Source organism: Astyanax mexicanus, chromosome 17 (assembly GCF_023375975.1).
Source record: "Astyanax mexicanus isolate ESR-SI-001 chromosome 17, AstMex3_surface, whole genome shotgun sequence".
Taxonomy (NCBI): domain Eukaryota; kingdom Metazoa; phylum Chordata; class Actinopteri; order Characiformes; family Acestrorhamphidae; genus Astyanax; species Astyanax mexicanus.
In genome coordinates, this window is record NC_064424.1 from 40,792,428 (window position 1) to 40,914,323 (window position 121,896).

The following is a 121,896-nucleotide window of genomic DNA, read 5'->3' on the forward strand; positions in this document are numbered from 1 at the left end:
CAGTAAAAAGGAATGTTGTGTGTCACTCTGTGGTCCACCTGCCTTGATTATGTAGGTATCTGCTGGCCAGATCAGCTTTGCAGGTTGGAGCTTTATCATTGATCATTTTCTTTAATTTCCTTCAATACATTTTAATTGGACTGACATCCAGATTATTTGCAGGCCATGCCATTGACATTACAGTAAATGAAATAATGATTTGGTCCAATACCAATTTTGTAAGTTTGCCCACTTACAAAGACATAAACAGTATCATTTTAAGGGTAGGTTTATTTTACACTATAAAATTATCTAACTTTATTTATTATTTAGAAGAGAGAAATAAGGATGTGATCCCTCTGGCAAACAAGACTTAATATTTTTGCCAAAACCTTTTTGTCATCACAACAGTCAGTTTTTTTTAGTTAATGAAGAGGTTTGCACACATCAGGAGGAATTTTGCTCCACTGCTCTTTGCAGATCATCTCTAAATCATTAAGGTTTTGAGGCGGTCACTTTGCACTCAGAGCTTTAGCTTCGTCCATAAATTTTCTATGGGATTAACAACTATAGGCCACTCCATGACCTTAATGTGCTTCTTTTTTTTATTTGATGCCCTGGCTGTATGTTTTGGGTCATTGTCGTGCTGGAAGACGCAGCCACGACCTAGTCCTGGCGGAGGGAAGAAGGTTGTCACTCAAGATTTTACAGTAAATGGCTCTATCCATTCCTTCCTTACGTTTTCTTTGGATCATAGTCAGCATTTCTCTTCCTCCAAACAAGCAAGCAATTTGAGTTGATGTCAAAGGGCTCAATTTTTGTCTCATCTGACCACAGCACCTTCTCCCAAATCACTCTCAAAATGATCTTGGTGTTCAAAATCAAATACATTTTTACCTTTTAAAAAATTAGGGAATTAAAACCATTTTTTTTAAAGGTGAAATGTATGTATTTCTACCAAATCAATTGTATAAAAAATTATACAGGTCACTGTACATGCACTTGTGTGTGATTCAATCTCAAATGATTTATTCACACAGAAAAAAACATTTTCATATACAAAACTTTGATAATATCAAAGAAAAAATATTATTACAATTATAAGAAAGACAGAATAATCCAGTTAATGCTGGAAATGATGGTTTACTCCAGAGAGAAGTGCACTCCCAGAACCTCCCTGGTGCTCTGCAGAAGGCCACTGGCTGGGTCAAACTCCAGCGGCACTGATTGAACTTGGCTCTTCAGGTCTCGCTCCATCAGCTATAAAAACACAGGTGATTAATTTACATCCCAAAAATATATATAGTGCTGTCAATGTAACTGTTTACACAGTTTACACAGCCTGGTGATGTATTAGTGGCTTCATTTAGCGACATAAACACAGCGTTGATCACTATCGACCATATTATATAGTTAAGATTAAAACATCTTAAGAAAAAGAACAAGTGTGATTAATCATGAATGATCACAATATTGTTGTGATTAATCAGAATATTTTTTCACTTGTTGACAGCACAAAAAAAAGAATCTAAAAAGCAACAAATATCTTTAAAGATTACTGCATACTACATTAGTTTATTTATTCACATACCTCAAAATTATTCAACTCCAGCAGCTCGCTGATATCTTGTTCCTGCCTCGACAGAGGCTCGTTAATGGCTTTGGCTGCCTTGGACACATCTGGATTGTAATGCTTCTGCAGCGTCTGAACAGGTAAACATAAAATCAAAAATCAGCTGTTTCACATACAGCTCGTAACATATTGGCCCTGCTGTATCTTCAGCTTTATCTGAATTATTTAGTAAATTAAAGCATAAAGTGTGCATACCTTCAGATAATCATGTTAGAATAGTATGACTACCTCCTTCTACACTCTTACAATGTGATCAGCTGCACTCATCATATAGGACACTTTGTAGTTCTTTAATTACAGACTGTAGGCTTATATCGGTTTCTCTGCAGGCTTTATTACACACCCTTCACCCTGTACTTGAAAGGTCAGGAGCCCACAGGACCACCACAGAGTGGAATAATTACAGGACTACACATTTAAAAAAATCTAAATCCCATCAAATTTATTTACATAGCGAGAACAGAGGCAAGGAAAAAAAAAAAAAAAAAACTCACTCAGACTCAGAGGAGCAAGAAACCTTGGAAAAACCAAGTCTTACATATAAGAGGGGACCATCTTACCAATGATCAAACAGCTTTTAAATGAAAAACATCAAGTCATTATGCATTCACACAGGTCCAATATATTCATCTGTATAGCAACACGAGTAATGAATGCATTCTTTTTCCAGACCCTAACTTCCGGAAAAATCGTCATTATTTTATATACATATACTATTATATCACCAAAACCGCTGTGACTCTCAGCGCAGAGGATGCGGTGACAAGACAATAGTGCTTTTTCCTCGAATATGACTTACAACTGCTGCTTTTTTCATGCTGAAGATGTCAAACGATTTCTCAAAAAGACTGCATTTCACTTCATTAGGATCTATAGCCAACCACTCTTTATATTTGTAATTTATGAACCACCTGTCAGAAAATTTACATTCTCCTATTATGAGTTCTGTCTGTGGTAATACAAGGCTTTTTTTTTTACAGCCCGCTCACAAACAGCGTGGAGAGTGTGGATTGGTCTGTCGAAGCAGTAGTGAATCATGATAGCACCTGGGCATGATATAAGGTTGGTTGGAGGAGGATTAGAGCATTCTAACAGCTATGCAGTCAAGTGCTTGGAAAAAAACAGATTGATATATTTCTCTCTATTTTATTCTAATTTTTATGTTTTAAAAAATAAAACAAGACTGTTACCACTAGTAAACATACATATTTTTTCCAAAGAATAGTTTCTCTCATCCTCTAGTCCCTCATCAGTTCTTATAGGACACTGTTGGTAGACTATTTTTGGCTGGTGTATTATTCTCAGTCCAGCAGTGATACTAAAGTTTTTAAAAACTCCAGCAGCACTGCTTTGTCTGATCCACTCATACCAGCACAACACACACTAACACCTCATATACCACCACCATGCTAATCACTGCTCATCAGTGATGAGTGATGAGAATAATGACCCACCACCCAAATAATAATAATAATAATAGCTGTTCTGTGGTGATTTTCTCTCCTGTGGGGTTCTGAGTATTGAGGAACAGGGTGAAAGGAGGATAATAAAGAAAGAAACAGGATGTAGAAACAAGGAGGTAGTCATAAATAGACAAAGTTTAGGTGAAAGTTGTGTATGACAATAAGAGTCAAGACACTGTTTATTCACCTGTAGTTCCCATAGACTGCTCTCCAGAGCATGACACTTGGTAGGATCCTCCTCATCCATCAGATAAGGGTCATTGCAGAGCTCTAAGGAGAAGAGAAAAAAAAAAAAAAAGAGACAGACTCTTAAAGCTAAAAATATAATTCACTTACTTACTAAACATACAAATCACTCAACCATTAGGTGAGTTAAGTACACTTCAATGATTCCTCAGTAAAGGTAATTGTTCTACACTAGAAACACACAGCAGTTTAATACTTTTAGATCCGTACCATCAGCTGCACTGGGTCTGTGGATGAGAACTCTGCATGATGGATGTCTGCGAATGAGGTTGTATACAAATGGCAGTACTATGAGCAGGGCTGTAGGCGGAGCAGTCAATGCCAGACGGGACAGACGCTTGACAAAAGCAGCCACGAGATAGACCGGTAGATGACTGTAGACAGACGACCAAACATGGAAATTATAACAATGGAATGGTTTTAAATTTATTCAGTTATATAATTCACCAAAAAAACTTGTCAATCAGGGTCTTTCTTCATTCAAGAAGATGATTTACCTTGAGGAGAGGAAGATATTGGCTAGATGGAAGAACCGCGCTTTGTACTTCACATGAAACACTGAAGGATCCAGCAGGTTGTACAACTTTTTATAAAAATCAGGATAATCACTGTTTAAAAAGAAGAAAATCATTAGAATATACATAAATCAACATTTCACTACAAATATATAAAAAACTCAAAATGAGTAAATTGAAACTTGTATCCAGACTGTCCAAGAGTCAAAAAAATGAAAAAAGAAAAAGGAAACTTTGTGTAATGGCCTTGGAGGACCATCAAAAATGACAGCATTTTTAACTAGGCAACCTCTCTAGTACTAGACTGTGCCTGTTGATGTATATGTGAATATGTGTGTGGTGATTGGGTAAGGAGGTATGGCTGTGGATGGGGATGTAATTGAAAAGGCATAGTAAAACAATGTCTGTTTACTGTACTTCCGTAAATGTTACCTATAAAAAATATTTCAATAAAAACCTGATTACCTGATTTAGGGTAAAAAAACAAAACTAAAATCATGCTAATTAAAATACTTACAGATTGTGCTTATGGATGAGGACAAAAAGCCCATTCAGAGCCAGTAAACTGACTGCTCCACCTAAAGTCAAACAAACACAAAACAGCATGTTTTTTCCACTGTGTGAGACAATAATGTGTTAACACTAACCAGACGAACATGATGTTAACCATCAATAACAGCTTTGGCTCATTCTCACTGGTCCTGGACATTATGTGGGCAAAAATACAGGGAGACACATTTCAATCATTAACTTAAGGTGTTTTATTCAGGCCAGTTACCACAGGTGTATGAAACTTTTAAATATAATTTTTCGCATTTTCTCCCCAATTTACATGAGCAATTACCCAACCCACTCATTAGGACTCCCCCTATCACTAGTAATGCCCCAACACACCAGGAGGGCGAAGACTAACACATGCTTCCTCTGATACATGTGAAGTCATAAACCGCTTCTTTTCGAGCTGCTGCTGATGCAGCATTGCTGAGCAGCCAGCGCGCTTGGAAGAAAGCGCAGCGGCTTGGTTCCGGTACATCAGCTCACAGACGCCCTGTGCTGTGGACATCACCATAGGAGTGATGTGAGGAGAGAACGCCATCTACCCACCCGGAGGGAGCAGGGCCAATGGTGCTCCCTCTAAGCGCCGGCAGCTTGATGGCAAAGCTGCATGAGCGGGGGTTCAAACCTGCGACCACTCGCTCATAGTGGCAGCGCTTTAGACCGCTGGACCACTCGGCGCTTCCTTCCTAGATCTTTTAACATGGTAAACACGCAGGCTACAGTCGGAAAATTCTCGCCTATGAACAGCGAAAGAGCTAGAACTTAGCACGGGTAGCGGGTAATGCTAAAGCTGCCAGAGTTAGCAGCAGGCTAAGGCTGATAACGTTCACCTCTGAACAACGAAAGAGCTAGCACTTAACGGGTAAGGCTATTAACTCTATATTAATGCCTGTGGTGTTTTCAGAACTGGATATTATTAAAGCTTCTATAGGTTTAGATATAGACCTGTCATAATACCCATGTTCAATGATATATACGATTTTGTCATTTTAGAAGCCAGATTTTGTTTATTTTATGGCCATTTAATAAGGCTAATTAATGCTAATATAAGACTTATATTATATATGGAAATAAAAAGGCTTACATATCTTACAAAAATAAACCGTAAATACAATAGGAACACTGAGCCAACATGTAGACTTGTTGTTTGTGAATGTTCATTTTAATAGGCTCAACCTGGTAAAAAGTAAAAAGGGTTATGACGATATATATTTAAAAATACAACATCCTTTTTGTTTGTTGCCTGAGCGATGCTCGCTATGTTATATTTTATGTTTCACGAACAATTTTCACAGTAAAATAAATTGTGTTAATTGTAATTCAATATGTAATAAGAAAAAGGGCTTTCGTGTGCTTGGTTTAGAAAAAAAAATCTTTATATAGTTATAGAAAATGTGCTATATTTTGATATATATTGTTATCGGGATATGAAGTTATGAAGTTGTCTTTATTAGGGTATTCATTTTTGGTCATATAGGTGTATAGGTTTGGTCATGTAGGTATCCCAATACTTTTGTAAATATGATGCATCACAATGTTATTACTCTGCCCTGAACATTTTAGAAAAAAAAAAAATAAAATAATTGTTCAGCCTTTAGTAATTGATCTCAGCACTATGGACTCACCAACATCATACGCTGCAGTCAGAAAGTCGATCATCAGTGTGGGGTCGCTCATATGGGGCATAATGGTGTCGTGAAGAATGACTAACACCTTTTTATACATGCCTCCAGGCAACTGAAACAAAGAATAAAGCCAAGGTAAAGAGCATGCAGCCTCAAAGCCAAGCAAACACTGTACTATATAGCCCAAATAAGTGCCAAGACTACCAGCTTTAACACTAACACCAACGTATGGGAGTTCTACTGTACCTTATACTTCAGAAAGGTCAACCACATCTGCTCAAACGCTCGCCTGTGCTCCTGTATGAGGCGGTGGAAATAAGAGGATAAAGTCATTCCATGTTTCAAGTCACTTCAAGAAAAGGTATCAGTCAATGGTTTGGACACATCACTTCTCTTTCAATATGTTTTTAGTTATTTATTTTAACCTTGTAAATTTAATATTGAAGATATTAAATCTACACAGGAATATATGCAGAATTATTTACTAAACAAAAAGTCTTAAACAAACCAGAATATGTTTTATATTTTAAATTCCTCTAAGTAGCACATTTAGCTTTGAACACAGATCTGCACACTCTTGGTATTTTATCCTCCTAGGACCTGGCGTCCACATGTGTGGACATCACATTTTGGGTTTGGGTATAGACCAGACACAACACAAAATTTGCTCTACAAGGGCCTGGTGTCTTCTTATGAGCCCATTACACTGACACCTAGTTTAACACGTTATAGTTTCGATTTTGTTCACAAATTTAAATAAACAGTAAATACAGTAAAAGTTATGCCTTCATGTTGAAGCCGCACTTCAAATAAGCCACATTGCTCAAAAGGACACAATTGTTGTTTCTACTTTTGTTTTGTACTTTGTTCAGTCATAAAATAACTTAATTGTGTTCTAAAATAAAACTAAAGTCCTCACATGTGGACATCATTTTTCTCATAAACTACTTTATGTAAAAAGATAATTCTTTGTTTTTACACTAATCATGTGCCAATTAGATTAAATAGCAAAGTGAAATAAAAAATGCATGCCATGCAAGAGTTTGGGTTTTAGGAGGTTATTCTCAGTGTCTTCATGAGGGAGAGTCATCTGGTTTTCAAGTTTTCTCAAGAGTCTTGAAGGAGTTTCTGGAGGTGCTGAACAATAGTTGCCGCTTTTCCTTTTTTACTGTTTACTACGCAATTCCATACATATCCCTTAATTGTTTTTATGTCATTAATAATAATCTACAATGTAGAAAATAAATAAAATAATGTAATAAAGAAACAAACTGAACTAGATGGTGTGTCCAAATTTTTGACTGGCACTACACACAGACAGAAACATGGTGAACACTGAGAGCTTTAAGAGATTCCACCTACTTTCAGTTTGACAGCTTTCCAGTCTTCTTGATTGGCTAAAAAGGCAACAGCAGTGTTAGTGTGAGGAAATTAACAAGTTTGTAAGTATAATAGTTCGGGCTGCAACGATTAGTCAACATAAACAATAAAATAAAATGTTGATTAAATATATTTGTTCACTCCAATCTCCAGTTCTGACATTAAATAATTAATTTGATACTGCTCCGCACCACACAAAGTGCTGGAGACAGAAACGCAATAGGGGTGGGTTAAGGGCTGCTCACTTAATCAGTTTACACTCATCGGTTTACAACAGATTACATTAGGCCTGGTACAATATCTATTTTTGTTGGTGAGATATTTTTTATTAACAATTTTCAGAAAAGTTGGATTTTTTTTTAAATATTCAAATTAAATAAATAAAAAAAACCTGTTTTTAAACAAAGATGACACACTTGCTTTTTCATATTAATGTGCTCTCCTTGCTAAGAAAAACTAAATAACCAACATTTATTGTATGACAGGTCTGATATTTATTGCAAGAGGCCTAGATTACACACTGTATTTACCTTCTGGGCATCTAAATCCCATGTGAAGATGTTTCTATCATTTCACACTGCAAAAATAATATCTTAGCAAGTGAAATCCTCTTAATTGCAGTCTAAATTATCTAATACTTCTCATTTAGAAATAATTAAAAGTGATAATATAAGAAGTAATAACTATATGTAACTCCCTTGTACTTGTTTTAAGTGATTTAATCTATTAATAACTAAATACAAATTATCAAAAATATTGGCAGAATACAGCACTTTTAATAGATTACATTACCTTAAAACAAGGAGAAATGTGTCAGAAATAACTCAAATATTGTTATAGATATCTGACAACCTCACAAAATAAGAAATGTCATACAGTTCTAGAAAAAAATAGGAGACCATATAAAAATTATGAGTTTCTTTGATTTTACCTAATTGAAAACATCTGAAAAAATATAATCAAGAGGAAGATTGATGACCACAAGCCATCAAACCAAGCTGAGCTGCTTGAATTTTTGGACCAGGAGTGGCATAACGTTATCCAAAAGCAGTGTGTGAGACTGGTGGAGGAGAACATGATGCCAAGATGCATAAAAACTGTGATTTAAATCCAGGGTTATTACACCAAATATTAATTTCTGAACTCTTAAAACTTTATGAATATAACTTGTTTCTTTGCATTATTTGAGGTCTGAAAGCTCTGCATATTTTTTTTTTGTCTTTTTAGCCATTTCTTATTTTCAGCAAATAATGGCTCTAGATAACTATAATATTTTTATTTGGAATTTAGAAGAAATGTTATCTGTAGTTTATAGAATAAAACAACAATGTTCATTTTACTTAAACATATACCTATAAATAGCAAAATCAGAGAAACTGATTCAGAAACAGAAGTGGTCTCTTAATTTTTTTCAGAGCTGTATATTTACACTTAATTTAGGAGGAGTAGCTTACTAAGGTTTCAGTTTTTGCAGTGTAGGAACAGAAGTCATACCCACAGAAGGCAGAGACTGAGGACACAGCAAAAATAATCGTTGACTAATCAGTAAAAATAATAAACAGATTAGTTGACTAGCTAAATTTTCATTAGTTAAGACCTGAATATCAGTATTTTAGGGTAAAATTAAAAGGAGGACTGAGGCTGTAGAGCACTGAGTACTCACTTTCTTGCTGGATGAGGAAGTTGGTGATGTCTGAACTCTTGCTGGGCATAGTGATGTTCGTGAGCAGTGTGAACACGTTGGTCTGGTACACAGGCAACACAGCCTATAGATTAGAAGAAGAAAATTATTACATTGTTTTCTTCTTCAGGAATATCTACTGAAGGTTCATGGATTGATGATTTCTCTGCACAAACACGTCTAAAAGCCTAATAAGTCCACTACATGGATGAAGGTATTGGGACACCTGCTCATTCACCGTTACTTATGAAGACGTTTTCTGCTTTTGTTGTGGGAATTGTCTCTACTGTCCAGGGAAGTACTCATTCTACATTAGAGAGCACTGCTGTGAGGATTTGACTACATTTATTGACAAGGGTTCACTATTACTGCAGAAAACACAGTCCCACACCATGGGTCAAACCTAAAGTTGCTTAATGCATTCATCAGAAGGGGTGTTCACAAATATTTTTTTTTACATTACACGTACAGCACACATTTTTTGATGGGCAGAATTTTTTATTTCCACTGAAACTTAATAATCTTGCATAAAAATGTTTCTTAAAAAAATACAATAAAATTTGGACTTAGATCATTGAATCAACTAACTTGGCTGAGTTTCATTTCATCTCCAGGACCACAACTAACAACCTTCCATTTAAACCATCAAGAGTGGAGACTAAACGTTTGGATGTTCTAAACATGACCTTAAACATAAAAAGGTTTTCACACAAGTCCTAAAAGTAGATAAAGAGAACCCAGTTAAACAAATGAGAAAAATATTATACTTGGTCATTCACTTATTGATAAATATGAGCCAATATTAAATATTTGTAAATAGCAAATGCATGTGAACCTTTGCAGTAACTCAGTAAGGATCAGTTCTGCACACCGGCCTGCAAGAATTCTAGCCCATTCTAGCCCCTCTGTACAGAACAGCTCCAACTCTGATGTTGGTGGGTTTTCTCACATTAACTGTTCACTATAGGACCTTCCACAACATTTCATTTTATATTAAGGTTATATTAAGGTGGCTTGGCCACCTATTCTTCTTGAACCATTCTGCTTATGGTAGAAATACTTGTGTGCTTAGGGTCGTTGTCTTGCTGCATGACCCACCTTCTCAATATTCAGTTCATTGACAGATGTCCTGACATTTTCCTTTTGAATTTGCTGATATAATTCAGGATTTAAGGTTACATCAATGATGGCAAGCCATCCTGGCCCAGAAGCAGCAAAATATACCCAATCCATGATACTACCACCACCATGTCTCATAGATAGGATGCATTTATTCCTTTCTTCAAACATAATGCTTTTGGTTTAAAACAAAAAGTTCTATTTTGGCCTCATCCATCCAACAAAATGCTTTTTTTTTTTTTTTTTTTTTTTAAACACCTATTTCTAATCCTAAATGTTTTCATACTTTTGGCCCTCACATATTACGTCACATACATGTAATATTGGCTATTTTTTCTTCAAGTGTAATTTTTTTTTTTTATCTCAGTTGTTTAACATTTGTTTCTACTTTAAGGACTTCTGATGATGTTTTAGGTCATATTTATGCAGGAATACAGACAATTCTCAAAAGGGTTCACAAACTTATACCACTGAAACATCACAGAGAGAAAGATATAAGGAATATTTATATATATTCAGGCACATACCTGTTTGTTTTTGTCCATGATTTTGGCTATGTTGTCTCTAATGGAGCTCATGACATAGTAGCGAACGTCATCCATTTCTAGGAACTCCTGAAACCTGGATATGAGCAGGGCCATGTCCTCCGTCTCTGAGAGCAGACACCGCACCACTGCCTGCAGATTAACACACATTTCAAAGCTTCCAACCCAACAATACTCACATGTACTCACATCTGCCCATCCAAAGGAGACGTACTCACCAGTATAAGCTCTATGGGGAAGTTGAAGTGCTCACTCCATTCCTGCTTCTGCAGAGGGTGCTTCCCTTCAGCTGCTGCAAACTTCATTAGAGTACAAAGAGCAGCCTCCTACAATGAAAATTGCATGGGTGTAATGAAAAAGAAGACCCAACAGGTATATAAGCAGTTCTCTGATGTGTTTATCAGTGCAGCTCAGTCAGTTCACCTTGACCTGGAACACTTCATGACTAGTATTCTCCAAAAGCAGCTCCACACAGTCATTGTAGCGATGTCTCACAAATATGTGGTATTTTTCATCTGCATCTCGATCCCCTACGGAAATTAAAAAACATTTTTTAATGTCAGTTTCTAACACAGGTATTAAGCTTAGTCCAATATAGACACATTTGTGACACTTTGACATCACCGAAGAGCTCCAGAGTGGCAGATGCTCTGCACTGTCACTAGGTTTGAAGAAGCTGCTCATCACTAAGGGAACCAAGAGATCAAGCTGATCTAATAAGACCTCGCTTCTCCCGTTCTGCCTTTAACTCTGAGAACTTTTTTCCACTGCTTTCTGTAATAACTACATTAATAGCATAGTAATGTACTTTTATTTGCAGTACTTCACTACTACATTTAATAATAAATCACTTGCAATACTTAAGTACTAAAAATGTTGAATACTTTAGTATTTCCACTTGTACTTTTTCTCAAGTCTGGCTCCTTAGTACTTTATACATGTCTACTCATAATGTGCAGTATAAATGTCCAACTGACTTAAAAATTGATGGTAATATTCTCCAGATTTTTGATTATCAATACTTTTATTATGTATATTTGTTTATATCGTTAATACATATTTTCTGCTTCTGTTTGCCTTGCTATTACTTTGCTGCTGTAACACTGTGCATTTCCCCACTGTTGGACTAATAATTACTTATCTTATCATTGATACGATAAGAATATGTAACATGATACACTGCCTTACCAAAAAAAAAAAGTCTCCACCTGGATTTAAGTAAGTAAATGATGTGGGGTTGGTTGATGCTGCAGTTGGTCTGCAGGTTTAGGATCAGTAACAGTATGTGCTGAAAGAATGAGATCAGCTGACTACCTGAATATACTGAATATAGACCAGGTTATTCCATCAATAGATTTTTTCTTCCCTGATGGCACGGGAATATTCAAAGATGACAATACCAGGATTCATGGTGTTGGAATTGTGAAAGAGTTCAGGGTACAGGGAGCATGAGATCATCATTTTCACACATGGATTGAGAGAGAGTTCACCAGAAAGTCCAGATCTTATTGAGAATCTTTGGGATGTGCTGGATGGAGAAGAGCTGCTTTGTGCAGTGGTCAGACTCTACCATCATCAAAACTGCTGCAAGATCTTTGTGAAAAATTAATGCAGCAACACTAGATTTAAATAAATCTGAAGCTTATCTAAACAATGCCACAGCTGCAATCAAACCTAAAGGTGGTCCAATGAAATTTTAAGAGTGTAAGCTTTTTTTTGACAGGCAGTGTCTGATAAAATATTGATGTATTGTCCAGCTCTAGGTATATTTGGACATTTAGTCTACATATAATGTCTGAGGGTCCTGGGGGTCTTCACGTCAGCTGTCTAAATGTGTAGGAATGTCTTCTTTAAAGCCCTGAAATCCTACCTTCCACTATTTCTTCTTCTTTAGGAAGCTGACCAACATACAGGTCTCCTCTCTCCAGCAGAGCACAGAAGATTTTCTGACAGGCTGCGATGGCAAAAAGCACCTCCTTCTGTTTATCGGACTGTAAAAGTGAGATAAACACACGTTTTCATATTTATTTATTTCATAAAAACACCAGATAAACACACACTAGCTAATTTACTGTTGTGCTGTTTACTGAAAACCCGGGTTATTCCTGATTATTCTTACCTGGAGGAACTCCAGCACGTCGAATATCTCGTTAGCATGTTTTCTGCTCTGTAGAATGAGCTGTGTTTTGGAGTTTATCGCTTTTTTAGAGGAGGTTTTGCAGGATTCTGTCTCGCTCTGTTTCACGCTGTTCTCTCTGGACGGCGCCATGTTTACCAGCACTGTGAGGAGCCACGCTGCTGCTGCAGCCGAACAGCGCGACCTGTAGCGCCTCCAGCGGCCGGAGGATATCTGATGAATTTACTCAGTCATTAATATAAACAATTAACTAATATTTATATTTTATAATATACAGTACCAGTCAAAAAGTATATGTATAAAAAAAAATCTTATTCAATGTTTTTTTTTCTTTTTTTAACATTTATTTTCTACATTGTAGATTAAAATAAAGACATGAAAACGGGCACAGACCGGGATTCCACTGGTTCAAATCCCTGTCATGCAGCTTGCTATCCGCAGCTGGAGCCCTGAGAGAGCACAATTTGCCTTGCTTTCTCTGGGTGGGTAGATCATATCCGTCAAGTTTTGGATTAAAAAATAAGACGAGGCTGAAGTTGGTTTGATATTCGCAGCTCCAGATTCGTTTGGTTCGATATTCGCAGCCTCGTATTCCCCGGCTGAAGTTGGTTTGATATTCGCAGCTGCCGCTTCACTGAAGCACCGTGAACTAAAGGGAGCGTTCACAAACACCCGCTGTTTATATTAAACACCTCACAGATCAACACTGAAGGAGATAGAATGAAGAAAAGCAGTACATCTGTTTATTAACAATGTAAATATACAATATATTATTAAATATAATTTTGTATATTGTAAAATATTTATTTTAATTACTGAATTTATAATTATATATTACAATAAATAATTAAATATATATTTAATAAAATTATATTTTAAAAGCCATTGCGCTCAAATAATATGAGGCAGATGTTCAAGTGTGATTTTGAAGAACTTTTTCATGTTGGGCCAGAACAAATACACATGATCTGAAGAGTACTAGTCTTCTACTTTAAGAAAAACCTGGAATTAGCCTGGCCCAAGCTGATTTTATACTTTAAAATGAACTGGCAAACTTTGAAAGACTTTTTCATCTTGGGCCAGAACACATACACATCAGATGAAGAGAACTACTCTCCCACTTTGAGGAAAACCTGGAATTAGCCTGGCCCGAGCTGATTTTATACTTTAAAATGAACTGGCAACATAGCATACCAATCCATAATGCACAATTTTTTTATGTAAAGCTGATGTTCCAGTGTGATTTTGAAGGACTTTTTCATCTTGGGCCAGACCAAATACACATGATCTGAAGAGTACTAGTCTTCTACTTTAAGAAAAACCTGGAATTAGCCTGGCCCAAGCTGATTTTATACTTTAAAATGAACTGGCAACATAGCATACCAATCCATAATGCACAATTTATTTTATGTAAAGCTGATGTTCTAGTGTGATTTTAAAGGACTTTTTAATCTTGGGCAAGAACAAATACACATGATCTGAAGAGTACTAGTCTTCTACTTTAAGGAAAACCTGGAATTAGCCTGGCCCGAGCTGATTTTATACTTTAAAATGAACTGGCAACATAGCATACCGATCCATAATGCACAATTTTTTTTATGTAAAGCTGATGTTCCAGTGTGATTTTGAAGGACTTTTTCATATTGGGCCAGAACAAATACACATGATCTAAAGAGTACTAGCCTTCTACTTTAGGGAAAGCCTGGAATTAGCCTGGCCCAAGCTGATTTTATACTTTAAAATTAACTGGCAACATGGCCTACCGATCCATAATGCACAAAAAATTGAATATAAAGCTGATGTTCTAGTGTGATTTTGAAGGACTTTTTAATCATGGGCCAGACCAAATACACATGATCTAAAGAGTACTAGTCTTCTACTTTAAGGAAAACCTGGAAATAGCCTGGCCCAAGCTGATTTTATACTTTAAAATGAACTGGCAACATGGAATACCGATCCATAATGCACAATTGTTTTTATGTAAAGCTGATGTTCTAGTGTGATTTTGAAGGACTTTTTCATATTGGGCCAGACCAAATACACATGATCTGAAGAGAACTAGTCTTCTACTTTAAGAAAAACCTGGAATTAGCCTGGCCCGAGCTGATTTTATACTTTAAAATTAACTGGCAACATGGCCTACCGATCCATAATGCACAAAAAAATTGAATATAAAGCTGATGTTCTAGTGTGATTTTGAAGGACTTTTTAATCTTGGGCCAGACCAAATACACATGATCTGAAGAGTACTAGTCTTCTACTTTAAGGAAAACCTGGAATTAGCCTGGCCCAAGCTGATTTTATACTTTAAAATGAACTGGCAACATAGCATACCAATCCATAATGCACAATTTTTTTTATGTAAAGCTGATGTTCTAGTGTGATTTTGAAGGACTTTTTAATCTTGGGCCAGAACAAATACACATGATCTGAAGAGAACTAGTCTTCTACTTTAAGAAAAACCTGGAATTAGCCTGGCCCGAGCTGATTTTATACTTTAAAATTAACTGGCAACATGGCATACCGATCCATAAGGCACAAAAAAGTTTAATTTAAAGCTGATGTTCTAGTGTGATTTTGAAGGACTTTTTAATCTTGGGCCAGAACAAATACACATGATCTAAAGAGAACTAGTCTTCTACTTTAAGGAAAACCTGGAATTAGCCTGGCCCAAGCTGATTTTATACTTTAAAATGAACTGGCAACATAGCATACCGATCCATAATGCACAATTTTTTTTATGTAAAGCTGATGTTCTAGTGTGATTTTGAAGGACTTTTTAATCTTGGGCCAGACCAAATACACATGATCTGAAGAGTACTAGTCTTCTACTTTAAGGAAAGCCTGGAATTAGCCTGGCCCAAGCTGATTTTGTACTTTAAAATGAACTGGCAACATGGCCTACCGATCCATAATGCACAAAAAAATTGAATATAAAGCTGATGTTCTAGTGTGATTTTGAAGGACTTTTTAATCTTGGGCCAGACCAAATACACATGATCTGAAGAGTACTAGTCTTCTTCTTTAAGGAAAACCTGGAAATAGCCTGGACCAAGCTGATTTTATACTTTAAAATGAACTGGCAACATGGAATACCGATCCATAATGCACAATTTTTTATGTAAAGCTGATGTTCCAGTGTGATTTTTAAGGACTTTTTCATCTTGGGCCAGGCCAAATACACATGATCTGAAGAGTAGTAGTCTTCTACTTTAAGGAAAACCTGGAAATAGCCTGGCCCAAGCTGATTTTATACTTTAAAATGGGTATCGGTATTCCATGTTGCCAGTTAAGTTTAAAGTATAAAATCAGCTTGGTACAGGCTAATTCCAGGTTTTTCTTAAAGAAGAAGACTAGTACTCTTCAGATCATGTGTATTTGGTCTGGCCCAAGATGGAAAAAGTCCTTCAAAATCACACTAGAACATCAGCTTTACATAAAAAAAAAATTGTGCATTATGGCTCGTTATACCATGTAGCCAGTTCATTTTAAAGTATAAAATCAGCTTGGGCCAGGCTACTTCCAGGTTTTCCTTAAAGTAGAAGGCTAGTACTCTTCAGATCATGTGTATTTGGTCTGGCCCAACATGAAAAAGTTCTTCAAAATCACACTTGAACATCTGCTATACATAAAAAAAAAATTGTGCATTATGGATCGGTATGCTATGTTGCCAATTCATTTTAAAGTATAAAATCAGCTCGGGCCAAGCTACTTCCAGGTTTTCCTTAAAGAAGAAGACTAGTACTCTTCAGATCATGTGTATTTGGTCTGGCCCAAGATTAAAAAGTCCTTCAAAATCACACTAGAACATAAGCTTTACATAAAAAAAAATTGTGCATTATGGATTGGTATGCTAGCTTGCCAGTTCATTTTAAAGTATAAAATCAGCTCGGGCCAGGCTAATTCCAGGTTTTTCTTAAAGAAGAAGACTAGTACTCTTCAGATCATGTGTATTTGGTCTGGCCCAAGATTAAAAAGTCCTTCAAAATCACACTAGAACATAAGCTTTACATAAAAAAAAATTGTGCATTATGGATCGGTATTCCATATTGCCAGTTCATTTTAAAGTATAAAATCAGCTTGGGCCAGGCTAATTCCAGGTTTTACTTAAAGTAGAAGACTAGTACTCTTCAGATCATGTGTATTTGGTCTGGCCCAAGATTAAAAAGTCCTTCAAAATCACACTAGAACATCAGCTTTAAATTAAACTTTTTTGTGCCTTATGGATCGGTATGCCATGTTGCCAGTTAATTTTAAAGTATAAAATCAGCTTGGGCCAGGCTAATTCCAGGCTTTCCCTAAAGTAGAAGACTAGTACTCTTTAGATCATGTGTATTTGGTCTGGCCCAATATGAAAAAGTCCTTCAAAATCACACTAGAACATCAGCTTTATATTCAATTTTTTTGTGCATTATGGATCGGTAGGCCATGTTGCCAGTTCATTTTAAAGTATAAAATCAGCTCGGGCCAGGCTAATTCCAGGTTTTCCTTAAAGAAGAAGACTAGTACTCTTCAGATCATGTGTATTTGTTCTGGCCCAAGATGAAAAAGTCCTTCAAAATCACACTGGAACATCAGCTTTACATAAAAAAATTGTGCTTTATGGATCGGTATTCCATGTTGCCAGTTCATTTTAAAGTATAAAATCAGCTTGGGCCAGGCTAATTCCAGGTTTTTCTTAAAGTAGAAGACTAGTACTCTTCAGATCATGTGTATTTGGTCTGGCCCAAGATTAAAAAGTCCTTCAAAATCACACTAGAACATCAGCTTTAAATTAAACTTTTTTCTGCCTTATGGATCGGTATGCCATGTTGCCAGTTAATTTTAAAGTATAAAATCAGCTTGGGCCAGGCTAATTCCAGGCTTTCCCTAAAGTAGAAGACTAGTACTCTTTAGATCATGTGTATTTGGTCTGGCCCACGATTAAAAAGTCCTTCAAAATCACACTAGAACATCAGCTTTATATTCAATTCTTTTGTGCATTATGGATCGGTAGGCCATGTTGCCAGTTAATTTTAAAGTATAAAATCAGCTTGGGCCAGGCTAATTCCAGGCTTTCCCTAAAGTAGAAGGCTAGTCCTCTTTAGATCATGTGTATTTGGTCTGGCCCAATATGAAAAAGTCCTTCAAAATCACACTGGAACATCAGCTTTACATAAAAAAATTGTGCATTATGGATCGGTATGCTATGTTGCCAGTTAATTTTAAAGTATAAAATCAGCTTGGGCCAGGCTATTTCCAGGCTTTCCCTAAAGTAGAAGACTAGTACTCTTTAGATAATGTGTATTTGGTCTGGCCCAATATGAAAATTCCTTCAAAATCACACTAGAACATTAGCTTTATATTCAATTTTTTTGTGCATTATGGATCGGTAGGCCATGTTGCCAGTTCATTTTAAAGTATAAAATCAGCTTGGGCCATGCTAATTCCAGGTTTTCCTTAAAGTAGAAGACTAGTTCTCTTCAGATCATGTGTATTTGTTCTGGCCCAAGATTAAAAAGTCCTTCAAAATCACACTAGAACATCAGCTTTAAATTAAACTTTTTTTCTGCCTTATGGATCGGTATGCCATGTTGCCAGTTCATTTTAAAATATAAAATCAGCTTGGGCCAGGCTAATTCCAGGTTTTACTTAAAGTAGAAGACTAGTACTCTTCAGATCATGTGTATTTGGTCTGGCCCAAGATTAAAAAGTCCTTCAAAATCACACTAGAACATCAGCTTTAAATTAAACTTTTTTGTGCCTTATGGATCGGTATGCCATGTTGCCAGTTAATTTTAAATTATAAAATCAGCTTGCGCCAGGCTAATTCCAGGCTTTCCCTAAAGTAGAAGACTAGTACTCTTTAGATCATGTGTATTTGGTCTGGCCCAATATGAAAAAGTCCTTCAAAATCACACTGGAACATCAGCTTTACATAAAAAAAATTGTGCATTATGGATCGGTATGCTATGTTGCCAGTTAATTTTAAAGTATAAAATCAGCTCGGGCCAGGCTAATTCCAGGTTTTCCTTAAAGTAGAAGACTAGTTCTCTTCAGATCATGTGTATTTGTTCTGGCCCAAGATTAAAAAGTCCTTCAAAATTACACTAGAACTTCAGCTTTAAATTAAACTTTTTTTCTGCCTTATGGATCGGTATGCCATGTTGCCAGTTAATTTTAAAGTATAAAATCAGCTTGGGCCAGGCTATTTCCAGGCTTTCCCTAAAGTAGAAGACTAGTACTCTTTAGATAATGTGTATTTGGTCTGGCCCAATATGAAAATTCCTTCAAAATCACACTAGAACATTAGCTTTATATTCAATTTTTTTGTGCATTATGGATCGGTAGGCCATGTTGCCAGTTCATTTTAAAGTATAAAATCAGCTTGGGCCATGCTAATTCCAGGTTTTTCTTAAAGTAGAAGACTAGTACTCTTCAGATCATGTGTATTTGGTCTGGCCCAAGATTAAAAAGTCCTTCAAAATCACACTAGAACATAAGCTTTACATAAAAAAAAATTGTGCATTATGGATCGGTATTCCATATTGCCAGTTCATTTTAAAGTATAAAATCAGCTTGGGCCAGGCTAATTCCAGGTTTTACTTAAAGTAGAAGACTAGTACTCTTCAGATCATGTGTATTTGGTCTGGCCCAAGATTAAAAAGTCCTTCAAAATCACACTAGAACATCAGCTTTAAATTAAACTTTTTTGTGCCTTATGGATCGGTATGCCATGTTGCCAGTTAATTTTAAAGTATAAAATCAGCTTGGGCCAGGCTAATTCCAGGTTTTCCTTAAAGTAGAAGACTAGTACTCTTTAGATCATGTGTATTTGGTCTGGCCCAATATGAAAAAGTCCTTCAAAATCACACTAGAACATCAGCTTTAAATTAAACTTTTTTGTGCCTTATGGATCGGTATGCCATGTTGCCAGTTCATTTTAAAATATAAAATCAGCTTGGGCCAGGCTAATTCCAGGTTTTACTTAAAGTAGAAGACTAGTACTCTTCAGATCATGTGTATTTGGTCTGGCCCAAGATTAAAAAGTCCTTCAAAATCACACTGGAACATCAGCTTTACATAAAAAAATTGTGCTTTATGGATCGGTATTCCATGTTGCCAGTTCATTTTAAAGTATAAAATCAGCTTGGGCCAGGCTAATTCCAGGTTTTTCTTAAAGTAGAAGACTAGTACTCTTCAGATCATGTGTATTTGGTCTGGCCCAAGATTAAAAAGTCCTTCAAAATCACACTAGAACATCAGCTTTAAATTAAACTTTTTTCTGCCTTATGGATCGGTATGCCATGTTGCCAGTTAATTTTAAAGTATAAAATCAGCTTGGGCCAGGCTAATTCCAGGCTTTCCCTAAAGTAGAAGACTAGTACTCTTTAGATCATGTGTATTTGGTCTGGCCCACGATTAAAAAGTCCTTCAAAATCACACTAGAACATCAGCTTTATATTCAATTCTTTTGTGCATTATGGATCGGTAGGCCATGTTGCCAGTTAATTTTAAAGTATAAAATCAGCTTGGGCCAGGCTAATTCCAGGCTTTCCCTAAAGTAGAAGGCTAGTCCTCTTTAGATCATGTGTATTTGGTCTGGCCCAATATGAAAAAGTCCTTCAAAATCACACTGGAACATCAGCTTTACATAAAAAAATTGTGCATTATGGATCGGTATGCTATGTTGCCAGTTAATTTTAAAGTATAAAATCAGCTTGGGCCAGGCTATTTCCAGGCTTTCCCTAAAGTAGAAGACTAGTACTCTTTAGATAATGTGTATTTGGTCTGGCCCAATATGAAAATTCCTTCAAAATCACACTAGAACATTAGCTTTATATTCAATTTTTTTGTGCATTATGGATCGGTAGGCCATGTTGCCAGTTCATTTTAAAGTATAAAATCAGCTTGGGCCATGCTAATTCCAGGTTTTCCTTAAAGTAGAAGACTAGTTCTCTTCAGATCATGTGTATTTGTTCTGGCCCAAGATTAAAAAGTCCTTCAAAATCACACTAGAACATCAGCTTTAAATTAAACTTTTTTTCTGCCTTATGGATCGGTATGCCATGTTGCCAGTTCATTTTAAAATATAAAATCAGCTTGGGCCAGGCTAATTCCAGGTTTTACTTAAAGTAGAAGACTAGTACTCTTCAGATCATGTGTATTTGGTCTGGCCCAAGATTAAAAAGTCCTTCAAAATCACACTAGAACATCAGCTTTAAATTAAACTTTTTTGTGCCTTATGGATCGGTATGCCATGTTGCCAGTTAATTTTAAATTATAAAATCAGCTTGGGCCAGGCTAATTCCAGGCTTTCCCTAAAGTAGAAGACTAGTACTCTTTAGATCATGTGTATTTGGTCTGGCCCAATATGAAAAAGTCCTTCAAAATCACACTGGAACATCAGCTTTACATAAAAAAAATTGTGCATTATGGATCGGTATGCTATGTTGCCAGTTAATTTTAAAGTATAAAATCAGCTCGGGCCAGGCTAATTCCAGGTTTTCCTTAAAGTAGAAGACTAGTACTCTTTAGATAATGTGTATTTGGTCTGGCCCAATATGAAAATTCCTTCAAAATCACACTAGAACATTAGCTTTATATTCAATTTTTTTGTGCATTATGGATCGGTAGGCCATGTTGCCAGTTCATTTTAAAGTATAAAATCAGCTTGGGCCATGCTAATTCCAGGTTTTTCTTAAAGTAGAAGACTAGTACTCTTCAGATCATGTGTATTTGGTCTGGCCCAAGAAGAAAAAGCCCTTCAAAATCACACTGAAACATCAGCTTTACATAAAGAAAAATTGTGCATTATGGATCGGTATTCCATATTGCCAGTTCATTTTAAAGTATAAAATCAGCTCGGGCCAGGCTATTTCCAGGTTTTCCTTAAAGTAGAAGACTAGTTCTCTTCAGATCATGTGTATTTGTTCTGGCCCAAGATTAAAAAGTCCTTCAAAATCACACTAGAACATCAGCTTTATATTCAATTTCTTTGTGCATTATGGATCGTTATTACATGTTGCCAGTTCATTTTAAAATATAAAATCAGCTTGGGCCAGGCTAATTCCAGGTTTTACTTAAAGTAGAAGACTAGTACTCTTCAGATCATGTGTATTTGGTCTGGCCCAAGATTAAAAAGTCCTTCAAAATCACACTAGAACATCAGCTTTAAATTAAACTTTTTTGTGCCTTATGGATCGGTATGCCATGTTGCCAGTTAATTTTAAAGTATAAAATCAGCTTGGGCCAGGCTAATTCCAGGCTTTCCCTAAAGTAGAAGACTAGTACTCTTTAGATCATGTGTATTTGGTCTGGCCCAATATGAAAAAGTCCTTCAAAATCACACTGGAACATCAGCTTTACATAAAAAAAATTGTGCATTATGGATCGGTATGCTATGTTGCCAGTTAATTTTAAAGTATAAAATCAGCTCGGGCCAGGCTAATTCCAGGTTTTCCTTAAAGTAGAAGACTAGTTCTCTTCAGATCATGTGTATTTGTTCTGGCCCAAGATTAAAAAGTCCTTCAAAATCACACTAGAACATCAGCTTTAAATTAAACTTTTTTCTGCCTTATGGATCGGTATGCCATGTTGCCAGTTAATTTTAAAGTATAAAATCAGCTTGGGCCAGGCTATTTCCAGGTTTTTCTTAAAGTAGAAGACTAGTACTCTTCAGATCATGTGTATTTGGTCTGGCCCAAGATGAAAAAGTCCTTCAAAATCACACTAGAACATCAGCTTTACATAAAAAAAAATTGTGCATTATGGATTGGTATGCTATGTTGCCAGTTCATTTTAAAGTATAAAATCAGCTTGCGCCAGGCTATTTCCAGCTTTTTCTTAAAGTAGAAGACTAGTACTCTTCAGATCATGTGTATTTGGTCTGGCCCAAGATGAAAAAGTCCTTCAAAATCACACTAGAACATCAGCTTTACATAAAAAAATTGTGCATTATGGATTGGTATGCTATGTTGCCAGTTCATTTTAAAGTATAAAATCAGCTCGGGCCAGGCTAATTCCAGGTTTTCCTCAAAGTGGGAGAGTAGTTCTCTTCATCTGATGTGTATGTGTTCTGGCCCAAGATGAAAAAGTCTTTCAAAGTTTGCCAGTTCATTTTAAAGTATAAAATCAGCTTGGGCCAGGCTAATTCCAGGTTTTTCTTAAAGTAGAAGACTAGTGCTCTTCAGATCATGTGTATTTGTTCTGGCCCAACATGAAAAAGTTCTTCAAAATCACACTTGAACATCTGCCTCATATTTTTTGAGCGCAATGGCTTTTAAAATATAATTTTATTAAATATATATTTAATTATTTATTGTAATATATAATTATAAATTCAGTAATTAAAATAAATATTTTAAAATATACAAAATTATATTTAATAATATATTGTATATTTACATTGTTAATAAACAGATGTACTGCTTTTCTTCATTCTATCTCCTTCAGTGTTGATCTGTGAGGTGTTTAATATAAACAGCGGGTGTTTGTGAACGCTCCCTTTAGTTCACGGTGCTTCAGTGAAGCGGCAGCTGCGAATATCAAACCAACTTCAGCCGGGGAATACGAGGCTGCGAATATCGAACCAAACGAATCTGGAGCTGCGAATATCAAACCAACTTCAGCCGGGGAATACGAGGCTGCGAATATCGAGCCAAACGAATCTGGAGCTGCGAATATCAAACCAACTTCAGCCTCGTAAAAATAAGGAAAATTTCCCGCCGCCCACTTCGAGTCGTCCCACCAGCCCAACCGAGGTTCAGTATCATAGTATCATGATATAGTATGTAGAAATACACTGCTCAAAAAAATAAAGGGAACACTCAAATAACACATCCTAGATCTGAATGAATGAAATATTCTCATTGAATACTTTGTTCTGTACAAAGTTGAATGTGCTGACAACAAAATCACACAAAAATCATCAATGGAAATCAAATTTATTAACCAATGGAGGCCTGGATTTGGAGCCACACACAAAATTAAAGTGAAAAAACACACTACAGGCTGATCCAACTTTAATGTAATGTCCTTAAAACAAGTCAAAATGAGGCTCAGTATTGTGTGTGGCCTCCACGTGCCTGTATGACCTCCCTACAACGCCTGGGCATGCTCCTGATGAGGTGGCGGATGGTCTCCTGAGGGATCTCCTCCCAGACCTGGACTAAAGCATCGGCCAACTCCTGGACAGTCTGTGGTGCAACGTGACGTTGGTGGATGGAGCGAGACATGATGTCCCAGATGTGCTCAATCGGATTCAGGTCTGGGGAACGGGCGGGCCAGTCCATAGCTTCAATGCCTTCATCTTGCAGGAACTGCTGACACACTCCAGCCACATGAGGTCTAGCATTGTCCTGCATTAGGAGGAACCCAGGGCCAACCGCACCAGCATATGGTCTCACAAGGGGTCTGAGGATCTCATCTCGGTACCTAATGGCAGTCAGGCTACCTCTGGTGAGCACATGGAGGGCTGTGCGGCCCTCCAAAGAAATGCCACCCCACACCATTACTGACCCACTGCCAAACCGGTCATGCTGAAGGATGTTGCAGGCAGCAGACCGCTCTCCACGGTGTCTCCAGACTCTGTCACGTCTGTCATGTGCTCAGTGTGAACCTGCTTTCATCTGTGAAGAGCACAAGGCGCCAGTGCCGAATTTGCCAATCCTGGTGTTCTCTGGCAAATGCCAAGCGTCCTGCACGGTGTTGGGCTGTGAGCACAACCCCCATCTGTGGACGTCGGGCCCTCATACCATCCTCATGGAGTCGGTTTCTAACCGTTTGTGCAGACACATGCACATTTGTGGCCTGCTGGAGGTCATTTTGCAGGGCTCTGGCAGTGCTCCTCCTGTTCCTTCTTGCACAAAGGCGGAGGTAGCGGTCCTGCTGCTGGGTTGTTGCCCTCCTACGGCCTCCTCCACGTCTCCTGGTGTACTGGCCTGTCCCCTGGTAGCGCCTCCAGCCTCTGGACACTACGCTGACAGACACAGCAAACCTTCTTGCCACAGCTCGCATTGATGTGCCATCCTGGATGAGCTGCACTACCTGAGCCACTTGTGTGGGTTGTAGAGTCCGTCTCATGCTACCACGAGTGTGAAAGCACCACCAACATTCAAAACTGACCAAAACATCAGCCAGACAGCATAGGTTCTGAGAAGTGGTCTGTGGTCCCCACCTGCAGAACCACTCCTTTATTGAGTGTGTCTTGCTAATTGCCAATAATTTCCACCTGTTGTCTATTCCATTTGCACAACAGCAGGTGAAATTGATTGTCAATCAGTGTTGCTTCCTAAGTGGACAGTTTAATTTCACAGAAGTTTGATTTACTTGGAGTTATATTGTGTTATTTGAGTGTTCCCTTTATTTTTTTGAGCAGTGTATATTAATATATTGTATTTTTATATTCATGTTATTTTGATGTAAACAATGGTATTTACTGCAGTCAGAAGAAGTTTGCATCCTTGCATTTATCCAGCTCTCTGATTTGTTGTTCCAGAGTTGTTCCCGCTACTACGGGAAATTTACGGAAAAAATACTAATACGGGAGGGCGGCGGGAAAGAGTGGTAAATTATGGTAGTTTCCCAGCCAAAACTGGAGACTTAATAGGCATGAGGTACATGGCGCTCTTTAACATCATCACTCCTAGGGTGATGTCACTCAGCATAAATCGTCTGTGAGCTAATGTATTGGGAACCAAGTGACTGCACTTTCCTCAGAGTGCGCTGTAATGCTACTCGGAAATTCTGCATCAGCAGCAATTCAACAAGAGTCGGTGGCTGATTTCACGTGTCGGAGGAGGCATGTGCTAGTCTTTACCCTCCTTGTGTCGTGGCATCACCTGTGATGGGGGATATACAGCTGAGTAATAGCTAAATAGGTGGGATAATTGGCCTTGCTAAAATGGGAAAATAAAATAAGATAATACAAAAATAAAAAGAGAGATATATAAACAATGAAGGGACACATTAAAGTACGTAGTAAACAGTAAAAAAGCATGTTTGTCCTCTACAATCCCCTGATCTAAACCTGATGAACTGAGATGGTGATTTAGGATGAGCTGGAGCTCATCCTAAGAAATGAAGAAAAAGCAGCAACTATTGTTCAGCACCTCCAGGAACTCCTTTAAGACACTGAGGGAACTACTTCATGTGACTCTGAGAAAATTCCAATAATTTTGCATGTTTATTTCAGGTCATTCTGGAACTTATACCACTCTGGAGCACACCTATCTGTGCTATTAATATTAGAAAAGAAGTTGCCAATAATTGTTGGTCAATTCAGTTTATCATTACAGTGAATGATGGGTGTTAAAGGGGTGTAAAGGGGTTTATAGTATTTCTCAAACTCTTTCTAAATTGTAGTTATCTTCTGTTATTTTATATTGAGCATTTTATTGTATTAATTCTGTACACCTGAGCCTCCATGTTCATTATTTTCCTCCATGTCAAACTCCATGTTTCATTTGTCCTACAGCCATCATACAGTACTTTTTTTACTCCTTCAAACTGTACAATATAAAACATGTCTCCCTATTTCCCTAAAATATGCAAATCCAATAAGACAAAATGGCAATCAATAAAATAAAAAGTTTATTTCACAAGTAATATAGCAAAGAGTGGAACTAAATCATTTATACAGCAGATTGTAAAAATAAAAACATAGGTTGAAAGAAAAAATAAAAGAAGGTTGCTCTTCAAATGATTCAATCAGAAGCGTTCCCATCTTCATCGTCGTCCTGCAAAAATTAGAAAATATTTATTAGTAGGGCAATCATACATTTCATCCTTATCCACGATGACAAAACTTTATTATTGGGTTTAATGCAATGATGCTTGACCATAGCAATTTAGGAGTATTTTATCCTCTTTAGTAAATTAGATGCCATCGATATATTGTCTTGCAATACAGTACCAGTCAAAAGTTCTCAAGTTTCAACTTCTCAAGTTTTTCTTTCTTTATTTATTTATTTAATTTAGTTTCTACATTGTATATCATATGTTAAATACAGATATGAAATTACACAGTAAACAGTAAAAAAAAGTCCCCTGATCTAAACCTGAAGGACTAAGATGGTGATTTGAGGTGATTTAATTGGGATGAGCTGGAGCAAGGAAAAACAGCAACTATTGTTCAGCACCTCCAGGAACTCCTTTAAGATGCTGAGAAAACTGTTCCAGGCAACTCTACCTCATGAGACTGAGATTAAAATAGCAAGAGTTTGCAGATCTGTCCTCAAAGATAAATGTGGTACTTAGAAAACTCTAAAGTATAAAACATATTCTGGTTTGTATAACCCTTTTCTAGTTTAAAATATAATTTCATATGTTCCTGTAGAGCTTTAATGAGCTTTAAAAAAAAAAATCAAAAGAAAAAAAACACATTTAATGAGAAGAACTGTGTCCAAACTTTTAACTGGTTCCGTATACCGAGTATCACAGAATCTAAATATGATCATATTGTATTGTGAGATGCTTTGTGATTCACACACTATTTATCACCCACCTTGTTTTCCTGCTTGCCCGTTTCAGTGGCCTCGAAGTCATGAATGGGCAGCGTAGCCATCCAGCTGACCATGGACTTCTCCTGACACTCAGTCTCCACTATACTGGGGTATATGTGGGCATCCTTAAAGGCAGCAATGGCGTCTTCTTCTTGGGTCCACTCCAGGGTCTCGTGAAGACCATCTCCTCCAAAGCGCTTGTTGTAGCGGTCAAAGTGCACCCTCTCCAGCACCAGGCCGAGCCCAGGCGCCTTGGGCACGTCAACTTTCTCCTCCCCCCAGCTTCTCTCGATGATCTGCTCTCCCGCATATCCCTTTACCACCGCGATCACCAGCCCAATCATCTTCCTGATCTGGTGCATCATAAAGCTCTGCCCTCGCACAGTTATCTCCGCAAACTCAACATCCTTTCTTATGAAAGGTTCCCCGCAGGACATGTGGGTGATGTAGCGTTTGGCACTGGGGTCCCGCGGACCCTTCTGTGAGGTAAAGTTGTGGAAGTTGTGGGTTCCTTTGTAAAGATTGAACAGCCTGTTGACCTTCTGAAGGGTTTCTGCGTCCAAGCGGAAGGACTTGTCCTCCTGGTTGTGGTCTTTCGGAGAGAAAGCAACAGTAGGCAGCATGTAGGAATAGGTTCTGGCGTCACAGTTGTTTTTGGAGTTAAAGCCTCCTGTGACTCTCTTGAATCCTGAAATTTTGCAAAAAAAAAAAAAATTTGAAAAAAAGCAAAATACCATGTTTGGATAAATGTACTTTACTCATATGTGAGAGTATATGAATAGCAGCTTTTAAAAGCTGCTGCCACTGATGCATTTTGTCCATGGGTCAAAAAAAAATGGATTTTATAATTTTACCCAGCCCTTCATGAGACTGACACACCGTGTACAAACAAGGGATGCACAGATGTGGGAATTCTTGGTCCATACATATTTATAACTTACTACAGACACTACACACCCTGGTATAACCTAATAATTTAAAAACTAATAAAACCAAATTGAATTCATTTTAAAGTGGTGTGGCCAGTAGTGGCTAATCATCGTAGCGTGGCCAGTATTGATTGGTCAATTTTTGACATTCAATACATTTGCCATTATCAGTTATCATAATAATTGGCCAAATCTGCTGATACCTAGGCACTGAGTAGTCCAGGGGTCTAAAGCGCTGCCACTATGAACGGGATGTCGCAGGTTTGAACCCCCGGTCATGTAGCTTCGCCATCAAGCTTCCGGCAATCAGAGGGAGCAAAATTGGCCCTGCTTCCTCCGGGTGGGTAGATGGATCTCTCCTCACATCACTAAAGGGTGATGTCTGCAGCACAGGGCGCCTGTAAGCTGATGTGCCGTAATTCAGCTACTGCGCTTTCCTCCAAGCGCGCTGTGATGCTGCTCGGCAATGCTGCATCAGCAGCAGCTCAAAAAGAAGCGGTGGCTGACTTCACATGTATCAGGGGAAGCATGTGTTAGTCTTCACCCTCCTGGTGTGTTGGGGCATCACTAGTGATAGGGGGGAGTCCTAACGAAAGGGTTGGGTAATTGGCCGTGTAAACAGGGGAGAAAATGGGAAAAATTTCAAATAAAATTATATAAATAAAATTTCATTAAGATATAAAATTGTGCATTCCTACAAGTAATATAATAATAATATAATACAGGAGGATGATATACTCCTGCTCCTAAACACTGAGGTTATATGAAAGCCTATTTCATACTTCCTATTTCTACACTCACTATCTTTTACACACTTACTCACCTACCTACTAACTACAATACAATAACACACTGTTAGTAATAACATCCTACACCTAACAGCAAGGTCGCTATGCTCATAAATGTTGGGTTGCCAATTAACTACAGCAGCACTGGACAGTGGCTTGTCGGATTCCACAGTTTACCAAGTCCAGCTGTGGGTTGTTTTTGGGTGAATTTGATGACATCATCCAGATGTGCTGATAAACCAAAACAAATTCAGATAACCCTAAAACCTCTACTATTAATCCACATAATATTTATTTATTTTTTCTGTTTGGATCCGACTGTGACCTTTTATAAACATACAAGAGAGTTTAATACAGCAGAAGTTCCATTGTTATAATAAAGTTACTAAAGATGAGACTATGCAGAATTCCAGGTGTTCCTACCTAGGCCCAGTAATATTAAACAAATAGCTCTCAGTAAACATACAGATTTAAGTAGCAGTGATTCTCAAGAACTGGTTCACAAAGATCGCTAATGTAAGCTTGTACATCACCTGAAACTGACCAGTATGATATATCTGTAATATACAATAACACTGAATTTTATTAGCATTTTCAGCATTATCAGCATTTCAGCACAACTGAAGTCTTACCTAAAACTCTGATCTGTGATGGGAGCTGCTTGTTAATCTTCTGCAGAATGTCTTCAATCAACCACAGCTTTAGAGAGACAACCTGACCAGCTGCAGAAACACCCTGCAGAAAACAATCACAGCAGATTTATCAGCGCGCACATACACTGTAAAGTTCTGTTGTAAAGTAAACATTAGTAGACATCTGTACAGGAACAGTTCTTTCAAATTTTATTTCATTAATAAAGTAACATTTGATTGCATACAACCATGCATACATTTTATGGTATGTTCTGAATCACAAATCCACTCGCAAGTCTAAGGACGGTAACAGATTCCCCTTAGATTACTTTTATTTCTGTTTCAAGTCAAGTCAAAAGGCTTTTATTGTCATTACATCTGAGTACAGGTGCACAGTGTAATGAAATTACGTTCCTCCGGAACCATGGTGCAACATAGAACAACAAGCAATAGACAACATAAAGTGCAGGAGTGACGACAGTGCAACATAAAATTATAAAATTATAACACTAAATAACAATAAATACAATAAATACAAAGGAGGAGACAATTTAAAGACAGGGACAGTGCAGTACCGATACGGTATAATAAAGTGTGTAGTGGGGATAAGGTGCAGAGATGTGTGACATACTGTGACATATAGAACATATATAATCACAGCAGTTACTGAGGTAGAGTTTATAGTTTTTAAGAGTGCAACAAATATTGCTGAAGGGAATAAAGTCATGTCAGCCTCTGTGTGCTGACTGTGTGTGTGTGTGTGTGGGTGAAGTTCAGTTCTTTGTGTGTGTAAAGGGGGGGGTGTACAGTTTAGTTTTGTGTGAGTGTGTTGGGTGAGTGGTGCGTGGGGTGGGGGTTCAGTTCTGTCTCTGTGCGTTGAGAAATCTGACTGCCTGGTGGATGAAGCTGTTGCAGAGTCTAGTGGTGGAGGCTCGGATGCTCCTGTATCTTCTGCCGGACGGCATCAGAGCGAAGAGTCCGTGTGAGGGATGGGTGGGGTCGTCCACAATGCTGGTGGCTTTGCGGATGCAGCGTGTGGTGTAGATCTCGGTGATGGAGGGAAGAGAGACTCCGATGATTATCTCAGCTGTCCGCACTATCCGCTGTAGGGTCTTGCGGTCTGAGGTGTTGCAGTTCCCAAACAGGATGCTTTCTACAGTCCCTCTGTAGAACATGGTGAGGATAGGAGGTGGGAGATGTGCTTTCCTCAGTCTCCGCAGGAAGTAGAGGCGCTGCTGGGCTTTCTTGGTTATGGAGCTGGTGTTGAGGGACCAGGTGAGGTTCTCTGCAATGTGAACACCTAGGAACTTGGTGTTTTCCACAATTTCCACAGCAGAGCCGTTAATGTTCAGTGGGTGGTGGACACCTGGAGCTCTCCTGAAGTCAACAACCATCTCCTTGGTTTTATCCACGTTAAGAGATAGGTTGTTGGTTCTGCACCAGCCCGTCAGCCACTGCACCTCCTCTCTGTATGTTGACTCGTCGTTCATGCTGATGAGGCCAACTACAGTTGTGTCATCAGCGAACTTGATGATGTGGTTTGAGCTGTACTTTGCAGTACAGTCATGAGTCAGCAGAGTGAACAGCAGTGGGCTGTGTTTATTAAATAAGCCATAATCTACACTCACAATAAACACAGATATTAACCTGTGAAGTAAGAAGTAACCTGTTGTGCTCATACTGCTGTGTGTCCACACAAATTTATTTTGTGTTTAATAAGATAGTCTGCCTCAACATCCTGTAATTGGTCTGAAAGTCAAAACCATTAAAAAGGGTTTTCACATTGCAGACAAAAGGCTGTGCTATATGACCAAAAATTCATATTCTGATATAGACCACTTCAGATCCCCATAACAAGATAATGATACAGCACATTTTCGATAGATTCAGTGCTTTATTTATATATACTAATTACATGAAATATCTATTTCTTATTACATATTGAATAATACTCTGAAAATAAAAGTATGTTTTTATATTTTATTGTAGTTCTCTTTTTCTTGAGAAACTAATATAAAATAGTAACATTTACACTTCGCTTTTCAAGTAAAATTAAAGTGGCAGTCGTTTCTGACTGAGCGCTCTCTCTCTCTCACTGAACATAACCTGGAATCGGATTCATACGCTTTGAAAGGAGACCACATCACACCCGCCCAGTTGAAAATTAGTCTTCTGCATGCTTTGTGCAATTAACCATTCTCACCAGAGAGGGCCCTAAATCCCAAAACTTACAGACATCAGCTTTAAATTCAAGAAAATAATATGAAGGAAATGAAGTGGAGGAAAATAAAGCAGAGTAATAATTGAGTTTTTTAGTACGCCCACTAAAATGCAGAGTGAAACCAAAACTAACAGGACCTAATGTACACTATACAATGTAACAAATACACAAGCCTTTCAGGTGTAAAAATGTCCAAAGACTCACCTTGTCAGTCCTTGCACATCTCTGGAAAGACATCTTTTTCATATCGTCACCATGGTTCTCAGGGATGCATCCAGCTTTAATAAGAGCGGTCACAAGTTCATCTTCTATGGTTTTAAACTGTGAGTTACCACAATTTCTCTAAACAAAAAAATAAAAAATCAAGTAAACAAGACTAAACAATTTGTAAAGTGTCCAATAAATTTTATATTGTACTTTTATTAAACCAAATACAAACAACATCATTACAGCTTTCAATTCATGCAATGGAGGAAACCTGCAAAAGCATGTTTGACATTTGATTTTAACTATTTTGTTTGTCACATTATTAAAACAAGCCAATCATTTCACCATCACCTTCATCAACTTGCCTGCATTCCATAATACCCTTTTCCAGAATACGCCATGAGGAGGACGACCTTCCTCTTCGGGAACCTCTTCTCGTCAGAAGTCTGGTCATCATCTGTTTTCAGCTTCTTAACCTGGTGATCATTCTCCTCACCAGGGCTGTCTGGTGCTCTTTTCAGCACGGTGATCTGAGGGGAGTTCTGCTCCTCTGCTGGCATCATCATCGTCCTCCTCCTGCACTTCTCCAGGAGAACACTGAGCTTTTCTGACTGGATGCAACCTGCAGGAGGATCCACAGCGGATCACAACACTTAGAAAACTGCTGGTAGCTGGTTATTGAGTGACCAATAGGGTCTCCCTCCTTGCAATAAATTATGACTGTGTGCTCTTTAGATCATGAACAATCTTTATTTATCATGAAGTAATATAAAATTTGAAATTTATGGCATATTCTAAGAGGCACCCATTCTAGTAGAGCTGTTCTGTATAGGGATGTCCTACAGACAGCAAAGAAAACATGATGTACTGCCTGGGTAAATGCCTCTCTAATAGAGAAGGTCAAAGGTCCTGTACAGTTGCAAGAAAAAGTATGTGAACCCTTTGAGACTACTTGGATTTCTGCACAAACAGGTCATTAAATGTGTTCAGATCTTCATCTAAGTCACAACAATAGACAAACACAGTCTGCTTAAACCAATACCACACAAAAATTATATATTTGCATGGTTCTTTTTTAACACAACATGTTAAAATTCACAGTGAGGGGGAAAAAAGTATGTGAACCATTGGATTTAATAACTGGTTGATCCTCCTTTGGCAGAAAAACCTTACACAAACGTTTCCTGTAGTTGCAGATCAGACCTGCAGAACAGTCAGGAGGAATTTTGGATCAATCCTCTTCACTAAACTGTTACAGTTCAGTTCAATATTCTTGGGATATCTGGTGTGAATCGCTCTCTTGGGGTCATGATGCCACAGCATCTCAACTGGGTTGAGGTCAGGACTCTCCAGAAGGCCCAGTTTTTTCTTCTGTTGAAGCTGTTCGGTTGTTGATTTACTTCTATGTTTTGGGTCGTTGTCCTGTTGCATCATCTTACCGTGGACACATGAACATCAAGGCTTTTAGAGATCATTTTTGTAATCCTTTACAGCTTCATGACTTGAGATAAAGATGAGAACACGTTTAATTACCAATTTATGCAGAAATCCAAGTAATCCCAAAGGGTTCACATTTTCCAAAGTCTTTTTAAAGAAGGAAATCAAGGTGCCATCAAATGATACCACTGACGTCCTGAAAAATACTTTACATAGTATTAACAATGATATTTACTAATGATAGTTTTATATGATATTACAGTAGGAATTTGGAATAATGGGATGGCAAATACCAGTTTGGTTCTATATAGACCAGAGTTTGGAGTTATCATATCACACCTTAAAATGTATATAAAAAAATCTTATTCTCAACTCTTTAAGGTATATGTTTCTGTGTATGTACTATAACTATAAAGCTGACGGGTTGTGTTGATGTATTAGCAGTGAATAAAGATTTAATCAGGAGAGAGTAACGTTAGAGTACAGCAGCGGTGCTGACCCACCTCGGGTTGTGAGAGCTGGTTTAAAGCACGGGCTGCTGCTGCTGGAGAAGAGATGAAGCTGCTGGATAAACCTCAGCATGTCCCGCTCTGCTCCTTCTTACCTACTGACCCACCACCAACACCACCACCGGACCTGCAGCTCTGTACAGCCGAGCTCCAGCGCTCTCACACCGGCTCCTCTCCGCGAGTTTCAGCGCTGATACTCCTCCATACCCACCAGACTCATCACACTCATCCACATGGAGCTCTGAACTCGGAACTCTCGCACAAATCATCGCGAGAACGCGGAGTGAAGCAAGGTTGCCAGTTTGTACGCAAAAATCCCTCATTTCCGACACAAAGCACCGCTACAGAGGAGAATAGCTACTTCAGAACAGGCGTGATGGAGATACAGATATTATAGCATTAAACTGCATGGATATGAGCAGCTAGAATAACAGCTATGGATAACATCTAGCTTACCATTAGGAGAAATGTTAAATTATACGCACTAAGTACTGTGCATTTATTATATAATTACTGTGTATCAAAACGATTCAATACGCATTTTTCAAACCTACCTGGCCTACTTAATATTTAAATGGTCGTATTTATTCATATGAATATATAACTCTGGAAAGAAATAAGAGACCACTTAAAAATGATGAATTTCTTTGGTTGTACCAAATTTAAAACCTCAAGCATAAAGTTATCCAAAAGCAGTGTGATGCATGAAAACTGTGATTAAAAACAAGGGTTATTCCACCAAGTACTGATTTCTGAACTCTTAAAACTTTTATGAATACGAGCTCGTTTTATTTACATTATTTGCAGTCTGAAAGATCTTCGTCGTTTTTGTTTTATCTGTTATTTCTCATTTTCTGCAAATAAATGCTGTAAATGACAATGTTTTTATTTGGAATTTTTGAGAAATGTCCGTATTTTAATAGAATAAAAAACAATGTTCATTTTACTCAAACATATACCTATAAAATACAAAATCAAAGAAACGGAAGTGCTCTTTTAATTTTTTTCAGAGCTGTATGTTATTAGAGAGATTCGAGTGGCAATTTACCTATGTATGGCCTTGAAAACTAGAATATAGGGGCAGATAGAAAACACATACAGGTGGGATTGTGGACTCACCACACCTTTATGGGCCCTAAAACAGAACCCTAAGAGTTTTTTGTTTTTAGCAAAAATACATTATTCTATTTTACAAACCTCAAGGAATACCACGGACAAGTTTCTAATTAGAGTTTTTAGCGTTTAGCTCCTTTAACCCCTATTCATTTTGGACTCACTGCATGGCTCCCTCTAGCGGATTGCAGTGATTTTCTGATATAATCGGGCAGGCTCTCTATAAACTAGCTCTGCTGTCAACTCGGGAGAAAGCACAGTGAAGCAGGTTGCCAGCGTGTGCAAAGAAACCACTTTATGTCCTGCTCAGATAATTTTCCACAGTCAATACATTTAATAATAAATACTCAAAGCATTTGGGCCATTTACTTGTTTATGTATTTCCTTTAAAATTATCTGTTCATTTTTTTGTATTTTTTTTATGTGTATTTTTCTCCCATTTTATTGTTTGTTTGTTTCTTTTATTTATTTAAACTCTCATACAGCTTTACTTGTTTTTTTAATGTAATGTAATATTGAACTATTTTAATTAAACAAACAGTATTTTGTTTTGTTATGAGTATATGATAATGATGTGATTGTGATATTATACAGACAAAAACTTCACACATAATCTAGTTATATTTTATAAATAGCTTTAACAGCAGTGTTTTACTTAAAAGCTAGGGTTAGTCTAGTGATGAAACCTGGCGTTGCAGAGGCGTGGAAAGCTCACTGCTAGCTTTTCAGATATGCCTGGATGCCTTCCTGCCTCAGTATCCTCCCTAAGAAGGCAGCGCGTCGCACGTTTCGGACAAACCCCGTCTGCGAACCGCCATACTGGTGCAGGAAAGACTGGGGTGTGCACAAACAACGCGGATTCTGTACTTTTTACTGGATAAGCGTCAGAATGTGGGTATATTCCAGTATATTTTATTGTTTCAAAGCTTTCTGATCCTGCTGGGTGTGCAAAAACAGGTTCTGAATCCAGTTAACTGCTTTTAATCTAGGGTCAGAGGGGTGAGTGTCAGCGTTATACTTAAACCATACCTGTCAAGTTTTAGATTTAAAAATAAGGGATATTTTACTCTGTCCGCTTAAAGCCGTCCCACCAGCCCAACGAAGGTAAGGTATCCCTTACATTTTAAGACACGTTTACAAAAAATCTAAAATAACCACATGTGAACCACTTACACACTACAAATAGATGATCAGAATCTGAAATGTTGTGGACATTCCTGCATATGGCATTCTTTTAATACAGCCAAATTAAAAACCTCTTTCTATATATTTTTTTAAAAGTTAAGATTTCATGTCTTTTTGGTATAAATGCACTCTTTTATATGATATATTTTTTATTTATTTAATGGATTTAAAATTGAACAAAGGGTGCACAAATTCTGCAAAATGAATCTTTTGATCACTCCACCCCTGATCAGTTTAGTTAATTTCGGTCCTCGCCACATTTCTAGTTAAACTGAGTCACAAGCTGTAATTATTTTATTTTAAAAGGTTTAATCTGTGTGTTTTATTTCGGAGACGAGTATTTTTAAGCAGCTATCAGAAAAATCTCATCACAGTTTACATGATTAGCCTACCGTTACCTTTCTTTTAGAAAAATCGCTGCATATACAGATATTTTTTAACGTCAGCTGCTCCGACTAGCTGCCTGAACTCACAGCGACGGGGGGCTTCCCCACCCTCCTTTGCAAGCTGATTGGCTGTTTCTCCTGAAAGGCGGGACTTTCTCCTTGAACCGCCTCCACGATTGGTTAAGAGACACAGAGCGGTCAGTGCCCTGTCTCCTCAATAATATATATATATTTAATTGTAATATAATACGGGAAATTTACGGGAAAATACTAATACGGGAGGACGGCGGGAAAGAGGAGTAAAATACGGTAGTTTCCCGACCAAAACGGGAGACTTGACAGGTATGACTTAAACTAGTGTATTAATGTGGTGAAAAATAATACTGAAATAATTAGCTAACGTAGTCATTGTCATTCACGTGTGTTTACAACGTTGGTTACTGTGAGCCAGTAGAAATACTAGAAACGTACTTATTTTAAAAGTCTTTTAAGGAGAATTTAAAGCAATGAATCTGGAGAAACAAGAATAAAGTAAGCTTTAGAATAATTATCATCTGTTAATAACGGTGATAAATACAACTTGATTACAACTATCTGAAATGCAATTTCTTCTGCATCCTGCCTCATAAAATTACCTGGATATTACAAGTATTATCTTATTTGCAGCACAAGTGTTTACACCTGTGAACACCTCTGAAACTAGGCTTTAAAACCCACAGACTTTTATTTCTTTTCAGCTAAAGGACCAAAACAACAGTAAAAGGGAAACTGCTGTAATCAATGTAATATTCACTATACTATATGTAAAAAAAAAACTGGATACGTATGTATATACACTGTCTTAGCCCAATCCCGATGGGATTCGTTTCTCAGGGGGTTCTGGGGTGTCCTATGTGATTTTATTCCTGTTCGGAACGACTATGTACGGGTTTTTCTCAGACGTCCTTTAAGAAAATTACAGGCTGAATTATCTACTGTTTTTCGCAGAACTCCGTGGTCCTCCGGTCATTTCAGTCCCATCCGGACTGAGTTTTTTTTTTACCTCGCATTTAATATAAATAGCTTTTGTCCACTGCCACGCATTGTAATTACACTTTCGGCGCACGTTTCCATGGAGATCCACGTAAACACAACACAACAGCGAGTGGAAATGGAGGAGCTACTGAACATGATGTCGCGTGACAGAGAAAGCCAAAAAAACTTACTGGTCTGGATTTTTTCAGTTGCATTCCCAGTGCAAAAGTAGAAGATCTGCTCCAGTAATGGCCTATCAAAATCATTTAAATACTACTTTTTATAAAAAGATACATTTAGCATTGAGCCAAATTGACTTCAGTCTGTTGACCCAGCCCTACAAAACAGTTGCAGTAAATCATATGGCCCCTTGGGTAAAATAATTTCTCACCCCTGATATAGCATAACTGACTTAAATAAGTCTCAGTAGATATACGACCTGCTTTTTTTGCACTTCACTTTTTCACTTATTTTCTTCTCTTTGTCTATTCCAGAATAAATGCCATCCTGTTCCAAGTCTTCTCCTGCTCCTAGTGCCGGCGTTCCCATCTGTCTGAAGATATCACAAAATCAATGTTAAGCTGCTGAAAGTGCTTAAGCACAAGGCATCCAGAAGAATCTCCAGTTCCTTTAAAACGAATTAGCTATATCTCGAACAAATGGAGAAAAGTGAAGGCAAGGAGAAAACTCACCACTGTTTAGACTGCAAAAAGAGTTTTGATCAACTGCGTAATCTCAAAATACACCAGCGCATTCACACAGGTGAGAAACCATATCAATGCTCAGACTGTGGGAAGAGTTTTAATCAAGTAAGTTCTCTCAATGCACACCGGTACGTTCACACAGGTGAGAAACCGTATCACTGCTCAGAGTGTGGGAAGAGCTTCGTTCAACTGGGAGCTCTCAAACTACACCTGCGCATTCACACCGGAGAGAAACCACATCAGTGCTCAGACTGTGGGAGGAGTTTCACTCAAATGGGAGCTCTCAAACTACACCAGCGCATTCACACCGGAGAGAGACCATATAAATGCTCAGACTGTGGAAAGAGTTATATTCAAAAGAGTACTCTGAAAACACACCAGAGGGTTCACACTGGAGAGAAACCGTATCACTGCTTAGACTGTGGGAAGAGTTTTAATCGACAGAGTCATTTCAACATACACCAGCGCATTCACACAGGAGAGAAACGGCATCACTGTTCAGACTGTGGGAAGAGATTTAATGACCTAAGTACTCTCCAGATCCACCAGCGCAGTCACACAGGAGTGAAACCGTATAACTGCTCTGAGTGTGGGAAAAATTTTATTCGACTGGGAACTCTTAAGCTACATCAGCGCATTCACACAGGAGAGAAACCGCATCAGTGCTTAGAGTGTGGGAAGAGTTTTAGTCGGCTGGATACCTATAGAGTACACCAGCGCACTCATACCGGAGAGAAACCGTATCACTGCTTAAAGTGTGATAAGAGTTTTAGTCGTAAGGGTGATCTCACAGCACATCAGCACATTCACACCGGAGAGAGACCATATAAATGCTCAGACTGTGGGAAGAGTTATATTCAAAAGAGTACTCTGAAAACACACCAGAGGGTTCACACTGGAGAGAAACCGTATCACTGCTCTGAGTGTGGGAAGAGTTTTAATCGACAGAGTCATTTCAACATACACCAGCTCATTCACACACGAGAGGAACAGCATCACTGCTTAGAGTGTGGGAAGAGTTTTAATGACCCAAGTACTCTCCAGATCCACCAGCGCATTCACACACGAGAGGAACAGCATCACTGTTCAGACTGTGGGAAGAGTTTTAATGACCCAAGTACTCTTCAGATCCACCAGCGCATTCACACAGGAGAGGAACAGCATCACTGCTCAGACTGTGGGAAGAGTTTTAATGACCTAAGTACTCTCCAGATCCACCAGCGCATTCACACAGGAGAGGAACAGCATCACTGTTCAGACTGTGGGAATAGTTTTAATGACCTAAGTACTCTCCAGATCCACCAGCGCAGTCACACAGGAGTGAAATCGTATAACTGCTCAGAATGTGGGAAAAATTTTGTTCGACTGGGAACTCTTAAACTACATCAGCGCATTCACACAGGAGAGAAACCGTATCACTGCTTAGAGTGTGGAAAGAGTTTTAATCAGCTGGATACCTATAGAGTACACCAGCGCACTCATACCGGAGAGAAACCGTATCACTGCTTAGAGTGTGATAAGAGTTTTAGTCGACAGGGTGATCTCACAGCACACCAGCGCATTCACACCGGAGAAAAGCCGTACAGCTGTTCCGGGTGTGGGAGGAGTTTTACTCAACGGGGAACTCTCCAGCTACACAAGCGCATTCACACTGGGGAGAAACCGTATCACTGCTCTGAGTGTGGGAAGAGATTCAGACATTTATATACACTTAAGAAACACAAATGCACTAAAAGCGAGCCCCAACATATGCAGTCAGACTCATTCAACCACTGAGGAACTTTATGAGGGGGAAAAACTTGGTTTAAAGGCTTGGTTTTCTGAGGCTTATTTATAAAACAATGTAAAGAGTTGCTTTCTGAATACTAGGTCCAGCCAACGAACCGTACTTGGACACCATCGTTCCAGACCAGATCCTCAAGTAGAGTGATGGGGAAAGTTGAAGAAGTCATCCAAACTCTTTATTATTGTTTACTAACATATTGTTTGTATCCCAGGTGGTAGCTTAGGTATTGCTAAGTGGTTGCAGTGCTACTCCGTGTTCAAAGTTGAGTGTTACTAATATATTATTATCATTATTACATTATTACTATTTATATCAATGGGGAAAGGGGGGTTATTACAATATTCAGCTTACTTTTCTTTTCAGATTGTTAGTGATAAGAACTATAATGGATGCATAGTGTGTCTACAAGTAATTTTAATATACTTCATATCATCCAGTCATGGTGCAGCATGGATTCCAGACGCTGGTCTGAATCTTTGACTTTGAATGAGCTGAGGAGGCAGCTGACCGAATGACCGAATGAAAAAAAAATCATGTGAAGCAAAAACACTACTTTTACCTGGGAGAGGGTCAAGCTATGATGTTAAGGAAAGAGTAACCACATAATATTAGTAACATCTTTATTATTTATACAAAGAGCATGAGATGATTTATGACTTTAAAGACTGGTGCCAGAATATAGAGAGCCTACGTAAAGAAACATACAAAAAAGTACAGAACAAAAGAAAATAAGCTAACAAAAATAAATACATTGCACATATAAATACACTAAAGAAACAGCACAGATTACATGAAATGGGGTTTACTTTAATTGTGCCATGCAGTTTGGAAGAAAGAACCCTGCTTAATATAGAAAAGCAGGAGGAAAATAATGAAAATGTAGAAATCATTGCATTTAATACATGAATACAGTTAAACATTTTGGGAACATTACCTACCTTTTATTATGAAGACAAGAAAAATGATTGTTTTAAAATTGTATTTTTTATTTAGTATTTACTTTTTTATATTTATATAAAACTAACAAAAACATTCTCATATTTAGTGTATTTGTTTTGGCACAAAACACAATTACTAGTGCATCTCAGAAAAACAGAATATCATGAGAAATTTGCTATCTTAATTCAAAAAGTCAAATTTTATTTACACTACATGTAAAGTGACATATTCCAAACTGTTTTTGTTTTTACTTGGCTAAAAGCTTCTGAAATACAGGAATACAAAATGCTAACATTAACCCAGTTTACTGGAATATTTAAAACTTTAAAAAATAAAAAAGTGTTAAATGTGCCACTTTAAACGTAATTAATACAGAAGATGACTGTTTACTAAAACACAAATATTTTTTTCCATGATTTTCTAATCTTTTGAAATGCACTAGTAAACAGGACTAATTATGCCGTATCTTAATCACGTATGTATTGAAAAAGGTTTTTTTTTATCTTTGTTGAAAATATGTTAGATATCCTCAGTCAAACCTTGATGTACTGTTAACAAATATTAAACGTATATAATAAAATAAACACTGGTTATATTACCTTTAATTCTCTCTTAGTTATCTGTTACATTAGTTAGTAGTTAATTAGACAAACAGCAGCTCTAATACATCTCCTTTATTTAATGAGAGCATTCACTACTTACCTGTCTGGTAGGCATTTAGAGCTAGTTAACACCCTGAGAGGCATATAGTTTCTGTAATATATAATGTATATCCATGTCGACACTAATCTCGTGAGACATGCCACTTGTAGCAGCCTGAGTTTGGAGAAGCACAGGTTATTTTATTATTATTATTATTATTATTATTTTAATATGGGAAATTTACGGACGACAGGAAAGAGGGGTAAAATACCGTTTCCCGGTCAAAACGGGAGACGTGACAGGTATGGTAGTGATCAGCTTCCACACAGTTTGCCTGTATTTATTACTGTATTATGAGGCGCACTATTAATAAACGTCTATTTCCTGGTCTATTTTCATACACAAGGTGCACCGAATTATTAAGCGCATTATGCGACACTTTAAGGAACAGGGGTATCACAATGTTTTTCCTGGGTGGCTGGAAAAGGCAAACTAGCGCTGGATGTTAATCTACACAGATTTCTCTCATGAAAACTGCTTATTTAGGTGAGTAAAGCCCTTCCATTTATTTACAGTAAGCTTAGATTTCCAGATTTCCACTAAGGCTGGGTGCAGCAGCATTAGCAACTAATGTGTCCGTCACGCATTTGAAGCAAATGGCATAACAACTGTGAGTGTATGACTTAGTATTTCGTTCATAAGGAATTTATTATCAGTATTGCTATTTATCTTAAAGTCATTAACAATATTGTAACAGTGTTTTATTGGTTATTTTATAACAGTTTTATATCCCAGTCAAGAACATTTAATACTAACATATTTAGCAAAAAAAAAAAGATTTTTCTGTTCTTTCCCCTCCTGAACTCTCTTGTTTCATCTTTAACATATTTTAACATGTCTTGTGGTTTCTCTCTCTCTCTTTATTCTTTTTACACAGTCCTCCCTTACGTCGTTGTTCTTCTGGTTCTAATTGTTGTTGACTTAACATCCACGGATTTGGCGAGAAAAACGCAAACCTGGCAACTCTGGTGACTAGTCTGTGAATAATAAATCTGTGTCTTTAGATGTGAGAAGGTGTCAGAGGCTGTGACCGAAATGGGTGCCTGTTTACAATTTAGGGCTCTATTGAGTACGTCGGCTAAATAGTGTTTCCTTATACAGCGCAACACTAATGAGGGAGTAGGGAGCCATTGCGGTCACAGCCACAGTTAAGTCTATTAAAAGTCTTTTCAGCGTCTTTTCGAAGTCGTGTAGTGTATGGTTAGCATAAGACACAAACACCAAATGGTGGGTTTTTAATAGTCTTTTATTTGTGTTGTACCTTTTAAAGCTGCAAAACAAACCAAAAAAAGTTACATCTGTTATATGGACATTGAAATAGTGTGTACAGTTCCTTAAGTCACTACAGAGTCGACTATAAGAAATGCTTAACAACAGTCTAGCGACAACTGGGAGATAGCAGTTTTCTCTTTGGTGGGGTGAAAAGGGAATGGAAAGCATGTTTTCATGCGCAATAACTTAATTTACAATCCTTATTTACAAGTGGTACTGAGAGATTTGGGTAACATGTATCACTATTGTGGTTATGTGTATGTGAAAAAAGCACAGAAGCAGAATCTTCCAAGCTGAAAGTACAAGTAATGCATTATTTAGTGTCAGCTGAACAAACCAATTTATCTATTATCTGGCAGCTCAGTGGAACCAGCGGAGCAGCCTGCCATCCCTTCCAATTTAGGATGATTGGAATGATCTGAATCATTAACTAACTTTGGACAGGTTAGTATTAGCTCAAAGATGGTGCATATTTGATGCATGAAGACAAAACAACAGACAAAACAACATCTTTAAAGTGAAGTAACGTGTGTGGAAAACTGCTCAGTGAGTCTGTGGAATTGTTTTAAGAACATGAAGAAAAAATAGGAAAAACACATGGAAAAAAAAATGGTCAAATACATCTCAACATGCAAACCTGCATCAGTCTACTCGGTCCACACTGTAACTGGCCTTTGTTATGCACTGTCCAAGCAAGAAGTAGAAAACGTAGCTCAATGCATCATCACCTTTTCAAAACTAAATCTCCTTACGATTATAATATGGCATTTACTAACCTTTTACACACAGTCTTTAGTCCAAACACGCACATACACACACACATTATGCACACTTAACTCTTAACTCTGAATATGCTGAATATGATCAAACATAAAAAAAACACAAGCATCTGATTACTTGAGTACTAGAAAACAAACAAACAAAAACACACAGACAGAAGAACAAAACTTTTTTTCAGTGTTTCGATTATTTTTGCTGTTTTTTTCTTCAAAGGCACATTTTTCATCTTTTTTTTTTTTTAAATACCTTCGACCGTTCCAGACACACCAGATACCCACACACATAAGTAATAATAATAATAATAATAATATATATATATATATATAAAGATTAAAAACACACTCACTGGACACTCTTTAAAAAAAAGAAGAAAAAAAAACGAACAAACAAAACGATGAAAAACAAGGTAAGTTGCGTTAAAATGTTTCACCTGTTTCTGAGCCTGTTCTGAACATTACTACTGAACAGTACCCTCACAGGCCCTTTATACAGCGCACTAAACCTACAGAAGGTATCGGTCAAGTACAGGCCAACAAATACCAACTGCTCCTTTGGAAGCTGGTCACCCAGTTAACATTTACCACAGGCATTACTTTTAAAACAAGGCTACGGCTGTTTTTGACTGGTTTGCAGGAATGTAGGCTATATAAACAAACAGCACGAAACGTAAGGACATTTTTATTTGGTTACTTAATTCTTTGTTGTATCAAGGCTTTTTGGCAATAAGTCGTATACTGTTGGAAAACCTGTTAAATTTCCCTATTAAATGAAGCCACATATATAAAGAATTTATAAAGAATGCATTTGTGGGATGAGCAGCAGAGCTGAGTATGTGGGGTTGCGCCCAGAAAAATGTGCCAAATCTTTTCTGCTATTGTGGAACAGCTTATTTTGAGCTTCTGGTATCTGATTGAGCATGAGCTTTGCTAGAGTGGTCAGTCTGTATCTGCTCCATGAATCAGTATGCCACGTTTGACTGATCTGGATCAAGTTGGTAATTGTAACTTAGGAATGAGATCCTATGTTGTGGCCATAAGTTATTTTTATTCATGCCAGGATGTCACCTGAGCTCCATAAAACTCTCCATTAAACTATATTTTCATGTGGACGAGAGGCCAAAACGAGACAAAAACCTTTTCAGCCCAGCTTATCTAATAACATCTATCAATAAAAACAGACGTGCAACCATATTGTTTTCAACAATGCATCAAGGGCTTCTCTTTTCGATAGCCTGTTATCTTCGCCCGTTTCCATTCACACACATGCATTTAAGAAGTTAGCACACACAAACACACATATACATAAATGCATGATTGCCAAACACAACACAAAAACACTCAATAAAAGACACTAAAGAGAAAAAAAACAAAACAAAAAAAGGATAAAAGTTATCAAGAGATGTCCGTCTAACAATCGCTGTCTGTAGGACTGATTTGAAGACCAAGTGGAATTGGACAATCTCTCAATAGCTTGGTCAACATTCTCTAAAGTGCTACACATGGCTTCACTGGTAATCAGAACAAAGCTACTGCTTGAAAATGAAAGGGGAGCACTGGAATGGTTTGGGTGTAACCCTGCATTTACACCGGTTAGGCAACAAGTCACCTCAAGCATGTCTTATGGGTGTAGTATTCAAGGCCTTTTCGTTATTGTTGGGTGTGGGCTTGTATTGGCTACGGTTGGGACAAAATATCAGTATTGTGACATATCGCATGGTTTTATATAGCGATACATTATCAATATGTGGCGGCAAATATTAATATTCTTATTGAAATATAGGCACTCCCCTAAATTAGACTTCCTAAAGTTACTGGTTTATTAGTCAATGTGGTGGCTCTAATCAAAATAAAATTCTGTGAAACTCTCTGAAGCTTATTTAGGAGTAGTTTATCCTCTTCGGTAACACATATGCTTCCGAAATATCGTGGATTGTCCATCACAGACTTGTGATATATCACAGTACTGTGATATCATCATTTTCATGGGCAACACGTTGTGATATCGTATCATGAGATGCCCTGTGTTAGAATGTCAATTCGTGCAGAAAGTCTTAACACAATTTGTTGCTAAATCGTGGCTACAAATCCTGTCTTTTCTTGGGATATGACTTGTTGCTAGTTGCTCTGCCGCCTGCCAGTGTGAATGTGAACAGATGGCTAAAGACAAAATACAGCAAAAACAATATTAGTACTTGTTTGTAGCCCAAAACACCGGGTAGGCCTATTCATTATTGTGGCAGCATCCATTCGCAGGACTCAGATCCTTTTTTGGTGCAGAGATTCATCCAGTAAAAAGCCTTCTTCTCCAAACTGGAACCTCAATATTGGAAAGAAAAATTAACACGAGAAAAAGTGGCAAACTCAAAAACAACCCATCAAAAAAATCCAACTTCATTCCCTGTGAGCTAAATTCTTCTTCATTTCTAATCAACCTAAAAGCATTCAATCTGTCTCGAAGTTGGCTGGCCAGACACCTGAACAGACTTCCAAAAAATTCCATTCGAAATGACCAAAATCAATCCGACCGCTGATGAGGATGCAGGTCCAGACCTTTTAACTGACTGTGATTGCACATTCCCATTATATAAAGTGAAATCATCATGTCTGTGTGAAAATAAAGACGTGAACACAGTGCAGCTTATTGTTGAAGGAGTTTTAGAGTTAAGACAGATCCAGAAACAGCCATTTTGCAGCTTTAATGTGAAGGAATCGATGAGAGTGAGCCTGCTTATCGTGATGGCCTGCAGCCCGCTGGCCGTTTGAGTGAACCGGCACGATATCTGATTTGAGCGTGGGTGCGGGGGAGCCTCTCGGAGCCTCTCTCCATTACATAGTCTGCAGCAGAACTGCAGGCGTCGTCGCTACTCACACTTGACTGTGGTGTCCGTATCAGCAAGAGCTCAGTCCTCTCAGCCTGCATTTCTAGGAGGACCTCGTGGTGAAAAGCTAAAGAGAGGAGGGCCTGAGAGATGAAAGCTGGGGGTGGTATAGAGGAATGTAGGAACCTGGCAGGCTTAGCAGCAGTACAGCAGAGAACCAAACCAGAGCTCTCAGACACACAGGCCAGCCTGCAGGGCGGTGAGACGGCGCTCAATACACTGCTTACCTGTTGAAACAGTGGGAAAAATCTAAATTACACAATTGTATGTGTACAAATGTATTGTGGAATGGTGATAGATGCATTAAACAGATGCAGATGATAGGAGAACAGCAAAAATAGGGGATTGACAGGTGAGGGGTGGTGCCAGGGTGGTTCATTGTTGGTTTCTTTATTCTGACGTCACAATAAGGGAGCCATTTAAACAGCTCATAGAAATGTATGATTCCTGACACCAAACTCTTTAAACTGAATCACAAAAAAAAAAAACAACAGTTTAATTTTGTTGGTGCTTGGAGTGTTTATAGGAGCAGTTGAGACCCAAGTGGAAATACAAAAGCATGCAAAAAGTGACTTACATGATATGTTGCCTTTAAGACTTGTGCGACTAGTGTGCTTTAAGTTTATGTTGTATTAAACTGTTGCCTGAGAAATAATAATTTAATCAAATGATCATGAGATCAAAAGAATGCTGTATGCTGTACATGTACCATCCTGAGATGTTTCGAGTACTAACAGTGGTACATTAGTTTACCTCAGAAAAGTTTCTGCTACAACTAATAGGGATTTAAGCTATAATTCAAGTTTTCCTGTATTTTTTATTTTTTTTTTCATTTTAGATTTGTTCATATCAAGTGTGTAACTATTAGACACTGTGCGTCATCCCACACTTCTTCACGCAGTTCCTCATACTTATAACTACAGTTCTAAGTTCTTCTTATTATTACTTCTATGGTACTTCACAGTCCCTGCCATAGAACCATGTGGAACTCTATAATTCCCAATAGCTCCTGCATTATGATCAATACATTAGCTGAATAATTAACATGGGGTTTAATGTGACACACTTCTGTTATTTCTCACTGTCTCAAGTTTTCTGAGACATTTCTGTAGGCACACTGCACTTACCAAAAACATTAATCAATCATTTGCCAATTGCAAAAGTGAGCAAAGCACACATATTAGCTACAGTAGGTGGGACTTTGAGTTTGAGAACCACTGCTGTAAGGCATGGTTCTTCAAATCCAGTTTCGGAGGCCCTGTGTCCAGCCCATTTCCCTGCTCACACACACACGCCTACAAAATGTGGCAATTAATAAATAAATTGAAATCAGGAAATCGTGTCTGATCAGGAAAATCACCAAACTATGAACTTAAATAGCGCTTTTCCACCAAAAGAACTCTCTGGTTCTTGAACCAGTTCCGTTTGGGCTTATATGAACCATAGGGGTTTTCAGCAAACTGGCCCGCGTTTCCACCAGTTTTAGTGGAACGCCAAATGTCACATAATATGTCATCAACACAGGGCGTTGAACAGCAGTAGTTACGGTTCGCACTAAGAAACCCAGTATTCTGCGTCTTTCACTGTGAACGACTGTTCCTGGCTCTGGAACCTACTGTTGCTCCAGGAAATACAGCTCAAAATTAGGGTTGCAAACCACAACAGTGTAGGTTCAACGTCGATGGAAAAGCACTAATAGACTGGATTTGAGGAACCTTGCTGAAGGTGTTTTCTGTACGGATGTTTGTACTTACACTTGCTGACGTTGAGGAGATCAGCCTGCTCTGTAAGGAGCAGAGACAGACCCTCCATCAGCAGCAGGGCCTTATGATAGCGCTGCACTGAAGCCTCACCCTGGTGGAACATCTCATCCAGTGCTGCAGCCTGCACCTGTACCCACACACAACGATTAACAATAAATAATAATCAATCATCAAAACCTTTCTACCATTAAAGCTTCAACCTAAGATTTTGAACTTGTTTCACCAACAGAATGTCAAAGCATAAATTGGTTTACTCCTTTGCTTTGTGTCACAGTTTTCTCGTACCATTTGCACAGTGTGGCTGAAGATGAGCCTCTCTGCAGTGATGCTGTTAATGTGGTCCATCAGACGATGTTTGCGGGAGAAGAAGCGCTCCAGACGGGCACTCAGAGAGCGGCACGACATAACACTCGACTTGTACAGGTCATTCAGTCTCCTCACCACTGGATAAGATAAGAGATAAGATAAGAGATTGAAGCATGAAAATACGTTTACATTTACATTTAAGGTATTTAGCAGATGCCCTTATCCAGAGCGACTTACAACAGTGCTTTGATGTTACTTCAAATATCCAAAGCTAGTTTGTAGTCTAGGATCAAGAGATACACAGGGCTTGATCATGTTTAGAACATATACAGAATTTTTATTTTTTTTGGAAAAGATGAATCTTCAGTCGATGTTTGAAGATCGCGAGTGACTCTGACACTTAGTGGAAGTTTATTCCACAACCTTGGTGGAATGAACCAGCACAGAGAAGAGCCGGGATGTTTGTTTTCTGTTTTGTTTTCTGAGTTTTGAGTGATGGTGGTTCGAGCCGAGCCGCACTGGAAGCTCTAAGAGCTCTTGGTACAGATCTGGTTTTGACCATTGCCATCAAGTATGAAGAAGCTGGTCCATTTTTTTCCTCGTAGGCCAGTGTTAGTGTTTTGAATCGGATGCGGGCGCCAACAGGAAGCCAGTGAAGGAAACACAGTAAAGGAGTCACATGACTGAACTTTGGAAGATTGAAGACAAAAATACAGGGTTCACCTAAAGAAAGTTTTGCATACTATATATAACAGTATTTTTAAAAGATGAGAAAACTTTGCTACTATAGTACAGTAATGTTAATTTTAACTGTAGTACATTAACTTTCATTCTAACTGTAGTGGACCGCATTTTTTGTGTTGGCGAAATCATGCAGACAAAGATCATCTCCAGTTTAAAAATGCTTACAGGTAGGGCTGGCCTGAATATTTGAAAAACTCATATCTTTATATTCATTAGAGAAATGGCATTATACGATATGGCAGCATGGCTTTGCATGGTAAAATTATATACATCATCAGCTGATCAGATCATTTGATTCCACCCCTTTTGGATAATGGCCTGTGTCAGCAGTGTGACTAATTTATTTAAAATGTATTTAAAATAAAATGTGACTTTTAAATGAGCTAATCTCCACAATTAGAAGATCTTCCTCAATTAATAAGGGGTGAGATTTTTACTATAATATCAAATTTACTTATTTATTAATGAAGCTGCAAACCTCAACAGGCTAGCGCTGCTAACCAGGGCTGAAGCTCACCCTTTGACAAAATACTAGAATTCTAAACCTACTGAAAGAAATGGAAGCACTTTACTCACCAAAAATAAACAGTTTTTCAAGGATAGAAAACTGTGTATATTAACATCCAGTGCTCATTTAACTTTCAAAGAATTACAGTTTTGTTTACTTCAATAATTTGTCGTATTATTGATACTTAAAACTTGATGACTGTTTCCCCCTTAATAACTTGAAATGGAAGACAATTACAGTAATGATGAAATGACAGATTGTAAAAACTATTTACTCACCTTGTTTGACAGTGCTAGAGGGATACAGTTTGCCCTGTTTGATGCCCTCCATGGCTGTGTGCAGTGCAGAAGACAGGAGCTCTGCAGTCTTCATATACAACACCAACTGCTCAGCATATCTAAAACACACAAACACTGTAATTTTACACTACTTACACTCACGATTAGTGTTACACAGGTAACACACTCAAACAAACTGGGTTAACTTAACTAGAGTATATACATAAACTACATTTCTTTCATTTGTTCTTTCACCACTGCAGAAACTGTGTCTGTGTGTGTGTGGGTCTTTCTCCTCACCCCCACTCGCGGCTCAGAGAGCTGATCTGGTCAGCCACCATGCTCTGCTGCTCATGCAGACAGGTGGGGGCTGGCTCTGCCCGCTCAGCTTCTCCACCCCTCGCTGCCGCGACCTCCACCATACAGCGGGCGAAGTCCAGCGTGAAGCGAAGCCTGTGCAGCGTCTCTGTGTGCTCCTGCTGCAGATAGAGATCCACCACATAAGATCAGATTAGATTCAAACATATACATAATTGCAAATTAGAGGTGTGCTGTGTTGTATCTTACACTGTATATTAGGATTTATTACAATTAAAATTCATATTGTGATAATAGCAACATTTTTCTTTTGAAAGCAGTCTTTTGTCTACAGGTATTTGTATTTTATATGCATGCACTTTAACATTCTGGTATATTTGTTTTTGCTATATTAAATTGTTTTTATGTTGCATTATTTATTTTGTTATATTATTATTTTATACATGTTATAATATCTTGCTGCAGTAGGACATTTTTTCAATGAATACAATATTTTCCAGCATTTTTCATATTTTTAAACCTTAATTGGCTGGAGTGAGATTACTGTAAAAAAAAAAAAAAAAAAAAAAAGGATATATCCAAAAAGGGTTTAAATCCAATGAGAATAATAAAAAGCAAAATGCAAGCTCCTTCAAAAACATGGACTTATTTATTTGGGAAAGTGTAAAATCGCCCAAGGGTTCATACAGTAGGTGTACAATAATACAAAAATAAAAAAAAACAAATATACACCCCAAATATCCCCTTTATTTTTGTTCAGGTCCAGCCATAACCGAAAATGGTACAAAATCCATTATATATATATATATATATATATATATATATATATATATAGGGATATACTGTAATGTGTGTATATTACAGTATATGGAAAAAAAAACTTTAAATACCTCCATTAGTGTCTCTTCTGGAAGCTCTGGGGCCTCAAATGTTACAGCTCCCTCTATGTTGGCAGAGATGTGGCCTGTAAGTCCGTAACAGGGACTGGAAGGACCCTCATAGCCGTCCAAGCACATTCCTGAATGGGGATAGCGGCTGGTGAGTGAACCCACAGGGCTAATGGAACTGGAAGAGCCTGCTGAAAGACAAAAATCATCATAAACCATCAAATAAACCATACAAGTAGTAAAGCTGCTGCCATCCTGGTCTTGATTACTGGTAAACATCATAAAGCTAGTATATTAATTATGTAACTGATACACTATACTGCCAAAAGTATTCACTTGTCAGCCTTTGCATGCATATGAACTTCATATGAAGTTCATAATCCATTTTTAATCCATAAGGTTTAATAAGAGATCCGTCCACCCTTTTGCAGCTACAACAACTGTTCTGGGATGGATTTCCACAAGGTTTAGAAGTTTGTTTATGGGAATGATGTTGGATGAGATGGTCACACCATAATCCCCATCCACCAAATTGATGGATTTGATGATACAGTGTACATTTAACTGTAAGAAATGTGGTAAATTCCAAGGGTATGAATGCTTTTCAAAACACTGTATGTAACAGATATGTATACCCCTACATGAATCAATGAGAGAGTGGAATAAATCCAAGAGCACTAACTTTAACTAACTTTATACAGCTTTAGAAAGCACCAGTCCTCACCTGAGAACTTCCTGCAGCGGGATGTCTGTGGTGGGGTGCCTCCACGGGGTGGTGATCCCACAGTGAACACCACACGTGCTGGACTGCCTGAGCCCACCACCATGGTGCCACCACCAGAGGGCGCTGTGGAGTAAGAGGAGAATTACAGTGAGGACAGAGGACAGCTTCAGCAACTGTTCTGTGGTTTCTATTTGTGTATTAATTACAGCCTTCATGTGAAATTATCTGGCTTTTTGGTTATTTTATTTTAAAAATAGGTATTTGTGGCTTGTATTCTAATAATACTGGTTTTAGTTTTGTAGCCATAATGCAGTGCAGCATAAGACTGGACGTTGTGTGGTTGGTGTTTTTAGTCTGGCAGCATTTTTGTTTTCTTATTGTCTTACAAGTACTTTTGGCAATAATCCTTATTTACTACGATTTTTTTACAAACAATAAATATATAAATATATAAAAATATATATATATAAAAAAATATGTAATAGATTTCAAATCATGAGAAGCATGTTATTTACATTTTGCAGATCTTGTAATTCATGTTATGTGTAGTTTTGATTTTAATATTAATTTACTGCAATAATTATACAGAACACTTCGTATGGAAGAAAGACTGACAAATAATAATTTTATAATTCTGCAGATTCTCTGACCAGTACTATATCCATTAACCCTCCTATTTTGATGCAGTCAAATTCGACCCTTTTACAAGTTTTCTTAAGTTTAGTTAAGCTTCCATGACTTTGCTCACATTGGATGTCTAAACCCACACATTACATTTTCTAATTACATTTCTTTTTATTTAACATTTGAACACCCTTGGTTTTCCTGGTCCAACATAACCAGTCGTTATAAATAAATGTGTAACATTAAAACAAATGTATAAAACTGGGCTCAGGCACATGATCATACATCAGATGGACATCATTTCTCTCCACATCCTTTTAGGCATGTGTGTACAGAGGGTCTGTGGTGTGTATGGAAGTGTATCCAGACTGAAATTCTTTAAAAGAGGCCGTTCTTAGAAGTTTTTGGAAATATTGGCACTGCTCACTGCACATTGTTTGCTCTGACTGCATCCGAAAACTAGCAACACTGAGAACCAGCCATTCGGGGTACCACAGCAACTACATAGCAACACCTGAGCAACCACCTTACACACTGTAGCAACACCTGCTTAGAAATTCCTAGCAACCACTTTTTCAGCTATAACTATGGTTGTGTAATATGTTTAACATGAATTCTGAAGTTTTGAGACTATGTACTTTATTTACTAATACATTCATACTAGTCTACTCTGACCTGCAACACAAAATATGAAAACATGCAACACTAAAAGAAAAATTTATTCAGGGGTTTGAGAAGATCTCGCACAATTAAAAGGCATGATATTTCTCGATTTGGGTCACAGGTAACCAAGACAAATGTTTGATCATTTTGGGCAGTAAACATTGGCAAGATTTAGTCATAGGTTGCCAGGTCTGTATGTAGTATTGTATACAGGTCTGACAATAGTTTTGAAAAGACAATAATTCTGAAAAGATCTGAAGACACTACTCATGTGAGATCATACAGGAGGGAAGTTTTTGTTTTGTTTTTGAAAGCTGCAGTGCTTTCAATCATACGCAAGAGTAAAAATTGATTGACATCATTACAAGATGATTACCTACAAAATATTTTTTTAAACATCACCTGCAGTTTTGCACTTGAGTTTCAGTCAAAAATACATATTTTCAATCTTATTTCTTCAAAATGTCTCATTCTTATGAACTCAATATTGTCTTATGAGATAAGTGTCTTGTTACAATCCTATTTTTTACACAAAAAAAAAGTCTATGATAAAAAGCAAAATAGGTTGCATAAGACTATGACAAGAATTTAGCTTAGTTAAAGCTCTATCACAGCCTTGGAAAGATAACATATGCATTATTGTGAATCTAATAAAAGCTGAGGTCAGTTTGGACTCAAAAATAGTTAACAACAATGAATACAGAAGGGTTAAACATGTACTTCAGAACACTAGTCTCACAGGCCTACGTCCACAAGCTGAACACTAAAGCTCTCTGATAAATGACAAGAATCTCCTCTAATCTTCGATTAATCATGTGACGCATGTCTGTGGCTATTAGACATGGTTTGTCATTCTCTGCATGCTCCGTTGTCCTACTTTCTTTTGGTAAAATACACTCTCCCTGCATGAAATGCCTCAATGACCCACTTAGATAACTAATGCCCAGTTTTATGAGACCACTGAACCTTTCAAGTCATAAAGCATGCTACTGCCATGAGGAACCAACATGTACAGTAAATAGTGGGGCAAATGGCAGCTGTTTATTTATCTCCAGCAATGCGCCTTGTGTAATCCTAGCTGGGGGTGTAATGGGTTTTTACCAGAGCTGTTGCTTTACTGGTGAAACTGACTTTTCATAAGATTATACTGACCTGCTCTATCACTAATCTCCTACTGACTCAATCAGATATCATCCAGATACAGCATCACACACCCGACTCGAGAGATGTGGGTATCAGAGGGGGCAAGTTATAAAGTGAAGTACTTTACTTGAGGATTTCTATTATGTAATACTTTTTATTCTACTCCCTTAATTTAACAAGACAAATCTGCATTTTCAAAACAAGGCTTGCTCCAGGCAAAAAGTAAAAACACACGCAAGACATTTTTTTACATTATCAGCTGAAATATGTTGCTCTGTGACAATAAAACATACCAGCCCTGCTTAAAATGCTTAAAACATAACACTTCTAAACATTACTTAATAGTCCAAATAAAAAAATAATAAAATAGATTGTATTTATTGTTATTTTTAGGTCTTATATACAAATATATTGTATATATTTTAGTGCTGTCAACATTAACATTAACCACCCATACCCACAAACAAACAGACATACAAACAAACACAAACAAACAAACAAACACAAACACACAAACAAACACACAAACACACACACAAACACACACACAAACACACACTGAGCTATTACATGTGGAATATGGAGCTACACCAGCATTTATTTTCTTAAAACATAAAAAAATAAAAAACTTAGCACATTACAATATTCTAATATTTAAAAAAAAAACACCAAAACTACCCTGAGGTATTATAACACAGTAAAACAAAAAAAAAAAAGGATGTAGTCTGCCAGGTGTAAATCACACTACACCACTACACACTACAACACTACTGTCCCCTTCCCAAAAAAATAGTTAAGTACCATCATTTCTCTCAACTCACAGAATATTGTTGTGAATAATACAATAATTTTTAAGGGATTGGTCCAATTAATATATATTTACAATAATTATAAAATCGTTTATTCCTGGGGCAAGCCATCATCGATTTAAAATCTTTATCAACATAGCCTAGTTGTATTTATTCAGCTATGATGCACAATCTAGTATCTGAAAAACAGACTGCATGTGTTTACCTGTGATGTCTATGGCTCTGTCAGAACTGAGGTTCTCTGAGCTCCCTCTCTCCCCGAGCTGCCCTCCGAACGCAGCCATCAGCAGCATGTCCGACAAGCGGCCAGCGCTCTGGGACCTGGAGGAACAACAAAACGTGTCCAGATCATTAATGATTTAGATGGTTAAATAAGAATTGGGAGAGAAAACAGCAGGACATGGGTCTTTTCATAAACAGACGGCCATTGTGCAAAAATATCCTGACAAATATCCTTCCCACCCACATCTCGTACCTTCCAAAGGCCTTCGCTTCCTCAGGCTGGCAGGCGGCAGGCAGACCCCCCTCCCCCTGCGACGGCCTGCTGGCAGATGATGGGAAAACCAAGCCCTGCTGAGTCAGAAAGGTGACCATGTTTGGGGAGCTGGGAGGCTTTGGGAACTCGAAAGGGGGCATAGCCTGGGGAGAAAAAAAATTGCATGTGTAATTTTAAATTTTACATTTCAATGTAAGCTGCAGCATTGTTTAAACATTTTCTTGGTTCCTCCTAAGGTTTCTTCCTCTTAGTGTAAAGGATTTTTCCTTGCATCTGTTGTCACCACAATTACTAGCATCGCTGTGGTGCTCGCTTATAAAACTATAACCATCATGTTTACTGAACTTTTCTTTCCTAAACTTAACTTGTACAGTCATATGAAAAAGTTTGGGCACCCCTATTAATCTTAATAATTTTTAGTTCTAAATATTTGGGTGTTTGCAACAGCCATTTCAGTTTGATATATCTAATAACTGATGGTAATGGTATGGTAATATTTCAGGATTGAAATGAGGTTTATTGTACTAACAGAAAATGTGCAATATGCATTAAACCAAAATTTGACCGGTGCAAAAGTATGAGCACCCTTATCATTTTATTGATTTGAATACCCCTAACTACTTTTTACTGACTTACTGAAGCACAAAATTGGTTTGTTAACCTCATTGAGCTTTAAACTTCATAGCCCGGTGTATCCAATCATGAGAAAAGGTATTTAAGGTGGCCAATTGGAAGTTGTTTTCCTATTTGAATCTCCTCTGAAGAGTGGCATCATGGGCTCATCAAAACAACTCTCAAATGATCTAAAAACAAAGATTGTTCAACATAGTTGTTCAGGGGAAGGATACAACAAGTTGTCTCAGAGATTTAACCTGTCAGTTTCCACTGTGAGGAACATAGTAATGAAATGGAAGACCACAGGGACAGTTCTTGTTAAGCCCAGAAGTGGCAGGCCAAGAAAAATATCAGAAAGGCAGAGAAGAAGAATGGTGAGAACAGTCAAGGACAATCCACAGACCACCTCCAAAGAGCTGCAGCATCATCTTGCTGCAGATGGTGTCACTGTGCATCGGTCAACAATACAGCGCACTTTGCACAAGGAGAAGCTGTATGGGAGAGTGATGCAAAAGAAGCCATTTCGGCAAGCACGCCACAAACAGAGTCGCCTGAAGTGTGCTTTTGCAGTTGTTTAGGCGACTCTGTTTGTGGTGTGCTTGCAAAAATGGCTTCTTTCGCATTAAATTTTGGTTTAATGCATAATGCACATTTTCTGTTAGTACAATAAACCTCATGACTGTATATAAGTAAATTTTACCAAGATTGTCTTGAGTGCCAGGCTGCATTTTAGAGAAAAGATGTTTAATTCAACAAATATTTAACATATAACAAAAAAGAAATATTAAAAACAACAATGAGGTCTATAGCCCCGAACAGGTCACAACCTGGAACTAAATGAAATGTAAAAAATTAGCATCACAGTATCAAACAATGGCCACATACTCTTGATGGGGATCCCAGGATGGTAGGCAGAGGGCTGCGCTGCATGAGCTCACTGAGCCTGGGAGAGGAATGCAGGGGTCTAAGGGCCAACGTGCCCCCTTGAGGGGCCACCACCGGGTCCGAGTGCTGCTTCCTGATCGTCTGCCTGCAGCCACCAGCAGCCTCCAGCAGACAGGGGGCGCTGTGGAGGCGCGAGCCCAGCCCTTGCTGCTGCTGCTGCTGGGGTCGGGCCTTGGCCTCTGGAATCTGGAGAGCTGCAGTAAAAGAGAGCAGAGAGAGGTCCTGGGTGAACTGTGCTGACGTACGTAACAGCACAATAGAACAGGGGGCAGATGAATTATGAAACAAGAGGCAGGAGCGGCGAGAAAGTAGAGGGGGGAATAGTGTGAGCGGTGGGCACTGTAAATATTTTGCCTGTGCTCAGCAATGCAGAGTCTGAATACAAATTTAGTGACTGGACAAGCAAGCATTTATAATACAAATGTAGGTGCAGAGATGTAAAATGGTCTTAGCAAGGTGTTAACAAGGTAAAACAAACATTTTATAGTGTGTTTTTACACCATAAAGTGCATAAAATCCTAGAATTTTCAAAGAGCAGTAAAGCCACTCTGCTGAATTGCAAAGATATACAGGAGTTTCAGTGAAGTTTCTCCAGCACCGAGGCTGGAGCAGTATTAACATTAGCTGCTAGCTGCGGTAAGTGATCTTTCTCTGTTCAGAGGTGAGTATTATCAGCCTGCAGCCTGCTGCTAACCCCGGCTAGCACTGCTGGAGCAGCATTAGCATTAGCAGTTAACCGTGCTGAGCACTAGCTTTTTTGTCGCTCAGAGACGACTATAAACAAGTGTGTAAAAACAGGTCAAGTGGGACAAACCGCTAGCTAATATCACCCGGGGTTACCTGAACACACATTGACTAGCGCTAACCGCAGGTAGAGCTAGCGGTTATACGCTAATGCTGCTGCACCCAGCCTTAGTGGAAATCTAAGTTTACTGTAAATAAATGGAACCGCTTTACTATATTTACTATATAAACATATAAACAGTATTCAGAAGAGAAATGTTTGTAGATTACCATTCAGCGCTCGTTTGACTTGAGAAAATGGGTTTTTATAAGTATTACAGTTTTGTTTACTTAGCTTAGCTTTACTTAACTTGATAACATCAATCAACACTATGGTCCAATCCCATTCCACCCCTTGACCCTACAATTTAGCCCTACCCCTATGTTTAGGATATTCACAACGAGGGTGTCCTGATTCGTTTTGTGTTCAAATGAGGAAAAGGGGGAAACTACTTTCACAAAGTAGAATCTCTAATACTGGCAGTGAGTGAGAGGGCACGTTTCTTTCTCTTAGCAGATAATGAACATGAATCTACAGGCACTCTGTCTAACACCAGGCATGGGCTAGAGGGGTATAAACCCCCAGCATTGGAAAAAAAAAATTAATTTGCTTAAACTTCAGTTGCTAGTTTCCCCTCAAAATTTCATTTCAACAACTGCAACATAATCACCTTGCTTACAGTATAAAATATAATGACAAATACTGAATAGTAACCCGTCTATAGAGTCTGAGATATTCTTATTATTATGTTTATGCCATATTGAACAGCAATGGTGACAACAGGTATCTTCAGTCATCATGGAAAAAACGCTTGTATATAAAAGCTACTTGTGTCCTCATATCAGTAAATCCTCTCACTGCAGTCCCACAGGAACCCCTACCATTCCTCACTAAAACATATTTACTGTGTTCCACTGACAGAGCACCTGAACCCAGCTATCAGCGCTTGAGTGGAGCTTGATTACATAATTATGTTGAACAGCTGGCAGTCCTCAGGTACTGCATTTAAAGTAACTCAGCTACCTAATTCATGCAGCTTAAAACTCTGAGCTACTGCATAGTTCAGAACACTATGAGTGGAGGTAGACTTAATCACACAATAATTACATTGTGACTTATCATACAATATATAGACATAAAAGTAATAATTTACTGATCAAAATATTGCTAATAGCTTTTAGAATCCATTATTCTAAATGAGTTGTTTTGTTGACTGTTTAAAAATATGTGTTATTTTTTTAGAATATTTAATAAAGTTAATATTCCAAATCTAATATATAAAAAAAATCTTAATATTATTATTATTATTTTTTAATGGTGTAATAGCATTATTAAGCTTTTACACACACACTTGCCCACACACAGAGCTGCTGCTCCTTAATTATTTTGGCCTCATTACCAAAATGTATAACCACAGAATATTGGTATACGCAGTTGACACCAATAATATAAATATAAATACATTTCGCCATATATTTTATTGATATTTGAACATCCACAATTAAACAACTATGTCTTAACCCTTCATGGCATAGTGTTGCCCTCAGGCAACAAACACAATTTTAGCATCATACACCATACTGTACCTTATTTATTCATTTAACATTCATTTATTTTTTAAAATAATGTTACAAGGCATTTTTATGTCCAAAACAATGAGATGCACATCATTATGTGCTTTATAAATAAAAATATGTATATGCGCAAGATATTATTTCATTCTTGTTGTAAACATACTAAAACAATTTGTTGCTTTTGGGCTACATTATGCAGGTAGACCACTTTTGTTCGATTATTTATGATAAAGCAAAGGCTCTCATTTCATCCCTAACAAATAAGTCATTCATGACATAGAGGGTTAAGGAAAATTAGTTGGATTAATTGATAATAACACAATTAAAATGACAATATAGTGTTCATTAAATAATTTCTGGGACAATATACTGTTTATAAAAAAGTAATTCTCATTAAATCCTAAGTGGAGTTGCTTTATGTTTGTTTTAAGTGAAAAAGGTGTGTGCCTGCAGGGAGGACATGGAGGGAGGGAGCTCTCACCTCCGCCCCAAGAGCCCCTGTGGCCCGTCTCTGTGCCCAGCTCAGGGATGGTGCCCACTTTTGAGACAAAGAGCAGAGGAAACGGTTGTTTAGGAAACATGCTACAATCTACATGCTATTACCTGAACACACAGATATATTGTGACTTTTAAATTAATCAAATATCCCAAAAGTAATCAAAATAGATCATCCTTTTTTTCAATTGTTTCCCCAATTTGGCAAAGCTAATTAACCCAACCACTCATTAGGACTCTATCAATTACAATATTTTCAACACTAGGAGGGTGAAGACTGCTACTGCACATGCTTCCTCTGATACACGTGAAGCCTTACTCAGCCTCTTTCTGAGCTGCCGCTGATGCAGTATTACTGGGTAGCCAGCACATTCGGAGGAAAGCGCTGGATCCCCAGCTCCGATACATCAGGTAACAGATGGATGTGCAAGCTAGCATCACAATAGAAGTGATGAGGGGAGAGAGCACCACCTACTGCAGCATGGTCAATTGTGCTCGCTCGGGCTCCGGCAGCTGATGCCAAAGCAGTATAATGTGTGCTTTGAACTCTTCATGCCAAAATAGGCAAAGCTAATTTTGAAAGCTGAAAGGATATGCAGTTTTGATTATTGATTTGATCATTTACAAATATATTATCGAATAATGAGTAAATCATGTATGAGTTCAGATATCTGTTTATTTGAATAATAATGCCCACCCCCCTCTGCACCTGCTAATAACAGAAGTAAATCAGGTTCTCACCTTGTGGGGAGAGCTGAAAGGGTTTGGAGCCCCCCATAGACAGCCTGCGGGAAGGGGGGGCTGCCGGGTGTGGGGGAGAGGGTCCCGTTCTGCCATAGCTCAGAGGGCTGCCGCTGCTGCATCGCCGCATTGGGCCGCACCTACACCACACACACACACACACACACACACACACACACACACACACACACACACACACACAAACACACACACACACACACACACACACACAGAGTCACAGGGAGAAACCACTGCATATTTAAAGCCTGTGGAATACCATCATGCTGTAGTGTTGCTGGGTGGTTGATAAGATGTTGCTAAGTGGCTGCTATGGCATTGCTTAATGGTTTCTACTTAGTTGCAAAAGCATCACTGTGTTGCTGATGTGTTGATAGGAAGCTGCTGTAGATTTGTTTAGTGGTTGCTAAGCGGTTGCTATGGTGTTTCTAGATAGATGCTACGGAGGTGTTAAGAATTTTTTATCTAGCTGATAGTGTTGCAAGGTGGTTGATGTGATGTTTCGAGGAGGTAGCTGTGGTGTTGAGACATGTGGTATGATGTGTTGTGGTCTCCTAGTTGGACACTATGATGTTGCTAAACAGTCTCTAAATAATTGCTATGATGTTGCTACGTTGTTGCCATTTGGTTTGATGGATTTTATAGTAGTGGCTTACATGGTATTGCAAGGTTTTTGCTCTGCCCAAGGTGGTTGCAATGGTTACCAAGGTTGATGCTATGGCTTGCTGAGTTTTTATTAAAGCTTACAGAATATAATCACTTTCGTCTCATGTGATATAATATACACTATATTGCCAAAAGTATTGAAAGAGTGAACCCAAGCACCTGGTCATGCAGACTGATTCTACAAACATTAGTAAAAGAATGGGTCTCTCTCTCAGGAGCTCAGTGAATTTCAGCGTGGTACCGTGATAGGATGCAGCACCTGTGCAACAAGTCTAGTCGTAAAATTTCCTCACTACTAAATATTCCACAGTCAACTGTCAGTGATATTATGACACAGTGGAAGCGCCTGGGAACGACAGCACCTCGCTTTGTCAGTGTAAAACACTGGGAAGCATAGAGCGCAGAGATCGCCAATTATCTGAAGAATCAATCATTACAGACTACAGAACAGTGTAAATATAGTATAAAGTAAAATATTCAACTAAATTATTTAACACAATATAGGTTATTATTTAGTAGGATAACTAACATTAACAATGTAAATTAGTTCAACATTTTGAAGAATAGTCTAAGCAGGTTTATGCAGTGTGTCACAGGCATGAGACACACCATGACTAATCATCACTAGCAGGCCAAACCCACAGAGGATATGATGTAGTGAACAGAAATGCATTTTTGGATGAAAAGAAAACAGAACCTAAACAATTTATAATATTTTTGGAACACTGAACATTTTTAACATCCCAGAAGCACAATATGACTCAAAATAAGTTAGTCATAGTCTTTTTACACCAAAAGCTTTTTTCCCACCATGTTTGCCCAAATCAATAGTGTGTAGTGAGCAGAAATCAGTGTAAAAGTGTGTGCATGTGTGTGTGTGTGTACTGACCGTGGAGAGCTGTCCTGGCTGGGCGAGTGCAGGTTCTGCTCCATTCGCTGGTAGTTGTGAATCTGAGTGGGCACTGGAATGGGTACTGACTGACCATAGTTGCCATAGTTACTCACAGAGTATTCAATGGGCCTGCTGAGAAGGAGAGAACGGAAAAGGAAATGAGAGACAAAGACAATAAAGACGAGACAGAACGGACAAAGAGTGAGGAAATGGCAAAGACTACAGTCATGAAGCTACATATAAGAGTATATTACTTTAATTCTAATGCCTTTGTCAATTAAACTCCCCTTGAATGACTTATAATTAAACAGAGGGAAGAATAGTTCCTTCATTATCTCAGTATCCAGCAGTGAGGAATAGATGCTGTGAACTTTATAAGCACAATAATGGGGAGGTTGGTGCCCATTAGGTTATAGTTAAAGAGGTAAAGCTTTAGGCAGAACCAGATGAGTAGCTCCCAACTGGGTGTGTCCTGAAGGAACAGAGCTATCCTCAGATGAGAGGTTTACTAATATATACAGCTCAGGAAAAAAAAGAAGAGACCATTTAAAAATTATGAGTTTCTTTTTTTTTTTTTTTTATTAAATTGAAAACCTCTGGAATATAATCAAAGAGGTAAAGCTTTAGGCAGAACCAGATGAGTAGCTCCCAACTGGGTGTGTCCTGAAGGAACAGAGCTATCCTCAGATGAGAGGTTTACTAATATATACAGCTCAGGAAAAAAAAGAAGAGACCATTTAAAAATTATGAGTTTCTTTTTTTTTTTTTTTATTAAATTGAAAACCTCTGGAATATAATCAAAAGGAAGATGGATGATCACAAGCCATCAAACTAAGCTGAAGTGCTTGATTTTTTGCACCAGGAGTAAAGGCATAAATTTATCCAAAAACAGTGTGTAAGACAGGTGGAGGAGAACATTCCAAGATGCATGAAAACAAAACTATGCAAAGAAAACAGGTTCATATTCATTTAGAAACAACAACAACAACAATACTAACATTTTATTTAAGGAAGAGTTAAGTATCAATAATTAGTAGAATAACCCAGATTTTTTTATCACAGCTTTCATGCGTCTCGGCATGTTCTCCTCCAGTCTTTCACAATGCTTTTGGGTGACCTTATGCCACTCCTGGCGCAGAAATTCAAGCAGTTGTGCTTTGTTTGATGGCTAAATAAAGTATTTTTACATTATTTTAAAATGTCCTGCATTGTAGATTTGTACTAAAGTCATCCAAATTTAAAAAAAAAAAAAACATGGAATTAAACAAAAAAGTTTTAAACAAACCAGAATAGGTTTTGCAGATCTTGGCATCGTCTAAGCCTACTTTATGAGGTGGAACTTGGAAGGATGTTAAAGAGTTAACTACTTGAATTTCTTGCCTTCTTAATGTGTTTGAGAGCATCAGTTGTAAAGTTGTGAAGAGGTAGAGTTGGTACACAGTGAACCGCTGTATTTAATTAATGTTCTAATCCATATTATGGAAACAAACTCAACAAAGAAATTAAGGTCTTTGTGAATGTACTTTCAGATTGACTGACCATCAAATGATGTGATGAAACTGGCACTCATCAGGACTAGAAGTCAGAGTGGTTCTCACTTCCAGTCACTAGGGTGTTTACTAAGGTGTTGATTTGATGTTACTTTATGGTTGAAATGATGCTTGATGTTTTTTTGTTTTTTTTTGTCTGAGCAATTTGGTTGTTGTGAGGTGGTTGCTAAGATGTTGCTAAAAGGTAGCTCATTGGAGTTGGGTTGTTGAAATACTGTTGCAAGGTTGTTATGGTATCCCAGGTGGATGCTTTGGTGTTGCTAGATGGTTTCTTTTTACATGGACAGTATTAAGTACTGTCCAGAGACTGATGTCCTGTCAATCACTTATCTGTTTGCATGGGCAATTTCAGACATATGTCACTATTTCCAATCATTACCACCCACTGCGCTGTCCACTATGGATGGTAATGCCTTCTATGATGTAAAACGTTTACACACTTGACTCTGTGAATCGAGGAACTACTTTGTAAATCAAATGTTCCATCCATTTGCCACCCACTATCAGACCTAACTCCAACTCCCATAATTAATTTCACCCTGCAATGAGCAAGTCTGCCAGTATTTATTTATCTGGTATGCACAAGATATGCAGGTTTGGGCATTTCTATTATAAATAATTTGCAAGGTGCAGAGGGGTTGCTCCAGAAATGTAACTCTTTATTTTAATTTGATGTCCTCTAATGTACAATTTATACTGCACTTGGTTTATAAACAGCCCATTTACACTGCCCCAAAATCCCCGGCACTCATCCAGCAGAATAGTAAATGATTCTGAAAGCACAATTTTTCTCATTATCCTGTCTTAAACCAATCTGATGGATCTTTTTACTGCTGATGGAGTTTTGTATCATTATTAAAAGAACATGCCCATATAACCTGCTGGCCAGTACTGAGTGTGCACTCTGTTGTGCATGTCAACAAAATGAAAATGACTCCTGCTGACTTCAGCAGAAAAAAAGTGATTCACTCTCTGATTGATACTGAAGCAGAAGCTGCAGAAAGTGCTAACTGTTTCACATTCATCAGTGCGGTATCCTGGTCACCTGGATGCTATTAATGTAATGCCCCAAAACAGAATTCAGAAGAGGCACTGCAGAGGTGCAGCTTTGTAAGCACTAGAGCAGGGGCATTTAATTAGAATTCAGTTCGGTCCAGTTAGAGAAAATTTCGCCTGGCCGAGGTCCGGACCGTCGCCATTTTTAACTTGTTAACTTGTGTTATGATTCAGTATTATATCCTGTATACTTCAGAAGCCTAGTAGTTCTGTCAGTGTTTTATGTCATCAACAAAGAAAAAAGACAAAACAAATTGCACATACCAATATATTTCAACCATATGTATTGTTTTAAATAGACCTGTCACAATAATTACATTATCAACCTATCATAAAATAAATGGAAACACCCTGAATAATTTAACTTATCGAGTCTATTAATGTGAATCTGTATGTTAACTGTTTCAAAATGCTATATTTATTCTATTTAATTTTATTTATATTAGATTTGCGCCTGTCTGTCATGATAATAATTACATGAATGACAAATCATACAATAAATGGAGAAATGTTTGCTGAACTTTGCCAAAATATCAGCTTTTTCTTAAAACAGTAGTTTTATTTTATTTAATATTATTACTGTATCAGACTTTATTATGTTGTGGGTAAAATTGGGGGAAGTTGCCAATGCTTTTTGTCCCTTTGGGGGTTGCCTTAGTTCTGAGGTAGGGTTGTTTTGGGAGTAAAGAGAGCGCGCCTGCGAGCGAGGGAGTTTTTTTCTCTTGCTGAGGTGTTCTGAACAGGTGGAGTAAAGTGGAATATTTTGGACCATTGTCTCGATTGTTTCTCTTTAATTCCTTCAAGCAACACTGCGAGGTTACATTACTGTTAGTATGTTTTATAAAGGTAGTATTTCAATTTCTTTTTCTGGTGCGCACCACCTGTATTCTCATCTTTTCTCGCTTTATTCTCCGTCTGCAGCTTCTCACCGCCTGCTTTTGCCTGTTTGGCTCTGCGCGCTCGCATCTGCACAGATCTGATTGGCAGAGGAGACCATTTTTTTTTACAGCACACGTGATTGGTCTGTAAGTTTACTGCGCCGAAAAGCACGTAAACCATAAAGACAATAAACGTTCTGCCGCTTTAAATGAACACGGTCAGAATTAAATCCTTCTTTAGTTTATAGGTTTGGGTCCAGATTGGACAACGTCTGGGTCCGGACCCGGACCGCGGTCCGCCTATTAGTGACCCCTGCACTAGAGGATATAATACTCACAATATAATAAATTCTATTACAATACGTTGCCCATGATACAGATGTTATCACAATACTGTGATTCAGCAATCCTCTATGAGACTTAATGGCGTCTGTGTACTAAAGGGAATAAAATACGTTTAAATAAGCAAACACCAGAAATTATGGATTTATTAGTGTCAGTTTTACAGAATTTCACCACCAATATGAAACAATGTACAATAAAGTGTATAGCGTAGCTCGCTTGTGTCTCTTCAACATGCATAAACTGAATGCAGCTCTTCCAAATGCGGCTCCTATTATTCCAATGTTGTGAAATTTACATAAACTGTTATAACACACTGTGTTCACACAGATGTTTATTTTTTGTTTTTATGCAAACTGTTTGTTTTGTTGTTTTTGATCCTCTGTAAAGCACTTTGTGACAACTGTCTGGGATAAGTGCTAAATAAATAAATTTTACTTACTTACTTACTTACTTACTTACTTACACTGTGTAACATAAGCTTACAGAAAAAAATGTCTTTAAACTTTAATGGAAAAAAATAATCACATATCGTTATTTGACGTCATGCATTCTCTATGATATGATATATTGCTGTATCAATATTTTGTCCCACCCCTACAAACTAATGCATATGAACTTCTACCCCAGCACCACTAAGAATACTCTCACAGGCCTTAAATCAGATCTGATCTGCCATCTATCCACCACTCTGATGCTAATCACTTCTGGCTATAAAACAACACGATACACACTCTGAAACATGATCTTCAAAGAGCGCTGCAAAACCGAAACACTCATCAACAAACACAAGAATCAGCTTCTATTCCCAGGCATCACAACAACATACTGAACAAAGAGATAACGCTCACAGTCATGTACATGCTTGTATCCTGCCAGAAGCAAAGCTATGCTGCAACACTTCTATTCTCATGAGAACGTTTGTGTGTGAACTTCAGTACTGCAGTGTATTGTACTGTGTGTTATTGTACTTGATGTTAGGGATAATGAAAAATCTGAAATGTGGGTTAACAAATCTACTTATGACTGATTTTCCTTTTTCAGAAGATTTTTGTGGAAAAAAGCTACATTCTCATAAGAGCTTGGCAATATGATGGTATTTTATTGTATCGTGATACATTTTACCGTTTCGCAAATTGCTTCACTAAGCATATTGAAGATATCATCAGTGCTTAAAGAACACTGAGCAAAACTGTGCATTTTATTGCAGAGTGTAAAATGTCCTGTTAGAATAAATGAAAGAATCTGTCACTGCTGCTACGAACACTTACATAAAAAAACATATGTTTGAAGAAAGGAAAACACGGCATTCCAGCATAAGAACCTCATCTTATCTGTGAAACATGGTGGTGGTAGTAGTATCATGGTTTGGCATGGCTTTTTTGCGTCATCTTGGCCAGGGTGGTTTGCCTTTATTGTTGGAACCATGAATTTTAAAATTATACCAGCGATTTCTAAAAGAAAACACCAGGACATCTGTCTGTGAACTGAATCTTAAGAGAAGGTGGGTCATGCAGCAAGACAATGACCCTAAGCACACCTAGGTCGCTCAACCAAAGAATGGTTAAGTTGAATGAAGTGAATGTTTTGGATAGGGGCCAAGTCAAAGTTCTGACCTTAATCCAAACGAAATGTTGTGGAAGAACCCAAAGCAAGCAGTTATTGTAATGGAAACCCACTACAATCCCAGAGTTGAAGCTTTTCTCAATAAATATACTACCAAGTATATATCTTTGTAAACACAAGATTTAAAACAGATACAAAACCAATGACTCAACCAAGGCATTTGAACAACACGTTATAGATAGAAGGTATATTTGCTTTTTCGTGGAAGCATTTTTAATCAGGAACTATTTTCCTATACAGGGGTAGCATGTTCATTTTTTGTGTCGGACAGAATAACTTTCAAAAACAGAGGAAGGAAAATCCTATTTTTTTTTTTTATCCAGATACCTGTGGACAGGGGTATTAACTTACAAATCGGACTATAAATAAAACAAATAAGCAAATACCAAGAACTATGAATTTATTGGTGTCAGTTCACAGAATATGACAACCAATATTCTTTACCACAGGTTTCCCCTCTTCATTTGATTAGCACCACCACATAGAGTAATGAAGCACGTAATAAAGAATAAAAACTGTCGTCAATATTTTAAATGCATCACAAACAAAAACGATATATCGCAATATCAATATTTTGTCCCACCCCTTCTCAGGACCCCTTTGGGAGTCACGACCCCTAGGTTGAGAAACCTTACTTTAAAGAATTGCTCAGAGCATGGATATGTCTTTAAAATACATTAAAACTATATGATTTTTTTTTGTTATTACTTACCCTGCTGGTCCTGGAGAGCTGCTGTAGGAGGGTGAGCGAGGTGGGGTTTTGGCCTGACTGCCCTGACTTCCAGATGCCAGGAGAGAACTCCTAAAGCAGAGAGGATAAATGAAATTTCACTGACATCAGTGTGTGTAAAAGCACCTTGGTACAAAAATGAGACTGTTGAGTTTTTTGTAGGTGCTACAAAACAAAGTCCTTTAACAATAAAGTCCTCCTTCAAGCTCCGGTGAGGAATGAAAGGATAGTCGGCTTCTCACCCACTATACATCAGACTGTCCTGAAGCACCTTCCCTGAGGGCGTTTCACATGTGAGTTCACCTGCAGAGAGAGGGAAGACAGAGAGTGGGTTGGGAAGATTAAGATGTGAGTGAATGACAAATGGTCTGAATCCTACACTAATAGACTGTCACTCGCAATCCTGTGACTGAGAGTAATGGTAGAATGGTAGATCCTGTCCATATGGTGTAGAAAGGTGATGAGATGAGAGTTAGGCTTACTGGGGAAATGAGCTGGAACCATGACAAAATCGTCTGTGTCGCAGGAGGAGTTTTTACTGCTGCTGCCGCCACCGCCCGAGTCCTTCAGCAGGTAGCCTGGGGAATCCTGGGTAGGGGAGGCTAAAGCTTTCGCTCGAATCTGCTGGATCTCACCAAGGGACTGCTGCAGATTGATGGAAACAGAGTGAGAGAGAGAGAAAGAGACGCAATCTATGTTAAATCAGTATATAATAAGTGAAATATCTGAGCTGAAATAGTTTTGGAGCAAGATGTACTATCGTAGTTTTAATTACATTATCATTCTACGCAATTGTTAAAAGCAATTTACTCTAGAATGATTGTAGTTACTTACTGTAAACATTAGAGACCACAGATTTCTACTACACAGAATGATAAACACTGTACCTGGATACCTTAATAATGACTTACTAAATCACACAATATTGCTGATATGTTAGAGAATATTCACATATTGTTTTTGTTGTTACCCAATAACCTAACTAACTTTAAATATAAGTCAATGTAAAAAGATTTTATTTTATTAAGTAATTTTGCAATATTTCTACTGGGCCACTGATCAAGAAATTTGGACATAATACAAGTGCCGGACTAAAGATTTCCAAAACTTCCAAAACTTAAACACAGTACTACTACATCTACAACTAATCTAGCTATAAAATGGATTAATACAATTGTATGTATTATAATTGTACACCACCAAAAGATCAAATCTAGTTTAATCTAGTTCTGGGTAATATGATCTAGAATCTGATTACAATTAAACAAACAGTTATTGGTAACACTTTATAATAACTTTCATTAATATATTTTTAACTAATGATTAGTAGATGTGAACAAAGCAGTAGTTAATCAGAATTTGAATATTAACAAATGTTCACACATGACACTTATTCATCATCATGGATTTTCATATAAAAAATGTAAGCAAATCATTAGCTCATCAGAATTTGAACATTAATAAACTGCTTGTTAATACGAATGTTAATACGAAAAATCTGGCATATGTTTTTTTATTTGCAGTTCATGTTGCCAATGCGTTCATATGTATTTACAAATGTGTTAGCAACTTTTTAGTTTCTAAAATTGTGAAAAATAACAGTTATTAATTATTAGTTAATGGTATATTAACAAAAGTTATTATAAAGTGCTCCCCAGTTATTTTAATGAATGATTGAATTTCCCTTGGTACAAACTGCTTAAATTACTCTGTGTTAAAGTTTTCCTCCACGTTGACTCTGTGTCACATGATTAAACACAATGTAGTATGTTTTCAAGTAAAACTTACACAATGTTGAAACTATTAACATAAATGAATAAATAAATAAATAAGTGACATGATTCTGCTAGTTGTTTCTATTACACAAGATATCCAGTGTGAAATAGACTTTGGGTGTAGTGAAACATGATAATGAGTATGATCTTTTGTTGAACAGCCCATCTCTGTTTGTTTCCAGCATTCTGACATACAGCACTTTTAGTCGATGCTCCAAACAGGCTTACAATGCTAGTGATAGGGGTGTAGCGTTGCCCATGTAAAGAAATTCTATTTTTACACCATTAACAAACTCAAAGTAGCTCCACACTTCATTGGTGGAATTGATAGTTTATTAAAATACAGTGTTTATACACAAACATGTATCTCTATATAATAGAGATATTTTCAACAACAGCTGGAATTCATGCATTAATTATGCTGCAGAATTAATTTAGCAATGTTTCCCTATCCTACATATTTGTTCATGATCATCATTTAACTTATCATGACTTAATGTTTTGGGGCAGTGCCCAAAGATAAACAGTGTTTTTAATAAACATAAATCTGGCCACTTTCAAAGCTTTTAGTGCCCCATTTTAAATGTCAGGGCCTCATAATTCTACTAATGAAGTATGGAGATACTTTGAGTTTGTTAATGGTGTAAAAATAGCCATTTCTCTGCATGGGTAACATGTGGGAGCATAGGATAAAAGCGCTGTATTTTGGAATGCTGGGGGTGATGGAGGTGGGCTATTCTACAGAAGTTTTCAATTTTCAATGTCTGTTTTGATTAATTTTAGATTAACTGCCCAGCTTTAGTCCAGTCCATGTCTGTAACATTAACATTTATCTCTCATTATAAACTATACATCCAAAATCTTCATATTTAAATGTCTGATCAAGACATTCCTGGAAGTCTCAATCTCTAGATGTATGGCTACCTTGATCACATGGCCCTGTTGCTACGTATTAAATGTAAATCTATACACTGAAGCTGCAGAAGGCTGAACTTGCTGTTTGCTGTGCTAACAATGCTACATCACACACAGAGGGTCAGAAGTGTATCAGGCAGCAAAGAGTGAAAGGGCTAGTCAGCAGTGCAAATGAGCTGTTCTAAACACACACACACACACACACACACACACACACACACTTACAGGTGGAGAAGCAAGGTGAGAGGTGGAGGAGCTGCTACATGAGCTTGCAGAAGCCGAGCTGGGAAAACACGTCAGGGTCACTGGTGCCGCTGTGAACACACAAACACACACACATACACATACACACAATCAACCATTAAAATCATGTTCAGCAGGTAAAAAAAACAGGCTAATAATCAGCATGAATAATCAGGGACATAGGCCTATAATAATAATAATAATGTTTTAATGTGACAAAAAATTGTCCAAGTATTAATCACAAAAATGATTTTATTGTAATGTTACAATATTTTTTCACTACTAACAAGCAAATATATGTAAAATAAATAAATAAATAAATAAATAAATAAATACATTATATATATATATATATATATATATATATATATATATATATATATATATATATATATATATATATATACAGTGCCCTCCATAATTATTGGCACCCCTGGTTAAGATGTGTTCTTTAGCTTCTCATAAATTGAGTTTTGTTCAAAATAATATAGGACCACGATGGAAAAAAGAGTAAAGTCCAACCTTTAACTCAAGTGAATTTTAAGGGGGAAATAAAATCCCTGACTAAGAAATAATTATTCTTCATAAAATCACCTGTTCCACAATTATTGGCACCCCTAACAATTCTTAGGAAATAAATTTAATAAAAGTATTTCTGTCACTTCTACAGTAGTTTACGAAGTTGATCAGAGTATGTAGGAACATTTAATTAGTAATTCACAACTTCCTGTTTCCCTGGGGTATAAATATGACGTGACACAGAGGCCATTTATCTTCAACATGGGAAAGACAAAGGAACATACCATTCAAGTGAGGCAGATGTGTGTTGACCTTCACAAGTCAGGCAATGGCTACAAGAAAATCGCTACTCGCCTACACCTGTCCATATCTACTGTCAGAGGAATTATTAAGAAGTTTAAAACAACTGGAACAGTGGTAAACAAGCCTGGACGAGGACGCAAGTTTATTTTGCCACCACGCACAGTGAGGAGGATGATAAGAGAAATAAAAAGTTCTCCAAAGCTCACTGTTACAGAATTGCAACAAATGGTAGCTTCTTGGGGTCACAAAGTCTCCAAAACAACCATCAGGCGCTATCTACATGCCAACAAGCTGTTTGGGAGGCATGCACGGAAGAAACCATTTCTCACTCCCAATCATAAACGCAAACGTTTGGAGTTTGCTAAGCGGTACTGGGACTTCAACTGGGACCGTGTGCTTTGGTCAGATGAAACAAAGATAGAGCTTTTTGGCAACAAATGCTCTAAGTGGGTCTGGCGTAACACAAGAGCTGAGTATGCAGAAAAGCACCTCATGCCCACTGTGAAATACGGCGGGGGATCAGTGATGCTGTGGGCCTGTTTCTCTTCTAAAGGCCCTGGGAACCTTGTTAGGGTGCATGGCATCATGAATGCTCTAAAATACCAGGACATTTTAAAACAAAATCTGGTGGCTTCTGCCCGAAAGCTGAAGATGGGTCGTCACTGGGTCTTTCAGCAAGATAATGACCCTAAACATGTGGCCAAATCTACACAGAAATGGTTCACCGCACACAGAATCAAGCTCCTCCCATGGCCATCTCAGTCCCCAGACCTCAACCCCATTGAAAACCTGTGGGGTGAGCTGAAGAGGAGAGTGCAGAGGAGAGGACCCAGGTCGTTGGATGATTTAGAGAGAATGTGCAAAGAGGAATGGTCAAAGATCCCTCTTTCTGTATTCTCCCATCTTGTGAAACATTACAGGAGAAGATTAGGTGCTGTTTTGTTGGCAAAAGGGGGTTGTACAAAGTATTAACATCAGGGGTGCTAATAATTGTGGCACACATGATTTGATGTTAAATAATTATTTCTTAATGTGGGATTTTTTTCCTACTGAATAAATTCACTTGAGTTAAAGGTTGTATTTTACTCTTTTTTTCCATCGTGGTCCTATATTATTTTGAACAAAACTCAATTTATGAGAAGCTAAAGAACACATCTTAACCAGGGGTGCCAATAATTATGGAGGGCACTGTATATATATATATATATATATATATATATATATATATATATATATATATATATATATATATATATAAAATCATAAATAGTAAAAAGCATACAAGACACTGAGATGGCAAAGGCCAAAACTCTGGGCTGAGAGGAAACTCACACTTCTTCATGGTGGAGCTCGCCTCAAGGAACGGGTGTTTGAAGAACTCGTCTAATAATTGGAAAAGAGAGGAAAAAAAAGATGAAATGCTAAATATCATGTGATAATCACACCAAATCCTATGATAAAAGAATGTAACGAAGAAGACTTGAGAGAGAGATCTAACAATGTTTACTCTTGTTACAAAAATGACCAGAAAGCCACACAAATTTGCTCAGCTTTCAGCTTGTCTTCAGATGAATACATCCTGATTAAGAGATTCATTTGGTGATAAATCTAATTTGCAACATTTCTCCTTAGCCCAAATGTAGCCAAGCAGAAAAGGCCTTTGCTTAATGATCCCTTTATATACTCTACCAGACAAAAGGGTCAGGAAACTGCTGATTTTTACTTTAATTTACATTTAAGCAGTGAATTACCTAAATGGTACAGAAACTGAAAAATATCTGCTAAAGTATTTAGCAACCACATTTTGCATATGAGAAAAATTACACAAAATTACACATAGTACTGCCTATATAAACAAAACGATGCAGAGTCTGAAGCTGCACTAACCAAAGTCCATGCGGTCCTTGTGGTTCCGCTGCAGCAGACCCAGCAGCAGGTGCCTCAGGTGGCTGGAGGTTTCTCTGGGAATACTGTGAGAGACAGAGACAGACAGACAGACAGACACAAATGCAGACAGACAGACAGACAGACACAGAAATGATTAGGCTGAACAGGGCAGGGGAACAGGGCTTAAGGACTGTTAATACAGGGGGGGAAAACAATGTTTATTACAGACAGCAGATGGAGTGCACTTACTTTGGGCTGAGATTTTTGTTTTTCTCATAAAACAAGCGGAGGTCCTGAGGACTGCTCGCCTGAAAATAAAGACACACAAACGATGAATATCACAAATAGTAGACACATTACATATTATTAGAATTCATATCAGTTATTAGTTTGTCAATTATTTATAATTTATAATGTCTTACAGAGATTGTGTCAGTATTTGAGGTATAACCCTTTTTACACCATTTCTCCATTGTTGAATCAATCAATTACTTAAAGTTTAATTAAAGTTCAATTAAACCGTGTTTTATTTGAACTTTTGTTTCTTTATTAATGAAGGCATAATTTTAATTTTTACTTTCTATACAACAGTAAAAAAACTGATTTTCCCAAACAGGGAGAAATTAACAATATATGGTAAGTTGTTGGAAAGGTAGTTTTTGTGACAAATGGACCAAAACAAATGCCAAAATAGCATGACAGATAGTGGATATATAACAAACAATCAGAATCTGAACCAGTTATTACCCTAGAATGACGAGGCATAAACTCTTTTTACATTCACTTCCTCTGTTGAGAAACATTAAGAAGGTTTCTCGTTTGTTCTGTAATTCTTAAAAATCATCTCAGCTGACAGAAGTGTGGTTGTGTAAAGATGAGAGGGAAGAAGGATGAGGAGCACATGCTCTGCTCTCTTCATGACCTCATCTACAGACAGCAACTGCTCTCCTATGATCATCTGAATCAGGGCCGTTTAAAAGGTCTCACTGTTACAATAAGGTTAATACAAATAATGCCAAGATGCTTATCATTCAGCAAGGAGTAATATATCTTACTTGTATAAAAAGCTACATTTTACACAATCAGAACAGTGGGGTCCTAAAGCAGAGTCTTAGGGAGTTTAGAGTGCCTATGTTTCTATAAAGATGCTAACTATAGATAATTTATCATAAAAATGAAAAGGATACAACATATATACACAATATGGATATTTTACCCACCCCTCCTCTGAAATGAAATTGTGGTTGATGAAAGTTCCTTAAGCCCTGACAATATCTCTAAAACACCGAGAAAAGAATCCTGTTTATCAATGTAAATCTAACCTTAAAACGGTAAAGCTAAAAGGTTTAGCAACAAGCATTTTACCTGCTTTTATTTAACTCACATTTTTTGAGAATGCAAAATAAGCTATTTGGAACATCAATTCAAGGTAACATATATTGTACGATAAGTGAATAGTGTAATTATTGTGACAGGCAGGCACGCCACAATTTTTTGTGGACAATAAATCGGCCCAGAAATTAATGCGGTAAACCATTTAAATGCCACTGACATAATGATAATATAAGAGCACAACAAAGCAATCATAAATCATAAAGAAAACAAATTTGTAATTAAATCATAGCTTGGGAAATAAATGTTTTTTTTATCTACTGCAGTCCACACTGTGTGTATGGGGTCACAGTAATTGAAGCATTAGTCAGCTTTGGTTTGTTATTGACTGGCTGAAGTACTGTTTACTGTTATATATGTAAACAAACATACAAATAAACACATTAAATGTCACAATTATCAAATATTATTGAGGTAATTTCCATTTAAAGTACAAAAAGATGATAATGTGCCTAGTGACAGCTAATGATTCACTGCTTGATTAAACCACATATTATGAAATTTGCTTTGTTTTGTATGAAGCATTAAGTATTGTATTAATATGGTCTGATTAAACTTGAAATCAACGTGTCTGATTTTAGAAAGAACAGTGCTTACCTGAAACGGGGCTTTTCCAGTCAGACACTGAAACACAATGGTTCCTATACTCCACAGGTCAGCCTTGGCATCATAGTTCTGTGACATAATGACCTCTGGAGCCTGACAATAGGATATATCAGTGTTAATACAGTATGTCTGCATGCCAAAAAAAAACTTATATCTAAAACAATCATCAGAAAAGAAGACAGAAGATACGTGCCATGTACATGGGGGAGCCACAGAGAGTGGCAGCCATCATGTTGTTCTGGAGGTGCCGTGCAAACCCAAAATCAGCTGAGAAGAGAGAGAGATAACAGTTCAGTGATATATAGGTTTATACATCGATTTAATAACAGTTCATTAACAAAAGATTATTCTGATACATAATGACCATGAGATAAACACTAAAGCCCTGATGAGACCTGGCCTGCAAGGGACTCTGCTTTTACTCAGTAGATGGACCAAACTAAAAATCAGCTGATGCATTCAGCTTATTTTAGAATCTATTATATACAGTGCCTGGCCAAAAAAGGTCACCACCTGGATTTAACTAAACAAATAGGTAAGAGACTCCCATTGGATAATAACTGCATAGGTGATAATGTTTCAGCTAGCAACAAGTTTTGTAATCGTAAGATTTAATCGTAAGGTTCAGAAATATTCATTATTAAAAAGTGGCAGGAGAATGGAGAAACATCCTCTTTGAGGAAGAAATCTTAAATGATTGTGATCAGCTATCCTTTAAGAGTTTGGTGAAATCAATAGATAGAAAATAACACTAGAACTCAGGGATATGCTTCTTAGTGAAAGTAAGAGCACTGCATAGAGAACTCAAGGTATTTGGACTAAACAGCTGTGTAGCCTTAAGAAAATCACTTTGCAGTGAGGCTTACTGAGAAAAAAAGCGGCTTCAGTTTGCTAGAGAGCATAAAGAGAGCAATGGAAGAAATTTGTATAGTTTGATTAATCCAGATTGACCCTGTTCCAGAGTGATGGGCGCATCAGGGTAAAGGCTAATTTATACTTCTGCGTCAAACCTATAGGTGCTATGTTCTGGGGTTGCTGCAGTTGGTCAGGTCAAGGTTCAGCAACAGTATGTGCTGTAAAAATGAGGTCAGCTGACTACCTGAAAAAACTGAATATAGACCAGGTTATTCCATCAATGTATTTGATATTTCCTCCCTGATGGCACGGGCATATTCCAAGATGACAATGCCAGGATTCATGGGGGTCAGACTATGAAAGAGGGATTCAGGGAGCACGAGATTATCATTTTCATACATTGAGTCCCATTGAGAATCTTTGAGATGTGCAAACAATGCCACAGCGAATGCGTGACACAATCAAAGCTAAAGGCGTTCCAACCAACCATTAGTGTGTGTTACTTTTTTACAGATTCCTATAAACCACACACAGACCCTACCTATCTTGATGCAGGTGTTGTTGGAATGAGTCTTGCGGCCAGCTGGGTGTGACAGCAGGATGTTCTGGGGTTTCAGGTCTCTGTGAATGATTCCCTTGGCCTGCAGAACTCGCATAGCACCTGCTATCTGCTGCAGGAACACACGGATGGTGTCCTCACTCAGAGTGCCTTTAGCTATGGGGGGAAAACCAGGAGACATCACACATTACTGCTGAACTCTCACGTTTCATAGTGCACCACTTTACACTGCTGCATTTATCAGCTACATTTTGCACTCCTACAAACAAACTGACAAAATTAATCCTTTATTACTTCCAGACACAATTATTAGAGTTGGGTTTTGGCAAAAACTTGGCAAAACAATACACAACCCAATATATAGGTTAAAATTCAATACATCTTGGTATATTGTAATATATTATACTGTTAGCAATGTGAAGTTTGAAGAGTTCAGAAATCAAAATCAAAAAGGTTTCATGCATTTTGGCATGTTCTCCTCCACCAGTCTTACACACTGCTTTTGGATAACTTTATGCTTTACACTCCTGATGCAAAAATTCAGGCAGTTCAGTTTGGTTTGATGGCTTGTGATCATCCATCTTCCTCTTGATTATATTCCAGAGCTTTTCAATTTGGTAAAATCAAAGAAACTCATCATTTTTAAGTGGTCTTTTTTTTTCAGAACTGTACACCTGAGACAAAGAAAATTGTTTTATCCAATCAGAACAGTGGGATCTAACACCATTCCTATCTAGTGGGTTAGGACACATCTAAAACTTCAGTTTTTCACATTTTTATATACTCGAATTTGGCTTTCATTGTGCATGTTGTAGAATAGAACATAAATTAGAAATTGGCATTGGTTTCCATCAAAGTTTTTTCATCGATCTCTTTTAAAGTTGTTATTCTTACTGACAGCAATAGCATGAAAACTGATCTCTCTAGTTCAGTCTTGCTCTCTCTTTGTCTAAAAGGCAGTAAACGCTGCTTTGCTGCTGCACTGTTTGTGGAATGCCAGACAGCATGCCTCTGTGTGCTTCCTCTGAAAACAGGCTGCCGTGCCTCGGCCTCAACCATAAACTTCCTCCAGCCTGCAGCTCTAAGCAAAACACAAACCCCTCCCTGCCTCACTTCCTGAGCCTAACTCTGAGCCTGCTCTGCTGTACCTAAAATAAACTGAAATATCATTCCTGCCATCTTCAAATATGCAGAAATATATTCACTACTGGACAAAAGTTTTAGAACATCCCTATTATTTAGTTGTCCAGTGGCAGTGCTACACTGTTCAATGTTAAGGTGAGCTAAAGGCATTTCCATGTGGGTCAGCCATACCTTTTCCTGTAAGGTGTAGGAAACGGTTCTCACTGCTATCTGGCTTCATTTGTAATTTCTCAAAAAAAAAGACTTCTACTTTTAACAGTTTAATAGTTACTTTTAAGAGTTATTTATTTGAAAGTGTGAATGTGCTGTGTGATCTGTTCCAGCACTGCTTTACTACAGACAAAAGCTTTGTAAATGGAATATGTTTAGTTTAGTTTATTTTGAGTTTATTTCCATTATTATCAATTAAACAACATGATGTCTTACAATATTAACATGACTTTGCAGTTTTTAGTTACTTTTTTAATTCCCTTAAATGCTCTGTCATTTTATTGTCAAATGTTGTACACTGTATTTTGTACCATTTCTTGTTATTGACTGGACCTGAAGAGCTTAAATTGCAAAAATAAAAAGAAATGTGTTCTAAAACTTGTAGTTTAGCAGTTTATATAGTATAGAAATACTTCTTGAACACCTAAAAAGTGTAGGAAAAAATTACCCATCAAAAGCATCTGTCTAACAGAACTAAGTCTTGCAAACTGCCCATTTTATTTATTGGAAATTTAAATAAAGTGCTTATGTGCGTACGCTATTAGAATATCTAGCCTACATCAATAAGATCTAACTTGAAGATCTAAATAAGATTGAACTAACTTAAGGGAAAAATCTGGTGTGAAATGGACTTGGGTTGTAGTGAAACATGACAACAAATACAAACTTTTGCTGAATAGCACACCTCCCTTCACCGCCAGCATTTTGAATTACATCGCTTTTAGCCGATGCTCCAAACAGGCATACAATACTAGTGATAGGGGCATAGTGTTGTCCATGAAAGGAAATCTGCATTTTTACACCATTAAGAAGCTAAAAGCATCTCCAAACTTCATTGGTAGAATTCTGAGGGCCCTGACATTTAAAACAAGGCACTGAGAACTTTGTTTTTTAATGATCTGTACAGTTTCACTGTACACACATAGCCCTTTTCCACTGATGTGGAACCGGCTCTGCTCTGGTTCATGAACCTCAATTTTTACCAACAAAAGTAAGATCAAGAACCAGGATTGTTCGTTTACAGTGGGAACTGAGAAATACAAGGTTCTTTAGCATGAACCGTGATGACATCTGTGGGCATGTCCATTTGTACATTAGCACTCCCACAGTTCTTTTGGTGGAAAAGTGCTAACAGTACCCTCAGGTAGCTCTCTGGATGTCGCCATCTTAACATTAAGTTACTATAATTCAAAAACAGCTTCACTTACATACAGACAGCGAACCCTTGCCCAGAAAAAAGGCTAGTGTGGAAACACCCTGAGTCACAGAACATTATCAGAACATTATCTGAAGATCCAAGTCAACTCAACTATGAGAAAATAAGTCAGCTTAGATATACCCCTCATGTTTTTTTTTTAATCAAAAGTGAAATTAGACTCATTTCCTGTGTTTAAAGGGCACACTTACAGTGCAGGTAGTCCGCCAGGTCTCCCCCGTTACAGTACTGGTGGAAAAAAGCAAACATGAAAAGAAAGCATCATCTCAAAGTGTGAATAGCTGAATAAAGACCCATTACTACCCCACCACTAAGCAATAAAGAACCCCATTAGGTTAAGAACAGAGGTTCCACCCAAGTATTAACAGCTTTGACTAGGGCATTGAAATGCATATTAAACAGGCCACCACCGTTTTCCATTTCTTTTGTGGAGAACCCACCATTTCCCAACCCATCACACATTCTTTCTAAAAGGGAAATGACCGGGCAGTAACCTGTGATGACCCTGAGCATGTCCAGCTTGGGTAGTTAACCAAGAGCTTCCAAACTCCAGAGTTCTTAGCTCCAGATTAAAAAGGTCAAAAAATACATTGTCATATATGTAATTTAAAAATAATTTTAAATGCTGTTTTAGACACAGCCAATTTTAAAAGACACAGCTGTGCCTCAGCTCCTCTGAAATGAATAGCGTGCTAATTGCAGGCATTCTCAGGGTAGGTTAAGGGCAGGGCAACAAACCAAAACAAAACAATGAAGAAAGACAGGCTTAACTCACCTCCATCACCAAATACACTGAGCTTGCAGTTTCCTGAAAAAAGAGACACAAGCAGTGTGGAGTTAAGTAACACAAAAGTCTACACTGCAAGAAAATGTAAATCCTGTTAAATCTAGTTCAAACATCTGAAATGTCTCATTTTTGCAGTATATTATGTTCATATTCTCATAAGTAATATAAGCTGTATTGGTACTTAACAGACAAATACAAACTATCATCACATTATAACTGTATCACTGCAGTGTATCATAGTTATATACATGTTTGTGTTGTGTATAGAGTGTTAGTTCAAGAGACAAACAAAACTGTCATTTTAAATGTTTACATTTAGCCTAGTAAAAGTATAATATTAAATGCTCTAATAAAATGACCATGAGAGTGCATCTTCTATAGCTTTCTTGTATTTAATATAGAGGGCTAAATGATATGGCATTTAAATAAGATCACAATATTTCAGGGACTATTTGTGATAATGATAATGATATGATATGGCACACCCTAACTGATATTTTCACCAGATTGTAATAGAAGCCAATGATCCAACATGTTGTGATACTATTAACACTCTCTCTCTATATATATATATATATATAGGATTGAAGAAAAATAAATGCTTCTGGACAGTAGGGGTGTCACGATTCCCTAAATCCTCGATTCAATTTTTTCCCGATTTTAGGGTCACGATTCGATTCGATTCTCGATTTTTTTTTTAAAGCAGAGAGGCCTATGCCAGTTTTAGATTAGTCTATGGTCAGTCATTGGTTTGATTCATCAAATTTACAATATCTTATTTCAAAAGGTGGGCTTGATATAAGTGATGCAAAGTGATACAAGTGATCTGTAATACACCACATTAGGCACTAATGGTCAAATTTAAATAATTTAGTTAAGATATATATGTAATGCCATCTAGTGGCTTTTTGGTAGTAGCAGTGTGCACTATTAAAAACAGCAATATGCAACATAAAATAAATAATAAAAAAATACAGGAACAGTCATGTACAAAATAATAGTAAAACATGAAAAATAAGACTCGGTCCCTGAGAATGACAAGTTTTTTTCTTTAACAAAGATATATTATTAACTTTATCTGAGAGAAAGATGCTCTTTAAATGTATCAAAACTATTAACATATTTGAGGCTAGACAAAACAACTGTTAATTTCATAAAATAAATGTCCCCAAGTATCAGTTTAAAACATTGGCTAAATCTAGGCATCTGCCCAATGCAAACGATATAGTTCCCATATCATTGTGCTGTGCCTCCCTACTTAAAATCAATTCTTAAAGAAACAGGCAGCCAGTATAATGATGAAGGTTTAGAGCTCAGTGTTTGGTTAGTCCCCAGGTTTACATTTTCAAGCCCTTAATGCTGCTACTCTCCACAAGCCCATGGCAAACAAGGCTCATAAAAACAAAGCAGGCAGCCCCTTTAGAATACGCCACCTAGCAACAGTTGACCTCTCCCACCCTCTTTCTCTGCAGCCAATCAGCTGAGCCTAATGGGCTGATCCGTTGTGCTGACTCAGCAAAGCTAGCTGAAGTGTGTCTTTCTGCTATGTTGGAGATAAAGAGCAGTGACCCTGCCAGTCAGTTCCCTTTTATTGTTGAAGCAGATCTCCAGGTCCAGGCCAGGCCCAACTCTAACCGCCCTTACTGGTGACAAACTGTGCAAACGAGAGCCTGTGTTTTATGACGGCTAATCATAAACCGTCTGCCCTTTAATTAAGCAGGGCTGAGCCTGGTGAAACAGCTGGGAAATACATTTGCATGCCAGCGTCTGGACGATAAGCCAGTGAAGCTAATGGAGGCAACAAGACGTCAAGAACTGACGTTAAAAACTGACGTCAAAAACAACAAATAAGAAATCAGACATACAAGTCTGTCTGTATACAATACATGTCACAATATTTTAATTTGATAAACAATCATGACGTTAGTGCTGGGCAGTATGACCAAAACGTATGTCATTGGGATTCACTGTTATTTATTTACATATTTTTGCATGACTGGGCTTTTATATAGGGTTCTGACTCATTTTACTGTCAATATAGTATATAAAATATAAAACATTAAGGCTTTAAATTAGGGCTTTGATTACTGTAGGTGTTACATATGAGGGAAACTCCTATTATATGGTCACACAGAGTGACTTATTTTAAGCGTTTATTTATTTTATTGTTAATGATTATGGCTTACAGCCAATGAAAAAACAAAAATCAGTGTCTTAGAAAATTAGAATATTATATAAGATCAATTGGTACTAGGGGTGGGCGATATTGCTCTAAAATAATATCACGATATTTGAGGGTATTTATGCGATAACGATATACTTGGCGATATACGAAAACTAAAATAATTAACTCATTTCAGGAATATAGTATAATAGTATAACAGTATAATCATAATGTGGCAAAATAAATAATATATCATAAAATAATATAATGCAGCAAAAAATATTGCAGAATATTTAGTGCATGCATATAAACTGCAAACTAAAACAATTATACAATAAATACACCTAAAGCTTCACAGTAAATAATAGACTAATTTTAAGACAGAACAGCCCTATTATCACGATATGGATTTTTAATATCATGATCTTTCTGTGTCACGATATATTGTATACAATATAATATTGCCCACCCCTAATTGGTACTTTTGGCAGTGTGGACAGTGTGCCAAGTCCTGCTGGAAAATTAGATCCTCATCTCCATAAAAGTTGTCAATAGTGGGAAGCATATAGTGCTGTAAGATTTTGTGGGAAAACAAAACTGCACTGACTTTAGACTTGATAATAAAACACAGTGGATCAACAGCAGCAGATCACATGTCTCTCCAAACCATCATTGATCATCAGTAAATTTTACATTTCATTTGTAAATCAAGGGATCAGAGTCTGGAGGAAGAGTGGAGAGACACACAGTCCAAACTGCTTGAGGTCTAGTGTGAAGTTTCCACCAATCAGTGATGGTTACTGCTTCATTACTTTACGTGGTGGCACTAATAAAATGAATAGGGTAAACATGCACTAAAGAATATAGGTTGTTAAATTCTGCGAAACAAATAAATCCATAATTGCTTATATAGGAGTATTTTATTCTCTTTAATAACACAGATGGCGTGAAATATCATAGAGAATTGTCTTGCTATATAGCGAGTAATGCATAATCACAGTTTTGTGATATCCTGATTATCAGAAGATTAGAGCTGGACAACATAACATTATTTGATCGTGTCTTGATCAATTATTTTGTACACACAATTGGTCTTAAGTAACAATGACTGTAAATTTCACTACACAGAGTGTAAATAAATCCTGTCAAATTAGATGTTGTGCAGAAAATCATAGGGCTATGCATGAAAAAAATATTTGAATAGCAGTTATTAACATGCATTTTATCTTGCATGTCAAAATATTGCAATAAATAGTATGCATTGTGCAAATATCTTTAAACTTTGTGATATCATATCGATATTGGAATAATTTTGTATCAACTAAAATGAAAAAAATAAATTGTGATATAAATTTTGCCCATATCTTTCAGCACTACATAAGATGTTCTGTGGTTCACACCCCTAGCAGCAATACACTCTTGGTGTGGTATTCTGTTGGTTGAGAAGGAGATGAAAGAGTCTAGGATGTTGCTGGGAAAAATCGCACATAAACAACAAGGACTAGTTATCTTTCTTATATGTTCAGCAAGTTGTGGAACGTCTTACCCATTCTCTGTTTGTTGAAACTGATCTGCTGTCTTTGGGAGATGGGGCTTTCTCATGAAACTGCTATTAACCATATCTAAATACAGTATTAGGGCAAAAAATTTACATTAAAAAAATTTAAAAGAATCACAGAGAAAATAACGCATAAAAAAATAAGGCTGACTATTTGCCTTTTATTGACATGGCGCTACAGTTCTGGTCTCTATAATGTGATGGAGGTGAATGAAACAGCTCCGATTGAACTACTTAATAATCGTGTTTCTGCACCAAATCTACATAGCATGCTGTATGAGACAGTTCTGCTGAGCCTCGTGTTCCTTTTATACATGCCTGCCTTCATGGGGATCGACACAGACTAGAGCTTAGAATCTTTGCTCTAGCCTTTTCCTTGGGTCGGCTCCGGTTGGGATCAAGAAAATAGTTTTTGATGTAGGCGTTTGTTTGTTTTGTTGTTTTTCTTGTTTTTTTAAATGTTATTTTTATTTTATATAAAGCTTTGGCGTGTTGATAACAATATGGCGAAGTTACGAATGAAACTTTTGAATATTAAGTTTTAAATAAAAGTCACACAAGTTAGAATGTTATAATCACGCAGCTCTGGGGCTCACACACACGTGTGACACATTACACACTTGACTTGCGGCACATTGTTCTTAAATAATAGGTCTATGCTTATTCAGTGTTGCAATGTTACTTAACATCATTCTGAACAGGTTTCGCTAAATGAAACAGCTAAAAAAAAAAGCTGTTTTAACGCTTTACTTACTAAAAAAATGTCGGGTTTAAATCAGGTTCGGGCTCATAACTGACAGTTTATGGGACGGGTCGAGTTGGGCAGAACGTGCACGGGCTTGGGCTAGGTTGGACTGTTTGGGCCTGATCTAAGCTCTAACACTGGGATACCGAAAACGCACCATAGGTTCTGTGTTGAGGTGTAGTGTAACTCAGCCTTAAGAATTTACACCTGCTTGTTTGGCTCAGTAATTGCTTGAGAGAGTAATAAATGAGGTAAATTGACCACTTATGGTAAAGAACACTAAACTTTAAAGCTGTGTCTTACCAAACGATATTTAAACAATTTCGCCCAGGAATATATTTTATATATTGTAGAATAATTGGCAGCGTAATCATCATGACAAGCTTACTCACAAACATTTAGGTATATATAATGTGTATAATACTCTGCAATACCAATCAATGTTTTTATTTTCTTTGTAATCTGGAGTATCTAAGGCTTGTATTTTCATGCTACATTTTTTAAAACTGAGAATAAATAAAACTCCACTCTAAATCCTTTGCAATCTGAAGTCTTGCACACGTCTTGTCCTTTTCCATCTGTCCAAACTAAAGTTCCCAGAACATAATGGCCTTAAAACAATGGCCTTGATAATCAATACTGAGAGATAAGCAATCACCATTACACCCATACATACATACATACATACATACATAACCCAGAACCCTTGATCCATTATGTAATTCAAGAGAGGAAAACATATCCTATTCTCTTGAACAGGGCTGGAGAGATGGAAACTTATCTCTTTCATTTTCAATAATGTAATGGATTCAGATCAATGACACTGCAGCACAAACTCCCAAACTCTCACAGCACCTGAAACTCACAGTGAGGCCTAATGAACAAACTCAGCATGACCTACAGGCCCGGTCAGACACACACACAAAGTCAATGGCTGCTGGAACCAAATACACAACAGAGATCAGCAAACAAAGCTACATTTTATACATTTGTTGTGTCTATAAAAGTTGGCTTTAAACACACACAAAAGCTTAATTCCATTTATCTTTTGCACCCCTACCCCTTGTTCTCAAGTGTAACCCTTCCTCTAATAATTGGTACAACCCTTCAAGCAGCCAATACAGATATAGCAGTGGAGTGCTACAGTTCAGCAATCAATCTGGCAAAAGAAAGCAATGGGGAAATTAGCTATTTAAAGAATATTTTTAGCTTCTCATTATTCGCAGTGTTTTATTATTTACACAAAAATCATTAAAAGCAGTTTTGTTTTAACCTAGCTAGTGAGGTTATCTATCTTAGGTATCTTGTTTAAGTAGCTATCAAGATTAGCACACCATGCATAGCCAGATTCAGCATTTTACCAAGTCCCATTCAGCAACCTAGCTGCTGGTTAACAAGTTAAATTGGTGCAGCAATTATTAGTGTGATTGCAGATCACACTATTGATCTTCTTAAGTCTGTTTCTTATTATTAGTGTGATTGCAGTATGCAATCACAGTACTGTTCTTCTTAAGTCTTATTCTTATTATTATTATTATTAGTGTGATTGCAGTAATGCAATCACAGTATTGTTCTTCTTAAGTCTTATTAGTGTGATTGCAGTATGCAATCACAGTACTGTTATTCTTAAGTCTTATTCTTATTATTATTCCACCTGTTTTTTGTCCGGTTAACTAGTGCCGCAGTTTTCGAAATATCGACTTCGTTCAAAAGAGAAAACGTGCGTCTATATCGGGAATGGTGGGCTTGTATACAGCTTTCCGATCGGACTTACGTTTTTCGTAAAAACTTCGTAAGTACGCGTTTTTTTGCCCATTGACAATGAATGGGCAGAACTTTGCACGCCCGTGGACGTCGCAATTTTTGAAATACGAAGATGAAACCAATTGAGGACCTGTAGAACTTATTGAGCTCTTTCCGAAAATATGCGTTACGAAAAGTTACGACGTACGGATTTCGTACGAATGTCGTACGAAGTGGCCCCATTGGAATGAATGGGGCCAATCGGAGGACGGCAGCTAGATCGAAGGACAGGTAGCTAGAACTCCAGTACTGTGTGTAATGGAGCAGCTATGGGATAAAACAGCATTAGGTCAAAAGTTTGGACACCCCGGCCCCCCAGTACTGTGTGTAATGGAGCCACGGGTCAAAAGTTTGGACACCCCGGCCCCCCAGTACTGTGTGTAATGGAGCCACGGGTCAAAAGTTTGGACACCCCCGAACGGCCAGAGCAACCTAGCGTGCATAGCTGATTGATGTATTTGCACGTTGCGTAGCAACGTGCAAACACCATTTAATCAAATTTATGCATATACATCACCTAGCAACCACCTAGAAACACCATAGCAACCACCCTGGATACCATAGCAACACCTTAGCAACCGCCTAGCAACACCATAGCAACCACCTAGCAACCATCTAGCAACACCTTAGCAACCACCCCGGATACCATAGCAACACCTTAGCAACCGCCTAGCAACACCCTAGCAACCACCTAGCAACCACCTAGCAACACCTTAGCAACCACCCCGGATACCATAGCAACACCTTAGCAACCGCCTAGCAACACCCTAGCAACCACCTAGCAACCACCTAACAACACCTTAGCAACCACCCCGGATACCATAGCAACACCTTAGCAACCGCCTAGCAACACCCTAGCAACCACCTAGCAACCACCTAGCAACACCTTAGCAACCACCCCGGATACCATAGCAACACCTTAGCAACCGCCTAGCAACACCTTAGCAACCACCTAGCAACCACCTAGCAACACCTTAGCAACCACCCCGGATACCATAGCAACACCTTAGCAACCGCCTAGCAACACCCTAGCAACCACCTAGCAACCACCTAGCAACACCTTAGCAACCACCCCGGATACCATAGCAACACCTTAGCAACCGCCTAGAAACACCCTAGCAACCACCTAGCAACACCTTAGCAACCACCCCGGATACCATAGCAACACCTTAGCAACCGCCTAGCAACACCCTAGCAACCACCTAGCAACCACCTAGGAACACCTTAGCAACCACCCGGGATACCATAGCAACACCTTAGCAACCGCCTAGCAACACCTTAGCAACCACCTAGCAACCACCTAGCAACACCTTAGCAACCACCCCGGATACCATAGCAACACCTTAGCAACCGCCTAGCAACACCTTAGCAACCACCTAGCAACCACCTAGCAACACCTTAGCAACCACCCCGGATACCATAGCAACACCTTAGCAACCACCTAGCAACACCTTAGCAACCACCTAGCAACACCTTAGCAGATACCAGCCAGCACTGCAATCACACTCGCAGTTTCTGCAGGAACTGCAATCTAGTTCTTCTTCTTCTTCTTCTTATTATTAGTGTGATTGCAGTAATGCAATCACAGTATTGTTCTTCTTAAGTCTTATTCTTATTATTATTATTAGTGTGATTGCAGTAATGCAATCACAGTATTGTTCTTCTTAAGTCTTATTCTTCTTATTATTAGTGTGATTGCAGTAATGCAATCACAGTACTGATCTTCTTAAGTCTTATTCTTCTTCTTCTTCTTCTTCTTATTATTCCACCTGTTTTTTGTCCGGTTAACTAGTGCCGCAGTTTTCGAAATATCGACTTCGTTCAAAAGAGAAAACGTGCGTCCATATCGGGAATGGTGGGCTTGTATACAGCTTTCCGATCGGACTTACGTTTTTCGTAAAAACTTCGTAAGTACGCGTTTTTTTGCCCATTGAAAATGAATGGGCAGAACTTTGCACGCCCGTGGACGTCGCAATTTTTGAAATACGAAGATAAAACCAATTGAGGACCTGTAGAACTTATTGAGCTCTTTCCGAAAATATGCGTTACGAAAAGTTACGTCGTACGGATTTCGTACGATTGTCGTACGAAGTGGCCCCATTGGAATGAATGGGGCCAATCGGAGGACGGCAGCTAGATCGAAGGACAGGTAGCTAGAACTCCAGTACTGTGTGTAATGGAGCAGCTATGGGATAAAACAGCATTAGGTCAAAAGTTTGGACACCCCGGCCCCCCAGTACTGTGTGTAATGGAGCCACGGGTCAAAAGTTTGGACACCCCGGCCCCCCCAGTACTGTGTGTAATGGAGCCACGGGTCAAAAGTTTGGACACCCCCGAACGGCCAGAGCAACCTAGCGTGCATAGCTGATTGATGTATTTGCACGTTGCGTAGCAACGTGCAAACACCATTTAATCAAATTTATGCATATACATCACCTAGCAACCACCTAGAAACACCATAGCAACCACCCCGGATACCATAGCAACACCTTAGCAACCGCCTAGCAACACCCTAGCAACCACCTAGCAACCACCTAGCAACACCTTAGCAACCACCCTGGATACCATAGCAACACCTTAGCAACCGCCTAGCAACACCATAGCAAGCACCTAGCAACCATCTAGCAACACCTTAGCAACCACCCCAGATACCATAGCAACACCTTAGCAACCGGCTAGCAACACCTTAGCAACCACCTAGCAACCACCTAGCAACACCTTAGCAACCACCCCGGATACCATAGCAACACCTTAGCAACCGCCTAGCAACACCCTAGCAACCACCTAGCAACCACCTAGCAACACCTTAGCAACCACCCCGGATACCATAGCAACACCTTAGCAACCGCCTAGCAACACCCTAGCAACCACCTAGCAACCACCTAGCAACACCTTAGCAACCACCCCGGATACCATAGCAACACCTTAGCAACCGCCTAGCAACACCCTAGCAACCACCTAGCAACACCTTAGCAACCACCCCGGATACCATAGCAACACCTTAGCAACCGCCTAGCAACACCCTAGCAACCACCTAGCAACCACCTAGCAACACCTTAGCAACCACCCCGGATACCATAGCAACACCTTAGCAACCGCCTAGCAACACCCTAGCAACCACCTAGCAACACCTTAGCAACCACCCCGGATACCATAGCAACACCTTAGCAACCGCCTAGCAACACCCTAGCAACCACCTAGCAACCACCTAGCAACACCTTAGCAACCACCCCGGATACCATAGCAACACCTTAGCAACCGCCTAGCAACACCCTAGCAACCACCTAGCAACACCTTAGCAACCACCCCGGATACCATAGCAACACCTTAGCAACCGCCTAGCAACACCTTAGCAACCACCTAGCAACCACCTAGCAACACCTTAGCAACCACCCCGGATACCATAGCAACACCTTAGCAACCGTCTAGCAACACCTTAGCAACCACCTAGCAACCACCTAGCAACACCTTAGCAACCACCCCGGATACCATAGCAACACCTTAGCAACCACCTAGCAACACCCTAGCAACCACCTAGCAACCACCTAGCAACACCTTAGCAACCACCCCGGATACCATAGCAACACCTTAGCAACCGCCTAGCAACACCCTAGCAACCACCTAGCAACACCTTAGCAACCACCCCGGATACCATAGCAACACCTTAGCAACCGCCTAGCAACACCTTAGCAACCACCTAGCAACCACCTAGCAACACCCTAGCAACCACCCCGGATACCATAGCAACACCTTAGCAACCGCCTAGCAACACCTTAGCAACCACCTAGCAACCACCTAGCAACACCTTAGCAACCACCCCGGATACCATAGCAACACCTTAGCAACCGCCTAGCAACACCTTAGCAACCACCTAGCAACCAACTAGCAACACCTTAGCAACCACCCCGGATACCATAGCAACACCTTAGCAACCGCCTAGCAACACCCTAGCAACCACCTAGCAACCACCTAGCAACACCTTAGCAACCACCCCGGATACCATAGCAACACCTTAGCAACCGCCTAGCAACACCCTAGCAACCACCTAGCAACCACCTAGCAACACCTTAGCAACCACCCCGGATACCATAGCAACACCTTAGCAACCGCCTAGCAACACCCTAGCAACCACCTAGCAACCACCTAGCAACACCTTAGCAACCACCCCGGATACCATAGCAACACCTTAGCAACCGCCTAGCAACACCCTAGCAACCACCTAGCAACCACCTAGCAACACCTTAGCAACCACCCCGGATACCATAGCAACACCTTAGCAACCGCCTAGCAACACCTTAGCAACCACCTAGCAACCACCTAGCAACCACCTAGCAACACCTTAGCAACCACCCCAAATACCATAGCAACACCTTAGCAACCGCCTAGCAACACCTTAGCAACCACCTAGCAACACCTTCGCAACCACCTAGTAACCACCTAGCAACACCTTAGCAACCACCCCAGATACCATAGCAACACCTTAGCAACCGCCTAGCAACAGCTTAGCAACCACCTAGCAACATCTTAGCAACCACCCCGGATACCATAGCAACACCTTAGCAACACCTTAGCAGATACCAGCCAGCACTGCAATCACACTCGCAGTTTCTGCAGGAACTGCAATCTAGTTATTATTATTATTCCACCTGTTTTTTGTCCGGTTAACTAGTGCCGCAGTTTTCGAAATATCGACTTCGTTCAAAAGAGAAAACGTGCGTCCATATCGGGAATGGTGGGCTTGTATACAGCTTTCCGATCGGACTTACGTTTTTCGTAAAAACTTCGTAAGTACGCGTTTTTTTGACCATTGAAAATGAATGGGCAGAACTTTGCACGCCCGTGGACGTCGCAATTTTTGAAATACGAAGATGAAACCAATTGAGGACCTGTAGAACTTATTGAGCTCTTTCCGAAAATATGCGTTACGAAAAGTTACGTCGTACGGATTTCGTACGATTGTCGTACGAAGTGGCCCCATTGGAATGAATGGGGCCAATCGGAGGACGGCAGCTAGATCGAAGGACAGGTAGCTAGAACTCCAGTACTGTGTGTAATGGAGCAGCTATGGGATAAAACAGCATTAGGTCAAAAGTTTGGACACCCCGGCCCCCCCCCAGTACTGTGTGTAATGGAGCCATGGGTCAAAAGTTTGGACACCCCGGCCCCCCAGTACTGTGTGTAATGGAGCCACGGGTCAAAAGTTTGGACACCCCCGAACGGCCAGAGCAACCTAGCGTGCATAGCTGATTGATGTATTTGCACGTTGCGTAGCAACGTGCAAACACCATTTAATCTAATGTATGCATATACATCACCTAGCAACCACCTAGCAACACCTTAGCAACCACCTAGCAACCACCTAGCAACACCTTAGCAACCACCCCGGATACCATAGCAACACCTTAGCAACCGCCTAGCAACACCTTAGCAACCACCTAGCAAACACCTAGCAACACCTTAGCAACAACCCCGGATACCATAGCAACACCTTAGCAACCGCCTAGCAACACCTTAGCAACCACCTAGCAACCACCTAGCAACACCTTAGCAACCATCCCGGATACCATAGCAACACCTTAGCAACCGCCTAGCAACACCTTAGCAACCACCTAGCAACCACCTAGCAACACCTTAGCAACCACCCCGGATACCATAGCAACACCGTAGCAACCGCCTAGCAACACCTTAGCAACCACCTAGCAACCACCTAGCAACACCTTAGCAACCACCCCGGATACCATAGCAACACCTTAGCAACCGCCTAGCAACACCCTAGCAACCACCTAGCAACCACCTAGCAACACCTTAGCAACCACCCCGGATACTATAGCAACACCTTAGCAACCGCCTAGCAACACCCTAGCAACCACCTAGCAACCACCTAGCAACACCTTAGCAACCACCCCGGATACCATAGCAACACCTTAGCAACCGCCTAGCAACACCCTAGCAACCACCTAGCAACACCTTAGCAACCACCCAAGATACCATAGCAACACCTTAGCAACCGCCTAGCAACACCCTAGCAACCACCTAGCAACCACCTAGCAACACCTTAGCAACCACCCCGGATACCATAGCAACACCTTAGCAACCGCCTAGCAACCACCTAGCAACACCTTAGCAACCACCCCGGATACCATAGCAACCGCCTAGCAACACCCTAGCAACCACCTAGCAACCACCTAGCAACACCTTAGCAACCACCCCGGATACCATAGCAACACCTTAGCAACCGCCTAGCAACACCTTAGCAACCACCTAGCAACCACCTAGCAACACCTTAGCAACCACCCCGGATACCATAGCAACACCTTAGCAACCGCCTAGCAACACCTTAGCAACCACCTAGCAACCACCTAGCAACACCTTAGCAACCACCCCGGATACCATAGCAACACCTTAGCAACCGCCTAGCAACACCCTAGCAACCACCTAGCAACCACCCCAGATACCATAGCAACACCTTAGCAACCGCCTAGAAACACCCTAGCAACCACCTAGCAACCACCTAGCAACCACCTAGCAACCACCTAGCAACACCTTAGCAACCACCCCGGATACCATAGCAACACCTTAGCAACCGCCTAGCAACACCCTAGCAACCACCTAGCAACCACCTAGCAACACCTTAGCAACCACCCCGGATACCATAGCAACACCTTAGCAACCACCTAGAAACACCCTAGCAACCACCTAGCAACACCTTAGCAACCACCCCGGATACCATAGCAACACCTTAGCAACCGCCTAGCAACACCCTAGCAACCACCTAGCAACCACCTAGCAACACCTTAGCAACCACCCCGGATACCATAGCAACACCTTAGCAACCGCCTAGCAACACCTTAGCAACCACCTAGCAACCACCTAGCAACACCTTAGCAACCACTCCGGATACCATAGCAACACCTTAGCAACCGCCTAGCAACCTCCTAGCAACACCTTAGCAACCACCCCGGATACCATTGCAACACCTTAGCAACCACCTAGCAACACCTTAGCAACCACCTAGCAACCACTTAGCAACACCTTAGCAACCACTTAGCAACACCTTAGCAACCACCCTGGATACGATAGCAACACCTTAGCAACCACTTAGCAACACCTTAGCAACACCATAGCAGATACCAGCCAGCACTGCAATCACACTCGCAGTTTCTGTAGGAACTGCAATCTAGTTATTATTATTATTATTCCACCTGTTTTTTGTCCGGTTAACTAGTGCCGCAGTTTTCGAAATATCGACTTCGTTCAAAAGAGAAAACGTGCGTCCATATCGGGAATGGTGGGCTTGTATACAGCTTTCCGATCGGACTTACGTTTTTCGTAAAAACTTCGTAAGTACGCGTTTTTTTGCCCATAGAAAATGAATGGGCAGAACTTTGCACGTCCGTGGACGTCGCAATTTTTGAAATACTAAGATGAAACCAATTGAGGACCTGTAGAACTTATTGAGCTCTTTCCGAAAATATGCGTTACGAAAAGTTACGACGTACGGATTTCGTACGAATGTCGTACGAAGTGGCCCCATTGGAATGAATGGGGCCAATCGGAGGACGGCAGCTAGATCGAAGGACAGGTAGCTAGAACTCCAGTACTGTGAGTGTATGGAGCAGCTATGGGATAAAACAGCATTAGGTCAAAAGTTTGGACACCCCGGCCCCCCAGTACTGTGTGTAATGGAGCCACGGGTCAAAAGTTTGGACACCCCGGCCCCCCAGTACTGTGTGTAATGGAGCCACGGGTCAAAAGTTTGGACACCCCCGAACGGCCAGAGCAACCTAGCGTGCATAGCTGATTGATGTATTTGCACGTTGCGTAGCAACGTGCAAACACCATTTAATCAAATTTATGCATATACATCACCTAGCAACCACCTAGAAACACCATAGCAACCACCCTGGATACCATAGCAACACCTTAGCAACCGCCTAGCAACACCATAGCAACCACCTAGCAACCATCTAGCAACACCTTAGCAACCACCCCAGATACCATAGCAACACCTTAGCAACCGCCTAGCAACACCCTAGCAACCACCTAGCAACCACCTAGCAACACCTTAGCAACCACCCCGGATACCATAGGAACACCTTAGCAACCGCCTAGCAACACCCTAGCAACCACCTAGCAACACCTTAGCAACCACCCTGGATACCATAGCAACACCTTAGCAACCGCCTAGCAACACCCTAGCAACCACCTAGCAACACCTTAGCAACCACCCCGGATACCATAGCAACACCTTAGCAACCGCCTAGCAACACCCTAGCAACCACCTAGCAACACCTTAGCAACCACCCCGGATACCATAGCAACAACTTAGCAACCGCCTAGCAACACCCTAGCAACCACCTAGCAACCACCTAGCAACACCTTAGCAACCACCCCGGATACCATAGCAACACCTTAGCAACCGCCTAGCAACACCCTAGCAACCACCTAGCAACCACCTAGCAACACCTTAGCAACCACCCCGGATACCATAGCAACACCTTAGCAACCGCCTAGCAACACCCTAGCAACCACCTAGCAACACCTTAGCAACCACCCTGGATACCATAGCAACACCTTAGCAACCGCCTAGCAACACCCTAGCAACCACCTAGCAACCACCTAGCAACACCTTAGCAACCACCCCGGATACCATAGCAACACCTTAGCAACCACCTAGCAACACCCTAGCAACCACCTAGCAACCACCTAGCAACACCTTAGCAACCACCCCGGATACCATAGCAACACCTTAGCAACCGCCTAGCAACACCCTAGCAACCACCTAGCAACACCTTAGCAACCACCCCGGATACCATAGCAACACCTTAGCAACCGCCTAGCAACAACTTAGCAACCACCTAGCAACCACCTAGCAACACCTTAGCAACCACCCCGGATACCATAGCAACACCTTAGCAACCGCCTAGCAACACCTTAGCAACCACCTAGCAACCAGCTAGCAACACCTTAGCAACCACCCCGGATACCATAGCAACACCTTAGCAACCGCCTAGCAACACCTTAGCAACCACCTAGCAACACCTTAGCAACCACCCCAGATACCATAGCAACACCTTAGCAACCGCCTAGCAACACCTTAGCAACCACCTAGCAACCACTTAGCAACACCTTAGCAACCACCCCGGATACCATAGCCACACCTTAGCAACCACTTAGCAACACCTTAGCAACACCACAGCAGATACCAGCCAGCACTGCAATCACACTCGCAGTTTCTGTAGGAACTGCAATCTAGTTATTATTATTATTCCACCTGTTTTTTGTCCGGTTAACTAGTGCCGCAGTTTTCGAAATATCGACTTCGTCCAAAAGAGAAAACGTGCGTCCTTATCGGGAATGGTGGGCTTGTATACAGCTTTCCGATCGGACTTACGTTTTTCGTAAAAACTTCGTAAGTACGCGTTTTTTTGCCCATTGAAAATGAATGGCCAGAACTTTGCACGCCCGTGGACGTCGCAACTTTTGAAATACGAAGATGAAACCAATTGAGGACCTGTAGAACTTATTGAGCTCTTTCCGAAAATATGCGTTACGAAAAGTTACGACGTACGGATTTCGTACGATTGTCGTACGAAGTGGCCCCATTGGAATGAATGGGGCCAATCGGAGGACGGCTGCTAGATCGAAGGACAGGTAGCTAGAACTCCAGTACTGTGAGTGTATGGAGCAGCTATGGGATAAAACAGCATTAGGTCAAAAGTTTGGACACCCCGGCCCCCCAGTACTGTGTGTAATGGAGCCACGGGTCAAAAGTTTGGACACCCCGGCCCCCCCAGTACTGTGTGTAATGGAGCCACGGGTCAAAAGTTTGGACACCCCCGAACGGCCAAAGCAACCTAGCGTGCATAGCTGATTGATGTATTTGCACGTTGCGTAGCAACGTGCAAACACCATTTAATCTAATTTATGCATATACATCACCTAGCAACCACCTAGCAACACCTTAGCAACCACCTAGCAACACCTTAGCAACCACCCAGGATACCATAGCAACACCTTAGCAACCGCCTAGCAACACCTTAGCAACCACCTAGCAAACACCTAGCAACACCTTAGCAACCACCCTGGATACCATAGCAACACCTTAGCAACCGCCTAGCAACACCTTAGCAACCACCTAGCAACCACCTAGCAACACCTTAGCAACCACCCCGGATACCATAGCAACACCTTAGCAACCGCCTAGCAACACCTTAGCAACCACCTAGCAACCACCTAGCAACACCTTAGCAACCACCCCGGATACCATAGCAACACCTTAGCAACCACCTAGCAACACCCTAGCAACCACCTAGCAACCACCTAGCAACACCTTAGCAACCACCCCGGATACCATAGCAACACCTTAGCAACCGCCTAGCAACACCCTAGCAACCACCTAGCAACCACCTAGCAACACCTTAGCAACCACCCCGGATACCATAGCAACACCTTAGCAACCGCCTAGCAACACCTTAGCAACCACCTAGCAACCACCTAGCAACACCCTAGCAACCACCCCGGATACCATAGCAACACCTTAGCAACCGCCTAGCAACACCTTAGCAACCACCTAGAAACCACCTAGCAACACCTTAGCAACCACCCCGGATACCATAGCAACACCTTAGCAACCGCCTAGCAACACCTTAGCAACCACCTAGCAACCAACTAGCAACACCTTAGCAACCACCCCGGATACCATAGCAACACCTTAGCAACCGCCTAGCAACACCCTAGCAACCACCTAGCAACCACCTAGCAACACCTTAGCAACCACCCCGGATACCATAGCAACACCTTAGCAACCGCCTAGCAACACCCTAGCAACCACCTAGCAACACCTTAGCAACCACCCCGGATACCATAGCAACACCTTAGCAACCGCCTAGCAACACCCTAGCAACCACCTAGCAACCACCTAGCAACACCTTAGCAACCATCCCGGATACCATAGCAACACCTTAGCAACCACCTAGCAACCACCTAGCAACACCTTAGCAACCACCCAAGATACCATAGCAACACCTTAGCAACCACCTAGCAACACCTTAGCAACCACCTAGCAACCACCTAGCAACACCTTAGCAACCACCCCGGATACCATAGCAACACCTTAGCAACCGCCTAGCAACACCTTAGCAACCACCTAGCAACCACCTAGCAACACCTTAGCAACCACCCCGGATACCATAGCAACACCTTAGCAACCGCCTAGCAACACCCTAGCAACCACCTAGCAACACCTTAGCAACCACCCCGGATACCATAGCAACACCTTAGCAACCGCCTAGCAACACCTTAGCAACCACCTAGCAACCACCTAGCAACACCTTAGCAACCACCCCGGATACCATAGCAACACCTTAGCAACCGCCTAGCAACACCTTAGCAACCACCTAGCAACCACCTAGCAACACCTTAGCAACCACCCCAGATACCATAGCAACACCTTAGCAACCGCCTAGCAACACCTTAGCAACCACCTAGCAACCACCTAGCAACACCTTAGCAACCACCCTGCATACCATAGCAACACCTTAGCAACCGCCTAGCAACACCTTAGCAACCACCTAGCAACCACCTAGCAACACCTTAGCAACCACCCCGGATACCATAGCAACACCTTAGCAACCGCCTAGCAACACCCTAGCAACCACCTAGCAACCACCTAGCAACACCTTAGCAACCACCCCGGATACCATAGCAACACCTTAGCAACACCATAGCAGATACCAGCCAGCACTGCAATCACACTCGCAGTTTCTGTAGGAACTGCAATCTAGTTATTATTATTATTATTATTATTATTCCACCTGTTTTTTGTCCGGTTAACTAGTGTCGCAGTTTTCGAAATATCGACTTCGTTCAAAAGAGAAAACGTGCGTCCATATCGGGAATGGTGGGCTTGTATACAGCTTTCCGATCGGACTTACGTTTTTCGTAAAAACTTCGTAAGTACGCGTTTTTTTGACCATTGAAAATGAATGGGCAGAACTTTGCACGCCCGTGGACGTCGCAATTTTTGAAATACGAAGATGAAACCAATTGAGGACCTGTAGAACTTATTGAGCTCTTTCCGAAAATATGCGTTACGAAAAGTTACGACGTACGGATTTCGTACGAATGTCGTACGAAGTGGCCCCATTGGAATGAATGGGGCCAATCGGAGGACGGCAGCTAGATCGAAGGACAGGTAGCTAGAACTCCAGTACTGTGAGTGTATGGAGCAGCTATGGGATAAATCAGCGTTAGGTCAAAAGTTTGGACACCCCGGCCCCCCCCCAGTACTGTGTGTAATGGAGCCACGGGTCAAAAGTTTGGACACCCCGGCCCCCCAGTACTGTGTGTAATGGAGCCACGGGTCAAAAGTTTGGACACCCCCGAACGGCCAGAGCAACCTAGCGTGCATAGCTGATTGATGTATTTGCACGTTGCGTAGCAACGTGCAAACACCATTTAATCTAATTGATGCATATACATCACCTAGCAACCACCTAGAAACACCATAGCAACCACCCCGGATACCATAGCAACACCTTAGCAACCGCCTAGCAACACCCTAGCAACCACCTAGCAACCACCTAGCAACACCTTGGCAACCATCCCGGATACCATAGCAACACCTTAGCAACCGCCTAGCAACACCCTAGCAACCACCTAGCAACCACCTAGCAACACCTTAGCAACCACCCCAGATACCATAGCAACACCTTAGCAACCGCCTGGCAACACCTTAGCAACCACCTAGCAACCACCTAGCAACACCTTAGTAACCACCACAGATACCATAGCAACACCTTAGCAACCGCCTAGCAACACCTTAGCAACCACCTACCAATCACTTAGCAACACCTTAGCAACCACCCCGGATACCATAGCAACACCTTAGCAACCGCCTAGCAACACCCTAGCAACCACCTAGCAACCACCTAGCAACACCTTAGCAACCACCCCGGATACCATAGCAACACCTTAGCAACCACCTAGCAACCGCCTAGCAACACCCTAGCAACCACCTAGCAACCACCTAGCAACACCTTAGCAACCACCCCGGATACCATAGCAACACCTTAGCAACCGCCTAGCAACACCCTAGCAACCACCTAGCAACCACCCCGGATACCATAGCAACCGCCTAGCAACACCTTAGCAACCACCTAGCAACCACCTAGCAACACCTTAGCAACCACCCCGGATACCATAGCAACACCTTAGCAACCGCCTAGCAACACCTTAGCAACCACCTAGCAACCACCTAGCAACACCTTAGCAACCACCCCGGATACCATAGCAACACCTTAGCAACCGCCTAGCAACACCCTAGCAACCACCTAGCAACCACCTAGCAACATCTTAGCAACCACCCCGGATACCATAGCAACACCTTAGCAACCGCCTAGCAACACCCTAGCAACCACCTAGCAACCACCTAGCAACACCTTAGCAACCACCCCGGATACCATAGCAACACCTTAGCAACCGCCTAGCAACACCCTAGCAACCACCTAGCAACCACCTAGCAACACCTTAGCAACCACCCCGGATACCGTAGCAACACCTTAGCAACCGCCTAGCAACACCATAGCAACCACCTAGCAACCACCTAGCAACACCTTAGCAACCACCCAAGATACCATAGCAACACCTTAGCAACCGCCTAGCAACACCCTAGCAACCACCTAGCAACCACCTAGCAACACCTTAGCAACCACCCCGGATACCATAGCAACACCTTAGCAACCGCCTAGCAACACCTTAGCAACCACCTAGCAACCACCTAGCAACACCTTAGCAACCACCCCAAATACCATAGCAACACCTTAGCAACCACCTAGCAACACCTTAGCAACCGCCTAGCAACACCTTAGCAACCACCTAGCAACACCTTAGCAACCACCTAGCAACCACCTAGCAACACCTTAGCAACCACCCGGATACCATAGCAACACCTTAGCAACCGCCTAGCAACACCTTAGCAACCACCTAGCAACCACTTAGCAACACCTTAGCAACCACCCGGATACCATAGCAACACCTTAGCAACCGCCTAGCAACACCTTAGCAACCACCTAACAACACCTTAGCAACCACCCCGGATACCATAGCAACACCTTAGCAACACCATAGCAGATACCAGCCAGCACTGCAATCACACTCGCAGTTTCTGTAGGAACTGCAATCTAGTTATTATTATTATTAGTGTGATTGCAGTAATGCAATCACAGTATTGTTCTTCTTAAGTCTTATTCTTCTTCTTCTTCTTATTATTATTATTCCACCTGTTTTTTGTCCGGTTAACTAGTGCCGCAGTTTTCGAAATATCGACTTCGTTCAAAAGAGAAAACGTGCGTCCATATCGGGAATGGTGGGCTTGTATACAGCTTTCCGATCGGACTTACGTTTTTCGTAAAAACTTCGTAAGTACGCGTTTTTTTGCCCATTGAAAATGAATGGGCAGAACTTTGCACACCCGTGGACGTCGCAATTTTTGAAATACTAAGATGAAACCAATTGAGGACCTGTAGAACTTATTGAGCTCTTTCCGAAAATATGCGTTACGAAAAGTTACGACGTACGGATTTCGTACGAATGTCGTACGAAGTGGCCCCATTGGAATGAATGGGGCCAATCGGAGGACGGCAGCTAGATCGAAGGACAGGTAGCTAGAACTCCAGTACTGTGTGTAATGGAGCAGCTATGGGATAAATCAGCGTTAGGTCAAAAGTTTGGACACCCCGGCCCCCCAGTACTGTGTGTAATGGAGCCACGGGTCAAAAGTTTGGACACCCCGGCCCCCCAGTACTGTGTGTAATGGAGCCACGGGTCAAAAGTTTGGACACCCCCGAACGGCCAGAGCAACCTAGCGTGCATAGCTGATTGATGTATTTGCACGTTGCGTAGCAACGTGCAAACACCATTTAATCAAATTTATGCATATACATCACCTAGCAACCACCTAGAAACACCATAGCAACCACCCTGGATACCATAGCAACACCTTAGCAACCGCCTAGCAACACCATAGCAACCACCTAGCAACCATCTAGCAACACCTTAGCAACCACCCCAGATACCATAGCAACACCTTAGCAACCGCCTAGCAACACCCTAGCAACCACCTAGCAACCACCTAGCAACACCTTAGCAACCACCCCGGATACCATAGCAACACCTTAGCAACCGCCTAGCAACACCCTAGCAACCACCTAGCAACCACCTAGCAACACCTTAGCAACCACCCCGGATACCATAGCAACACCTTAGCAACCGCCTAGCAACACCCTAGCAACCACCTAGCAACCACCTAGCAACACCTTAGCAACCACCCCGGATACCATAGCAACACCTTAGCAACCGCCTAGCAACACCCTAGCAACCACCTAGCAACACCTTAGCAACCACCCTGGATACCATAGCAACACCTTAGCAACCGCCTAGCAACACCCTAGCAACCACCTAGCAACCACCTAGCAACACCTTAGCAACCACCCCGGATACCATAGCAACACCTTAGCAACCGCCTAGCAACACCCTAGCAACCACCTAGCAACACCTTAGCAACCACCCTGGATACCATAGCAACACCTTAGCAACCGCCTAGCAACACCCTAGCAACCACCTAGCAACCACCTAGCAACACCTTAGCAACCACCCCGGATACCATAGCAACACCTTAGCAACCGCCTAGCAACACCTTAGCAACCACCTAGCAACCAGCTAGCAACACCTTAGCAACCACCCCGGATACCATAGCAACACCTTAGCAACCGCCTAGCAACACCTTAGCAACCACCTAGCAACACCTTAGCAACCACCCCAGATACCATAGCAACACCTTAGCAACCGCCTAGCAACACCTTAGCAACCACCTAGCAACCACTTAGCAACACCTTAGCAACCACCCCGGATACCATAGCCACACCTTAGCAACCACTTAGCAACACCTTAGCAACACCACAGCAGATACCAGCCAGCACTGCAATCACACTCGCAGTTTCTGTAGGAACTGCAATCTAGTTCCACCTGTTTTTTGTCCGGTTAACTAGTGCCGCAGTTTTCGAAATATCGACTTCGTCCAAAAGAGAAAACGTGCGTCCTTATCGGGAATGGTGGGCTTGTATACAGCTTTCCGATCGGACTTACGTTTTTCGTAAAAACTTCGTAAGTACGCGTTTTTTTGCCCATTGAAAATGAATGGCCAGAACTTTGCACGCCCGTGGACGTCGCAACTTTTGAAATACGAAGATGAAACCAATTGAGGACCTGTAGAACTTATTGAGCTCTTTCCGAAAATATGCGTTACGAAAAGTTACGACGTAAGGATTTCGTACGATTGTCGTACGAAGTGGCCCCATTGGAATGAATGGGGCCAATCGGAGGACGGCTGCTAGATCGAAGGACAGGTAGCTAGAACTCCAGTACTGTGAGTGTATGGAGCAGCTATGGGATAAAACAGCATTAGGTCAAAAGTTTGGACACCCCGGCCCCCCAGTACTGTGTGTAATGGAGCCACGGGTCAAAAGTTTGGACACCCCGGCCCCCCCAGTACTGTGTGTAATGGAGCCACGGGTCAAAAGTTTGGACACCCCCGAACGGCCAAAGCAACCTAGCGTGCATAGCTGATTGATGTATTTGCACGTTGCGTAGCAACGTGCAAACACCATTTAATCTAATTTATGCATATACATCACCTAGCAACCACCTAGCAACACCTTAGCAACCACCTAGCAACACCTTAGCAACCACCCAGGATACCATAGCAACACCTTAGCAACCGCCTAGCAACACCTTAGCAACCACCTAGCAAACACCTAGCAACACCTTAGCAACCACCCTGGATACCATAGCAACACCTTAGCAACCGCCTAGCAACACCTTAGCAACCACCTAGCAACCACCTAGCAACACCTTAGCAACCACCCCGGATACCATAGCAACACCTTAGCAACCGCCTAGCAACACCTTAGCAACCACCTAGCAACCACCTAGCAACACCTTAGCAACCACCCCGGATACCATAGCAACACCTTAGCAACCACCTAGCAACACCCTAGCAACCACCTAGCAACCACCTAGCAACACCTTAGCAACCACCCCGGATACCATAGCAACACCTTAGCAACCGCCTAGCAACACCCTAGCAACCACCTAGCAACACCTTAGCAACCACCCCGTATACCATAGCAACACCTTAGCAACCGGATAGCAACACCTTAGCAACCACCTAGCAACCACCTAGCAACACCTTAGCAACCACCCCGGATACCATAGCAACACCTTAGCAACCGCCTAGCAACACCCTAGCAACCACCTAGCAACCACCTAGCAACACCTTAGCAACCACCCCGGATACCATAGCAACACCTTAGCAACCGCCTAGCAACACCCTAGCAACCACCTAGCAACCACCTAGCAACACCTTAGCAACCATCCCGGATACCATAGCAACACCTTAGCAACCGCCTAGCAACACCCTAGCAACCACCTAGCAACACCTTAGCAACCACCCCGGATACATAGCAACACCTTAGCAACCGCCTAGCAACACCCTAGCAACACCTTAGCAACCACCCTGGATACCATAGCAACACCTTAGCAACCGCCTAGCAACACCTTAGCAACCACCTAGCAACCACCTAGCAACACCTTAGCAACCACCCCGGATACCATAGCAACACCTTAGCAACCGCCTAGCAACACCCTAGCAACCACCTAGCAACCACCTAGCAACACCTTAGCAACCACCCCGGATACCATAGCAACACCTTAGCAACCGCCTAGCAACACCTTAGCAACCACCTAGCAACCACCTAGCAACACCTTAGCAACCCCCCCGGATACCATAGCAACACCTTAGCAACCGCCTAGCAACACCCTAGCAACCACCTAGCAACACCTTAGCAACCACCCAAGATACCATGGCAAACACCTTAGCAACCGCCTAGCAACACCCTAGCAACCACCTAGCAACCACCTAGCAACACCTTAGCAACCACCCCGGATACCATAGCAACACCTTAGCAACCGCCTAGCAACACCTTAGCAACCACCTAGCAACCACCTAGCAACACCTTAGCAACCACCCCAAATACCATAGCAACACCTTAGCAACCGCCTAGCAACACCTTAGCAACCGCCTAGCAACACCTTAGCAACCACCTAGCAACACCTTAGCAACCACCCCGGATACCATAGCAACACCTTAGCAACCGCCTAGCAACCACCTAGCAACCACCTAGCAACACCTTAGCAACCACCCCGGATACCATAGCAACACCTTAGCAACCGCCTAGCAACACCCTAGCAACAACCTAGCAACCACCTAGCAACACCTTAGCAACCACCCCGGATACCATAGCAACACCTTAGCAACCGCCTAGCAACACCCTAGCAACAACCTAGCAACCACCTAGCAACACCTTAGCAACCACCCTGGATACCATAGCAACACCTTAGCAACCGCCTAGCAACACCCTAGCAACCACCTAGCAACACCTTAGCAACCACCCCGGATACCATAGCAACACCTTAGCAACCGCCTAGCAACACCTTAGCAACCACCTAGCAAACACCTAGCAACACCTTAGCAACCACCCCGGATACCATAGCAACACCTTAGCAACCGCCTAGCAACACCTTAGCAACCACCTAGCAACCACCTAGCAACACCTTAGCAACCACCCCGGATACCATAGCAACACCTTAGCAACCGCCTAGCAACCACCTAGCAACACCTTAGCAACCACCCCGGATACCATAGCAACACCTTAGCAACCGCCTAGCAACCACCTAGCAACCACCTAGCAACACCTTAGCAACCACCCCGGATACCATAGCAACACCTTAGCAACCGCCTAGCAACACCCTAGCAACCACCTAGCAACCACCTAGCAACACCTTAGCAAACACCCCGGATACCATAGCAACACCTTAGCAACCGCCTAGCAGCACCCTAGCAACCACCTAGCAACCACCTAGCAACACCTTAGCAACCACCCCGGATACCATAGCAACACCTTAGCAACCGCCTAGCAACACCCTAGCAACCACCTAGCAACCACCTAGCAACACCTTAGCAACCACCCCGGATACCATAGCAACACCTTAGCAACCGCCTAGCAACACCCTAGCAACCACCTAGCAACCACCTAGCAACACCTTAGCAACCACCCCGGATACCATAGCAACACCTTAGCAACCGCCTAGCAACACCTTAGCAACCACCCCGGATACCATAGCAACACCTTAGCAACCGCCTAGCAACACCCTAGCGACCACCTAGCAACCACCTAGCAACACCTTAGCAACCACCCCGGATACCATAGCAACACCTTAGCAACCACCTAGCAACACCCTAGCAACCACCTAGCAACCACCTAGCAACACCTTAGCAACCACCCCGGATACCATAGCAACACCTTAGCAACCGCCTAGCAACACCTTAGCAACCACCTAGCAACACCTTAGCAACCACCCCGGATACCATAGCAACACCTTAGCAACCGCCTAGCAACACCTTAGCAACCACCTAGCAACACCTTAGCAACCACCCCGGATACCATAGCAACACCCTAGCAACACCCTAGCAACCACCTAGCAACACCTTAGCAACCACCCCGGATACCATAGCAACACCATAGCAACCGCCTAGCAACACTCTAGCAACCACCTAGCAACCACCTAGCAACACCTTAACAACCACCCCGGATACCATAGCAACACCTTAGCAACCGCCTAGCAACACCCTAGCAACCACCTAGCAACCACCTAGCAACACCTTAGCAACCACCCCGGATACCATAGCAACACCTTAGCAACCGCCTAGCAACACCCTAGCAACCGCCTAGCAACCAACTAGCAACACCTTAGCAACCACCCCGGATACCATAGCAACACCTTAGCAACCGCCTAGCAACACCCTAGCAACCACCTAGCAACACCTTAGCAACCACCCCGGATACCATAGCAACACCCTAGCAACCACCTAGCAACACCTTAGCAACCACCCCGGATACCATAGCAACACCTTAGCAACCGCCTAGCAACACCCTAGCAACCACCTAGCAACCACCTAGCAACACCTTAGCAACCACCCAAAATACCATAGCAACACCTTAGCAACCGCCTAGCAACACCCTAGCAACCACCTAGCAACCACCTAGCAACACCTTAGCAACCACCCCGGATACCATAGCAACACCTTAGCAACCGCCTAGCAACACCTTAGCAACCACCTAGCAACCACCTAGCAACACCTTAGCAACCACCCCGGATACCATAGCAACACCTTAGCAACCGCCTAGCAACACCTTAGCAACCACCTAGCAACCACCTAGCAACACCTTAGCAACCACCCCAAATACCATAGCAACACCTTAGCAACCGCCTAGCAACACCTTAGCAACTGCCTAGCAACACCTTAGCAACCACCTAGCAACCACCTAGCAACACCTTAGCAACCACCCCGGATACCATAGCAACACCTTAGCAACCGCCTAGCAACCACCTAGCAACACCTTAGCAACCACCCCGGATACCATAGCAACACCTTAGCAACCACCTAGCAACATCTTAGCAACCACCTAGCAACACCATAGCAGATACCAGCCAGCACTGCAATCACACTCGCAGTTTCTGTAGGAACTGCAATCTAGTTATTATTATTAGTGTGATTGCAGTAATGCAATCACAGTACTGATCTTCTTAAGTCTTATTCTTCTTCTTCTTCTTCTTATTATTCCACCTGTTTTTTGTCCGGTTAACTAGTGCCGCAGTTTTCGAAATATCGACTTCGTTCAAAAGAGAAAACGTGCGTCCATATCGGGAATGGTGGGCTTGTATACAGCTTTCCGATCGGACTTACGTTTTTCGTAAAAACTTCGTAAGTACGCGTTTTTTTGCCCATTGAAAATGAATGGGCAGAACTTTGCACGCCCGTGGACGTCGCAATTTTTGAAATACGAAGATGAAACCAATTGAGGACCTGTAGAACTTATTGAGCTCTTTCCGAAAATATGCGTTACGAAAAGTTACGTCGTACGGATTTCGTACGATTGTCGTACGAAGTGGCCCCATTGGAATGAATGGGGCCAATCGGAGGACGGCAGCTAGATCGAAGGACAGGTAGCTAGAACTCCAGTACTGTGTGTAATGGAGCAGCTATGGGATAAAACAGCATTAGGTCAAAAGTTTGGACACCCCGGCCCCCCAGTACTGTGTGTAATGGAGCCACGGGTCAAAAGTTTGGACACCCCGGCCCCCCCAGTACTGTGTGTAATGGAGCCACGGGTCAAAAGTTTGGACACCCCCGAACGGCCAGAGCAACCTAGCGTGCATAGCTGATTGATGTATTTGCACGTTGCGTAGCAACGTGCAAACACCATTTAATCAAATTTATGCATATACATCACCTAGCAACCACCTAGAAACACCATAGCAACCACCCCGGATACCATAGCAACACCTTAGCAACCGCCTAGCAACACCCTAGCAACCACCTAGCAACCACCTAGCAACACCTTAGCAACCACCCTGGATACCATAGCAACACCTTAGCAACCGCCTAGCAACACCATAGCAAGCACCTAGCAACCATCTAGCAACACCTTAGCAACCACCCCAGATACCATAGCAACACCTTAGCAACCGGCTAGCAACACCTTAGCAACCACCTAGCAACCACCTAGCAACACCTTAGCAACCACCCCGGATACCATAGCAACACCTTAGCAACCGCCTAGCAACACCCTAGCAACCACCTAGCAACCACCTAGCAACACCTTAGCAACCACCCCGGATACCATAGCAACACCTTAGCAACCACCTAGCAACACCCTAGCAACCACCTAGCAACACCTTAGCAACCACCCCGGATACCATAGCAACACCTTAGCAACCGCCTAGCAACACCCTAGCAACCACCTAGCAACACCTTAGCAACCACCCCGGATACCATAGCAACACCTTAGCAACCGCCTAGCAACACCCTAGCAACCACCTAGCAACCACCTAGCAACACCTTAGCAACCACCCCGGATACCATAGCAACACCTTAGCAACCGCCTAGCAACACCCTAGCAACCACCTAGCAACACCTTAGCAACCACCCCGGATACCATAGCAACACCTTAGCAACCGCCTAGCAACACCCTAGCAACCACCTAGCAACCACCTAGCAACACCTTAGCAACCACCCCGGATACCATAGCAACACCTTAGCAACCGCCTAGCAACACCCTAGCAACCACCTAGCAACACCTTAGCAACCACCCCGGATACCATAGCAACACCTTAGCAACCGCCTAGCAACACCTTAGCAACCACTTAGCAACACCTTAGCAACCACCCCGGATACCATAGCAACACCTTAGCAACACCATAGCAGATACCAGCCAGCACTGCAATCACACTCGCAGTTTCTGTAGGAACTGCAATCTAGTTATTATTATTATTCCACCTGTTTTTTGTCCGGTTAACTAGTGCCGCAGTTTTCGAAATATCGACTTCGTTCAAAAGAGAAAACGTGCGTCCATATCGGGAATGGTGGGCTTGTATACAGCTTTCCGATCGGACTTACGTTTTTCGTAAAAACTTCGTAAGTACGTGTTTTTTTGACCATTGAAAATGAATGGGCAGAACTTTGCACGCCCGTGGACGTCGCAATTTTTGAAATACTAAGATGAAACCAATTGAGGACCTGTAGAACTTATTGAGCTCTTTCCGAAAATATGCGTTACGAAAAGTTACGATGTACGGATTTCGTACGAATGTCGTACGAAGTGGCCCCATTGGAATGAATGGGGCCAATCGGAGGACGGCAGCTAGATCGAAGGACAGGTAGCTAGAACTCCAGTACTGTGAGTGTATGGAGCAGCTATGAGATAAATCAGCGTTAGGTCAAAAGTTTGGACACCCCGGCCCCCCAGTACTGTGTGTAATGGAGCCATGGGTCAAAAGTTTGGACACCCCGGCCCCCCAGTACTGTGTGTAATGGAGCCACGGGTCAAAAGTTTGGACACCCCCGAACGGCCAGAGCAACCTAGCGTGCATAGCTGATTGATGTATTTGCACGTTGCGTAGCAACGTGCAAACACCATTTAATCAAATTTATGCATATAAATCACCTAGCAACCACCTAGAAACACCATAGCAACCACCACAGATACCATAGCAACACCTTAGCAACCGCCTAGCAACACCTTAGCAACCTCCCCGGATACCATAGCAACACCTTAGCAACCGCCTAGCAACACCTTAGCAACCGCATAGCAACCACTTAGCAACACCTTAGCAACCACCCCGGATACCATAGCAACACCTTAGCAACCACCTAGCAACTGCTTAGGAGTGACCTACCAACCACTTAGCAACACCTTAGCAACCACCCCGGATACCATAGCAACACCTTAGCAACCGCCTAGCAACACCCTAGCAACCACCTAGCAACCACCTAGCAACACCTTAGCAACCACCACGGATACCATAGCAACACCTTAGCAACCGCCTAGCAACACCTTTGAAACCACCTAGCAACCACTTAGCAACACCTTAGCAACCACCCCGGATACCATAGCAACACCTTAGCAACCGCCTAGCAACACCCTAGCAACCACCTAGCAACCACCTAGCAACACCTTAGCAACCACCCCGGATACCATAGCAACACCTTAGCAACCGCCTAGCAACACTCTAGCAACCACCTAGCAACACCTTAGCAACCACCCTGGATACCATAGCAACACCTTAGCAACCGCCTAGCAACACCTTAGCAACCACCTAGCAACCACTTAGCAACACCTTAGCAACCATCCCGGATACCATAGCAACACCTTAGCAACCGCCTAGCAACACCCTAGCAACCACCTAGCAACCACCTAGCAACACCTTAGCAACCACCCCGGATACCATAGCAACACCTTAGCAACCGCCTAGCAACACCTTAGCAACCACCTAGCAACCACCTAGCAACACCTTAGCAACCACCCCGGATACCATAGCAACACCTTAGCAACCGCCTAGCAACACCTTAGCAACCACCTAGCAACCACCTAGCAACACCTTAGCAACCACCCCGGATACCATAGCAACACCTTAGCAACCACATAGCAACCACCTAGCAACACCTTAGCAACCACCCCGGATACCATAGCAACACCTTAGCAACCACCCCGGATACCATAGCAACACCTTAGCAACCGCCTAGCAACACCTTAGCAACCACCTAGCAACACCTTAGCAACCACCCCGGATACCATAGCAACACCTTAGCAACCGCCTAGCAACACCCTAGCAACCACCTAGCAACCACCTAGCAACACCTTAGCAACCACCCCGGATACCATAGCAACACCTTAGCAACACCATAGCAGATACCAGCCAGCACTGCAATCACACTCGCAGTTTCTGTAGGAACTGCAATCTAGTTTATTACTGTCTATTCATTAATTTCTCTTTGATGGGGAACTTAAATTAGCTCTTATTTTTTTGGTACACCTTAAATGCTGCAGCCTCTTAAATGTTGCACCATATAAGGTACAATGTGAAAGTTAGCTAGCAAGCTTCTGAGACAAACTACAAGTGAATCACTTGTAGTTTGTCTCAGAAGCTTGCTAGCTATAATGCTTGTTATAAAGAAACATGGCTTGTGCCGCCATCCTGCCAGTGATTCTCATAGCCTTTTGTTTTAATTCTGCTGGGAGTATTTTCTGATAATACTGCCAAAATATTCCACCTCCTGCTTTATTTCACTTTCTAGCTTTAATTATTAATAGACACAACACTTGCTCAACATGTCTGAACATTTACATACCCAAACCAGGCCTTGTTGACAATTTATCAACAGAGCTAATAAATATACTGCTGCAACAATTACTGGGATTATTGTGCAACGTTTTACGATTTGAGAACTCCAATCCTGGAGGGCTGGAATCATGCAGGGTAATGTGGTATTCCCAGTGTAGCATTCGTGTTTAGAGACAACCATCAAACTGAGCTGGACACCAGCCCTCTAGAACTGCCGTTGTCCTACAGCGTGTCCTGCTGTAAAACGCTCGTAGGAACTCAGTAAGAGGTTTTTAATGAGGGAAGCAGGTGAGATTCTATAATGTAAAAAAGCAGTGTGTCAAGACCAGAGTAGTGAAACACTTCTTTAGCTAAGCTAATTCCAGGCTGCTGTGTTTGGATATATCATGTCCCAAACGGTTCCCTACACCCTAGAAATTGCACTAAATGGATTAGAAAAGTAAAAAAAAAAAAAGATTGATTTATAATTAAATAGTTCACGTAATGTCTAATAGGGGAAAGTGCACTGTGGGACTCTTGTAAACACTGTGCAAACATTACTGTGGCCCATCTACACTCTCTTAGCTAACTGGAATTAAAAAAAATGCTGAAAGATGTTACATGTGAGTCAATTCTAGAGAAGTAAATTATGTAGTAAATGCTTATAAATTAGGTAAAATCAATTGCAATTTTGAATTGTCTTCCATTAAAAGCTATGATGATACACGTGGCAATATACACACAGACAGCAGAGCAAAACTTAAACAGAGTTACACTCACTCTCATTAATTAAATTTGAATAAAAAAGGCAGGACAGCTAGCATAGAAAGTGGCGATTCTACCATGAGATAAACAGCAGAACCGGTTAGACCAGATAAAAAACCCTGCCTTTAATACAACTAGGCTGCCTATACTGATGGAGATATCATTCACACTGTGTATTGGAAAGAAGTTGGGGGAGGATAGAATATGTATTATGATATAATTTAATAGATCACAATTCATTGCAATACTCTCAAGGTGCTTTCACATCTAGCTTGTCCAGTCCAGACCTCAGATTTTTCAATTAGGGTCCGAACCAAAGTAGCAGGTATGGAAGGGGGTCATGAACCACGGTCTGGACCAAAGGACCAGAATTTGGTCTGTCTAAAAGAGGTGTTCTCGGGGGCACAGAGTGGTCCAGCGGTCTAAAGCGCTGCCACTATGAGCGGGAGGTCGCAAGTTCGAACCCCAGCTCGTGCAGCTTTGCCATCAGCTGTCGGCAATCAGAGGGAGCAAAATTGGCCCTGCTTCCTCTGGGTGGGTAGATGGCGCTCAGCACAGGGCGTCTGTGAGCTGATGTATCAGAACCGAGTCGCTGTGCTTTTCTCCAAGTGCGCTGTGATGCTGCATCAGCAGCAGCTCGAAAAGAAGCGGTGGCTGACTTCACATGTATAAGAGGAAGCATGTGCTAGTCTTCACCCTCCTGGTGTTTTGGGGCATTACTAGTGATAGGGGAGTCCTAATGAGTAGGTTGTGTAATTGGCCGTGTAAATTGGGGAGAAAATGGGAAATGTAGCTGATAGCAACAACATGTAGTACTTTTTTTTTCTTTGCTCACTAAACTGCAGTGTAAAACCAAAACAATCTGGACTAAATAAACATTATACAATGTGATAGACACGAACCTTGGTGCGGACCCTGGTCCAGACTTTAAAAAGTTCACATTTATAAGATCTTACATTTACTTGTTGTCCAATCAGAATAGTGAAATAAAGAACACTGCTTTCTAATGGGCAGGGTTTAAACTACTAAAACTTTGACATTTCTTACACGCCTAGGTATAATGCTACACAGTGCAATTTTGATGAGCCTCAAAGTATTAAAAATGCACTGGCCAACTTTTGTTAGTTTATATGAACACCCTGATTCAAACAGAACCAATACTGATCTGGAACTGTGACTGTCAACATGCTCACAGATACACAGGAAACAAATATTAAGGCTGATAACATTCGCTAAAAATAAATTTTATTAAAAAAGGAAAGCTTGTGTGCGAATCTCATGCCATCTCATGCAAACCGAGGAGCTAGCAAAAAAGTAAACAAAAGACTATAAATATAAGAAGATATATGAGTTTAGATGATGGGACTTTTAGAAATCCAGCAGTGGAAAGTCTAAGAGCGCAAAAAGGTTTGTGGGAAGAAGGAGGTCAGACAGTATTGTTTAGAGCCTTACAGGTGAGTAGGAGAATGAGCTTGAACTGAATCCAGTATTTAACAGGGAGCCAGTGAAGATCCTGGAGAACAGGTGTAATGTGATTATGATTGCAGATGTAAGTGAGGAGATGAGCAGCAGAGTTTTGGACAATCCAAAGCTTATGGACAGAAGAAGAGCTAATGCCAGCTAATAATGAGTCACAGTAGTCTAGTTGACAGATGATAGATGAGTCACGCAGCAGAATGAGTGTAACAGATTCCCCTCAGATTCCTTTAATTTCTGTTTAGAAATAAGGGTTAATCTACAGTTACAGTAGATACAGTAATCACCAGGGTAATCTGTTTTACTCATATTGCTGTGTGACGCACATGCACGCTATAGGGGAGTAGGATTTTAGCAAGAAAGCAAATTTATTAAATTGATTAAGTTTCCTTCTTCAAACTCCTCAAGACATAATCATATTCACCATACTTGCATTCGACACTAGAAAGAGGGAAGTCTGGTAATTCTGGGCTAATGCCGATATTACACAAGTTTATATCTGCCGATGCCAAAACAGATATACACATTTATAACTTACAAAGAGGCTACATGCCCCGGTATAACTATAGAAACAAATGTAACATTGATTTTCCTCATTTTCAGCTTACATAAACTGTTCACAGCTTTAACCCCTCTTTTTTAACATTCACAGGTTAAATAAAAACTAATAAAAAAAATGTAGGATTTTAGTGTTGGCCAACTGAAGTAGCATGGTCAGTGTCGCTTGGTCCTTTTCCAGCATACAATAAAAATATTGGTGTAAAAAAAAAAAAAAAAAAAAAAGCAATAAACAGATAATTCTGATATCATCGTACATCCCTACTAGAAAGTAGCCTCACCAGTAAGCATGCACGCATACACACACACAATAATCTACGAGCACACATGGTTAGGGGCTTTTTTGTTAAGGCACCCAGCAGTGGCTGCTTGTCAAACCAGTCATAAATAACATGATGTTCTTACCCCACAGCTACCCACTGACCCAATTAAAAACTATTTATATGACATATTACCAATACGGATTGATTAAAATATTTCACAATAGACAGCATATAAAATTAATTATATATATATATATATATATATATATAATTAATTTTATATGCTGTCTATTGTGAAATATTTTAATCAATCAATATATATATGACTTCCAACCATGCTCAAACAAAATCCCTTTTGTGTTCCATAATTATGTATTAAATGTTGTGTACTGTGTTTTGTATTGATAGTATATGGAGTACAGTATACGCATGTGTATTGTTTACAACACTGTAGCTTGAATAGAAAAAGAATCAATCAATTTGTTCAGATGACTCATAGAGCAATACTGTAAACAGGTTAACGGGACTTTTAGCGTATGGTGTAAGATTCCTTCTGAAAGGGGAAATAAATAAAAGGCTGATCAAATTGCCACAAGTCACATATAATACGATTGTAAGAAAATTAACAATAAAAATGGTTTATTCAAACTAAAACCTATTGCTGAATACTATTATTATTAAGGTTATAATATATATTTTAATAATAATTTAGGACTGGGAGGTTAATCAAATTACTGTTTTAATGTGATTTTCAAAATGGGATAGTGGAGATATACATCTTTACATATAGAAGCTGCCAGATTAAATCTTAGTACATAGAAATTAACTTCAGTCAGAAACCTGTAAAGAACTATTTTATCTTATATTTAGTGATTTTCATAATCTACACTTTTTCTTAACTGAAATACAAGGATTGCATTGATGTTTTCACTGTGTTGAATATAAACACTGCTGTAAGATTAGGCTGCTTACTATGCTTAAAAATAAAGCAATTAAAAAATTAATTAATTAATAAAACTAAATACAAAAATCATTATACTATAATAATATATTAATTTTATTAATTAATAATTACACCAACACATTTTACAGAGACAGGTAAAGTTATGTTGTGTAAACCTGAACTTCCAACTCATTGTATAAACGTCTGTCTAAACCAACATCGTGTCATATCAGAACACGTGACCGAAGCGCACCAATGCAAAGCAGCTGCACAAAACATAAACATGGGGGCGGAGTTTTACATGCAGACAGGGAACCTGCTTGTGCACACAGCTTCTGAAACATTAAAACACTGAACGACAACTCCTGCACTCAATAAACTGAGTACTATAGATCCAGTCCGGGTGTATGTGTGTGTTTTACTTACCTGGAAGTCGTGCAATGCAACGATGTTTTCATGTTTCAATTCCTTCAAAACAAAATAAATAAATAAAGGCATGCATTAAAAATGTATTGCAGGCAGTTTACATAGACCATCTTAACATTATAGCCACAGACAACAGTAAAGTGTCAAATCTCACCTTTAATATTTTGATCTCCTTCCCTAAGAGAGTCTGAGACTTTGCCAAGTTCTTCTTATTTATGCATTTAACTGCAACCTCCCAGTCATGTTTCTGTTGACAGAAAGAAAGAAATGAATACAAATAGGCCTGTCAAGATAATTACATTATTGACTTATCACACAATATATGACATGACCTTCATTACCTTTGTTCACCTCAGCTGACTATTATTGTTTATTAGTGTTTAGTTAATAAGGTGAGCTTATTTATGCAAATGAGCTAATATGTCTAATATGGTTTTAACATGACCTTACATTATAGGAATTAATAGATGTCTGGACATGCCCAGCGTGCACCAAACCCTGGTAAAAATTTCATGCGATACAATTTACTTGATTGACCAAATACAATTAGAAATATATTTATTACATTTTACTGTATTATTTATGTTTTATTGTTTATTTTTTATCTATATATTTTTACTAATCTGTCCTCTGTTGCCATTTTCACTATAAGAAAGCTGTTGTAATGTGTGACATTCCCTCTGGTTTTAATAAACTGATCAATCCATCCAACCTAGCTAGCTAGATATTGATCTACCTGACAAACAATTGATCAATATATAGCATCCCCTGTAGTGCCTGAACTAGATTTAGTAGCAGTAGTGCTTCATTTCAATACACACAAAATAAAAAAGGACATGGCACTCCTAATAATTCATTGATTTATTAGTATATGATGCAAACTAGCACAAGTTATACTGGAGCAGTGGTGCTATATACTTTTCCTCATGCATAATAATGTGGCTGCTATAATATGTGACCTTCCCTTTAAGATCAATAAAAAAGTAATCAATCAATCTGGCCATCAATCGATTTAGACCTTGATATATGGCACCCAATAGAACAGTGTTTCTCAACCCTGATCATGGTAGACCTCCTCCCCTGCAGTGTTGAGTGTTTTTTTCTGCTTAAACACACCAATTTTATTTTAATAATGGTCTGCAAATAAGCTGATTAGCTGGATCAGGTGTGTTTGGAGCAGGTAAACACTAAAAAGGTGCAGAACAGTGGTCCTTCAGAACCAGGTTTAAGAAAAACTGCCATAATGTGTCTAAAATCTAGAAATAGTGCTTTATTAACCCTCAATTGCATGGATTATATTTTTAGAGGCAAAATATATTTTTGGAAGCTTTGGATCCCTAATAATTAGCTGAGAGCTGATCATCTGAATCAGGTGTTTTAGACAGGTATGAGGTCATAAAAGTGGTCTAACCGCACAAACATAAAAACACTGTTTTAGTAAGTTTACAAGAATGTAAGAATATGTTAAGAAAATAAACAGCCAAATATATTTTTGTACATATTCTTAAGCATACTAATGTGTTTATTTATGACCCACTTGTACAATTCGTTGTATTGGACATAGATGTGCCACTATACTAAAGATAAGATAGATGTGTAATAACCAAGAAATTGGTTTGCTGCCTGACGGCAACAGTATGCTATAAAGGTTATGTACGTATTTTAAAAATACAGACAAATTAAGAAATACTACTGCTAATAATAATGTATTAATTTTATTTATTATAGTTAACTACCTAGTTACTATACGGATACTAAAACATAACCTAGAATGGTAATAGTGGTTAATTTCAGTCTTTGTTGTACTATTTCACAGAATAAATACACACAAATAATTTAAGAAATACAACTAATAATAATGGATTGATTTTACAGTGAATAAAGCAAAAATAAAGTGTGAAATGCACTTGCATTGGATCTATGATAAACACTGCCACACATATAAAAGTATATGGCTAACCTACAGCAGTAATAATAATGGTTTATTTCAGCACTTTTTAAACAAACTCACAAAATAAATGCACACAAAACCAAATGAAGACATACTAATAATGATTCTACATTAATTTATAAGCCAGAAAAGGAGGCTAAAGTAAAGAGTTTATGCTGCTAGAATTATATATCCTAGCTTTATAGCTATAATAATAAACACTGCCTCCATCCGCTGTAGATGAGGCCTGTTTTAAGGTGGACTGGCAGAGTTCCTGCAGGGCCCCAAGAACAAGCAAAGTACAGCTCACGATTTATAGTGATTATAGAAGCTGTAATTTTTCAAAACTGATTAAATCTGATAGGTTAGCTAGTAAATTAACACGTTAGGTTAAGCAGCCGGTTATATGTCCTCACCTCACGGTTTCTGCCTTTAAAGACCACCGCGAAAGCCCCATGTCCTATGAGGTCCTTCCTGCTGAACTCGAATTTGCCCACAGTCTCCATTTCTCCGCGGTTTGTGGAAGACTCGGATAAGCTGGCGTTAGCTTGTGGGGAAACTGGGGGCAGTTTTGGGCCACGGGATCCCTCCCTCCGTCCCCTGCTTCTCCGCGGTATCGACGGGGCAGCCTGAGAGTCCAAGCCCGCCTGCCTGTGCCATGGGCTGCCTGTTCCAACAGAGCCCCCGCTCGCCTCTCATGGTCGCCGGGTAGAAAAGTGGAGCCGAGCTCCCTTCAGCTCTGGAGGAGCTTCATGGTGACAACAGCCCCAGCAGCAGCTTCAGTTTTCAACCACAAAAACAAACAAACAGAGAAAACCCCGAGCAGATGCTGTGCTGAGATCCGTCCTCAGTTCCACCTTAAGAGCAGCCGAGCGCTGCGTTTGTTTGTGTACATCTGAAATTGTCAGCTAGGTTCAGCTCAGCTCAGTTCAGTTTCAGCTCATTTTCTCCGCTATTCTAAAGCAGCAGTGTGATTAATCCGTGTCAGAAAAACAGCAGAAATCACCTGCAGTCTTCCCTCAAATATGTCGTCCTTAATATTCCTTCAAAACCTGAAGGAGCTTCTTCTGTTTATGATAACAAAGACCCAGCTGTAGCTGAGCCCGGTGTCACAGCGCATGCGCGAACTCATGTCTCAGCCGCTGACGTAGAGAGGAGCTGTACGTTGTTTCATGAATATTCATCAGGCATCTGCATAATAGTTACCCATGTAATTATAATCCCTATATATTTACAGATATAGATCAGAACTCTTTTTTTTACCTCCAAACATCCAGACAAAAAACATTTATTTATTGAATGGTGTTATTCAGATTTTCTTTTTTGGAAACATCTAGTAAAACCAAACATAACACCATTACATTTTACAGTACCAGTCAAAAGTTTGGACACCTCTTCTCATTCAAAGTGTTTTTTACATCATAAATATAATATTGAAGACATCAAAGCTATACACGAACACATTCAGAATTACTCTGGAAGAAAGTGTTTAACAAATCAAAATATGTTTTATTCATTATATTCTACATTAGCTACATTTATCTTTGAGGACGAATCTGCACACTCTTGGTATTTTAATCTCAGTGCCTTCATGAGGAAGAGTCTCCTGAAATAGTTTTTCAGTGTTTTGAAGGAGTTCCTGGAGGAGGCTAAAAAACATTGAATGAAGGAATTAAATTTGTTAGTTGGAGAATAAAATGTATTCTTAATGTAGTTAAAAGTTAAGTTTATTTGAAGTTGAAGTTTTATTATGATGGAAATGCTTATGCTGTTAATTTCTGTATCTACTGAAACTGTAGATGAATCCTTATTTATTAACAGAAATAAAAGGACAAAACCAACCAGACTGAATGTACAGAATACAGTGTAAAAGACACATCATCCTTGTTGCGGACTCTGGTCCACATTTTAAACTCCTCAGACATCTGGAACATCAAAGACCAGCTTAGACCACCGGAAACGGGAAATGATTCAGCAAAATCATACATAGCTTACAAAATTTCTTAACAGCACTTCAAAAATATTAAAATACATGTTATCAATAAAGTAAAAAAAAAGTAGTCAGATGAGCAATAGAGCCCCCTCGTGGAACACTTGGAAATGACCATCTAGTGAATGGGCACACACATGGGTGCCTTTTAAATCATATTTTTAAATGCGAAAAAAAAAACACTCAAAAAATTGATTAGTTAACCCTTTGAGAAAATACATTTTCCCACCTCAGTCATGATCAAAATGTGACTGTAAAGAAGTTTTTGTCTTCATGTTTTATCCAAAATGATGCATTAAAATTAGGATTTTATTAGGGTTTTATATATTTTTTTCTGACTGTCTCGTAAATTATACACACGGTGTTGAGTGTGACAGGGCTGAGGGTGACTGGGTTGAGTGTGACAGAGGTTGAATGTGACGGGGTTGAGTGTGACAGGGTTTCAATGTGACAGGATTCAATTTCACTGGGTTAATTGTGACAGGCTTGAGTGTGATGGGGATGAATGTGATGGGGTTGAGTGTGACAGGATAGAGTGTGATAGGGTTGAATTTGATGAGGTTAAGTGTGACAGTGTTGATTGTTAGGAAGTTTGAATGTAACAGGGTTGAGTGTGATGGGGTTGATTGTGAAAGGGTTGAGTGTAATGGAATTGAGTATGACAGGGCTAAGTTTGACGTGGGTGAGTGTGACGGTATTAAGTGTGACAGATTAAATGTGACAGGGTTGAGTGTGACAGGGTTTCAATATGACAAGCTTAAACTTCACTGGGTTAACAGTGACAGGTTGAATGTGATGAGGTTGAGTGTGATGGGTTGAATGTGATGAGGTTGAGTGTGACAGGGTTTCAATATGACTGGTTTAAACTTCACTGGGTTAACAGTGACAGGTCGAATGTGATGGGGTTGAGTGTGATGGGGTTGAGTTTGATGGTATTGAGTGTGACAGGGCTAAGTTTGATGTGGTTGAGGTGACGGAATTGAGTGTGACAGACTGAATGTGACGGGATTGAGTGTGACAGGGTTTCAATATGACAGGCTTAAACTTCACTGGGTTAACAG

General features: G+C 40.0%; 4 protein-coding genes across 12 annotated transcripts; 1 reads left to right on the forward strand and 3 right to left on the reverse strand.

Moving 5' to 3' along the window:
* Nucleotides 1-991: 991 nt before the first annotated feature.
* noc4l (nucleolar complex associated 4 homolog) lies at nucleotides 992-13,046 on the reverse strand. The gene is made up of 15 exons (XM_007246051.4): nucleotides 12,864-13,046; nucleotides 12,615-12,735; nucleotides 11,168-11,274; nucleotides 10,963-11,070; nucleotides 10,727-10,876; nucleotides 9,063-9,165; nucleotides 7,382-7,416; nucleotides 6,266-6,316; nucleotides 6,020-6,131; nucleotides 4,354-4,414; nucleotides 3,819-3,929; nucleotides 3,532-3,695; nucleotides 3,263-3,345; nucleotides 1,571-1,684; nucleotides 992-1,239 (listed from the first exon to the last, which is right to left on the reverse strand). Exons 1-15 carry the CDS (start codon nucleotides 13,011-13,013, stop codon nucleotides 1,123-1,125), a joined length of 1,587 nt encoding a protein of 528 aa, XP_007246113.3. The 5' UTR covers nucleotides 13,014-13,046; the 3' UTR covers nucleotides 992-1,122.
* A 13,389-nt stretch (nucleotides 13,047-26,435) lies between these two features.
* On the reverse strand, nucleotides 26,436-34,345 carry pus1 (pseudouridine synthase 1). Its single transcript, XM_007246049.4, has 6 exons — nucleotides 34,082-34,345; nucleotides 32,507-32,763; nucleotides 32,139-32,276; nucleotides 29,714-29,816; nucleotides 27,367-28,052; nucleotides 26,436-26,599 (listed from the first exon to the last, which is right to left on the reverse strand). Exons 1-6 carry the CDS (start codon nucleotides 34,158-34,160, stop codon nucleotides 26,567-26,569), a joined length of 1,296 nt encoding a protein of 431 aa, XP_007246111.3. The 5' UTR covers nucleotides 34,161-34,345; the 3' UTR covers nucleotides 26,436-26,566.
* Nucleotides 34,346-35,996: 1,651 nt separating this feature from the next.
* On the forward strand, nucleotides 35,997-42,246 carry LOC103024747 (zinc finger protein 658B-like). Of its 2 annotated transcripts, none has more exons than XM_022676510.2 (2): nucleotides 35,997-36,091; nucleotides 38,280-42,246. In XM_022676510.2, exon 2 carries the CDS (start codon nucleotides 38,445-38,447, stop codon nucleotides 40,263-40,265), a length of 1,821 nt encoding a protein of 606 aa, XP_022532231.2. In that variant the 5' UTR covers nucleotides 35,997-36,091; nucleotides 38,280-38,444; the 3' UTR covers nucleotides 40,266-42,246. The 2 variants fall into 2 exon arrangements, with proteins under 2 accessions (XP_022532231.2, XP_022532232.2); XM_022676511.2 differs by lacking the exon at nucleotides 35,997-36,091 and adding an exon at nucleotides 36,098-36,199.
* Nucleotides 42,247-46,046: 3,800 nt separating this feature from the next.
* ulk1b (unc-51 like autophagy activating kinase 1) lies at nucleotides 46,047-119,972 on the reverse strand. 8 transcript variants are annotated; one of them, XM_049466394.1, is made up of 28 exons: nucleotides 119,262-119,972; nucleotides 117,070-117,162; nucleotides 116,916-116,957; nucleotides 81,420-81,452; nucleotides 80,836-80,872; nucleotides 78,058-78,231; nucleotides 76,855-76,928; nucleotides 76,653-76,754; nucleotides 74,913-74,971; nucleotides 74,664-74,746; nucleotides 74,109-74,159; nucleotides 71,937-72,025; nucleotides 69,504-69,663; nucleotides 69,264-69,324; nucleotides 69,004-69,093; nucleotides 62,837-62,968; nucleotides 61,264-61,403; nucleotides 60,509-60,565; nucleotides 57,610-57,863; nucleotides 56,089-56,252; nucleotides 55,819-55,934; nucleotides 52,375-52,497; nucleotides 51,654-51,841; nucleotides 50,746-50,924; nucleotides 50,446-50,564; nucleotides 48,895-49,052; nucleotides 48,601-48,736; nucleotides 46,047-47,073 (listed from the first exon to the last, which is right to left on the reverse strand). In XM_049466394.1, the coding sequence occupies exons 1-28, from the start codon at nucleotides 119,349-119,351 to the stop codon at nucleotides 47,018-47,020; spliced, it is 3,060 nt and encodes a 1,019-aa protein (XP_049322351.1). In that variant the 5' UTR covers nucleotides 119,352-119,972; the 3' UTR covers nucleotides 46,047-47,017. The 8 variants fall into 8 exon arrangements, with proteins under 8 accessions (XP_049322351.1, XP_049322348.1, XP_007246108.3 ...); XM_049466391.1 differs by having other exon boundaries at nucleotides 62,837-62,971; XM_007246046.4 differs by having other exon boundaries at nucleotides 69,504-69,666.
* Nucleotides 119,973-121,896: the final 1,924 nt, after the last annotated feature.

Coding starts and splice junctions, on each gene's coding strand:
- noc4l (XM_007246051.4), bottom strand. CDS start 13,013: ATGGCGCCGTCCAGAGAGAACAGCGTGAAACAGAGCGAGACAGAATCC. Junction 3,696..3,818: donor AATATCTTCCTCTCCTCAAG/GTAAATCATCTT, acceptor GTCTGTCTACAG/TCATCTACCGGTCTATCTCG. Junction 1,240..1,570: donor TGGAGTTGAATAATTTTGAG/GTATGTGAATAA, acceptor GTGTTTTTATAG/CTGATGGAGCGAGACCTGAA.
- pus1 (XM_007246049.4), bottom strand. CDS start 34,160: ATGCTGAGGTTTATCCAGCAGCTTCATCTCTTCTCCAGCAGCAGCAGC. Junction 32,764..34,081: donor ACCAGCTCTCACAACCCGAG/GTGGGTCAGCAC, acceptor ATCCTCCTGCAG/GTTGCATCCAGTCAGAAAAG. Junction 32,277..32,506: donor AAGGGTATTATGGAATGCAG/GCAAGTTGATGA, acceptor TTTTTTGTTTAG/AGAAATTGTGGTAACTCACA.
- LOC103024747 (XM_022676510.2), top strand. CDS start 38,445: ATGGAGAAAAGTGAAGGCAAGGAGAAAACTCACCACTGTTTAGACTGC.
- ulk1b (XM_007246044.4), bottom strand. CDS start 119,351: ATGGAGACTGTGGGCAAATTCGAGTTCAGCAGGAAGGACCTCATAGGA. Junction 50,925..51,653: donor CAGAAGAGACACTAATGGAG/GTATTTAAAGTT, acceptor CTCTATCTGCAG/CAGGAGCACACAGAGACGCT. Junction 48,737..48,894: donor TCAGCCACACTGTGCAAATG/GTACGAGAAAAC, acceptor GTGTGGGTACAG/GTGCAGGCTGCAGCACTGGA.